The 144,179-nt window shown below is 41.8% G+C and overlaps 2 protein-coding genes across 2 annotated transcripts; both read left to right on the top strand.

The window, feature by feature from the left end:
- The first annotated feature begins 64,885 nt into the window (after window positions 1-64,885).
- LOC124711915 lies at window positions 64,886-142,372 on the top strand. The gene is made up of 2 exons (XM_047242169.1): window positions 64,886-65,288; window positions 142,204-142,372. The coding sequence occupies exon 1, from the start codon at window positions 64,921-64,923 to the stop codon at window positions 65,278-65,280; it is 360 nt and encodes a 119-aa protein (XP_047098125.1). The 5' UTR covers window positions 64,886-64,920; the 3' UTR covers window positions 65,281-65,288; window positions 142,204-142,372.
- Window positions 97,782-138,939, top strand: LOC124712452 (mucin-7-like). The gene is made up of 3 exons (XM_047242747.1): window positions 97,782-97,816; window positions 108,264-108,624; window positions 138,628-138,939. The coding sequence occupies exons 1-3, from the start codon at window positions 97,782-97,784 to the stop codon at window positions 138,937-138,939; spliced, it is 708 nt and encodes a 235-aa protein (XP_047098703.1).
- Window positions 142,373-144,179: the final 1,807 nt, after the last annotated feature.

Below are 144,179 nucleotides of genomic sequence, written 5' to 3'. Positions count from 1 at the left end.
GTCTGGGCCACATGGTCGGCCCACTGCATTCGTTTGGCTTTCACGGTTCCTGTGATGTTGGTCTGCTGGTATATTTCCTCAAGCCATTGGTTGTGTCTGATCCTCCGTTCCCCTGTGTATGCATCCAGAACCGGACCGAAGATCTTCCGAAGCACTTTTCTCTCAAAAACGAGGAGCTTATGGAAGTCCTGTTTCCGGTTACTCTATGTCTCACAGTCATATAGAACAACAGACTGGATCAGGGTTTTGTATAGTCGAATCTTAAACTGTCTGGAGAGATATCTGGACCGAAGCAGTTGTGCTAGGCCGTGGAAGATCGGTTTCCTCCTTGTATTCTGGCAGTGAACTCCGCTTCACACGACTTGTTCTCAGTGAAAAGTCGCCCAAGGTATTTAAATTCATTCACTCTCTTCTAGCACGGGTCTCCCACCTGCAGTGATAGTAAGTGACCAGCAGTCTGACTCTGAGCTCGCATCATAATGACGTTCTCTGTCTTGGCTTCGTTTATGCTTAGCCCAAATTTGCTGGCAGCTCCTCTAGTGCTCTGCTCATTTGCTCCAACTCCTCTTCAGACTTAGAGGGTAAATAGATGTCTGCACAGGCCAAGTATGCCAGTATCTTTCCTTCGATTTCAATCCCTTCGTCCTCTTGGAAGGTCTCGCGTACAATCTTCTCGAGGGCAAAGTTGAATTGGGGAATAACCATCTCCTTGCCTGAGTCCTGGCACAGTTTCAAAGTCCTCAGTTACGCCGCTTCCCCCTGTTCACCTTTGCACGTGTTTCACTCAGATTTATGAGTTTCTCTGCCATGCCAAACTCACTTAAACAGCTGACAGCCTCTTGCGATGTATACAATCATAGGCTTTCTTAAAACCAACAAATAAAATATGCTAATCTTTACCATATTCACCCAGTTTCTCAGTGAGCTGCCGGAGACTGAAGATGTGATCTACTGTTGACCGTCCTGGCCGGAAACCTCCCTGGTACTCCCCAATCACCGATTCTGCCACTGGCTGAATTCGATGTATGAGGCAATTGGACAGGATCTTATAGCAGACGTTAAGCAGGACGATTCCTCGATAGTTGTCACATTTCAGTTTGTCGCCCTTCTTATGTATTGGACAAATCAGAGCTGTTTTCCATTCAGCTGGTAGTTCTTCTTTGGTCCATAATGCCTGTATCAGTCGGTGTATTCTTTCTGCAAGTTTCTCTCCTCTTGCCAGGATCATTTCAGCCTGTATTCCATCTTCTCCTGGACTCTTATTCTGCTTAAGGTGTCTGATTCTGGTTTTTATCTCATCCAGGGTAGGTGGGCGATAATCTGCATCGTCCGTAATTGGGTACTGGAAATCAAACGGCAGTTCGGGTTCATCACAATTTAGCAACTGTCGAAAGTACTCTTTCTATCTCTGAGCTATGTCGCTATCGTTCGTTAGGATCTTATCATGGGAATCTTTGACACATTTCTGATTGGCCTGGTGACCTGTGCAGAGGTATTTCACCTTCAGAAACATTTCCCTAGTCTTTTGTCCTTTGAAGTCTGTTTCTGCTTCAGTGATGATATCCCTTATATATTTCGTCTTTACTCTTCTGAGAGTTGCTTATGTAGTCTTTCGGACCTCCTCAAATTGTCCTTTGCCATGTGCCAGATTTGTCCCCTTCAGCCACTTGATTCTGGCTTCCTCTCCAGGGCATCTACACATTCCTTTCCAAACCAGATCTTCTTGCCCAGCCACTTGCTTCTGGCTTCCTCTCCAGGGCATCTACACATTCCTTTCCAAACCAGATCTTCTTGCCCACAGTGTTTCCTTTGCCGCATCCCTAACTGAGCTCTGGATGTTTCCCCACGTTAGTTCAAGGTCCTGATTCGCGCCCATTTCACTGAGTGCTTCAAAGCGGATACTAAGTGTCACCTGCTATCCGGTCTTCGTTGCCTCATCTTTTAGTTTCTCCACATGGTACCTTTCCATTCTTTCTAAGTTAGGCCCCGTTCTTTCTTTACACTGTATGTTTAAAAGGCCGCTGACCAGGAAATTATCACTCCCACCTTCGGCACTCCGCGCTGTCTTAACGTCTAACACCCATCTCTTGGCTCTGAGATCAATGGGAACATGTTGTATTTGATCTATAGTTCCCCCATCTGGTGACACCCAGGTTCCCTTATGTATGTTTTTCTGCTAGAAGTTTGTGCTGGAGATGAACAGCCTTGATGAGATAGCGAAGCTGATGAACTTCACCCCATTTTCACTGCTTAGGTCGTGTAGACTGTGCCTTCGTGTTGTGTCGTAAAATAGTTCTTTCCCAACCTTGACATTCATATCACCAAGGAGGACCCTCAGGTGTCTTTGGTATAGAGTCCATCACTGCCTCTAGCTGTGGATACAGCTCGTCTTTCACTTCAGTTTCGCTCTTTTCCGTGGGGGCATGACAGTTCTCAAAAGCCGCCTTAATATGCTTTACGTCCACTGTTAGAACAGATATTCTACGTTTCACTGACACCAACTCTGAAACGTTAGTGGCTGAAGTCTTATTGACGCAAAAACCAGTACCTAACAGATGACCTCGTTCACAGGCTCCATACAAAGTAGTGCAATTTTCCACATTCATGCTGCCAGTAACCTCCCACCGGATTTGTTGCATTGCAACTAGGTCTAGTGAGTACCTGTGAATTTGTTTGACAACACTGACTGCAGCTCCTGTCTTCGTCTAGTTTTATCAGTAATGTTCCTAGGCTTACTTGTAGTCTTGAAAGCATGTTTAATTTTTTTTTTACGAAGAGACGGTGCTCGTCTCTCGTCCAACCTGCGGTTTTACCCTCACAGCTTACAGGATTACTGGCTTTTCTTAAGGGGTGGGCTCCCCTCAGGAGTTGGGTTGGAGATAGGGATAGGAAAATTTGAAAGACTCCCTCGGGCCTCGAAACCTAATACCGTTGGGGCCGAAAAAGCAAGAGTTGGCCAAGGGAGGCCGACAGGGAAGGAGAAAGAAGGAGCCTGGCGCAAGTAAGTGGGAGCACCAGTACTACTTTTTGTTCTATTTCACTCGACACCAGTAAGCTCCACGGGAAAATTAAAGTTTCGTCACAACAGCAGTATCTCGTTTATTTCTTAAAACACTGCATCACAACCCAGTGTGTGTATTAAACGGCATTTTAAACTACTTAAATGTGAAGTGTTCGCTACATAACCATCTCATGCGCGTATTAAACGACATTTAAATCACTTCATTGTAAAATTTTATTCATATGTACCCTTTGTGTGGATGAAGGGCTGCAATCTAACTGCAAGCAGCCCGTTCCTGCCTCTTACGGTTGGGAAGCGAAGTCATATAAAAAAACAAAAGAATCTTTACATCGAGAAATCCAGGAGGACCTTCAAAGGAGAAACATCTAGAGTTAACATGAACGGTATTCTCATTCACTGCATAAGATTTGCAAATGATGCTATAGTAGCTGTTGGCGGAAAACATATGAAAAATATAATTTAAAAACTGTCAGTCCTTATGACAAAATGTGATTGAAAATAATAGTAAAAAACAGAATTATGATAGTAAGAATCAGAAAATGAGGACTCTTACATCAGAATGGAAAGAAATAAAATAGAAAAAGATGAAAAATACTGTTATTTAGGTCCCTTAATTTCAGAATAATGTCGCGAAAAGAATTACTCCCGCAAAAACGTGCTTACAACGAAAGAAAACAACTATTCAACTAGTACCGAACAAGCAGCTCAATCTACAAAATATAAATCATTGTGAAGACGTTTATCTGTCGTGTGGTCCTCTATGGTTGTGAAAGCTGGACACAGATGTAAAGCACTAAGAAGGAACGAAAACCTGGTTCTGAGCAACGGTAATGAAAACCAGCTGCACAGAAAGAGAATCCATTACATTATTTAGACACAATAAGTTTTTAATAGATATGTTTGAAATAAAATTTTAGCCGGTCGGCGTGGCCGTGCGGTTCTAGGCGCTTCAGTCTGGAACCGCGCGACCGCTACGGTCGCAGGTTCGAATCCTGCCTCGGGCATGGATGTGTGTGATGTCCTTAGGTTAGTTAGGTTTAAGTAGTTCTAAGTTCTAGGAGACTGATGACCACAGCTGTTAAGTCCCATAGTGCTCAGAGCCATTTCAACCATTTGAAATAAAATTTTCGGTAAGGAAAACGAAGATGAAACTGAAGAAAAAAAGGGAAAAAGCAGTAGAAGATCTGTCTGAGGTGCAAATACGTCTACATTACCAATAAATCAAACGGGGAGAACAAAATAAGAGTCTTTGCAGCAACATTGGCTTTTCAGAAGTTGATGATAATGATCGATGATCATGAAATAAACATCAGCAGCTTGTGATCCAGTTTTCTTATGTCCGAGGTGATGGAAAACTGGACGAAGATGTTGTACATTCTTTTGATATGAAGAGAAATATGTGAAATTCTTATTAGCTTTACATGAAATTTTATTACCTTCGACAATACATACCCCGAAAGAGCATATTTCTTAAGGTAATTATTTCTGTTAGTGATAGTCTCTATATTTATAGGTGGACTCCTTATGTGTCTTGCGTCTGTATGCAAGATCTTTCCGACACCTATGGCAATAATGTAAAAAGCTAATGCTACACTGTCTATTTATTTCTCGCTATCTATCACTGCACACACACACACTCTCTTTCTTAAGCGTTCAGCCCTGAGGTTGGTTTGCAGCCGTATGTCATTCCTCTCTTCTGTCTGCCTTCCACTTCATTTCCCCTTACGTAGTGCATCCAATGTCATTCATAATCTGACACATGTATGGTGTCCTCGGTCATCCCCGGCGATTCTTTCCTTCAATAGTACCTTCTGCTGTAGCTCCCGTATCGTACGACTCTGTCTCTTCTTGTTTGGATGTGTCACTACAGAGGTCTGGTGTCCTTTACTCTTCTCAGCATTTCTTCATTGGTACCTCTGTCTTTCCAGCTGATCTTCATCATACTTCTTCAGCACAAAATCTTCGAGGCCTCTAGCCGTCTTCTCTCTTGTTGTCCTAGTATTCAAGTTTCGCACCTGTATAGAGCCACACATTGCACACACTTAATTTCGTAACGTAACATTACACACACATGATGTCAGGATCGTAGAGACGGTGTTTGGTTTCCATTTTATTTGCCTCATTTCTCCATTTACTTTCCTGAAAAACTGACTTAGCACACCTCAGTAATGAGTGAGATGTTGAGCTCAGAAAGACGATAACGTACATAACATACAGGGTTATTACAAATGATTGAAGCGATTTCACAGCTCTACAATAACTTTATTATTTGAGATATTTTCACAATGCTTTGCACACACATACAAAAACTCAAAAAGTTTTTTTAGGCATTCACAAATGTTCGATATGTGCCCCTTTAGTGATTCGGCAGACATCAAGCCGATAATCAAGTTCCTCCCACACTCGGCGCAGCATGTCCCCATCAATGAGTTCGAAAGCATCGTTGATGCGCGCTTGCAGTTCTGGCAAGTTTCTTGGTAGAGGAGGTTTAAACACTGAATCTTTCACATAACCCCACAGAAAGAAATCGCATGGGGTTAAATCGGGAGAGCGTGGAGGCCATGACATGAATTGCTGATCATGATCTCCACCACGACCGATCCATCGGTTTTCCATTCTCCGGTTTAAGAAATGTCGAGCATCATGATGGAAGTGCGGTGGAGCACCATCCTGTTGAAAGATGAAGTCGGCGCTGTCGGTCTCCAGTTGTGGCATGAGCCAATTTTCCAGCATGTCCAGATACACGAGTCCTGTAACGTTTTTTTCGCAGAAGAAAAAGGAGCCATAAACTTTAAACCGTGAGATTGCACAAAACACGTTAACTTTTGGTGAATTGCGAATTTGCTGCACGAATGCGTGAGGATTCTCTACCGCCCAGATTCCCACATTGTGTCTGTTCACTTCACCATTAAGAAAAAATGTTGCTTCATCACTGAAAACAAGTTTCGCACTGAACGCATCCTCTTCCGTGAGCTGTTGCAACCGCGCCGAAAATTCAAAGCGTTTGACTTTGTCATCGGGTGTCAGGGCTTGCAGCAATTGTAAGCGGTAAGGCTTCTGCTTTAGCCTTTTCCGTAAGATTTTCCAAACCGTCGGCTGTGGTACGTTTAGCTCCATGCTTGCTTTATTCGTCGACTTCCGCGGGCTACACGTGAAACTTGCCCGCACGCGTTCAACCGTTTCTTCGCTTACTGCGGGCCGACCCGTTGATTTCCCCTTACAGAGGCATCCAGAAGCTTTAAACTGAGCATGCCACCGCCCAATGGAGTTAGCAGTTGGTGGATCTTTGTTGGACTTCGTCCTGAAGTGTCATTGCACTGTTATGACTGACTGATGTGAGTGCATTTCAAGCACGACATACGCTTTCTCGGCTCCTGTCGCCATTTTGTCTCACTGCGCTCTCGAGCGCTCTGGCGGCAGAAACCTGAAGTGCGGCTTCAATGGTTCAAATGGCTCTGAGCACTATGGGACGCAACTGCTGAGGTCATTAGGCCCCTAGAACTTAGAAATAGTTAAACCTAACTAACCTAAGGACATCACAAACATCCATGCCCGAGGCAGGATTCGAACCTGCGACCGTAGCGGTCTTGCGGTTCCAGACTGCAGCGCCTTTAACCGCGCGGCCACTTCGGCCGGCGAAGTGCGGCTTCAGCTGAATAAAACTTTATGAGTTTTTCTACATATCTGTGGCGTGTCGTGACCATATGTCAATGAATGGAGCTACAGTGAATTTATGAAATCGCTTCAATCATTTGTAATAGCCCTGTAGATCTGAGTGTTAGGTTCTCCTCGAGAAAAGGCGAAAAGAAAATGCATGAGTGTAATGCGAAATGATTGATTTTATCATAGTTATCTTGTTATTGTTGTTATTATTATTTATGCTACATTTTTCACCAAATCCCTACTGTATGTTATCTAAGTAATGCATCGCTTAACAGGTACGGAAGACCGAGGAGGAATGGACGACCGCGGCGGAACCGTCTCGGCCGTCTAATTTCGCCTAGAGGCGCTAGGGTGCGCTCAAACTGTCAAGTGTTTAACAAACCAATGTCTGCTAGGGTTTGGTAACGTTGCAACAGCTGTCGCAAGCGGGTTGTGTAGTCTCCCTATAAAAGTGAGCGAATTCGCTGTTGTAACTTTCTGCACCATTTCTAAGTAAATGTCATATTTTTTTCTTCACAATGAACGTTTAGTGCATCTACATCAGCATGTTCTTAGCTCATAGTTGGAAAAAAAGTGTTTAGGGTGGTTACTGTACTTTTTCAATAGAAATGCGTTTGGGGCAGAATGGTCTACTGGTGTAGTCCGTTCTTCCCTAGTTGCCTTTTATTCTTCATTTCACGAAATCAACCGCATGGTTTACCTTTCTTATTTGCAGATGGTACGTCATTATGTACGGAAAAAGCAGAGACCAAACTGCTCCACGAAAAATATGGAACAAGCTGTTGAATCGGTAATTAATGAAACGGTGGCCCACAGAAATGTATCGAAACAATTATTATCGTGCCTTTGAATACTTTACAACGATCCGTAAAAATTAAAAAGGATAATGAACTTTAAGCATTGCAGCACGTCAGCAATCGTAAGTATCGAAATAATTATGAAAAATCCTCCTCGATTGCACAAAATACCTGGTATTTACCTAGGTTTCAGCGTGGGTAACCACGCCTTCTTCAGAACAAATATAAAACAGCTGTTTTGTATTTGTTCTGAAGAAATTCTCCTCGATTGCACAAAATTCCTGGTGTTTACCTAGGTTTCAGCGTGGCTAACCACGCCTTCTTCAGAACAAATATAAAACACCAGGTATTTTGTGCAATCGGGGCGGATTTTTCATAATTATTTAAAAAGGATAATCTCGTTTCAACAAATCACAAAACTTGCGGAAAATGTCGGTGAGTTTTTTAATAAGGTGCAAGAGTTATATCTTGTCAAAATCTTACAGATCTGCAAAAGCGACGTTTTGGTGTGACTATGAAGGAAGTGCGCTAATTACCGAATCAACTCGCAGAACGAAACGGATGCCCGCACACGTTCCACAAAGAAACGAAAACGGCTGCAGAAATAGAGCCTTGGAGTTCTGGCACGCCATCTCGACTTTAGTTTCAGGAAACAGTGCAAGCAGTGGCGTCATACCTCGTGGGCTGACATAGATATTGACAACGATGCAGCCCAGCTGACTTGTAGGACGTTCCATCGAAAAAAAGATGCCCTTTGGACTTAGTTAAACTTATTTAGTTTACTGACATAACAAGCGAAATACGGTGCTTTATTTTATCTTCATTTGCAAATTTTATTACAAAAATTTTTGAATAAAAGGTTTCTAATTTGTCTAAGAATTTATTTCATCATTAACACACCTCAAATTTGCACCAAACGTTAGGTGGGCCATTCCACCGCGGTCTCCTCTACTTTTTAACTCATGTTTTAAATAAGTTTGCTTCAATAATTGGTTTAACCTCATGGGGCAATTTATTGTATAATTTATTCCTTCATAGAAAATGCTGCTTTGAGTGTTGTTTGTTCTTTCTCGGTAAATGTAAGTACAGTCCAGAGAGCTGTTTGCGCAATAATTATGAAAATAAGTTTTGATGTCCACGCCTGATCGGTAAACACAGTAGTTAAAACGGTCAATATTTTGAACAGATCTTTATCGTGAGCTCGCCTACTGTTTTCGCTTATTATTCCAACGGCAATTTCATCTAGTTTGGAAACTGTGTTCTTACACTGTACAGTTGATCCCCAGAAAGAATTCCGTAGGTGTGACCGCGTCAACACACAAATAATAAATAAATAGAAGACACTGGCTGTTACACGCTCACAGGTCTCTAAAAACATAAGACGCTGATGGCATTCTGTTTGTAAGAATCTCTCCAGTTTTCGATTACATGAATGGAATCGATACCAGTATTAACTTCCTAGAATGGCATCATGAGATGAACAGTTTAAAATGAAAGAAAACGTGGGGTGGTAAAATGCTAAGAAACTAAATTATGAACTCAAACCAACTGTTATACATTTTCTTACTCATACATGTTTCAGTGAAGTTTCACTGCCATCAACGAGTTCCTTTATTTTATCGTCAAATGGCAGGTAAAACATTGAGAACGCAGATAGCTTTAGTATTGTTGTCAGTATGTCTTATATATGTTTATAATATTTTTAAAAAATGTATGGGACGCATTGTCTGTCATCTGCAGAACAACTGATATTTTGGTTCAGTTTGCCATAGTTCATTGCTTATAATATTGTTTCTGTCTTACTTTTCTCACTGGTGTTTTCCTGTTTCTGTACAGGAGTGACGTCGTTATATCGGACGAGGCAGCGCTGGTGGCATACGGTGGTCGGATGTACTTTGTGAGACCAACACTTCCCTCCTGGGAAGGAATCTGTGTGTCCCGACTACCTTCATATAGGTGGCTCTCGTGTTCAAGTGTGATAACGTTTTGTAAGTGTTAGCGTAGTCGCATCTGAGGCGCGACGTGGGAATGAGCCCAGTATTTACAGATGGCTGTGGAAAACCGCCTAAAAACAACATCCAGGCCTACCGGCTCACCAGGCCAGTCGTTAAGTGGTGTGGTAGATTCGATCCGCAGACAGTTCGGCTTGCCGCGTTCAGGAAGTGGCGCATTAGCAGGCGGGTTACATTGCTTAGCGCAAGGGCGGCTAAGGATTCGGTTCGAGAGCCATGCCCAGCTGGCACGAGTGCCATAGCGCTCGGCGCCGCTGCACGCTTTCCCCAACGCCACGCCACGATGTCTGGGCGCAAGGAGGGAACATTTAAAAGCAAGTCCGTCTGCACTGCGTACAGTTTGGTTTTATATTTCACAGTAATGCAGATCACCAAAAAAACCAATATTCAGTACTAGCTGCACCCACCCAGCCAGGCTTTGCTGTGGCCCGGTCTGCTTAAAGAAAAGAGAAAGCACACGTTCCTAATACATGTGGCAACTGGACAGGTATCCTAATCTCCTTCTCTGCCCTGTCTCTGCCCATCTCCCCCTCCTACCCCCTGTCCATGCCCCTCTCTCCGTTCATCTTCTCCTTCACCCTCTCTCTCTCTCCATCTCTTTCTGCCACCTCTCTCTGTCCATCTCCTCCATCGTGTTATCTATGTCCATTTCCACACTCCTCTCTGTCCATCTCCTCTTCTCCCCTCTCTCTGTCCTTGAGACTTGTTTATTGCTATTGCAATTTCAGATTCTGTAGTAGGATTGTAATCATAAACCAATAACCTATAAATACAACTTTCTGTTTTCTAACAACGTTTCACTATTGCATGTTTAATATATATATATATATATATATATATATATATATATATATATGTGTGTGTGTATTTATACATTAAAAAGTGTTTATTCTATATGTGTCTAAGCTTTTACTACAATATAAAGTAGATCCGAAAGATACATTTTGAGATTTTTGGTAACAATGTTTTCTCATTATATATCGCATATATACAGGGCGTTTATTTTAACTGAAGACACTGAAATATCTCGAAAACGTCTAACGTTCACCAACCTCGCTAATGGTCGTTGGGACTGACCACAGGCACATACAAGTGATTTATTTAACGCAACCGATCCAATGTGATGGACGCCCTGACACTTATATGTAACTCCAGTAACAGCTCGTTAATCTCATTTACATTAACCTAGCAAATTGTTTATCGTTTTCCTATACGTTTCCTAGAATCATCCTGCAGATAATTAGTTATTCAGGATATGGAGACAAGTTGTCTGTCCCCTTCAAAGTGTCTCAAAAGTTATACTACATCAAATACATCAAACAAAAGTAAATTGAACGACCATGATAAATTAACAGCTACAAAAGAACAACTGTAGTTATCTTCGCCGGTCGGAGTGGCCGAGCGGTTCTAGGCGCTACAGTCTGGAACCGCGCGACCGCTACGGTCGCAGGTTCGAATCCTGCCTCGGGCATGGCTGTGTGTGATGTCCTTAGGTTAGTTAGGTTTAAGTAGTTCTAAGTTCTAGGGGACTGATGACCTCAGAAGTTAAGTCCCACAGTGCTCAGAGCCATTTGAACCATTTTTGCAGTTATCTTCATCACTTTTGTTCAAGACTCACCGCGCAGGTAATGAAATCACTGACAAAATTAATATTCTCAGAAATAATAAAGAGTACAGATTTTCCATGTATTGCTACTGGCCCTTCACTGCTTAGTTCTACGCTCTCTAACGGACGCGATCTGCTAATACACACGGAATGACTGACATCACCGTTGTACGAAATATCAGAATAAATTACTACCCGAATAAGCGATGTGAAATCTCAGCACTTGTGATCTCAACAATTTACCATTACGTCCTTACGCTGCCAGAGCGTACGCTATATCACCATAATCGTAGAAATGCGGCAACACAGAGAGCTGCTTCTCGAAGAGGTTGGCGCCAACAGAACTACTGCAGCGTGATCTTGAAACACTGGACGGCTGACGGCGGTCCGAATTCTCCTAAAGAAATGCCCTCCATCCGAATACTGCTAAACGAATGCTGCCTTATAACTTCAGTGTAAAACACATGAAGTGCCCTCTACCACTGTTTGCTCAATTAGACGCATACTCCCAGCCATGGGGCAAAGTTCAGACAATGTCTAAGTATAGCAGCAATTACAGTGTCCTAACAGCTATCAAATGGTTCAATTGGCTCTGAGCACCATGGGACTTAACTTCTGAGGTCGTCTGTCCCCTAGAACTTAGAACTACCTAAACCTAACTAACCTAAGGACATCACACACATCCATGCCCGAGGCAGGATTCGAACCTGCGACCGTAGCGGTCGCGCGGTTCCAGACTGTAGCGCCTAGAACAGCTATCTACTGCAAAAAAGCACAAGGCAGCAAGTCCATCCGTCATCTGCACAGAACGCGTCCAGTGTGAAGGAGCTCCTAAGACGGAAGACGGCAGACTGACCGCGTTTCTTTACTGCCTTTCCTACAGCAAATCCTCCCCTTTAAACGTGGGTGCCGAATCATATTTCCGTGCGCCGACCAATTTCCGACTTGGATTTCGGCGTCGAAGCTTCTGGAACATCTCGCTACTTCACCGACGAAATGTGAACGTATCAATCTGCGTCAAGTCGGATACATTTTCCTCGGGAACGCGCCGTGCCTACGTGCTCAGCAAGTTAACTGCCAGTGGCGGATCTCAACGTATTGCCTGCGGTCGCAACGGCCGAACTCTACAAAGACGGCCGCCGCGGATAGCTAGTCCTTCCCACGGCTACGCGCCTCAAGAGGCCCTCAAGAGCTTCCCGGAAGGGAAACGGCTCGGTATAAGCATAAGCCCCCATTCTTTCTTACACCGAGATAGTTCAGCGTTGCTTATACCCAGTCACCCAATACGCACAAACAACATTAATTAAACTAAGTGTACTTGACAATGTCTGTTATACAGATGATTCAGTAATGAATTAGAACATACTTGATATCTCCTCGTTGTCACTTAATCAAATAACACTGCAGCGAAAGGCTCCTATTAAGCTGCTAAATACTGCCACCTTACAATATCTCTCTTTCCTCAGTAGTTTTGTACTACGACGAGGTGATTATTTTACTGTCGTCTCATGCAGTAAGCCGGCCGTCGTGACCGAGCGGTTCTATGCGCTTCAGTCCGGAACCACGCTGCTGCTACGGTCGCAGGTTCGAATCCTGCCTCGGGCATGGATGTTTGTGTTGTTCTTAGGTTAGTTAGGTTTAAGTAGTGCTAGTCTGATGACCTCAGATGTTAAGTCCCATAGTGCTCAGAGCCATTTGAACCATTTGAACTCATGCAGTACAAAATATATTATTCAGTCAATAGTCTCCTGATCAACAATCAAATCGAGAGAAGAGGAGCAGCTAAAACCCAATATGTCTCCATCCACTCAAAGGACACTCACTGTTGGGATGCTGCCGTAATTATTTAAATTAGAGACATGATTATTGTTTATTTTCATTGTCGCTTCATTTAAGCACTGAACACAGTTTTACAATACATTCAAATGCAAAATGACATATGTCACACAAAGCAAAAGATTAAACAACGTTATAATATTTCATTCCGCGACTTAAGTCAAATGGCAGTCCCTATTTTTAAGAATTAAAGTCTCCTTATTTAGCCACTTATGCACCCCTAACTATTTTTGTTTTAAAATATATCTTGTGAAATCTTCATATATGTACAACGTTTACAGTTAATTGAGATGCTCATCCAGTAAATTATAAATTCAGTAATTAATTCATTTGTCAGTTATCTTCTCTAATGCAAGTTGGATTCTCATTGTCTTTTAAAACGTGTTTTTACTACAGTTAAACGTTTTTATACACAATGTAACAAATTTCTCTCTGTGCCTGGAAATTTTCCTGCTCCTGGTGAATGAGTCAATTAACATTACATAGATTTTAGAACTATCTGTATAAGTCCAGTGCCTACATATAATATACACTCTGTAAGTTTCAATGGTGCAATAGATGCAATTACTTTGTCAATTTTGTATGGACTATTTTTAACTAAGTCGTTGTTCATATTTTACTGTAAATTGCATAGTTTTGTACTGAGGACCGTTATTGGAAATAACAGCATCTACAGGTCCGACCTGTGTTAGGAAGTCCCTGCAGAATGCTTTACTCACCATGATACCCACCGCTCCTCGATGCACCATCAGAGTCACAAATTTTGACCTCAATTCTAATACAACTAAGATACCCTAAGATACCCTCGTGGTGTTGTCGGTAATGGGCCCATTAAATCGGTTGCAGTGATCTGACGCAATTTATTAGTTGCTATAGGAGACTCTGGGACCTGTAACACCGCAGATGTCGTCTTCGCCTTCTGACATTTTCTGAAGACAGTCAATATTTTTCTGATTCTTCTCTCCATGTTTTTAAAGTAACACATCCTCTTCAACTTCAACAAACACGTACGAGAGCCAAAGTGCCCATAGCTCATATTAACGACACACAGCCCATAATTATACGTTGGGGTTTGTCCTGTAAGAGAGAATTCCTTTTCTTAGGAGGCAGTGTTGTCGTACGTTTGCCTGCTTGTGATCCTTCGACTTTTCCTTTGTTTTTAGTAAGTCTGGATCTTTTTCCTGTTCTATGTTTTGCATTGTGGCTGGGATAAAGTTTTAGAACGCCACTTTTCGGAGGTTGAGCAACGTAATGTGTTCGTGTCCTAGCTCTTCCGTCGTCTGCTCTGTTACGCCTTTTCCTACCAAACAAGAAATATCTAAAATTTTTAAATCCCCAGATTACCGCCAAAGCCTCGAATTCAGTTACGGACTAGTGCCTTTCACCTTTTGTCAGAGCTCTGCACCCAAACGTAACAGTCTTATGGACCAGCTTTCTGTCCTGCTCGAATTCCTGAAATACCATCACACCCAGACCTGTCTTTGCATTATGTGTCACCATGAAAAAATTTTGAGACAAGTCCAGGTGTGACAACATAGGCGCTGCCACGAGTGCCGACTTCAGAGCACTAAACTCTAGGCATGCGCACTCATCCCACACACATGGCGTCTTTTTGCTTATCAGCTGACAGAGGTGTGGTGTGGCCAAGGACGTGATATAAATGAGCTTTTCGTAAAAATTGATAACATCTAAGAATTCTCTCAGCTGTTTCCCAGTTCTTGGTGTCACGAACTTCGTAATCGCGGCCACTCTCTCTGAATCTGGAGCGATCCCTTCTCCTCTTATTAAATCACCAAGAAAGTGCACACGACTGCTCCCAAAACACGAGTTGTTAATATTCACACTCACACCATTGCTTCAGTTGGCCCAGCGTTTCTGCCAACAGAGCATTGTGCTCTTTTTCCCCAAGTCGTCTACATAACATGTGATGTTTTCCTTCAAGTTACTGCTTAATATTCAACTGAAACCTCGGACGAACGCAGCAGACGAGATATTTAACCCAAAAGGCAACTTTTTGAACTGAAAGCATCGTCCAAATGCGATAGATGCATTCGGCGTGCTGGATCCGATTTGCCAAAAGTTAGACCTCATATCTAACGAGATGAAGCTGAGTGAACGTGAGTCGTGCTTGGGTAGCTCAGTAGGAAGAGCACTTGCCCACGAAAGGAAGAGGTCCCGAGTTCGAGTCTCGGTCCGGCAAACAGTTTTAATCTGCCAGGAAGCTTCATTTCAGCGCACACTCCGCTGCAGAGTGAAAATCTTTTTCTGCAGACCATCTACACCTCCACCGATACTCTGCAGTCCACTTCACGGCACGTGGAGGAGGGTACCACGTACCACGGCTAGTCATTTCCTTTCTTATTCCACTCGCAAGTACAAAGAGGGGAAAAGTACCGTCTCTATGCCTCCGGACGAGCCCTAATTCCTCACACCATATCTTCGTGGTCCTTACGCACAATGTATGTTGGCGGCAGTAGAATCGATCTGCAGTTATCCTCAAATCCCGGTTCTCTAATTTTTAGTAACAGCGTTCCTCGAAAAGAACGTCGCCTTCCCTCTAGGTATTCCCATTTGAGTTCCCGATCTCCGTAATATTTGCATGTTGTTCGAACCTACCTGTAACAAATCTATCATCCCGCCTCTGAATTGTGGCGACGTCCTCCTTGAATCCGAACTGTTACGGAGCCCAAACACTGGAGCAGTACTCAAGAACAGGGCGCACTAGCGTCCTATATGCGGTCTCCTTTACAGACAAACCACACTTTCTCAAAATTAGTCCAATAAACCGAAGCCGATCATTTTCCTCCCCTACCACAGTCCTCACATGCTCTTTTCATCCCATATCGCTCTGCAACGTTACGCCCAGATATTTAAACGACTTGACTGTGTCAAGTACGACACTAGTAATGCTGTAACCGAATATTACAGGTTTGATCTTCCTACTCATCGAGCTTTTGTATGTTCATCCTTTTAGCAGGACGTCTCTGGGACGACGGCCGTTTACTATCGTGACAAAAAATAAAAACACCTACAGCCGTCCTTATGATTTTATTTTATTTTGTCGCTACCAGTTTCGACGCTTCATTGCGTCATCTTCAGCCTGTTTTGATGCGGTACAGGTTGATACGATCCCCATGCGTATCAACCTGGCCGGCCAGAGTGGCCGTGCGGTTCTAGACGTAACAGTTTGGAACCGCGAGACCGCTACGGTCGCAGGTTAGAATCCTGCCTCTGGCATGGATGTGTGTGATGTCCTTAGGTTAGTTAGGTTTAAGTAGTTCTAAGTTCTAGGGGACTGATGACCTCAGAAGTTGAGTCCCATAGTGCTCAGAGCCATTTGCACCATATCAACCTGTACCGCATCGAAACAGGCTGAAGATGATGAAATAAAGCGTCGAAACTGGTAGCGACAAAACAAAGTAAAATCATAAGGACGGCTGTAGGTGTTTTTATTTCTTGTTCCTACTCATCGGCATTAGCTTAATATTTTGCCGTATTTAGGTCTAGCTGCCATTCATCACACCAACCAGATATTTTGTCGAAGTCGTCTTGTGTCCTCTTACACTCACTCAGCTTCGGCACCTTACTGTACGCCACACCATCATCAGCAGACAACCGCAGACTGCTGCCCACCGTGCCCGCTGAATCATTTACGTACATAGAGACCAACAGCGGTCCTGCCACAGATTCTCGGGGCACTCCTGACGATACCCTCGTCTCTGATGAACGCTTGCCGTTCGTATGCTCGTACCTTCGTCAGTAGCCTGCAGTGGGGCACCGTGTCAAACGCTTACCGGAATTCTAGAAATTTGGAACCTGCTCGTTGCCCTTGATCCACAGTCCGCACGGAATATACCGTGCGAGAAAGCAGCGCCGCCGCCTCGCCGCGCAGCAGACCTTCCGCGCCTCGCAGCAAACAGGAGCGAGGCCGGCTAGCAGGGCGGCACAGCTGGCCGCCCACCGCCAAACCCGCGGCCCGCCGCAGCTGTCTGCCTGCGAGTCGCACCAGCCTCCAGTTCCCCCATGACGAGTTCTGCCGCCCCGTCCAGTCCTGTTCCCGTCCGTCGCACTGCAGTGGGGGACGGCAGGTGCCTCGCCTTCACCGAGAATCATAGCACGGTGGCTGGCGCACACGACTCGCATTTGGGAAGAGAGGGCATGTGTGGATATGATGATGATTTCCTCCGAACTACCTGCTATATCTACATCTACATCCATACTCCGCAAGCCACCTCTCGGTGTGTGGCGGAGCGTACTTTGAGTACCTCTATCGGTTCTCCCTTCTATCCCAGTCTCGTATTGTTCGTGGAAAGAAGGATTGTCGGCATGCCTCTGTGTGAGCTCTAATCTCTCTATCTCATGGTCTCTTTGCGAGATATACGTAGAGGGAGCAATATACCTCTTCACTCCTCGGTGAAGGTATGTTCTCGAAACTTTAACAAAAGCCCGTACCGAGCTACTGAGCGTCTCTCCTACAGAGTCTTCCATTGGTGTTTATCTATCATCTCCGTAACGCTTTCGCGATTACTAAATGATCCTGTAACGAAGCACGCTGCTCTCCGTTGGATCTTCTCTATCTCTTCTATCAACCCTATCTGGTACGGATCCCACACTGCTGAGCAGTATTCAAGCAGTGGGCGAACAAGCGTACTGTAACCTACTTCCTTTGTTTTCGGATTGCATTTCCTTAGGATTCTTCCAATGAATCTCAGTCTGGCATCTGCTTTACCGACGATCAACTTTATATGATCATTCCATTTTAAATCACTCCTAATGCGTACTCACAGATAATTTACGAAATTAACTGCATCCAGTTGCTGACCTGCTATATTGTAGCTAAACGATAACGGATCTTTCTTTCTGTCTATTCACAGCACATTACACTTGTCTATATCGAGATTCAATTGCCATTCCCTGCACCATGCGTCAATTCGCTGCAGATCCTCCTGCATTTCAGTACAATTTTCCATTGTTACAACCTCTTGATATACCACAGCATCATCCGCAAAAAGCCTCAGCGAACTTTCGGTGTTATCGACAAGGTCATTTATGTATATTGTGAATAGCAACGGTCCTACGACACTCCTCTGCGGCACATCTGAAATCACTCTTACTTCGGAAGACTTCTCTCCATTGAGAATGATATGCTGCGTTCTGTTATCTAGGAACTCTTCAATCCTTACGGATATATCGGGGTGATTCGTTAGACGCAAGCCCGAGGCAGATTTTTTTTCCCCCTCCATCTCAAGCTGCGTCTCCAGTGACCTGCCGCCCTATTTGCAGCAAAGAATCACAGATGACGTCTCTCCTAGATAGCTGTCGCTTTAACATCAGATAAGCGACCGAGAGATTCACAAATGACGATATTCACGCCATGTACTGTAACTACTATTTGTTGTTGTTGTCGTCTTCAGTCCAAAGACTGGTTTGATGCAGCTCTCTACACCACTCTATCCTTTGCATGCCTCTCCATCTCCGAGTAATTACTGCAACCTACATCCTTCTGAATCTGCTTACTGTATTCATCTCTTGGTCTCCCTCTACAATTTTTACCTCACAGTTTTGCCTCCAGTACAAAAATAGTGATAACTTGATGCCTCAGAATGTGTCCTACCAACTGATCCCTTCTTTTAGTCAGGTTGTGTGATAAATTTCTCTTCTCTCCAATTCTACTCAGTACCCGCTCATTAGTTACGTGATGTACACATCTAATCTCCAGCATTATTTTGCACAACCACATTTCAAAAGTTTATATTCCTTTCTAGTCCAAACTGTTTATCGTCCATGTTTCACTTCCACACATTTTTGACATCTTCATAAATGCCATTATCGACTTTGTTACGCTGACTTCAAAATGGGTCTTGGCCCGAAACTTGTCATTGAATGAATAAAAAGTAAAAATTCGCAATTTGGGCTGGTTTTTCCTTCTACTTGAAAGTTAACCTGGCATGGGATGCCACAATTAAAGTTAACCTGTTTAGGGGCTATATAAAAATGATTGAGAATGTATGCAAAATCTTATTTACTGACAACACTTATTTTCCCAGAAACAAAGACTGACATAATGTATGCGAAACACGTTATGATATATTGTAGCTGGTCGGAGTGGCCGTGTGGTTCTAGGCGCTACAGTCTGGCGCCGAGCGACCGCTACGGTCGCAGGTTCGAATCCTGCCTCGGGCATGGATGTGTGTGGTGTCCTTAGGTTAGTTAGGTTTCATTAGTTCTAAGTTCTAGGCGACTGATGACCTCAGAAGTTAAGTCGCATAGTGCTCAGAGCCATTTGATATACTGTAAACAACTTACAGGTGGTTTAAGAGCACAATGGAAAAGGATGCTGGCTTTTAAAATTGAGTCAAGTACTCTGGCCCTAAAATTGTGGATAATGGAATCTGAATTGATCTGACGCTGAGCAGACTTTGATCGATAATCTACAGAAGTCTATATAGGCGCAGCTGAGAACAAGTGGCGATTGTGATTTGTACGCCCTGACAAGGCCGCAGCAGCAGCACGCTGCCCAGTTTGCTTCGTGCAGCGATGTAACCTGCAGCTGGCGAGATGTGTGTGCCGGGGGTCAAGGCATAAGGTGGCACCTGTGAATCAATCGCTTCCAGGAAAGAAATACAAAATCTCACTGTCTAGCTATCAAGCAGACGGATCGCAATTTATTCTCTACCAGAACCCTGAATTCAGGGTAGATTTCAGTGTGTGATACACCCGTTCGCTGGTCGTACCAAGTATCAATTTGGCTCACTTATACGACACAGCACTCAAAGATACCAATCTTCAAGGCTGGTAAGCCAAAAACGAATAAGTGTGCCTTCGGCAGACGAGCACTCCGAGACGTTTGAAGTACAGTAACAACTTAACCACAGGTTCCCCAGTCTGAACTACTCGCAAGTGAAGTCAGTCTCAGGACGGGTCCCAAGCACCAACCACACATGCCACAGCCTCGACCAGAAGTTGCTTGCAGACCGAATTCCAGAGCACGAGTGCCTCACACCTCTCCCACAGAAAAAAAACAATTCCGTTTTTCCGCAAAGTACACGAACGACACTGCCTTCACCCCATCTTGAGCCATTCACAAGGCTTTTTTTTTTTTTTTTTTGGTCATCAGTCTACTGACTGGTGTGATGCGGCCTGCCACGAATTCCTTTCCTGTGCTAACCTCTTCATCTCAGAGTAGCACTTGCAACCTACGTCCTCAATTATTTGCTTGACGTATTCCAATCACTGTCTTCCTCTACAGGTTTTGCCCTCTACAGCTCCCTCTAGTACCATGGAAGTCATTCCCTCATGTCTTAGCAGATGTCCTATCATCCTGTCCCTTCTCCTTATCAGTGTTTTCCACACATTCCTTTCCTCTACGATTCTGCGTAGAACCTCCTCATTCCTTACCTTATCAGTCCACCTAATTTTCAACATTTGTCTATAGCACCACATCTCATATGCTTCGATTCTCTTCTGTTCCGGTTTTCTCACAGTCCATGTTTCACTACCATACAATGCTGTACTCCAGACGTACAGCCTCAGAAATTTTTCCTCAAATTAAGGCCGGTATTTGATATTAGTAGACTTCTCTTCGCCAGAAATGCCTTTTTTGCCATAGCGAGTTTGCTTTTCATGTCCTACTTGCTCCGTCCGTCATTGGTTATTTTACTGCCCAGGTAGCAGAAATCCTTAACTTCATTGACTTCATGACCATCAATCCTGATGTTAAGTTTCTCGCTGTTCTCATTTCTACTACTTCTCATTACCTTTGTCTTTCTCCGATTTACTCTCAAACCATACTGTGTACTCATTAGACTGTTCATTCCATTCAGCAGATCATTTAATTCTTCTTCACTTTCACTCAGGATAGCAATGTCATCAGCGAATCGTATCATTGATATCCTTTCACCTTGTATTTTAATTCCACTCCTGAACCTTTCTTTTATTTCCATCATTGCTTCCTCGATGTACAGATTGAAGAGTAGGAGTGAAAGGCTACAGTCTTCTCTTACACCCTCCTTAATACGAGCACTTCGTTCTTGATCGTCCACTCTTATTATTCCCTCTTGGTTGTTGTACATATTGTATATGACCCGTCTCTCCCTATAGCTTACCCCTACTTTTTTCAGAATCTCGAACAGCTTGCACCATTTTATATTGTCGAACGCTTTTTTCAGGTCGACAAATCCTATGAAAGTGTCTTGATTTTTCTTTAGCCTTGCTTCCATTGTTAGCCGTAACATCAGAATTGCCTCTCTCGTCCCTTTACTTTTCCTAAAGCCAAACTGATCGTCACTTAGCGCATTCTCAATTTTCTTTTCCATTCTTCTGTATATTATTCTTGTAAGCAGCTTCGATGCATGAGCTGTTAAGCTGATTGTGCGATAATTCTCGCACTTGTCAGCTCTTGCCGTCTTTGGAATTGTGTGGTTGATGCTTTTCCGAAAGTCAGATGGTATATCGCCAGACTCATATATTCTACACACCAACGTGAATAGTCGTTTTGTTGCCACTTCCCCCAATGATTTTAGAAATTCTGATGGAATGTTATCTATCCCTTCTGCCTTATTTGACCGTAAGTCCTCCAAAGCCCTTTTAAATTCCTATTCTAATACTGGATCCGCTATCTCTTCTAAATCGACTCCTGTTTCTTCTTCTATCACATCAGACAACTCTTCAGCCTCATAGAGGCTTTCAATGTATTCTTTCCACCTATCTGCCCTCTCCTCTGCATTTAACAGTGGAATTCCCGTTGCACTCTTAATGTTACCACCGTTGCTTCTAATGTCACCAAAGGTTGTTTTGACTTTCCTGTATGCTGAGTCTGTCCTTCTGACAATCATATCTTTTTCGGTGTCTTCACATTTTTCCTGCAGCCATTTCGTCTTAGCTTCCCTGCACTTCCTATTTATTTCATTCCTCAGCGACTTGTATTTCTGTATTCCTGATTTTCCCGGAACATGTTTGTACTTCCTCCTTTCATCAATCAACTGAAGTATTTCTTCTGTTACCCATGGTTTCTTCGCAGCTACCTTCTTTGTACCTATGTTTTCCTTCCCAACTTCTGTGATGGCCCTTTTTAGAGATGTCCATTCCTCTACAACTGTACTGCCTACTGCGCTATTCCTTATTGCTGTATCTATAGCGTTAGAGAACTTCAAACGTATCTCGTCATTCCTTAGTACTTCCGTATCCCACTTCTTTGCATATTGATTCTTCCTGACTTATGTCTTGAACTTCAGCCTACTCTTCATCATTACTATATTGTGATCTCAGTCTATATCTGCTCCTGGGTACGCCTTACCATCCAGTATCTGATTTCGGAATCTCTGTCTGACCATGATGTAATCTAATTGAAATCTTCCCGTATCTCCCGGCCTTTTCCAAGTATACCTCCTCCTCTTCTGATTCTTGAACAGGGTATTCGGTATTACTAGCTGAAACGTGTTACAGAACTCAATTAGTCTTTCTCCTCTTTCATTCCTTGTCCCAAGCCCATATTCTCCTGTAATCTTTTCTTCTACTCCTTCCCCTGCAACTGCATTCCAGTCGCCCATGACTATTAGATTTTCGTCCCCCTTCACATACTGCATTACCCTTTCAATATCCTCATGCACTTTCTCTATCTTTTCATCTTCAGCTTGTGACGTCAGCATGTATACTTGAACTATCGTTGTCGGTGTTGGTTTGCTGTCGATTCTGATTAGAACAACCCGGTCACTGAACTGTTCACAGTAACACACCCTCTGCCCTATCTTCCTATTCATAACGAATCCTACACCTGTTATACCATTTTCTGCTGCTGTTGATATTACCCGATACTCATCTGACCAGAAATCCTTGTCTTCCTTCCACTTCACTTCACTGACCCCTACTAAATCTAGATTGAGCCTTTGCATTTCCATTTTCAGATTTTCTAGTTTCCGTACCACGTCCAAGCTTCTGACATTCCACGCCCCGACCCGTAGAACGTTATCCTTTCGTTGATTATTCAATCTTTTCCTCATCGTAATCTCCCCCTTGACAGTCCCCTCCCGGGCTTTAGAGGTGCTAAATCTCCCCTCCTACACAACAGCACAAACTCATGTCAAACCAGCGCAAGAATCAAGAAACCTGCGTCTGTGGAAAAAAAAGAAACCGCCAATTACTGGCTTTTTTAAGTTTTTGCTTTGGGAGAAGATGTTTTTCTCTGAAGTCGCGTTGCTTCCCTCAGCAACAAGCGAACAGATACAGTCTTATATACCTTTATCTAAACTGTCTGTGCCTTGGAGCATGTTAGTCCTAGCTATGAGGTGTCATAAAGATTCTATCACTAAACGTTTCTCAGATGTCAGAGTTCTTATACGACCGAGGAGGCCAATGGAAGTGTCACAGATCTATTTGCAGTATCGGCGAACACCAAAACTTATGAATTTTTATTAGGCGTGGCGCTGCACACAATGCCCGGTTTATGACTCCACTGTGTAGATGCATCCCTTCAGTCCGTTTCCCCCAGCCGAGCCTTCAGCTGGGACCAATGTAGGTATAGCAGTATTGTCCTGCTGGAGACCTGTCTAGCCGGCCGGTGTGGCCGAGCGGTTCTAGGCGCTTCAGTCTGGAACCGCGTGACCGCTACGGTCGCAGGTTCGAATCCTGCCTCGGGCATGGATGTGTGTGAAGTCTTTAGGTTAGTTAGGTTTAAGTAGTCCTAAGTTCTAGGGGACTGATGACCTCAGACGTTAAGTCCGATAGTGCTCAGAGCCATTTGAACCATTGTGAGACCTGTCTCGACTACGGGGTGCTGTGTCTGCCCTGTGTGGCTGTGGGCCTGTCCGGCAAGATTTACTGAGGGATGGGCTCGCCGCCACTTGCTTTCAACTTCCAATATGCCGTTTCTACGAACTAAGAACCATAAGAACACATCATGCTTTAAGTGCCCCACCAGACTCCATCAACACCTGCTCAGGCCGTTAACTTTCTAGAGTCTTGCTCAAGTTGTGTAACGTTGTGACAAAATCTTTATGAAAAATAGGTAAGAGAGTAACCTGTCCTTTTTCATTCTGAGTAACAGAAGTTCCTGACCCAATTTACTCCAGCATGCTGGAAGTTTGTAAATACGAAAAGCAGTTCAGATATAATAAACTAATGGTCAGGGAAAGTCCCAGCTATAATAAACGATCTGACGGATAAGGTGAGCAGCAATCTGTGACTGTTTGCGGAAGACGCTGTATAGAGCAGTGTCGCTGCTGGGTGAGTGTAGGATGATACGGGATGGCTTAGGTAGGAGTTTTATTTGCTGTGGTGAATGGCAAAAAAAAAAAAAAAAAAAAAAAAAAAAAAGGCTCTGAGCACTATGGGACTTAACTTGTGAGGCCATCAGTCCCCTAGAACTTAGAACTACTTAAACCTAATTAACCTAAGGACATCACACACATCCATGCCCGAGGCAGGATTCGAACCTGCGACCGTAGCGGTCACGCGGTTCCAGACTGTAGCGCCTAGAACCGCTCGGCCACTTCAGCCGGCAGATTGCTTCGAATTCAGAAAAGTGTAATCTAATGTAGATGATCAGGAAAAACAATTCTCTAATCCTCGAATGCCGTGTTAGTGGTAGACTGCTTGATAGAATCATGTTGATTAAATATCTACGCGTAAGGTCACGGAGTGACGTCAAATGGATGTGCAGTTGTAATATTCAGCTTTAAATGGTTCGGTCTACAATATGCGGTGTAATGATAAAGATTTTGCGAATCATACGGCTTGTCATAGACACTGAATTTCCATGAGCACCAAATGTGATACGGAATATAAATGTCATCTAAAGACGCGTATTATATAAAGTAGCACAGCTATTTGTTTACGAAAGTCTCTTTTGTATAGCACTTCTCGTATGCGCTCTAGGGGTTTCAGAAGACGATGCACAAAGAGTACAATACGTACACAATACAGACACGCATCAGCGGGTAGGTTAATCTTCAAAGTTTCGGTTTGCAAGACGTGCCTCGGCTTAGTTGCAGAGAGCGCCACTAGTGGGCAGGCCTTTCGGGTCACGGTGTATCATGGACTGATGGGTGCGATTTGTATAATCAAATTCGCTAAATGTGAGCCAGCTGTGACGATTCAGTGACGGTTTAGTACCAAATATCCAGTGGAAGCTCCGACAGACAAAATAGTCTACGGGTGTTACGACATATTCTGTGAGACTGCGTGTTTATGCGATGCAGAGAGAACGGGCCGGCCAGGGTGGTGAAGAGCGTGTGCAGGAATCACTCGTCAGTAGTCAGAGAAACGGACGACACGCAAATGAGTAATGAAATATGTTTCTGTGTATGAAATTTAGCTAACATATTTAATTTTTCTTTGGACTTGGGTGGAGATCTCTATCTGTTACCAAGATCGAGAAAATTTATCTGACGTAGCACACTCATTTGCGTCACGCCGCGCTAGCGATAAAGCAAGAGGGAAATGTTCACAGTATTCATCATATTTCATAAAAGTGTCACATATGGAAATAAGATTTTGGTAAACGATGGCATGCAAGGAGGAGAGTATTTTACCATATCGTTATTAAGTAAAACTTAATTATTTGTTCAATAACTACAGACTTTTTCGGTGAATGAATGTAATTTTTAAGGGCCGTCAATAGCTGTGAAACGAGAAATGCTATGGGTTTTCCAACAATGTACATGCAGACTTACATGTTTGATTTGCTCTGGGGATGTCCTATTTCATAAGGTATTGAATTTAGTTTTCCTCAGTTCCTCATTTAATAAACTTAATAAACCACTGTTTCACAATTCTCTCGCAACTGTGTCTGCATAATACACCAGTGGGATGAGACAGAGAAAACTACACTATGTTTTGGCAAAAGAAGCAAATTTTGTCATGGCAGCCAGAGAAATGTGTAGGTTTTACTGAAAAATCGCCACTCATGACGTTTCGCTAAAAATTACAAATGTTAACAAGTCAGGCGAAAATGTGTTATATCCTAGCCAGTAATGCCACCCGAGCCCGCTGCCAAAAGGTTGGCAGCATCACAGTCTGGACGCCGTCCGCATAAGCAGCGCCAGCGAGACAGGAAATCGCCGCAAGTCTGCGCGCGCCACCGCTGGCTTCTGGCTTCTTAAGCGCTGGAGTCGCGAGCGCTAGGACAGTTCTGTATTCGCCGCTCAGTTGTATACTCGCCACCGAATTGTGTACTTGCTAGTCAGTTGTGTGTTCATCGCAGCAGAGTTGTTGTTTGTCGTCAGCCGACGCTGACCTAGCCGCTCCGACTCGAACTAGACAGATCTCTGTAGACACGGAGTTCACTATTGTGTTTCTGTATCTTCATCAATAAAGATAAGTACCGACTTTTATTTAATCAGAGTGTTTGGGTTTTCATCTTTCTGTTCTCTGTTCCAGCGGACCGGTCGGCCCGCTATTAAAAGTGTGGCGGTGACTTCGTAAGCCGTTTCTACAGCGAATTGTTTGTCGCTACGAACACCGCCACAAAAAAATGAATCGCTGCATTTTTGGCGGAATTCTTTTTAGATACTACTGAAAGCGGAGGTAACAGTAGATCTTTTTGAATGGTCATCATGTAAGCGTGGTCCCTACATAATATTTACAAAAAGATGAGAGTGTAGGCTTGAGTTTACAGCCGCACCCTCCCCTCTAGCGCTCGGCATTTCCCCTGCAGTGCTCTGAGTGACAGCCCCCCCCCCCCCCCCACTGCCGCTCACCCCACACTTCCCCAGCCGAGTGTGTACCTAGCGGAGCGGCCACGGCATTCAGCGCGCACTATACGACCACATGTGCTGACTACTCGGGGCAGTGAGCTTAGTTCTGACTTCTGCAATGATTTTCACAGGCTACTGCAAGAGAAGTGAGATAAGAGTTTAACATACCATCGACAGCGAGGCCGTTGCAGGCGGTTGACTATTGCAGGAAGGCGCTTTTCACAGTAGTTGAGTTTCATGGACTAAAGCCAGGTTTCATTTCCCCGCAACCATTTAAAGCTGAATATTACAATTGTATATCAAGAGGGGTCAGGGATTTTCTCTGCCTTGTGATGACTGGGTGTTGTGTGATGTCCTTAGGTTAGTTATGTTTAAGTAGTTCTAAGTTCTAGGGGACTAATGACCATAGATGTTAAGTCCCATAGTGCTCAGAGCCATTTGAACCGTTTGTATATCAAGAAATGGTTCAAATGGCTCTGAGCACTATGGGACTTAACTTTTGAGGTCATCAGTCCCCTAGAACTTAGAATTACTTAAACCTAACTAACCTAAGGACATCACACACATCCATGCCCGAGGCAAGATTCGAACCTGCGACTGTAGCGATCACGCGATTCCAGACTGTAGCGCCTAGAGCCGGCAACTGCATATCCACTTGATGTCACTTCGTGACGTTACACGTAGATATTTAATCGACATGATTCTATAAAGCAATGTACCAATAATACTGCATTGGAGGATTAAAGAATTGTTTTTCCTCTTCATCTACATTAGATTACAGTTATCTAAATTCAGAGCAAGCTGCCATTCATCACAGCAAATGAAACTTCTGCCTAAGCTATCCCGTATCATCCTACACTCAGCTCAGCAGCGACACTACAGTGTCTTCTGCAAACAGTCACAGATTGCTGCTGACCCTATCCCTCATATCGTTTATTATAGGTGAGACTTTCCCTAAGTGTTAGTTTATTATATCTGAGCTCCAGCATGCTGGAGTAGCTTGGGTCAGCAACTTCTGTTAATCAGTAGAAGGAAATACCAGTCCAAATTGCAAATTTTTACTTTTTATTCATCCAGTGACTAGTTCGGGCAGCGACCCATTTTAAAATCACCGTAACAGAGTCGAAATTCGCATTTCTGAAGATAACCAAAATGTGTGGAAGTGAAACATGGACGATAAACAGTTAGGCTAGAAAGGATAAGAACTTTTGAAATGTGGTGTTACAAAAGAGGTGTCCTCAAAAGTTAATGGACTGTTCTTCTTAGTGCAGAAAACTGTGGCTGGTTTCGTGTACTTGGTCATGCTGCAGCAGGGGTCTATGCCCGAGTTACAGCGAGACAATGGAGACTTCATTTCGCAACGAGACGGTGCTCCACAACACGTTAAATAGACGTATGCAGTTACCTGAGTGCAGAACTGCCTCAGTGTTGGACTGGATGTGCTTCCCAGCGAGATTCTCCTCTTGTTCAGTGGTCGTCAAAGTCACGTAACAAATGCGTGTGATTTATTCTTATGGATTTACGTCAATGGTCCTATGTTCAAGTTTCTACTACCTCTTAATTTAGAAGAGTTGCAAGGAAGGATAATTAGTGTGGTTGACCGTGATGTGTTGGGATGTGTATGGCAACAGTTTGAATGTCGCACTGACGTCTGCCGAGTCAGAAACAGTGCCTATATTGAGTACCAGTAGTGTGAGTTAAAACTTGTAAAGATTTTCTGTCCACTCAGATGTGTCATATTTCGGTATGTCTTCCGCAGTCGTCTCCTGAAACCCCATGGCTACTTCTGATTAACCCTGTACATTACTTCAGAATAGTAACAAGTAACACAACTACGAAACAGATCGTGCACAATGACAGCCAGAAACAGTGCATTGTGGCAGTTTCAGCGGAAAGTGTCGAGAGGTACGTGTAATACGTAATAACGCAGGCTGATTCATTTGTAGGGTTGTTGTCAGGCAGCGAAATGAAGAATAACAGAGGCAACCTTTAGCAGGGACGGTATCCAGTTCAGGGGCTGAACAGATGCACGCCACGCCATACAGTGTACAAGCAGTGCGTCGCAGGAAGCTGCTAGACCCTACCCCGGGTGTTCCGCGCCCGGCCTGGCTTTGCTCTGCCCCGGTACTTTCCCTGCGAACCGCGCGGCCTCTAGCGGCCGGACGGGACTCCGCTGCAAATCCTCGGTGGCTGCCTGGAGCCTCCCTGGAGACTGCTGGAGCGTGCTGGAAGACGCAGCTGGCGCCTCGCCTCTCTGCCGGCTTAGCAGACTTCCCGGCGGCTGCGGCGACCCCTCTCCGCACTGTTGTACTGTTCCACAACTCTGAAAAATCATACAAACTTATTCATACGACTTACAGACCTGGTCTTGGCGTAATTTTGTAAGAAAATAGATCAAGTTTCGACTTGTGTAGTACCACCGCATGCCCTAAAGGCACTTGTAGCAAATTACCTCCACCGGACCCGAGAAACTATTTTGATTTGTAGGATCATTGTTCTCATCTCACATGTGACCGTTTGGAGTGCGATAACAAGACATTTTCATCTAGTGCTCTGCAAACTGTCAAGGTGAAGGAAGTAAACACACTGGCAACATTGCTAGTAAGAACTTTTGAGAGGAAACCTTATATCAGTTGGATAAAGACGAGCATTTTAGATGAAAAAGTTGATAAACACAGCTGTGGGATGTAGTGCAGTGAAAATCCACGACAAATAACAAGATCGTCATAGCAAAAAAGTTAACGCCTTTTGACATTGAACGAGATCTAAGTTTATAGTTGCTGCTTTTTCCAAGAGAAGACAATCGATGGAATAGTGTACTTAAAGTTGTTGGAAAACTTTTTAATCTCACTGATTGACGTGGCTACCAAGAACACAGCGTGCAGTTCGTGCAAGATGGCGCACTGTCGGACTTCGACACCGACTTCTGGGATTTGCCCAGAACTGCTTTCCTGGTAAACTGCTTGGGCGAATTGCACCGATTGTATGGACTCGACGGACACCGTGGGATTCATTAAGGATGCAGTGTTTGTAACACAGTGCGCCACTTTTCTGGAACACCTCAGAGGAAGAAAGTAAGCCTAGCATGCTCCAACGAGTTTCGCAGGAAATCATCTTTAGATGGGATGTGTGCCACATAACCAATGGAACTTACGTTCAACCCGCTTAGCTATAAGGTAGAAAACTTCATGTATTTCATTAATAAATGGAAGCAAAACCACACCTTTAAGACACACGATAAAACTGGAATTTCAAAGTTGTAAATTCCTCTTAGAAATGTCGGTGAGAACTGCCTCCCTGAGGCATCCCCCATTTCTAAAGACAAAGTGATGATCGTTATATGGGACTTCCTCGACTTTCTTTTCCATTCTTCTGTATACTCTTGGTGGCAATTTGGATGCATGAGCTGTTAAGTTATGGTGATTGTGCAGTTGTTCTTGTACTTATCTGCCGCTGCATTCTTCGGGACCGCATGGATGATATATTTCCAAAATCCTATGGACATTCTTACTGAAGAGGGGCAGCAGCCTTTTCAGTAGTTGCAGGGGCAACAGTCTGGATGATTGACAGATCTGGCCTTCCAACACTAACCAAAATGGCCTTACTGTCCTGGTACTGCGAACGGCTCAAAGCAAGCAAGGCGAAACTACAGCCATAATTTTTCCCGAGGGCATGCAGCTTTACTGTATGATTAAGAGATGATGGCGTCCTCTTGGGTAAAATATTCCGGAGGTAAAATAGTCCCTCATTCGGTTCTCCGGGCGGGGACTACTCAAGAGGACGACGTTATCAGGAGAAAGAAAACTGGTGTTCTACCAATCGGAGCGTGGAATGTCAGATCCCTTAATCGGGCAGGTAAGTTAGAAAATTTAAAAAGGGAAATATATAGAATAAAGTTAGATATAATGGGAATTAATGAAGTTCGGTGGCAGGAGGAACAAGACTTTTGGTCAGGTGAATACAGGGTTATAAATACAAAATCAAATAGGGGTAATGCAGGAGTAGGTTTAATAATGAATAAAAAAATAGGAGTACGGGTAAGCTACTACAAACAGCATAGTGAACGCATTATTGTCGCGAAGATAGAGACGAAGCACACGCCTACTACTGTAGTACAAGTTTATATGCCAACTAGCTGTGCAGATGAGGAAGAAATTGGTGAAATGTATGATGAGATAAAAGAAATTATTCAGGTAGTGAAGCGAGACGAAAATTTAATAGTCATGGGTGACTGGAATCGAGAGTAGGAAAAGCGAGAGAAGGAAACATAGTAGGTGAATATGGATTGGGCCTAATAAATGAAAGAGGAAGCCGCCTGCTAGAATTTTGCACAGAGCATAACTTAATCATAGCTAACACTTGGTTCAAGAATCATGAAAGAAGGCTGTATACATGGAAGAAGCCTGGAGATACTAGAACCTATCAGATAGATTATATAATGGTAAGACAGAGATTTAGGAATCAGGTTTTAAACTGTAAGACATCTCCAAGGGCAGATATGGACTCTGACCACAATCTATTGGTTATGAACTGCAGATTGAAACTGAAGAAACTGTAAAAAGGTGGGAATTTAAGGAGATGGCACCTCGATAAACTGAAAGAACCAGATGTTGTACAGAGTTTCAGGGAGAGCATAAGGGAACAATTGACAGGAATGGGGGAAATAAATACAGCAGAAGAAGAATGGGTAGCTTTGAGGGATGAAGTAATGAAGGCAGCAGAGGATCAAGTAGGTAAAAAGACGAGGGCTAGTAGAAATCCTTGGATAAAAGAAGAAATATTGAATTTGATTGATGAAAGAAGAAAATATAAAAATGCAGTAAATGAAGCAGGCAAAAGGGAATACAAACGTCTCAAAACTGAGATCGACAGGAAGTGCAAAATGGCTAAGCAGGGATGGCTAGAGGACAAATGTAAGGATGTACCTGTAGACGCTTATCTCACTAGGGGTAAGATAGATACTGCCTACAAGAAAATTAAAGACACCTTTGGAGAAAAGAGAACCACTTGTATGAATATCAAGAGCACAGATGAAAACCCAGTTCTAGGCAAAGAAGGGAGAGCAGAAAGGTGGAAGGAGTATATAGAGGGTCTATACAAGGGCGATGTACTTGGGGACAATCTTATGGAAATGGAAGAGGATGTAGATGAAGATGAAATGGGAGATATGATACTGCGTGAAGAGTTTGACTGAGCACTGAAAGACCTGAGTGTAAACAAGGCCCCCGGAGTAGATAACATTCCATTAGAACTACTGACAGCGTTGGGAGAGCCAGTCCTGACAAAACTCTACCATCTGGTGAGCAAGATGTATGAGACAGGTGAAATACCCTCAGACTTCAAGAAGAATATAATAATTCCAATCCCAAAGAAAGCAGGTGTTGACAGATCTGAAAATTACCGAACTATCAGTTTAATAAGTCACAGCTGCAAAATACTGACGCGAATTCTTTACAGACGAATGGAAAAACTGATGGAAGCCGACCTTGGGGAAGATCAGTTTGGATTCCGTAGAAATGTTGGAACACGTGAGGCAATACTGGCCCTAAGACTTATCTTAGAAGAAAGATTAAGGAAAGGCAAACCTACGTTTCTAGCATTTGTAGACTTAGAGAAAGCTTTTGACAATGTTGATTGGAATACTATCTTTAAAATTCTGAAGGAGGCAGGGGTAAAATATAGGAAGCGAGAGGCTATTTACAGTTTGTACAGAAAGCAGATGGCAGTTATAAGAGTCGAGGGGTATGAAAGGGAAGCAGTGGTTGGGAAGGGAGTGAGACAGGGTTGTTGCCTATCCCCGATGTTATTCAATCTGTATATTGAGCAAGCAATAAAGGAAACAAAAGAAAAGTTCGGAGTAGGTATTAAAATCCATGGAGAAGAAGTAAAAACTTTGAGGTTCGCCGATGATATTGTAATTCTGTCAGAGACAGCAAAGGACTTGGAAGAGCAGCTGAACGGAATGGACAGTCTCTTGAAAGGAGGGTATAAGATGAATATCAACAAAAGCAAAACGAGGATAATGGAATGTGGTAAAATTAAGTCGGGTGATGCTGAGGGAATTAGATTAGGAAATGAGACACCTAAAGTAGCAAAGGAGTTTTGCTATCTGGGGAGCAAAATAACTGATGATGGTCGAAGTAGAGAGGATATCAAATGTAGATTGGCAATGGCAAGGAAAGCGTTTCTGAAGAAGAAAAATTTGTTAACATTGAGTATAGATTTAAATGTCAGGAAGTCGTTTCTGAAAGTATTTGTATGGAGTGTAGCCATGTATGGAAGTGAAACGTGGACGATAAATAGTTTGGACAAGAAGAGAATAGAAGCTTCCGAAATGTGGTGCTACAGAAGAATGCTGAAGATTAGATGGGTAAATCACATAACTAATGAGGAGGTATTGAAGAGATCTGGGGAGAAGAGGAGCTTGTGGCACAACTTGACTAGAAGAAGGGATCCGTTGGTAGGAAATGTTCTGAGACATCGAGGGGTCACAAATTTAGTATTGGAGGGCTGCGTGGAGGGCAAAAATCGTAGAGGGGGACCAAGAGATGAATACTCTAAGCAGATTCTGGAGGATGTAGGCTGCAGTAGGTACTGGGAGATGAAGAAGCTTGCACAGGATAGAGTAGCATGGAAAGCTGCATCAAACCAGTCTCAGGACTGAAGACCACAACAACAACAACATGGGCATTCATATATTCTAGCAACCAACTCTAATGGGCTTGTAATTCATTAGGATTCGTCGCATAAGCGAAAACGTAGACGCAGCGTGTCGAGGAGATAGTGGGGTTGGGCTTGAGTGTGAAGTTCTTTCAGGGGATCGATCGAGAGCAGTTCCCAGCCGGGGGATGGAACAAGAGGCTTCGCTCGTGAGAGTCACAGTGGACAGAATATGGAAATGTTTCTTTCGACACAGGGAGCGCGTGAAGTCGTTTCTCTGTGACACGGTTGTCATGCTGTTACTCCAGTGGCGACTCTCTAGCTCTCTGTGGAGTCTGACACATACTGAAGTACTTCTTTACGGGGGAGAATACTTCAATCGAATTCCTGTTCGTGGACACGGAGCGAACAGAAATCTAGACTCGTGTTGTGTTTTGTACTGAGCTATTTTGAGCCCTACAAGTTTGTGGACTGCATACTGCGTCCTCTGTGTAGGCAGGGAACTCCATCTGCACAGCGGCCAACGCCCCAGCGAGCTGATCACCGGCGCGGTGCAACTGCTGGTCGTACTTCAATACGTGATATGTGCACTGCAGTTCAGCGGGTAGGGGAACACTCACAGTAAATGTGTTGAGTTCCATTCCCATGTCCAGTGAGCATTTCCCGAAAGTGCCACTCATGGTGCACGTTTTCTGTTTCTCGCCGCTGATCAATATCAGCCAACTTTGTGCCCGTTTAATAACGGGTGGCGTGGTCTGAAGAAAGTCAATCTAGAGATTACATGTCGGGTAGGATCCGTTATTGCCGGCTTGGGTGGCCGAGCGGTTCTAGGCGGTACAGTCTGGAACTGCGCGACCGCTACGGTCGCTAGTTCGAATCCTGCCTCGGGCATGGATGTGTGTGATGTCCTTAGTTTAGTTAGGTTTAAGTAGTTCTAAGTTCTAGGGGACTGATGACCTCCGAAGTTAAGTCCCATAGTGCTCAGAGCCATTTGAACCATTTGAAGAATCCGCTATTATGTACTTCATATTTATACAATTTCTTGCATTCCACATGTTCTTTTTTTTTTTTTTACGGCATCCACGATGACTGATTCTAGCAGCAATCCCATAGGAATCATTGGTTTGATGTGCTAAATTGAAGTGAAGTAAAACCACAACACGATAGTTCGTCTTATGGAAATCTGTTGGTGTATATTGTTAATGGCAGGGTCATCTCAATCATTTGTAGACGTAAGAAATCCATTCTGGAGGCAGCATTAGGGAACCATATATATACAAGCCATATGTTATACACACCGCAGTGATTTACATAAATTGGTTGCCACTTCCCTCAGCTTTAGAGAATCCTTTCTCTTCCACATCGACTCCCATTTCTGCTTCTTTCACGTCATCAGACACAACAAATGGTACAGAGATTCAACGGCCAACTTGGAGACACTGAGCGGACCACCCAAGCACGAGAACGTCTTATACCCTTTCTTACATAGGTGTGCAAGTGTGCTCGCAAGAAGATCGGGGGCGAGATGGAGGTATTTGGGGGAGGGGGAAGGCATCGCGCAGTGGCGAGAAGCAGTGTACCACGTGACCCTGCACTCAGCCAATAGCGTCATTCTGCCGCATCTGTCTGTAGCGTGCATTTCGAGTACAATATTTAACAATGACTTTCGTATTAGTTTCGGTAGAGTGAGGGTACTTTGTCCCTGTACTTCATTATGTGATAATTTCCAGGGCATATAAGTTTACCTGCGGAGGGTCAGAAGGAGAAACATTGGCGTTGCCAGTTACCAAGGTTGACGTGTGTGGCGTCGGACAGAGACAGTGAGTACAATGGGGAAACCGCAAAGTATTCTCCGACCCTGTCTACGCAGTATGCGTCAAGCAGTCGCCTTCTTACTTGCATACCTCCATAGCAGCTTTCGGTGAGCGCCAGCTGCTGTGTCGCTAGATTACTCCGCTCCACCTGCCAACCTCTTTATTACTCCCGAAACCACGCTTGCGCCAGCACTATTGTCCAGGAGCAAGGGCCTAATCCAACGCACTTGTGTAAACTGCACGACGGACATAGAACTTCATATTACTTCAAAGTATGACACTAGTAATCGCTCAAACGGAAGCAGCAGCGCAGCGAGTGCAAGTTGGGAGTGAAGATTCGCGAGGCGTGCGTCACCACAAACATCGCAAAGCCGATACAGCTGACGTGTCAGCACCGAAAAGTGCCTCGTGTTTTGTATGGTGGCGATGAAGAAGAATAAAATCAGAACAGCAGGCTAAAGACGCAATGCTTGGTCTGTGACACAGGCAAATGGCACGTTGTCTCACAAACAATACACGTGATATCTACTGTGATAGCAACTGTTTTCAAATGACTTCTGAGTATCAAATACTGTGACTGCACCGTCGTTTTAAATTCATCTTCATTGGTAAATATTCATTCAGTCAAAAGGAATAAGTGCGGAGACGTACTTATTGAGACGTTTGAAATCTCTTCCTATTATCTGCCAACATAATTACAACAGTTAAAAGTATTAATGTGTGAATTCAAGCCGAGTGTATTAATGATCTGCTTCATTTCATATTGCATATTTTTTCGTCTGGTTATTAGTTTACGAGCAATGAAGTCATGTGCAACTTAAATCTGTCAGCACCATCCATCCTGTAGGCGACCCGTAAGTACAGAGTTCATTAGGGAAGTACGCAGGTAATTTATAATTTTAAATGCTGTTTCGCTGTGCTGGAGACTACAGCACTGTCCACAGGCGAGAAGGAGGCACACGATATGGGTGTGGCTGTGAGTCGAGTGACGTGATCTAGGGAGGACAGTAGCTTACGTGCTGCATGGATGCAACTAAGCGAAAATTGTAACTGTGATTGACTTCAGTAGGTCTGACCAACTAAAATATAATGAATCATCTTATGTCTTCAGTGTACTGATACCTTCGGAATAATGTCAGCCAAATTCTCCGTTTGTATATATGATATCAGTAACGATTTGAAGTGGAATGATCATATAAAATTAATTGTTGGTAAGGCGGGTACCAGGTTGAGATTCATTGGGGGAGTGCTTAGAAAATGTAGTCCATCAACAAAGGAGGTGGCTTACAAAACACTCGTTCGACCTATACTTGAGTATTGCTCATCAGTGTGGGATCCGCACCAGATCGGTCTGACGGAGGAGATAGAGAAGATCCAAAGAAGAGCGGCGCGTTTCGTCACAGGGTTATTTGGTAACCGTGATAGCGTTACGGAGATGTTTAATAAACTCAAGTGGCAGACTCTGCAAGAGAGGCGCTCTGCATCGCGGTGTAGCTTGCTCGCCAGGTTTCGAGAGGGTGCGTTTCTGGATGAGGTATCGAATATATTGCTTCCCCCTACTTATACCTCCCGAGGAGATCACGAATGTAAAATTAGAGAGATTAGAGCGCGCACGGAGGCTTTCAGACAGTCGTTCTTCCCGCGAACCATACGCGACTGGAACAGGAAAGGGAGGTAATGACAGTGGCACGTAAAGTGCCCTCCGCCACACACCGTTGGGTGGCTTGCGGAGTATCAATGTAGATGTAGATGTAATTGCTGTGTCAATAGTTTATTAGCATTGGTATTGCCACTTTAAATGCTGAAATGTGTGCCTTTTTTGTTACCATGCATGTTTAGTTTTATTCGGTTAGGACATAGTAATTCGTTGGATTTTCTCGTCCGTTTCTTGCTTTTAATGTGAGTGTGATGTCTGCATTCATACGAGGGTAATCCCAAAAGTAAGGTCTCCTATTTTTTATAAGTACATAGACCTGTTTATTTCTACAGTGGTTTACATCAGTTTACAGCTTGAACATTTAGCTATTTTTCGATATAATCACCATTTCTGTCGATGCATTTTTGTAGACGCTGTGGCAGTTTTTGTACACCCATGTCATACCGGCTCGCCGCCATGCTGTTCAGGAAGTTGCTTGGCCTCAGGTGTAAAGTAGTATGCCCAGGTTTCGTCACCCGTGACAATTGAGTCCAGAAAGTTGTCCTGTTCGGCTGCAAGGCGGTGAATATGGCTCTGAGCACTGTGGGACTTAACAGAGGAGGTCATCAGTCCCCTAGAACTTAGAACTACTTGAACCTAACTAACCTAAGGACATCACACACATCCATGCCCGAGGCAGGAGTCGAACCTGCAACCGTAGCGGTCGCGCGGTTCCGGACTGAAGGGCCTAGAACCGCTCGGCCACCGCGGACGGCAAGGCGGTTAAGAAACGCGCGGGAAGCATCAGCTCGTTGTCGCATGTGGTCCTCCGTCAGCATGCGTGGCACCCATCTTGCGCAGACCTTCCGGTAGTTTGAAACACGTATGTAACGTAGCAGCGATGGCGAGGCATTGCAGCGTCTCTGACCAGAGAGTATGCGCTTGACCGCGCGAGTGTTACGAGCAGTACTCTGTCAGTGGTCGTTGCGAGTCAGTAGCTCTGTTCAGTTGCGTCGAGTACGCTAGTAGTCGTCATGCAGAGCGGTCGGTCAGTGGTAGCAGCCGAGTGCGGTTGAGTGATGTAGTCTGTCGGCATTCTGGTCAAGAGGCTGAATGAGGTATATTATTAATTAAGGTAATCATCAGATAATATAAAGTTTATTTATTGTAATTAATTTCCAACAAGTGCCCCAATAATAATTTTGATTTCAAAAGCAATTTTACAAAAAAAAAGTTTTTTTTATTTTTTTAATTGAACTAACGATTTCGTCCCACTTCCCTTAAAGAAAAGTTTCAAAAAAAAAAAAAGAATATTATTATTTGCAATGCAGTTCCTCCAAGCCGTGCGCAAGAATAAGAGCAGAAATTTGACTAGCAGTTACAATGAGGTAAGACTTTAATTCTGATTGTTTTACACAGGGCCAAAGACCGATATTTCGGTTTAATTGAATTTCATTAGCACTGAATTGTTTTTCATTATTTTTGTGGGAGCTTACACCAGAGTCAGATTGCGAATCAGGGAGGTTATTCTTGGCTCCTATTCATTTATTATTTCTGTCTTTAAAATTTCAGTGGAGAGGTTACACTTAGCGCAATGTCCATTAGCATTCAAAAATAATTTCATTTAAAATTTTGTGGGGAGGTTACAAGTTCAAAATGTTTCCGGTAAAATTCTGTGAGCGGTGCTTCAGGAACCGTCAGGAACCAACGTACAGAGATCATCCAGGGTGATCCGCCGATCATCACACATGCTTTGCTCAACCTTCAACACTGTCTCAGAAATTGACGGTCTCCCGCTCCTCTGTTGGTCGTGAATTTCGGTCCGACCAGCTGCGAACTCTCTACACCACTGACGAACATTTTTGACATCCATGCACGACTCACCATACACTTCCGTCAATTGGCGATGGGTTTCAATCGGCGCAGTACCCTTTGCGTTCAAAAACGCCTCGGCGCGGCGTGCGCATGGTTACATAAATCGCGTGAAGCACTCTTCATAATAGTGTGACCAACTGCCACACAAACAGAGTTCTGTACTTATAAAAAAAATAGGAGACCTTACTTTTGGGATTACCCTCGTATCTCACTTGAATTTTCCTCTTTGGAACAGGAGCTGTGAATTAAAAAATTGAAGAAAGTCTGAGACCAGTACTGGCGGACAATAACACACAACAAGACTGACAATCAAGTCTACTGGTACGGCAATATTTTCCAGACGGCCAGTAACACAGACCAAGGTTAGCGACGGGCCATAAGATAGGAAGGGGAAGGGTTGTTTCCCCATTCCCTAACTCACCCCTCGCAGGCATTCGTCTCGGCTGCCTACTGTACTGAGCACAATAGAGAAACAATCTCGTTTGCACTTCACTCCCTGATTGCCAGGTCATAAAGCAAAATCGTACAGGTCCACAATAATAACAATATTCTTAAATCCTTTTAGACGGAAGATTCGTTGTGCAGTTGCAGACGACGCAGAGTAGACCATGTTTCTTACGGCATGATCGTATTTTGAAATTGAGTACTTACGTAAAACCGTATCTAGCAACTTACTTACCGAATGTCAGCTCTGAGCATGGAGCTGCATGTAGCGCCCGCGTAAAAGTAAGTCAGCGTAGTCCTACACAGAAATGTAACTGAATAGGAGGTGAGGGTGGGGTGGGGGAGGGAGGGGTAAATCTTCATGACTGCAGTAGTCATACCAATGTTCACGAACGCTTAATACTAAATAATATCGGAATTATGATATACATGTGATCACACATCAGTAATTATTTCATTCAGCAAGTGCAATAACTAATAAAAGCATTTTGTTTGAGCTACAGTCATTCTGTATAGGGACAGATAACTAGATATTATCTATATATTATTAGTAGTAGTATTATTATTATGTTATTGTCATCATAACCGTAACACTTCCTTCATGCGAAGCTGCTCAACATTAAGGCGCTATGAGTATAACCAGGAAAAGTAGAACTGGCGGAAGATAACACTGTTTGTTGATCAAGAATTTCTTCTGCAGGGTTAAAAAGAAGTAATTTTATTTTATGTTTAAAACCGTTCTGTACCGTCTGGGATGCATGTGAGTAATATCTGGAATGACGAGATGTACACCTATCTATTCCCTCCCTACAGTCAGACACAATCACCCAGCCTAGAGATGGAAGAATTACATTAATAAACGGAGAAATCCTTTGCACTCAATCCAACAACCGTGCGAAGCTGTGGAAATCATCAGACAGTGCTCCAGAGCTCCTTTGGGAGCTCTGTAACCTCCCAACAAAAATTTAACTAACCTCCCAATAAAATGTGAGTCATATATAACCCTTCAAAAGAAATCTCGTAATGTAACCATTCAATAATTAACTGACTGTGAATCTAAACTTGTAAATCTGGACGTCAGCAGTGCTGCGTCATGGCCCTGAAAAATCATTGTGAATTAACTGAAAGGTGGCTACACTGAGCTGCATCGCCAGAGATTGCGCCAAAGAGTATTATTCCGCCGCCTCCACTGGCAGTGCTTATCGAGAAGTCGTAGTGGGCAGTGCTTATTGGGAAGTAGCAGTAGGCAGTGCTTCTTGAGATGTAGCAGTGGTGAGTCGTTGTTGAGAAGTTCCCATGGAGAGTGCTTGTAGTATTGTTTTGATGGGCTAGACACCAGATGTTGTTGGATTGGGGATGCTGTAATGATCAGAGTGTGCTTTTCGTCAATATATATGAAGGTAAAAAATTCCTTTGTTTTTTCATTATTTCAATGTCTTAAACAATAATGCCTCTTGGTCACAGGTTCAGTCAACAAAGCATCTGGCTCGTGTTCTTGTATTAGACTGTATTTCTGGTTTCTATGTGCAATTATAGAATTTCTGTTTATTTTTTTTAGTTACTTCAGTATAAATGGTATTTAAAATATCTTGTCGTATTGAGGAAGAACCGTGCCAGATGTGTACGTTGAATCACACTTCCACACACAGAACAGCGACACTTGTGCCTTGTTGTTTCGTAGCTTTCATAGTTGCTGGGGACTTAATTAATTAATCGTGTTAACGGAAATTTTGTTTCATTCTTTGTTGTTGTTCTGTGCAGTCAGATTGCGTACAAATACTAATCAGGGCCAACCGCTTACGAGACTGCGTAACCGGACAGTCAGCTACTAAAATTAAAATTATTTGTATTCAATTTAATTAAGCCCCCATGCACGTGGCGAAGTAAATACACAAAAAAATCAGTTTATACAAATATTCGCATAAAATCTTGTCAATATATCAATAAACAAGTAGTTGACGGTTCCAGCAGTAGCACCCAGCAATGGTCAACAGGTGCAGACACCAACGAGTGACATTATTTCAGTAGAAACAGTTCCATCAGTGGCACCCAGCAATGTTGAAAAGGTGCAGACACCAACAAGTGACATTATGTCAGTAGAAGCAGTTCCATCAGTGGCACCCAGCAATGTTGAACAGGTGCAGACACCAACAAGTGACATTATTTCAGTAGAAGCAGTCCATCAATGGCACCCAGTAATGTTGAGCAGGTGCAGACACCAACAAGTGACATCATTTCAGCAGAAGCAGTCCATCAGTGGCACCCAGTAATACTGAAAAGGTGCAGACACCAACAAGTGACATCATTTCAGTAGAAGCAATCCATCAGTGGCACCCAGCAATGTTGAACAGGTGCAGAGACCAACAGGTGACATTATGTCAGTAGAAGCAGTTCCATCAGTGGCATCCAGTAATGTTGAGCAGGTGCAGACACCAACAGGTGACCTCATTTCAGCAGAAGCAGTCCATCAGTGGCACCCAGTAATATTGAACAGGTGCAGACACCAACAAGTGACATCATTTCAGTAGAAGCAGTCCATCAGTGGCACCCAGCAATGTTGAACAGGTGCAGAGACCAACAAGTGACATTATGTCAGTAGAAGCAGTTCCATCAGTGGCATCCAGTAATGTTGAGCAGGTGCAGACACCAACAGGTGACATCATTTCAGCAGAAGCAGTCCATCAGTGGCACCCAGTAATATTGAACAGGTGCAGACACCAACAAGTGACATCATTTCAGTAGAAGCAGTCCATCAGTGGCACCCAGCAATGTTGAACAGGTGCAGAGACCAACAAGTGACATTATGTCAGTAGAAGCAGTTCCATCAGTGGCATCCAGTAATGTTGAGCAGGTGCAGACACCAACAGGTGACATCATTTCAGCAGAAGCAGTCCATCAGTGGCACCCAGTAATATTGAACAGGTGCAGACACCAACAAGTGACATCATTTCAGTAGAAGCAGTCCATCAGTGGCACCCAGCAATGTTGAACAGGTGCAGAGACCAACAAGTGACATTATGTCAGTAGAAGCAGTTCCATCAGTGGCATCCAGTAATGTTGAGCAGGTGCAGACACCAACAGGTGACATCATTTCAGCAGAAGCAGTCCATCAGTGGCACCCAGTAATATTGAACAGGTGCAGACACCAACAAGTGACATCATTTCAGTAGAAGCAGTCCATCAGTGGCATCCAGCAATGTTGAACAGGTGCAGAGACCAACAAGTGACATTATGTCAGTAGAAGCAGTTCCATCAGTGGCATCCAGTAATGTTGAGCAGGTGCAGACACCAACAGGTGACATCATTTCAGCAGAAGCAGTCCATCAGTGGCACCCAGTAATGTTGAACAGGTGCAGACACCAACAAGTGACATCATTTCAGCAGAAGCAGTCCATCAGTGGCACCCAGTAATATTGAACAGGTGCAGACACCAACAAGTGACATCATTTCAGTAGAAGCAGTCCATCAGTGGCACCCAGCAATGTTGAACAGGTGCAGAGACCAACAAGTGACATTATGTCAGTAGAAGCAGTTCCATCAGTGGCATCCAGTAATGTTGAGCAGGCGCAGACACCAACAGGTGACATTATTTCAGCAGAAGCAGTCCATCAGTGGCACCCAGTAATATTGAACAGGTGCAGACACCAACAAGTGACATCATTTCAGTAGAAGCAGTCCATCAGTGGCACCCAGCAATGTTGAACAGGTGCAGAGACCAACAAGTGACATTATGTCAGTAGAAGCAGTTCCATCAGTGGCATCCAGTAATGTTGAGCAGGTGCAGACACCAACAGGTGACATCATTTCAGCAGAAGCAGTCCATCAGTGGCACCCAGTAATGTTGAACAGGTGCAGACACCAACAAGTGACATCATTTCAGCAGAAGCAGTCCATCAGTGGCACCTAGTAATATTGAACAGGTGCAGACACCAACAAGTGACATCATTTCAGTAGAAGCAGTCCATCAGTGGCACCCAGCAATGTTGAACAGGTGCAGAGACCAACAAGTGACATTATGTCAGTAGAAGCAGTTCCATCAGTGGCATCCAGTAATGTTGAGCAGGTGCAGACACCAACAGGTGACATCATTTCAGCAGAAGCAGTTCATCAGTGGCACCCAGTAATATTGAACAGGTGCAGACACCAACAAGTGACATCATTTCAGTAGAAGCAGTCCATCAGTGGCACCCATCAAATTTGAACAGGTGCAGAGACCAACAAGTGACATTATGTCAATAGAAGCAGTTCCATCAGTGGCATCCAGTAATGTTGAGCAGGTGCAGACACCAACAGGTGACATCATTTCAGCAGAAGCCGTCCATCAGTGGCACCCAGTAATATTGAACAGGTGCAGACACCAACAAGTGACATCATTTCAGTAGAAGCAGTCCATCAGTGCACCCAGTAATGTTGAGCAGGTGCAGGTAACAGTCCATAATATTCACTATCACTAATTAGACAGTTCATCAGAGTTCATCAGCAGAAATTAAACATCTCCTAGTGGCACCCATCAATGTTGAACAAGTGCAGGTAACAGTCCATAATATTCACTATCACTAATCAGAAAATTCATCAGAGTTCATTAGCAGAAATTAAACATTTCCAAGTGGCACCCATCATGTTGAACAAGTGCACATAACAGTCCATAATATTCACTATCACTAATTAGTCAGTTCATCAGAGTTTATCAGTAGAAATTAAACATCTCCTAGTGGCACCCAGCAATGTTGAATAGGTGCAAGCACGAACAACAGTTTGAATGCACACACAATTGCTTTTACAAAATTATTATCAATGCTCTTACACTAAACATACAAATTATAATAAACACACAAATTATATCAGATAATTGTCATATTAAATATTACAAATACACAAATATCAGTAAACCTATAATATTTATGGGTGTCAGTGCAAGCCACAACAAACAAGTAAAATAATATTTAGGAGATAGGTCGGTACCAATTATTTGGGATTAGGAAAGGAAAACACACAAAACACACTCACTCATCTTTCATCCACATTAAGTACTACTGTGTAATTGAATAGTGTTACCTGTGTAAATGCAATTCTGTCCAAAATTTTATGTTCAACTTTTGTATCAAGTAGTAGTGGCAGCAATGTATAACAGTCAATAATAGTTAGTCAACGTCATAGTCATCATGTCAAGACCAATGTTTGCGAAGCCAAATCAAAATGTACGGTTTCTGAACAACTGTCAGTGTGCCAAGATATGAAAATGCTTCCTCTCTCCAAAAAAAAGTATATACTGCTTAGTGATTTAACAAAGTGTGTGTGTAGACAATCTTCCTTCCACTTGAGTGTTCTAGTCTGCTATCTTCATCCTCCTTATTCCATATAGACCAACAAACAAACAAAAATGCTCCTCACTTACTTCATCTCTTATCCACCAAAACTCCAATAATCATTATCATCACATAATCTTAATACTTCAATAATACCTCTTACGTCGATACATATAAACCTTATCATCAACATCATTTACCTTACCTCTTGTCCACCAAAACTCCAATAATCATCAACTTCACACAATCTCAAAACCTCAATAATACCTCTTAAATACGTCGATACATATAAACCTTATTACCAATATCATTTCACTTCCATAACAACTCTTTCCTCTAGTCAGTCTCCTCGAACAAGTACAGACAAAATCCTAGTGCAAATTTCAATTTATCATCCCATGCAATCCGAAGACACAATGTCCACACACAACCTCTGTGTAATCCATCTGACCCAAATCTTCTACTAATTATGAATTATAAAATACATTTTGGTTACCTTGTCCATCATTAAACAAAAGAAATGCATACATGACCTCTAACAGCCTTTAGTTCGAATAACTTTCAGTAAGTAAGTACGAGTACGGAATGTGAATGATCTTAATATTTCACAGTGTGTACACCACTTCAAGAATCATGGCAAAACAGAAGCAAACATGTGGAGTATTTCTTGTGTCAAGTGTCACTTACTATTTCAATTGCTCACGAAGAATGCAGTGTAATTACTGTCAATGGTCTAAACCTAGTGTTGGTATTTCATGTCGTTAGCTTCTTTTCTATTAGCATAAATTTATACAGCTTCCATAAAACCTCCAGCTCATGTGACTTCAATGAAGTTTCTTGTACCAATGTCGTTCGTAGCATTATAGTAGTTCATTTTCGTATCTTAAAATATAAGGCACTGAGCGTAAGCAAAACATGCAATAGCGAGTAAATATACCAGTAGAGAACAGAATTTCAACAAGTGGATGCAGCACAATCCCTACAACGTGGCTCTCCCAAGCGAACAATCTATAATTAATACCATAGTGTGACCTAAACCCCATGTACGTACACCGCATATCAGCATTTCTATATACCAAATTAAAGAGTAGTTATGACAACAAAACAGAAATGTGTAAATATGCAATCCATACGCAAAGCAGCAAATATATATCTTACGTAATAAACAGGTCATTAGCATCATATCAGCATAAGCAAATAAATGTTCATATGTAATCTTAACAAGTAAACATGAAGGCGCAAGCAGATAAATCACAAAGTATGACTTACATACATAACCACATCAGCACAACTAATCAGGTGACGATTATAATTTAAATAAATAGGCACAGCAGGCACATAGTAAAAAAAATGTGACATCAGTAAAAAAGCAGTGCAGCCAAGCGATGCATAATTTACTCAAGTAACAACCCTGTTTATTAATCAATCATTGTCAATATCAGTTAACACAAAGTATGAATCACGTAATCGCGAGAAGCAAATTACGTCTAAAGTACGTACCTAAGTGGAAATACGTTACCTGAAAAATAAACTCAATTAATAGTTACCTTTTTAGTTTATTACTTTCTTCTTCGAAATGACATTCTTCCTGAAATTTTCTCGATGGCAGGTCCTCTTAACGTCGGACACACACAGAATTTACCTTAAGTTCTTAAATATTTTATACAACCGTATCCTGAAAAATACTGAACGTTAATAACATAATTTATCAAGTCACTATAGCTTTATACTAATTTTATTCGGAGAAATTAGACTGTATTTGTTTACGGCTGTCAGTGCATTCGCACTGAGCGCTCGATCAGCTGTAGGTACGCGTGACGTAGGAATTAATTGTTTGCGGTCAACGACTGCCTTGTGCGGCGCGCAGACTTGACTGTTGCTTTGAGTATGTGCCGCCGCCGGAACACGGCGTGGTATCCTTGTACTCTCCGTGTGTTTACGTATAACTGTTGATGTCTCAAAAGTATGTTATTCCACAAAAATTTTAACGTTAGATATATGATGTATTCCCTTAGAGCGTCGAGATTTAAGAGTTTCTACTTCGACAGTGTTATCATGAATAATTTTGCGAACTCTACATGGACCGTTATAAAGCAGAAAAAATTTGAGACACAAGCCTTTTCGTTTGTGAGACAAACGTTGAGACTTAATTAACACCTTTTGACCAACTGACAAGGTTTGTAAACGACCAGGACGTTTAGCTGATTTCTCTCTTCTAGCAGCCGCAGATGCAATATTTTGCAGAGCCAGGTTCACAACTTCAGAATGCCGCAGTTTCCGTGTAGGCGGAAAAGGAACGATTTCAGAAATGCGATTTGTCGGTGCTTTATTTTTTAATATCAATATAGGCGGTAAAGAAGTTGAATCATTAGGGAGTTCATTCAGAATGTTTTGAAAAATATGAAGATACTGATCCCAAGTTCTGTGATTCTGATGACAATAAAGTCGACACAATTTATTGATTTCCTTCATCCATCTCTCTGAAGCGTTAGATTGAGGGTGAAAAAGTGAAATGAAAATTGGTTTAATCTTACGACGCCGTAGAGTACGAAGCCAAATTTTAGAGCGAAACTGTGATCCATTATCTGATATAACCTTATCAACATGACCCACTTCTTTAAGAAAATGTTTGATGAAAGCGTTAGATACTGAACGAGCTGTTGCTTTGCGTAAAGGTGTAAAACACACATATTTTGATGTCAGTTCCACTGCTACCAAAATGTACGCAAAACCATTAGTAGAACGAACCACTGGACCGAACAAATCGACTGCAGCCATGTCCTTTAATTTCGCTGGAATGATAGGAAACAACGGTGCTCTGTGAGAAATAGTTGGCGGCTTAGCCTTTTGACATAATTTGCATTTGGCAAGAACAGATCGAATACGTTTTTCCATATTACTGAAGTAGCGATTTTCTCGTAATTTATGAAAGTATTTTCTGGGAACAAAGTGTGCATAACTGAAATGTGTATACCAAATCAATTTATTAACCCACTCATCAGGAATACAAACCAACCAAACAGAGTTGTCGACTGATTTTCGTTTAAAAAGAATATCATTGCGAACTAAATAATACTGTCTAATCGCTACACTTTCCTTTCTCCTCCACTTCTCCTTAATGTCCTTCCAGATTGGATCCTTATTTTGCTCCTTAGCGATGTCCTGGAGCGAAGACGAAATAAAAGTTTCAAACGCAACACCTTGAATATACATCAAACAATAATTGTTTTCTTTGCAGTCCTCTTCAGCACTTTGTTTCAAACCCATAGGTGCACGTGATAAAGCATCAGCAATAATATTTGAAGAACCCTGTATGTAAACAATACTAAAATCAAGTTCCTGTAGATTCAGCGCCCATCGTGACAATCTTCCATGTGTTAATTTTTTTGACATAAGAAATTCCAGAGCTCGGTGATCGGTGTAAACCTTAGTATGTGTGCCATACAAAAATATGCGAAATTTTGTGAAAGCCCATACAACAGCCAAAGCCTCAAGTTCCGTAATCGAATAATTCTTTTCTGATTTAGAGAGAACACGACTTCCAAATGCAATAGTTTTCTGTACTACAACGCCGTTTTCTTCTATCTCTTGAAATAAATTTGCACCTAGGCCTTTGTATGATGAGTCCGTCGCCAAACAAAAATCTTTAGTTAAATCCGGATGTGAAAGAAGTGGAGCAGCAACTAAAGCATCACGAAGTTGTTCAAATTCTGATTGAGCTTCCTCATCCCAACACCAATTAGAATTCTTTCCAGATAGTTCACATAAACGAGGTGTGGCCAAATCGTCCAATCTAACAAAGCGTCTAAGAAAATTACAGACACCAAGGAAACTACGAACATCACGTTTTGTGGTAGGTACAGCATAATTACGAATAGCGTCTAGTTTCTCTTGGATCAGGAAATAACATGACCAAGAAATTTCATCTGAGAACGACCAAATTCAGATTTTTCCAAGTTCACTGTAATGCCAACTCTTGCAAAAATACGTAATAATGAATCCAAAATTTTGTTGTGCTCACTCCAAGAACGTTTAGCAATAAGAATATCGTCAACATATGAAGTAATATTGTCACGAAGATAAAGAGGGAAAATTTCGTTTAAACTACGAATGAATGCTGCTGAAGATACAGTAAGTCCAAACGGTAATTTCCGAAATTGATAACAGTTACCAAAGGCTAAAAAGGCAGTGTATTTTCTACAATCAGGGTGGAGTTCTATTTGCCAAAAACTTGCGCGCATATCAGTCGTGGATAAAACTTTAATTCCATGGAAATGTTGAAGAAGTTCATCTAAATTTTGTGGACGGTCAGTTTCAGGAATGATGATATTATTTATCTGCCAGGAATCCAGAACCAAACGAATTGACCCATCCTTTTTAAGAACGACGTGTAATGGGCTGGTATAAGGACTGACTGCTGGCTCAATAATGCCTTGATCTAACATGTATCGAAGTTCACTCTTAACCTTGTCTCTGTAAGCCAAAGGAATAGCGTACGTTTTCCCACGAAATGGTGTGTGTTCTTTTACTTTAAATAAATATTGTAAGCCTTGTATAGTTCCTGTGTGTTGACTAAATACTGTAGCATGTGAAGTCAAAATTTGGTGCAGTTCTTCTCTTGCAACGTCATCTGGCACTTCAGCTTTCTTAACCTCTTCATTAATTAATTCTTCACTATTAATTACATCATCAATCGCGTCTCTGCATCTATTGTCGTTGTCATGAATCAACACATTGTCGTCATAATACTCAGCGAAAACATCAGAAGTAAGAAACCTTAAACATTTTGTATCTGATTCAGATCTTGTTAAACACTCAAAAAATTTCAAACATTTCGGCATTCCGGCAACAGTCAAATTCACACTTCCTTCTTTAAAGTTCAAAATTGCCTTATGTGTGTTAAGAAACTCCATACCTAATATAATCTGTGTTCTAAGTAATGGAACAATAATAAAATTAGCAGAAAATTCGTATCCTTGACAAATGAAATTAAAGTTGGTCTGTTGTTTGACTTCCACACTTTTTCCATAAATAGCTCCTCGAATTGTAGTTTTAGAAACAGGTAACACAGGACAAGCAATAGTTCTTACACATATACGAAAAACTGATTCACTAATAACATTCAATGGGCTCCCAGAATCTAAAACTGCAGTGAACTTATTCTTACCCACACATACTTCAATAACAGGATGTAAAAATGCGTCTACATTATTTTCCTTTTCGTCTAGAAAAATGTCTCTCACGTCTTCCAGGCGTACGTAGTGTAAAGTCGTAGTGTCATTACTTTCTGAACCGTCTATATTGCTGCCAGAAGCCGAAGCTACAAGTTATTGTCGATTGTTTGCGTCACGTCTTTGATTATTCGCGTCATTTCGCGGATCAATTTCTACGATTTGCACTTGTCTCTCTGAAGTTCTGTCACGTGGAGGATGCCAATTAGGTCCTTCCTGTCTGTTAGATGCAAATTCTTGATTGTGTCTGTTATTAAAATTTCTGTTTTCCTGGCTATCCGCACGACTACTTCTTGTGTAATTTCGACTGTCACTTCTGAAATTATTGCTATATCTACTACCCTGGTTATTTCTGTAGTAAGAATTTCTATTATTGTATGAATAATTTCTGTCTTGATGATACCGATTACTGTTTCCGTATGATTGATCATTCCGGTAGGAATTTCCGTTATTATAATTGTCTGTGTAATTTCTGTTAGAACGTCTGTTATTGTCATAAGGCTGGTATCTATTGTCCTGTCTGTTTCGTCTCTCATTCTCAAAATTACCCATATAACGTCCGTTCCGATCACTATCCCTTTTCTCTGAAAATCTATTGTAATTACTGTTACTGAAAAAATTACAAGAAGTCCCGTCGTCGTTGTCATACTCAAGTTCTTGTAGCAAAGTCTTAAAGTCTCAATGTCGTCTTTACATCTTCCAGCTAAAGCAATTTGTCTTATCGATTGTGGCAGCTTAGTTAAGCAAATGCGAATTAATTCAGTCGGGCTATAAGAGTTGGACAGGAATTCATTCTTTCGAATCATGTCTTCAAAGTATTCTGCTGGCGTGCGGAACTCAGACTGTTTAAAATTACGCTGCATAATAAGACTATGTTTGACTCTGTCTTGCGTGTCTTCGGACCAATATGCCGATAGAAATGCATGATAAAAATCGTTTAGATTATTACAATCTCTAATAAGTGCACGCATGCGCGTCGCCGGTTCGTTTTCTAAATATCCACACATAAATTCCAGTTTGTGACTTAGTGGCCAATTTGGTGGAAGTGCGTACATAAATTGATCTAACCATGAACATGGATGTATGTCATTCTTAGAATTGCGAAAGATCTTAAATTTCCGAACAGTTAAGAAGTGTTTATAGTCAAAGTTTTCGCCTCGTGGCGACAAAGACCTACCGCGTCTGTCCCAGTCCGAATGTCGATTATTGTCAAGTTCGCGCGCCTGGCGCTCTCTTGTTGCATCCCGTAAATGAAACAAATTATTTTCTTGAAACCCCTCTGCTATCTGTGATTCTAAATTTCTTCTGCTGTCTTTTCCTACGATTTCGCCTTCAATTTGTTTGACTTGCTTTTATAATGCCTCAAATTCCCTTTTAACGCGTTTATTAAATTTTCCCTGATTTTCAACATGTTTATTTATGCTCTGGTACTCTTCTGTTTCTGCAAATGTCAATGGAGCTGTATCATCTGAATCTCTGTCCCCATGTAAACTAAGATTTATCAATTTATCTGAAATCTCCTCAACTCTTTCCGATAAGTCACCTATTTTTTCTTTCTGTTTATTTACGTCCTCCGTAAGTGTCGCGACTCGGGTTTCAGTATTGACACATTTAGTAGTTAACTGTTCATACTGTTGTTTTAGGTTATTTAATCTGTCATTTGGTACGGATTCCTCGATTCTTTCAAATATTTCTTCCTTATCGTGTGCACGTTGTAAATTTAACTCTGAAAATTTTTGTACTATCGCGCGATCTCTTTCTTCCTGTTCTCTATCCTGTTCCTTTTGTCTGATTTCTATTGAAATTAATCTATTATTGTGAGCATTCAAAATCGGTTGTACTTCTTCTCTAATTTCTTTTCTTAATTCATCTTTCATGTTTTTGAAACATGTCCCTATCCTTGAGTCTAACCGTGTTTCCATTGTTCCCATATCGGTTTCTAACCGTGTTGCCAAAGTTCCCATCTCTGTTTTTAATTCAGATCCTAACTGCGATCCCAGTGAGTCTAACCGTGTTTCCATTGTTCCCATATCTGTTTTAATTGTTCCTATTTGTGATCCCACTGTTTTTAATTCAGATCTTAACTGTGTTTCCATTGTTCCCATCCGTGATCCCAGTGAGTCTAACCGTATTTCCATTGTTCTCATATCTGTTTTTAATTCAGATCCCAAATTTAATATCGCACTCATTAACTGCTCCATATTAACTGGTTCGAAATTCTTTTCGCCCCTAACATTTCCCGCAAAACCAACTTCCTTCGTCATAGCCGTAAAGCTATCTGTGTTCGATACTATTTCAGAATCTTCTATCGTTAATCTTGTATTCTGTGAATTTTCTGATTGAGAAAAATTTTGAAATGGTTCCGGACTATTTTCCCGACTTATTAAATTGTTTTCCACTTCATTATTCATCATACTGATCTCCTGTGTTGGCGAGTTCGCCATGTCAACAATTTCGTCATTCTGACTATCCATCATTTTTGCCTTTTTCATCGATCGCGTAATCATTTACAAAACATACAAAATTCGTCACTATACGAAAATTACACACGATGAGACTTTATCTCCAACAATACCATTCTCACGAAATGTTTCCCGACAAACAGGCCTAACGAACAATTAGAATTTTCACAATTGCACAAAATTGTCAGACCTGTATACAAGACATCAAAAATTTAAAATCTGCCAATATACCATTAAAAGAATGACAAGACAACTACAAATGTTCAGTTATCAAATCTACACATGCAATATAGACTACAATTACTAAACTACAAATTACTTCAACAATACTACTGTCTGCTATTTTTACTATCAGAAGAATTCCAAGGGACGATCCGAAGCAGCGGTCGCCACGTGCATGGGGGCTTAATTAAATTGAATACAAATAATTTTAATTTTAGTAGCTGACTGTCCGGTTACGCAGTCTCGTAAACGTTTGGCCCTGATTAGTATTTGTACGCAATCTGACTGCACAGAACAACAACAAAGAATGAAACAAAATTTCCGTTAACACGATTAATTAATTAAGTCCCCAGCAACTATGAAAGCTACGAAACAACAAGGCACAAGTGTCGCTGTTCTGTGTGTGGAAGTGTGATTCAACGTACACATCTGGCACGGTTCTTCCTCAATACGACAAGATATTTTAAATACCATTTATACTGAAGTAATTAAAAAAAATAAACAGAAATACTATAATTGCACATAGAAACCAGAAATACAGTCTAATACAAGAACACGAGCCAGATGCTTTGTTGACTGAACCTGTGACGAAGAGGCATTATTGTTTAAGACACTGAAATAATGAAAAAACAAAGGAATTTTTTACCTTCATATATATTGACGAAAAGCACACTCTGATCATTACAGCATCCCCAATCCAACAACATCTGGTGTCTAGCCCATCAAAACAATACTACAAGCACTCTCCATGGGAACTTCTCAACAACGACTCACCACTGCTACATCTCAACAAGCACTGCCTACTGCTACTTCCCAATAAGCACTGCCCACTACGACTTCTCGATAAGCACTGCCAGTGGAGGCGGCGGAATAATACTCTTTGGCGCAATCTCTGGCGATGCAGCTCAGTGTAGCCACCTTTCAAAACTGAAAATTCTTAGCTCCATGATGTCGCCGGATAACGCGTATACATCTGCTCCTATAAGAAATTTTTGTGGCACACCCCAGTGCAATGCTGGCCACTAGATTTTGTTATGTATGAAAAAGAACTGATTTTCTTTACGATAATCGGCATGACTATGGATAGGAGAAATAAGTAAAAACTTTAAATTCAGATGAATGACTGTCAAAAGTTATCTTTATAAGAAAGATTATTATTGAAAGATTTTGGAAACCATTTACACGGTACTTTGATATAACAACAGTACAAAAATCAGTTGTAGCAAGTAACATATTCGTGAGACAATAAAGAACAATAATATTTTGCTTTTACCTTATACTACATCGCTCAGGCACCGCCATCGTTCTCCACGACCGGCCTTGGTAATTTCATAACTCTACTGCTCCTTTCGAGCTACAAAAGACAGTTACTGGACTGCATTGTCCGAACTCCAGGACACAAGTGCTCTCTGTGAGCTATACAACTCGACAACTGCTTTCTACAAGCAACCGGGCCCAACGGCCGTACTGCGAGCTACTACTACTACTGCTGCCGACACTCCTCTCTGGTCTACGATTCTATTATAGCTTACATATCGCAGGCAGCGCGTGAGCAATCCACCGAAGTTACATCTGCTCGAGTGCCCTAGCAATGAATTCCTTAGTCATGGACCTCTTACACTCTTGACTCTTTATTTCAACCAAAAGTAAGTATTTTTCACGATTTTAGTTTTTAATACGCTTTAATATTATATAACATGTCAATATTTTTCCATTTTTCCGTATGTTAGACTGTAAATAGTTACAGAAACTTAAATTTCAGGGCTGTATGGGTCGAGCGCATACCATCATGTTGATTCTCTTTGCGTCTTTGTCCACCATGTCTGATGACGTGCTTTGGTCATCTTCCCCTGATGAATGCCGGTTGGTGTGGCCGAGCAGTTCTAGGCGCTTCAGTCTGGAACCGCGAGACCGCTACGGACGCAGGTTCTAATCCTGCCTCGGGCATGGATTTGTGTGATGTCTTTAGGTTAGTTAGGTTTGAGTGGTTCTAAGTTCTAGGGGACTGATGACCTACAATGTTAACTCCCATAGTGCACAGAGCCATTTGAACCATTTGATCTCTGATGAGTGACAAAGACGGCCATTCCACCTTCGGGATCGTTAGCAACTCCCTAAAATTTTCTTTATCTTTTACTTTTGACGGCCATTAACTTTTCTTACCGATGCCAGTTGCTTCAGTTCCCAAGATTTCTACGAAAGGTAGAAGGAGAGAAGAAAACTTTCAAATTGCTGTTAACAAAGTAAAAAACTGTTCAGTCAGAAAAGGTAGCATAGAGGATATTACTCCAAGGAATAGCGAAAAATAAGAACTGTTTGTGATTCAAAAACAGAAGTGGGTCCAGGTTCTAGTTTGGGTTTAGCCAATGAGGAACGACCTACAGTTTCCTCTGCAGAATCTACCTCTAACAAGCAGGTCAATAAAAAATTCCTCTTTATTTTTAGAGTGTTTTATCACTTGGTCACCTGTCCCTTGCGTGTCTGTCCATATAATCCTGTTATACCAGTGACGTGATCAGGTGTTACATAATTTTTAAAAAAATTGTATCTAGCCTGAAATTTGGTCTAACTTTGTGAACAAAGTTTTGCTTTGTTTTTTATGAGTACATAAAGCAATACATGTAAATTTTCCGGTTTTTTTTAGTATTATCGTTAGATATTGGCATCTGGAAAAATCATGGCCATCTATCCCTGTTTTGCCCTATCTTCTAAAAAAGCTGGAGCGTGGTCCTATATTTCGTAAAACAATCGTCTAAGATCTTCGATAGTGTAGTACGGCCCCGCGTGAAGCAAACGAGCAAACCATCTAAAACACGATAACAGGACGCCATCCATGTTATTACTCACGTCTGAACTCCAACTCTTTCACTGTGACTCACTGGATACATGAGAATGTCTCACTGTCTGTTTGTGGCACTTGCGATTTATGTCCCTGTGTTATTTACGTGGTCGTTTATAAGGTCGCCGGACAACATATTATCCCTCCCCTTTAAAACATCACACTGGTCGCTCTGGACCGACGCTTCATCGGTGACGTAAGTCACGACATCGCAGTGATGCCTACCTGACAGTTGGCAGATGGAGTCAGTGCTGTAAGGTGAGTCGAGTGGTGACAGAGCAGAAACAAAAAGCATTTTCCACGCTTACACACTCGCACTGCCGTAGTTTCCAGCTATAGGTTCGCAGCCGAAGTTCTAAGTGAAATATGCTGACAACTTTGAGAGCATATTTCTATTTTACGCCGTGTGAATTATGTCAAAGTTGTAAGAGTGATTTATTGTTACGGTTCTTAAATAAATTTCATGAGTCGGGTACTTCTGAAATTTTCGGGTGAGTGCTTCTGAATTTCGTTGAATTACGATTTTGTATAAGATAGGCTAAAGCGATGTAATAAGCACAGCTATAAGCAAATTTTAACGTGTATACATACAGTATATAAAAAATGCTCAACTTCGATAGTACTTTAGAACTGGAAATTGTGAGACACCACGTTATGTTTTTGGGGCAGGCGAGAAAGAAACTACGACGCTCTGAAATCTGTAACAACACAATAACAACAATAAAAATTAGAGGACACGGCTAGGCGTTACTCCAATCTGTCCCCCCACCCCCTCCCCGGTTTACCCAAGACGACGCCAATGCGAAAACATATTTCGGAAGTCACACTCAACCATGAGAAAACCGTGAACGTCCCTCCTTCCCCCCATATTCGAATCAGGAACGCGCGACTGAAAAGAACAAGCCGTGGAATCCTTTGAGTGGTGTGAACAATGTGTCAGCTGCGTCGTAGTCGGACTCACCTGCGATGTAGACAACCCGCCATGTTAAATCTGCGCAACTTGGCCAAGATGGTCGCGCTAAGCCAGATACGTCCGATTTAAAGCTAAACCATTCTCTGATGCGAAACCAGTTTGTAGTACGGTAGCCAATTTTTTGCAATCACAGTAAGCCTTTACTTCGACCGAACACATTTCGCTTGATCTGACAGACTAGTCACTGCTCACAATGATAATCATGATTACAATTAAAATTAGGCTAAAAATGTAGAAAACTAATTTTGCTGTCGGCAGTAGATGTCTCTTATGGCAGGCTGTATTATATAGAGAATTAATTGTCATCAAGCTCAAATAAACATTTCAGCAAAATTGTAAATTGTTGTAGTGGTCGTCAGTAGGAAGACTGGTTTGATGCTAGTCTGTCCTGCGCAAGTGTCTGCAAACCTGCTGCAACATGCTACCACTGGAACCTCTCCCGTGAGGTCACACAGACATGTCCTGCCTGGCATTGTATAATTCAGTATCCCTTGTTAGCCTCACACAATTGAGCACTATTCTGGAATGGTTGGCACAAATGTTTTGGCCGGCCGCGGTGGTCGTGCGGTTCTAGGCGCTCCAGTCCGGAGCCGCGCTGCTGCTACGGTCGCAGGTTCGAATCCTGCCTCGGGCATGGATGTGTGTGATGTCCTTAGGTTAGTTAGGTTTAATTAGTTCTAAGTTCTAGGGGACTGCTGACCACAGCAGTTGAGTCCCATAGTGCTCAGAGCCATTTGAACCACTTGAACCAAATGTTTTGTAAGCAACCTCCACTTTCGCGGTATCGCAAAAAAGAATCGAAGTCGGCCACCTGCGTTAGCTACAGTTGAGCCTATACCATTATTACGTTTCACGTCCCCGCAAAGTGTGAGACACAGGTATTTGTGCGAATTGTCTGACTGGTATCTTACTCACGGGATTCTACGTTTCTTTGTTTTGTGAAGCGCAAAATTTTACATTTCTGAAACATTAAAAGTAAGTTGTCAATCCTTGGCCTACATTGAACCGCCTGAAGTTATTTTAACATCTGTCGATGACTCTCGAATTAAGCTAACATGTTACGTGCTCCCCACCAACAATTTTAAAATCAGTTCACAATTTTCGGGTGATTCCATATTCAACCGTATTTTCGTTAATAAACGGTTCTTTAGTACCGAGACGTATGTTTTCCTAAAGTAAGGAAATTCAGTGTCCCCCAATTGCGTTGACTCGTGGATTTCGGAATGTAATGTAAGAAAACCTAGATTTCGATTTTGCATGACTAATTGAAGGTGACAGACCCTTTTGGCCCGTCCACTATCGTTCGAAGGCCCATCAGATCCTTTCTCATTCATTTTTTTTTCTTTTCGTACTTAAAAATGCAAATATGTTATGCGGATTTGTGTCGAGGTCCGGTGAACTGGCCAGTCTGTGGATGGTTTTTAGGCGGTTTTCCATCTGCCTCGGCGAATGCGGGCTGGTTCCCCTTATTCCGCCTCAGCTACACTGTGTCGGCGATTGCTGCGCAATCAAGTTCTCCACGTACGCGTACACCACCATTACTCTACCACGCAGACATACGGGTTACCCTCGTCTGGTGTGGGACATTCCTGGGGGGGGGGGGGGGTCGACCGGGGGCCGAACCGCACAATAAGCCGGGGTTCGGTGTGGGGCGGCGGAGGGGTGAAGTGGACTGCGGTAGTCGTCGTGGGGTTGTGGACCACTGCGGCTGCGGCGGGGACGGAGCCTCTCCGTCGTTTCTAGGTCCCCAGTTAACATACGATACAATACAATCTAGGTGCGTCAGAGACAGCGTGCTGTTCAAAATGGTTCAAATGGCTTCAAGTATTTAACATCCGAGGTCATCAGTCCCTAGAACTTAGAACTACTTAAACATAACTAACCTAAGGACATCACACACATCCACGCCCGAGGCAGGATTCGATCCTGCGACCGTAGCGGTCTCGCGGTTCCAGATTGAAGCGCCTAGAACTGCTCGGCCACAATTGCCAGCAACGTGCTGTAATCGTCTTTCTAACCGCAGAGAACGTGATTCCAATTTAAATGAATAGAAGAGCGAAAGGTGTGTACGGAAATGATTGTGTCAATGATAGCAATGTGCGGCTTTGGGTTCTTCTCTCTCATAATGAAGGAAATTGTGGTGTTAATCTCACCGTGTGCGACAGAGCTCGGAGTGGGCGGCCGCGTACGGGAACCAACGACAATCATAACAATCGAGCTGATGAGGTCATCAGAGAACATCTTCGGATAACACAGAGACAGCTCTCAGGCTAGCGTGGCATATAACGAGGGCGTGTACAGGCCACCACTGCAGAACTGCGGCACACGAAACTGTGCGCACGGTAGGTGCCTCGAATGCTCACTCCCGTCATAGAACGGAGGAGGCTGGACATCCGCCAACAATTTCTTTTGCTTTTGAGCGTGAGAGTGACTGGTTCCCTCACAACACTGTAACAGCTGACGAAAGTTGCATGCACCATTTTGACCCAGAAAATCAGAAAGCATCAATGGAGTTACGCCATAAAGTATGTCCGACGCCAAAAATAGTTCAACACCACGCCATCAGCAGACAAAGCCATGCTTACACAGTTCTGGGACGTTCAAGGAATGGTAAGTTTGAAATTCGTGCCTAAAGGCACCACCTTAAACTCTGCAAGGTACTGCGAGATCCTCAGAAAACTGAGAGTTCCTCCACACCCGGAGCACCCTGTCCTTCAGTATGACAATGCTACAACACTCTCCGGCGCTGCGACATTTGTAACAGTTTGATGCCTTTGGTTCATTGTCATCGGCCGTTCTCCATACAGTCCCGGCTCGCCCCGTCCGATTTTCATCTGTTTCCAAAACTTAAAGAAAACCTTCGAGGACTTCACATCCATAGTGCTGAACCGGGGCTGGCAGGGATGAGGTTGTGGCTCCGTCGACACAGTCAAACATTCTACAGCGACGGTGTCAACAAAGAGGCCTCTCGTTAGATTCAGATTTTTTACTTGCCGTTGACCACATGCAGTAGAACAGACTTTTCCAGTGGTTGCAAGTTACAGTTTCAATCACAATATTAAAATTAATGTTCACATTACATATACAAATGAAGTATCTTATATACATCTATAGTCTTAACAATTAATATCGACATTGCCCATATCGCAGAACTCTTTTATACTGAAACAATGATTTTTTTGCTAGCCAGTCATAGAATTTGAATTTTTTAAATAGCAATGATCGATCAGCGAGAGGAAACTTGTTAAAAATTTTGAGGACGTTCACTTTATGAGATTTTCCTGTTATTGCTGTCCTGTGCCTTAGAATGTCAATGTTTGCCTTATTTCTAGTATCATGATCGTGAATTGTTTCCCTGGTGACACACTCTTTAATGTCGTTCTTGACAAAGCGTGGAGATTCACCGTTGCTAGCATCCTAAGCCTGATAAAAAGAGGGTGGCAGTGCCCTTTCGGACCAATCTTGTATATTACACTGGCAATTTTTTTTTTGTTTCAAAATATTACTGATATGAGGACAATGTCCCAATATGAGTAGACCATACGATGTATGTGACTGAAAGAGCGCAAAATATATCATACGGAGGTAATTATTACTGCTACATCTCTCAGTTTCCACATGAGGTAGAACACTCGTGAGATCTTTTTACGGACTCGGTTCATATGCTCTTCCCAACTGAGTTTGGCATCAATATATGTATCCAAGAGTTTGACATATTTAATATGTACATTCTTAGACAGTCCTAAAATAAGCTTTTGTGTTTTGTCTGGATTACAAACAAATTCATTGCTTGTAAACCAGTTTGACGCAAAATCAAGAGGTTCTTGCGTAATCTTATCAAGAGTTGGCATGTCGTGATGGGAAGTCACTGAAGTTCTGTCATCAGCATTGTTAGATAACCGACTGTGATACACAAAGGGACAAGTCATGACAGCCACATTGAAAACTAAGCAATCAAGGACAGAAATGTGTGGAACACCTGTACCAATTTCTGCAAAAGGGGAGTGTCTATTTCAAATTGAAACAAACTGTCTTCTGTTGTTTAGGTACAAAGCAATTACTCTTAATGTAGATTTTTGTGCTCGATAATACTCTAATTTTGTTAGCAATATGTTAAAAGGACTGCAGTCAAATGTTTTACTTGTATAGGTCACATAATACGAGTCACACTATCTTCCTATTTTCGAAAGCTGTTAATGTCCGATAGACAATTTCCATAACAGCTCCGATAGACAATTTCCATAACAGCTGCAGTGGTATTTTTATGCGGCCGAAATCCGTACTGATTGTTGCAAAGGACTCACTGAATGTACCTGAGTGATTCAAATACTTCTGAGGATGTTGTTGTTGTGGTCTGATGCAGCTCTCCATGCTACTCTATCCTGAAAGCCTCTTCATCTCGTTTCGTGTTATCGCGCAATAGGGGTGAGAGAGTCACTGATATGATACGCAAGTTGGGGTGGCAGTCACGGAAACAAAGGCGGTTTTCTTTGCGGCGAGATCTATTTACGAAATTTCAATCACCAACTTTCTCTTCCGAATGCGAAAATATTTTGTTGACGCCCGTCTACGTAGGGAGATATGATCATCATAATAAAATAAGAGAAATCAGAGCTAGAACAGAAAGATTTAGGTGTTCCTTTTTGCCAGGCGTCGTTCGCGAGTGAAATGGTAGAAAAGTAGTATGAAAATGGTTCGATGAACCCTCTGCCAGGCACTTAAGTGTGAATTGCAGCGTAACCACGTAGATGTAGATGTAAGTGTAGATAACTACTGCAACCTACATCCCTCTAAACCTGCTTAGTGTATTCATCTCTTGGTCTCCCTCTACGATTTTTACCCTTCGCACTTCCCTTCAATACAAAATTGGTGATCCCTTCATGCCTCAGAACGAGTCCTACCAACCGATCCCTTCTTGTAGTCAAGTTGTGTCACAAATTCCTCTTCTCCACAATTCTATTCAGTACCTCCACAGCATTCTTCTGTAGCACCACATTTCGAAAGCTTCTATTCTCTTCTTATCTAAACTCGTTATCTTCCATGTTTCACTTCCATAATGGCTACGTCCAACACAAATACTTTCAAAAAACACTTCCTGGCACATAAATCTATACTCGATGTTAACAAATTTCTTTTCTTCAGAAACGCTTTCCTTGCCATAGCCACTCTACATTCTATATCCCCTCTACTTCGACAGTTATAAGTTATTTTGCTTCCCAAATAGCAAAACTCATTCAGTTCTCTAAGTGTCTCCTTTTCTAATCTGACTCCCTCAACATCACCTGATTTAGTTCGACTATATTCCATTATCTTCGGTTTGCTTTTGTTGATGTTCATCTTACATCCTCCTTTCAAGACACTGTCCATTCCGTTCAGGTGCTCTTCCAGGCCCTTTGCTGCCTCTGACAGAATTACACTGTCGTCGGCAAACCTCAAACTTTTTGTTTCTTCTCCATGGGTTTAATTCCTATTCGGAATTTTTCTTTTGTTTCCTTCACTGCTTATTCAATGTACAGATTGAATAACATAGGGGATAGGCTACAGCCCTGTCTCACTCCCTTCTCAACCACTGCTTCCCTTTCATGCCCCTCGACTCTTATAACTGCCATCTGGTTTCTGTTCAAATTGTAAACATCCTTTCGCTCCCTGTATTTAACCCCTGCCAGCTTCAGAATTTGAAAGAGAGTATTCCAGTCAACATTGCCAAAAGCTTCCTGTAAGTGTACAATTGCTAGAAATTTAGGTTTGCCTTTCCTTAACCTGTCTTCTAAGATTACACGTAGGCTCAGTATTGCCTCGGGTGTTCAATTTCTACGGAATCCAAACTGATCTTCAAGAGGTCGGCTTCTACAAATTTTTCCATTTTTGTGTAAGGAATTCGTGTAAGTACTTTGCAACCGTGACTTGTTAAGCTTCTTCTTGAAGTCTGAGGGTATTTCGTCTGTCTCATACATCTTGCTCACCAGATGGGAGAGTTTGGTCATGGCTGCCTCTCCCAAGGCTATCAGTAATTCTAATGGAATATTGTCTACTGCGAGGACCTTGTTTCGATCTACGTCTTTCAGTGCTCTGCCAGATTCTTCACGCAATATCATATCTCCCATTTCATCTTCATCTGCGTCCTCTTCCATTTTCATAATATTGTCCGCAAGTACATCGCTCTTGTATTGACCCTCTAATATACCTTTCTGTTGTCCCTTCTCTGCTTAGGAGTGGTTTCCCATGTGATCTCTTGATATTCTTAAAGGTGGTTCTCTTTTCTCCAAAGGTCTCTTCAATTTTCGTATAGTCGGTATCTAGTGATACATGCTTCTACATCCTTCCTGCTTAGCCATTTCGCACTTCCTGTCGATCTCATTTTTGAGACGTTTGTATTCCTTTTCGCCTGCTTCATTTACTGCATATTTATATTTTCCTATTTCATCAGGTAAATTCAGTATTCTGTTACCCATAAATCTCCACTAGCCATGGATTTCTTCTGATGATACTAGCGCAATATATTCTGGTCGATAAGCCGGCCCGGGTGGCCGAGCGGTTCCAGGCGCTACAGTATTGAACCGCGCGACCGCTACAGTCGCAGGTTCGAATCCTGCCTCGGGCATGGATGTGTGTGATGTCCTTAGGTTAGTTAGGTTTAAGTAGTTCTAAGTTCTAGGGGACTGATGACCTCAGAAGTTAAGTCCCATAGTGCTCAGAGCCATTTGAGGCATCGATTTATCTGGTAATAAATATTCGACCAGTCGCTTTTTACGATTTATTCAATCACAAATATATTTTCTAGCCACTGCAGGCTAATCAGCAAATGGATCTGACGATGAAACTGCAGGATCTCTAAAACATGTTCTTGGTTGAATAAATCGTAGAAAAGCGACTGGTTGCATATTTATAACCAGATAACATGCCAATTTAAATTACATTCGGACTTCGTCAAGTACAGTGGATATAGTGTCATTACACTATGTTGAGGAATAAATAAGCTGATGTGAAGAGTAAAGGTGTAGAATGTTAATAACGTTTCTTTTGTTTAAGAATGTACAAGAGCTTTCACGTAAAAAATTAGGAGCCGTCACTCTTGAGCACGCCTCGCGCGCCCGCCCCGGATCGAATCCGCCCGGTGGATTAACGACGAGGGGCAGTGTGCCGGCCAGCCTGGATGTGGTTTTTAGGCGGTTTTCCACATCCCCCTAGGTGAACACCGGGCTGGTCCGCACGTCCCGCCTCAGTTAGACGGCTCGCAGATATCTTAACAATTTCGCACTGTTCCATGGATTACACAAGTCGCAGCCGCGAGGGATTAGCCGAGCGGTCTGAGGCGCTGCAGTCATGGACTGTGCGGCTGGTCTCGGCGGAGGTTCGAGTCCTCCTTCGGGCATGGGTGAGTGTGTTTGTCCTTAGGATAATTTAGGTTAAGTAGTGTGTAAGCTTAGGGACTGATGACCTTAGCAATTAAGTCCCATAAGATTTCACACAATAATATTACACTAGTTGCAGAGTTGGGGTACACTAATTCCTTCCCCGGGAGGGGAGGGGGTATGGGGTGGCGGCAGGAAGGGCATCCGGCCACCCCTTCAACTAATATCTACATCTACATCTAGATCCATACTCCGCTAGCCACCTGACGGTGTGAGGCGGAGGATACCTTGAGTACCTCTATCGGTTCTCGCTTCTATTCCAGTCTCGTATTGTTCGTGGAAAGAAATATTGTCGGTATGTCTCTGTGTGGTCTCTAATCTCTCTGATTTTATCCTCATGGTCTCTTCGCGAGATATACGTAGGAGGGAGCAATTTACTGCTTCACTCCTCGGTGAAGGTATGTTCTCGAAACTTTAACAAAAGCCCGTACTGAGCTACTGAGTGTTTCTCTTGCCGAGTCTTCCACTGGAGTTTGTCTATCAACTCCGTAACGCTTTCGCGATTACTAAATGATCCTGTAACGAAGCGCGCTGCTCTTCGTTGGATCTTCTCTATATCTTCTATGAACCCAATCTGGTACGGATCCCACACCGGTGAGCAGTATTCAAGCAGTGGGAGAACAACTGTACTGTAACCTACTTCCTTTGCTTTCGGACTGCATTTTGTTAGGATTCTTCCAATGAATCTGTCTGGCATCTGCTTTACCGACGATTAATTTTATACGGTCATTCCATTTTAAATCACTCCTAATGCGTACTCCCAGATAATTTATGGAATTAACTGATTCCAGTTGCTGACCTGCTGTATTGTAGCTAAATGATAAGGGATCTTTCGTTCTATGTATTCGCAGCACATTACACTTGTCTACATTCAGATTCAGTTGCCATTCCCTGCACCATGCGTCAATTCGTTGCAGATCCTCCTGCATTTCAGTACAATTTTCCATTGTTACAACCTTTCGATATACTACAGCATCGTCAGCAAAAAGCCTCAGTGAACTCTGGTGTTATGCACAAGGTCATTTACATTTATTGTGAATAGCGACGGTCCTACGACACTCCCCTGCGGCACACCTGAAATCACTCTTACTTCGGAAGACTTCTCTCCATTCAGAATGACATGCTGCGTTCTGTTATTTAGGAACATTGCCACATCCGATTAACCGTGGTGACCGTGCGTCTCCGCGGGACAGACGGCACAAGCAAAAGAAAGACTCTTCAGCATGCCTGGCCGCCTGCTGTAGCCTCTTCGGCGACGCGCCGTCACACCGTAATCTCGGTTGTGTGCTTCCGTGCAGCAGGAAGCCCGCCCCACCAGCGCGGCAGGGCAGCATCCGCGGCGGCTGACGCAAGGCGCTGTGCCCAGGAACTGGCGGCGCGGCTGCCGCCGGCCGCGGCCGGGCAGTACCGGTTGCAGCGATGCCGCTCGCCGTCGCCTTCACCTGTGCGCTGCTGCTCTGGTCTCCGGTGCCCGGCGAGCTGTCCCCACAGCGCCCAGCCGAGCAGACTGGCCCCTCCGAACCCGGCGAGCGCGCCGGCACAAACGGCCGAATCGTGTACGCCGGCGTGCCTGAGTCGGCCGGCGCTCCAGCCCGCAGGCGCTCCGACACCTGGTACAGAGTGGACGAGGCGGCGCTCCGGAGGGTCCACCTGCTGCACGACGGAGATTTCCTGATGCCTGCCGACGACGCAGACGCACCGGGCGAGCCGCGGCGCTTCTCCGTGCCGGAGCAGTGGCTGACCGTGCCCGATATGGAGCAACCTCCGTCTGGCGTCTGACCGCGGCGGTGAGTACCTATCCTGGGTCACACTGTGATGTAACAAAATAAAAGTGATGTTGTTATTCCATCGAAAAGTTGGAATTTGAGATTTCGCTTACTGTTTTATCAATCACAAATGGGCGTAAGAATCGTGGATTGACCATTGTCATAAAATATTGCATTATGAGATGTGAATAGTTTTTACTTGCAGTTTCGCGTGGCTTGAGGCAGTCACAACTAGCGTGCTATTGATTAAGAAATTGCGTTATCGTCTTTCTAATTACTTCATGATCGTAGATACGATCATACCCGGTTGTGAACTTATTGTTATGACAAAACAATTTCCTAAGGGGCCAGAAAGTTCTTAAGGGCGCAAAAACAACTGTACTTCACACAAAAGGGAAATTCAGTATTAAAGCTGATGCAAGAAGACGATAAAACAGTTTTCTTTTCATCAATGTAACACGCACATTGGACTGCTGATCTTGGTGTCTGTAATCTTAGCAAAATGCATAATTAAAATGAAAATAATACTGAGGAGATGATAGGAATGAGCACTGCTAAATGATTCAGTATTCCCAGAACAAATATTTATTATAACTAAAACGTGTATCGTACCTTAAGCTTAGTACTACAATGACGGTAGATTTTTATGTCCGTATCATGTCCATTGAGCGCTCTTTTATACACCCATTGTCCTCTTTGAGTCGCTCGTGCGTCGTCACGATAAGTTATAACAGTTCTTCTTTCCACACTCCACTCAAACTTACACGGAACACGTTTTTATTTATTTAGTAAAAAATTAGATCAGACAGCCACAAATCTGCGTCCGTCTTACTTAAGAAAAACAGTACAAGTGTTTTAGCGCTCAAGGCTTCATTTGTTCTCCAGCGAGGAAAATAGTGAAGGATCGCATATCTATCCGTATTTTTCTGTTTATATTGCCGCCCAAAGACGACGAATTACATCATTTAGGAAATTCCACCATCGCTATGCAACGCCTTATTATTAAAAATGGTTTAAATGGCTCTGAGCACTATGGAACTTAACATCTCAGGTCATCAGTCCCCTAGAACTTAGAACTACTTAAACCTAACTAACCTAAGGACATCACACACATCCATGCCCGAGGCAGGATTCGAACCTGCGACCGTAGCAGTCGCTCGGTTCCAGACTGTAGCGCCTAGAACCGCACTGTCACTCCGCCGGCCGTCTGGTGTGCTCCAACTTAAACCACGTGACTGTTGGCAAAACGTGGCGGGATTTCAAATCAGCTGTCTGCCATCCTATGTCTGTATCGTATTTTATCCACATTCCTCAATTGACTGCCAAACGCTTCCAACTAAAATTACTTTTTTATTTGCGAAAAATTATGCCACAACTATATTTGACCTGGGTTTGTTCACAGTACCACTTATAAAATCTAACAAATACATCGAACGCCACTCTGATGGGCAGCGGTACGAAATTACTACAAACTATCAATTAAAGTAAAATGTCGTTAAAATTCTTTTAAACAGTAAGAGTGGGCTCGTGTCAAAACTTTAAACATTAGATTCGCCGCGTTTTGAGCTCTAGTCACTTATAAAAGAAATTGGTATAGGGGAATTATGTCAACAATAGGTGCCAAAACTGTCGACTTTAGGAGCAGGTCCATTTTAGAGTACCAATTTTAGGTGCACTTCAAAGGTTCAGTTCCCACTATTTTTACAAAAGTTTTAATTATCACTTTAAAAAAAACGTAACGTGCTACAGTTCATTCTAATACAATATTTTACTAACTCGCAGTTATCACACACATTCTAACAACATTCAGACTTACAGGCATTGGAAGCACAGATTTCAGAAGACGAGGCATCATCTAACGAAGCTTAGGCTTCTTCGATTTCATATGCTCCGGAAAATCAAAAAGTGTCGGGATAGCATCACTACTTAGCCAATTCCCTCCAGTCTTAGCCCTATAAAAACATCAGGATTAAAATTGGCAGACACTGTAAATATAAATTATAAATATACATTGTAAATAGTAACTAACCTATCAAAACACTTCTCCACGAAGTGCTTCGAGCAAAGGGCGTATGTGCAGATGGCTTAAAGTTTATCCGTTTCAGGTCCTGTATCCAAAGCTGCCTTCGGTTTTCATCCTTAGGAAACCTATGAGTAGGAACGAGAAACAGTTATACTTACTTCTGTAACCGAATTATCATAGATACTTTCCAAAATGTAATATGAGTCTGACTTTACAGGCATCACTCTCAACGCTTTAATTTACGTGATACTCCATTTCAAGTGTAAAAAACATATAAAAGTCACTTCAGCAGATTTCAATAAACACATCTGCACTATCATAGAAACACTTACACGTGAAATGTAATGCCATTTCCCCCGACAAAACGCTGAGCACAGCCATAAGCGCAACACGAAATAAACCATGTCTCGCCAACATTCGCGTGTCTTCAGCCCAGAGATGTTGGAGCCACGAAAATGACGTCAGGGCCAGTCTATTATATTAATGGTCGAAGTTTGGCGCGCTGTTTGGATCGCTACCGCCCTCTGGCTCGAGGTGGAGCAAGTGTACGGTCGCGGGGGAGTACGTACTGGGCGGTGACCGAAAGAGGTGTTGGCGCGAGCGGGGCCCTGCTGTTGGGGGTCGTCAACTGCTCGCCACATGCTTCGGCCGACCTCTTGGCTGTCAGGGGCCAAGTCTGCCTTACCCGCATGTGCGTGACTTATGAAGCTTGGAAGCCGTGCTGCAGGAGACCAGCGCGTGGGACCGTATGTCTTGTTATCGGCCGTTGAAACCACTGGCAGCGGTTGGCTCTGACGAGCATTTGGAAGTGCGACGTGTTCCCGGCGCTGGGGTGGGGTGGGAGAAGTTGAGTACTGTTTTTATGTAACAGAGTTTGTTATATATATATATATATATATATATATATATATATATATATATATATATATATATATATATGTATATATGTATATAAGAGAAGGTTTTCAAGTTCTAGTGAAGTGCATGAGTTTCTCCACCAGTGGTTTTGTTGGGATCGTCCCACCACAGTTTTCGTTTGCCTGTCGGCGGAAATGTGGTAATTGCTTCTTGGTGGGGCCGTTTTTCATTCACACCTCAATTGGATGATTTAGGGTCGGTGTCGCGGGTCTCTCTAGTTCGAAGTCTGTGCAGGCACAGCCGTTGCTACATCTTCTGGTTTTGAGTAACTCGGGGAGGAGGCGGTTTGTAATGGAAGTTTTTGAGCTGATCTACTATGGCCCTGTAGACCACCAGTAACTATTCCAACTATTGTGATCTGGGCCCCTTTACACGTGTCACTCCCTCACCGAGCTAAGGAAAAAATTTTTTTTAGGAACTGCTTTTAATGTGAAGGTTGTGTGCTGGCTTATTCACGTTCATCCTGTAACAAATATAAGTTATGTAACTGGTGGGAGACAACTATTTTTGCTTAGTAGAAGCTAGCTACTTAAAGTTTTTTTGGAATTGTTCCCTTATTGATATAACAAGTTTACAATCTTCTTATTGTTAACGTCAAACCTTGAAATATCCTTTACATAGAGCTGCTTTTAAAAGAGTTTTTTGCTGTTCTATATATATATATATATATATATATATATATATCAAGTTAAAATCACATTACTGGCAAGTTGTTAATGTCATACCTGGTAATCTCCTTTTCATAATGAAAATTGTTTTGAAATTATTTTTTTTGTTTTTAAAGAAATATCAGACTTAAAAATTTATTATTGAGAAAGTTTTAAAATAAAAAGGTATCTTTAGCAGTGTGTGTTATTTCACCAGCACCTCCTGGCCCCTACTTCCACGATAACGTTTTGGAATAACATGTGTACTTGAGTTGTTTGTGAACCGCCCTAATTGACGGTTCATAGATCCTCCCCAGTAGATTCTCAGAACAAAAGAACATTCTCTGAGAAAGTTCTCAACTTCGTACGAACAAAAAATTCGAAGCATATTCTCGGACGAGCTAATTCCTCTTCACTACCTCCCCTTCTTGTTGAGCAGGCTCTTCGTGTGTGTCACTTGCCGTGTCCGGCACACGACGCACGCGTAATGTTACATTTCATTCAGCTCTCTCAAACAGCCAAACTATTCAGTGTACATTTAAGAGAAATAGCATACCGTGATTAATCGTCCATTAAGCATGTATTAACGAATAAGGCCACATTAGTCGGTTTGGATAATTTAGCGCCGACATGGCAAACCAAAGCTGACCCAAATATGAAATCTGATTCCACTCTAATTCTTGGACTCACGCTAGAATTTACGCCATTAGTTCCTGACTCGTGCCTCAGAACTGGCATCAGTGTATTCTGGAAGAGTTGCACTGCGTTTCGATTTTACTTTTATGTGCAGCAACAAATTATTAAGACGATTACGGACAGTTTACGAAAATGAGTTTTCTTGCGATGTTACCGAATTTTCGATTTCCCGGAAACTTTTTTGTTGCTGAAGTTCGGTGAACACTTTACGCGAACGTAATCTTAAGATTACATGATATTTTCGTCTTCTACAAACCGGAATTCTGTCAGAGTTTTCTAATGTGAGATAATTTTGGTTAAATACGGTGCATAATGGTCTGCTAGCGTGTCAAGTAAGCAAGCGGTCGCTCGTGCGCCTCGTTTCGAGAAATAGATCGCTAGGTTTGTAGTAGATCAGTTACTAATTTTTCCGATCCACCTGCTTATTTCTAACCTAACAAATGAGTGCATGGCCCAGGATTTACAGAACCACCTTCGACCTATTTCCCTACTCTTCCACTCCCGAATCGCGTGCGGGAAGACATGATGATGAACATCTCGAAATGTCAGTGTCATAGTTGTTTCGTGTGTACCTAAGTATACTCACACATTTCAAGAAACTTAGGTCTGCTAAATGGTAGCAAAGATGATTTAATTTTCACTCCATTTGAAAAATAGCCCCCTTTTCTTTCATGATATTCTGGAAGGAAGCTTGCCAGGCAAATAATATTTTTATCGTTAAACCTGCATAAACTTCTACAGTTTCTCTCTTCATTACTTCTTCGGGATACGTATATCCTTTTTGCCTTCAAAGCAACATAAATTCTGCCATTACTACCAAGAAGTCGGTAAAATTTAACCTCAGCAGAACTCACTCAGTTCGGAGTATGCTACAGAAGTCATTTCAAAAAATTTAGGATGTTCTTCGCTTTTGAGAAGCTCCTCTAGTTTTATTCATACGAAAGCGGAGACTGTTCTTTGTTTTGTGAAACTTGCCCATCCCTTTTACTCGCGCTGAGAACTTTCTGGACGAAGCATATTCTCCGATTCGCTTTATTCATGAGAAAGTGAGAATGTTCTCCGAGATTTCGAGTATAAAGTACATTCTCCGTTTTATTCATACATCCTGTCTCCCACGACGCTCAGATCTGTTACTCTGCTTCGTTTATACAGCCAGATACAATGCGATTTGACACGGATTTTGGTAAACAAAGACATAATTTGATACAATAACAATACACAGAGCAATACAAAATTACTCACACATATTCCAGTATAGCGGAAGCTCGTTTATCCGGATAACACGGAAATTTAGAAAACTAGATCGCCAGTCATCCACCTGCAGAAATAAGATTTTCCAGTGTCCTTTTCATATCGTCAGCAGCGGCGTAATTGCTGACAGGTTTTCACCAGTCTGCATCTACATTTACGTGACTACTCTGCAATTCACAATTAAGTGCATGGCCCAGGATTCACTGAACCACCTTCGAGCTTTTTCTCTACTATTCCACTCTCGAAACGCGCGCCGGAAAAACGAACACTTCCATCTTTCCGTGCGAGCTCTGATTTCTGTTATTTTATTGGGATGATCACTTCTCCCTATGTAGCTGGGAGCCAACAAAATACGTTTGCATTCGAAGGAGAAAGTTGACTGAAAATCCGTGAAAATATGTCGCCGCAGCGAAAAACTGCATTGTCTTAATGACTGACAGCCAAAGCCACTTATCGTATCCGTGGCACTCTCTCCCTTATTTCGCAATAATACAAAAGAGCTGCCCTTCTTTGAAAGTTTTGGATGTCCTTAGTGCAGGCAGTCTCTTAAAGCACACCTTCTACGAGTTCTGCCACAAAATGCAATCTTTCGGCACCTTTCCCCAAAACATTACGTATATGATCGTTCCGATTTCAGTAATTCATAACGGTAATCACTAAGTATTTGACTGCATGACAACCTTTAAAGTTATCTGATTTATAGTCTAGCCGAAATTCAACGGATTCCTCTTAGTACTCATGTACATTCAATTGCCATGTTTCACACGATACAGATATCTTCTCTAAATCATTTGGCAATTGGTTTTGATCATCTGATCACTTAGAAAACTGTAAATGACAGCATCATCTGCGCACTGTAAGAGGGCTGCTCATATTGTCTCCTAAATTGTTTATGTAGATCAGGAACACTAGTGAGCCTGCAACACTTCCTGTTGAAAGCCAGGACGCTTTTTTGCTTGGTGACCTTCCGTCGAGTACTACGAACTGTGACCTTTCTGACAGATCATGAATCCAGAAGCACAACCGTGGCCATACTCCATAGGTATGCAATTTGATTTGAAGTAGCTTTCGAGGAATATTATCAAAGCCCTCCTGAAAATCTAGAAATATGGAATCAATTTGAGATCCACTGTCGGTAGCAGTCATTACCTCGTGCGAATAAGGAGCTAGTTGTGTTTCGTAAGAACAATGTTTTCCGAAACCGTGCTGACTATTTGTCAACTAATCGTTTTGTCAGAGGTAATTCATAAGTTAGATAACAGTATATGCGCCAAAACCCTGCTGGAAATCGACGTTGTCGATTGGTTATCGAAACTGGTCTGTAATGCAGAAAATTACTCCTATTTTCTTTCTTGGATATTGGCGACACCTGTGCAACTTCTCGTATTTAGATATAGATCTTTCGTCGAGCGAGCGCTTGTACGTGATAGCTAAATATGGAGCTACTATATCAGCATACTTTAATTGCTATACTTGCTTTTATTGTGTGATTTAAGTTATTTCATTACTCCGAGGATATCTTCTCGTAAATTATTCATGTTGGCAGCCGTTCTCCATTCGCGTTCTAGACAATTCACATCGTCTTCTTTGGAAAAGGAATTTCGGAAAACAGTGTTTAGTAACTCACCTTTAGTGGCCCTGTATCAGTAACATTGCCGTGCGTATTCTGTACTAATATGAAAAATCGTTTTGCTTTATCACCTTAAAAAATGTTACATTCCGTTCTTTTAAAGCGTATTTTACTTAATATACAGTTTCATAATGCTCATGCATCTTCCACGCTGCCGTAACGACAAGGAAATGCAGAATTATCCAGGAGTATTACTCCTACATAATTCTCACACCACTGCAAAGGGAAGTGATATAAATATTAGTGTCAGTGCTGTTGTTAAACAACTGAAACCGCTAAAATTTAACAAACTTCAAGACCTAGTGGAAGCCTTATCACATTCGATATAAGATTTCCGAGTTAGCCCCCTTTTAACCATAATATATAACAGACCCCTCGAACAAAAAATGATGCCAGTGGCTGGAGGCAAGCACAGAGGACGACTATCTACAAGAAGTGAACGATTTCACCATTCACTGACAGCTGACGTATTCCATGTCGACTTTTTCCCTCTTTGTAGCCAACTGTTAAATTAGTATTAACGCTAGAAAGTTTCTTGTTTAGTTTCGTAGCTTTTTCCTCCAATATCAGGCCTGAAATCAGAACAGCGTTCTCCCTCTTTGTAGTAAACCACACGAAAAGTGAGTCACCTGGCCATTCATTCTTTGCTCTTGTGCTTGTCCCTCCGTTCTTTAAACTGCCCTTCCTCATAATTTTGAAACAAGAGTCTTCAATTTCTTTCCGCTTATTCTTCTATTATGACACTGTGAAGTTCCAACACCAAATTCAGCCACAATATTTTTCAACAATTGCCTTCTTCATCCGTCCTATGGAGTGCATCTAACCTTTTATCCATGGACACCACTATCTTCTCTCTCTTCTATGTCATTTAACACTCAGAACAAATGGTGGCACTACAGTACTGTACAACTCAATGTTAACGTTTTAAGCGACAGCAAGCCAGGATCCGTCAAAGGCTGAGTTTAAATATAATGACTGTCTTCATCAATCGTTGTCAGTATTACTTCCTGAGTATCCAACAATTTGCAGTTACTGTATTTATAAAACCGACCCAGATTAATGACTACTGGGTAAACGATGTTCCAACGCATGTACAGTAGAAATTAAATGTTGTAAGGCACAGAGTAGAAAAACCACAACATTTTATTCAATAGTAATAACATAAATCCAAGAAAAATAATAAAGGTGAGGAATACAATAACAGAATCAGAAAAAATTGGATGATTACAGACATTAACATTTACTTGTAAATGATGAGAAATCATTCTTTTCTTGTAAGATTCAACAGCTAGGACTCCACACAGAATAAAGTGGCGGGCAGGCGCTGTAGGGAAAGTGCCGAGCACTGGAGGGGAAGTGCAGCTCTAAAATGAAGTCTACACTCACATTTTTTGTAAACATTAAGTAGAGCGCCTCCACACCTACACTTGCATGGTGATCATTCAAAAAGATCTATTGAAACATCCCCTTAGAAAAATTAATGAATTACTGTGCTGATAAACCTCTTACATTATTTGATTTTCAAACAGCTGAGCAGAACTTAACGCACTCAGACATTCCGCTCTTTACCTATTCTGATCAACACTAAACTGACACACAATATTTTTAGCGCAACGCAATCTGACTTTCAATAATCCCTACAAAAGAATGGCCCTGACTAACATTAACCTATTCACAAATCACTTACCTCACAAAAATCTTCGTTACTCGAACTATTGCAATACAGCGAGCGCCACTACTGCCAGCTAAATAAAAGATTCAAACTACTGAAGACACCAACTACTGATAGGCATAGTTAGCAAACGAAAGATTTTGATACCTTAATACCCTAATAGTGTTCAAAAGTCATAATATATATAGCAGTTCAGGACATCCAGTCTTACAAATTTACTGACTCTGATGGACACACGTCCAGATCATCCGCTCTCAAAACTCCGCCATTTCTCTCCCCACATCCACCACTGTTGGCGGCTCACCTCCAACTGCGCAACGCTACGCGCTGTTAACAGCCAACTGCCCAACACTACAACAGCAAATTCCAACAACGCAAACCAGCCACAGACTTCACACAGCACAGCCAGTGATATTCATACAGAGCGTTAGGTGACGTTACCAACATAAAAACCTAAACAGCCTACTTACACTTTCATCTCTGCTTTGGCTGGTATACAAAAAGAATTCTTCTGAAAATGCAATAAAAGCAGTGATTTATCTTCGTATGACTGGTTAACAATCTATAACTTTCAGAAAAGCGACAAGAGTGGCGAATTTTGAGTAAAACCTACACGAATTTTCTCTCATTTGCACGTTAAAATATACTTCTTTTGCTAAAGGTTACACGGTGTCACCTCACTAACATGTTGTGCAGAGGCAGTTGTGAAGAAATTCTGAAACAGTGGTCTATCAAGTTTATTCAGTAATTAACTCAGGAAAGACAAGGGCAGTAGCTTATGAAAAAGCAGACTCTCGGTACAAAAATAAATGTGCAATGTCTTCACTTGCAGAGTTCCAAAATCCATAGCATTTCTCGTTTCACCAGCTATCGATGATTCTTAAAAATTACATCATTTCGTAAAAAAATCTGTATTTAGTGGAATAACACCGTAGGTAATGAAGTTTTGCACAATAACCATATGGCAAAATACTCTCCTCTTTGTGTGCTAATATTTCCCAATGAGTCATTTCAGTATCTCAAACTGTTTATGACATATAAGGAATGATGTGGATCTCTGTGACTCACGATCACAAATGAGTGTTCTACATCAGATCAGTTTTCTCGATACCGGTGACAGATAGAGACTTCCATACAAATCTAAAGAAAACTTCAGTATGTTAGCTAAATTTCATTCTGAGCAACATATTATGTAATATGCGCCAACCGCAAATCATAGCGATTCCTATTTTTCATTGCAATTTTTTTCGAATTTCGCTCGGTGTCTTACTTCTATGAAAATATCACAACAACTATGGCCATTAACGAAATGATGGGCACATCATCACGAAGCCCACATATAAAGCTGTAAATACAGCAAAAATCAAATTGTTTTACTGAATAGTTTCTGTAAAATCGTTTGAGAAAGACTGCAGGGCATATGCCTCGATTCCATAATCGCCAGCCGGCCGGAAGGGGGCAAACACTTGGCGGGCTCTCCTTCCGAAGAAACGAATGCACTCGCCCAGCACCTTCGACGTAAATTGGTCAGCACGCGTCGGCCACCGTACCCTGTGCGGACTTTATTCATTGCATTTGACCCAAGTAATCATTTATCTACCAGAAGCAGTTTAACATTAAATACCTGGAAATTGTATCCTTGAACACAGTTATTTTCTTGACTTCTTTCTGAACCGTTTCGTACAGTCCAATAGGCAGGATGTTGGTACGTTTTTATGCAATGACTCTATTTACTTTTTTACATATGCATCCACATCTGTACTCCGCGAGCTACGTTACGGTGCGTGGTGGAGGATACTTTGTGTATCACTCTTACTTCCTTATTTTGCTCTTCCTGTCGCGAAAGATCCGTGACAATAACTATTGCTGATAAGCCTCCGTGAGAGCACAAACTTCTTTAATGTTACCTTCACGGTCTTTTCGCAAGATACGCGTAGGATGAAGCAATATATTTGTTCCCTCTTCTGGTAGGCTCTCGGAACTTTAGCAGTGGGCCAGATTATGATACAGAACGCCTCTGTTGCAGCGTGTGCCCCTAGAGGTGACTGAGCATCTCCGTGACGCTTCCACCCTCATTAAATGAACCTGTAACGAAATGCGCTGCTCTTCTTTGGATCTTCTTTATTTCCTCAGTCAACCCTAACTGGTATGGATCCTTTTGTGTATGGTCTACATTTCCTGAGGAGTCTTCCAATGAATCTTAGTCTGGCATCTGCCTAACATGCAATTAGTTTTATGCAGTCACTCAGTACGTGTACTCCTAGATATTTCATGGTTGTGACTGCTTCAATTAGTTACATATTCCATAGATGTTTTGAACGATTCTGAAACGAGCCACTTTACATGTATACATGATTAGTGTTAACGTTGATGACCACGTTATTTTTTAGTCTTACTCGTGTCACTAAAAATCCAGGTCCTTTTTTTTTAATCGACAGCTGTTAAACAAAAATTCGTCGAGTTGTCCAGGAGAAATGATTTTAGGTTCGATTTAAATCTTGGTTTGCTACCTGTTAGACATTTTATGATACTGGGCAACACATCATAACTTTATGTTACTGCATATTGAACTCCCTTCTGAGCCACTGATAGCTTTAATTATGGGTAAAAAAATCATTTATTCTTCCAGTGTTGTACATATGGATATCACTTATTATATATATATATATATATATATATATATATATATATATATATATATATATATATAGTTATATATGGTGAATTTAAAATACCCAACATGAACACCCGCCGGCCGAAGTGGCCGCGCGGTTCTGGCGCTGCAGTCTGGAACCGCGAGACCCCTACGGTCGCAGGTTCGAATCCTGCCTCGGGCATGGATGTGTGTGATGTCCTTAGGTTAGTTAGGTTTAAGTAGTTCTAAGTTCTAGGGGACTAATGACCTCAGCAGTTGAGTCCCATAGTGCTCAGAGCCATGAACACCCCATATTATCGTTACTGCACGCTTCTGTGCAGTCTGTACTTTCTTTCTAAGTAATGAGTTACCCCAGAAAATTATTCCATAGCACATTACTGAGTAAAATTATCCAAAATATGTCAGTTCGCTTGGTTGTAAGACTAGCAATTATATAAAGAGGAAAAATAGGTGAAATGAATTGTTCGACAAGCTCAGTAATATGCTTCTTCCATTTAATTTTTTCACCAAAATGTACACCCAAAAATTTGGTCCATTTACTGACTCCTTTTCATGTGCTACATCAGTTGTTGATATATTTGTTCTGCAGTATTCAATATAGTGTGTTTTTTTTAATTAAGTAGTTGCCCATTTTCAGAGAACCACCTAAAATTGTTTGTAAAACTTCACTAAATACCGCTTCTGTTACTTTTTCTCTAATGGGATTTATTATAACATTAGCATCATCCGCAAAAAGTACCAATTCTGCCTGTTGAATGTTAAGTGGACGGTCATTCACATATGTAAGGAATAGGACTGAACCAAAAATGGAACCCTGTAGGACTCGCTTTGTGATTTCTGCAGAGTCATTACAATTTTCTACCTTTTCAACATTGACTGAATTATTCATCACGACTTTCTGCATTCTCTTTCTTAAATATAATTCATACCAGCAGTGTGTAAAGCCCTCAATCCCATAGAATTAAATTTATCTAATAGTGTATCTTGATTTACACAATCAACCACAGGGATCACTAAAAATACCAACTGGCGATATATTATTATTTAAGGCTTATAGTGTCTGGTAGGTGAATGTGTAAACTTTATTCTCAGCTGACTAACCCTTTTTGAATGGAAACTGTGATATGCTGATTGAATTGTTCCTACTTAAAAGAAAGACTCTTCGTAAGTCCATTACTTTTTCGAATATTTTGGAAAAACATGTCAGTTAGAGACACCTTTCTTATAAAGAGGCTTGACAATGGCATATTTCAACACGTTTGGAGAAATACTTTGTGCCAGTGATGCATTACATATGTTGTTGAGGATATTACTTATTAAGTTACAACAACGTCCCATAATTCTGTTTGAAATTCTGTCAACACCGTATGTGAGCTCTTGTTTCTTAGAATTTTTGTAATTCTATTAATTTCAGTAACGGATCTTAGTGGTACATCTAGTTAAATTCAGTTTTGAGAAATGATTTGTTTCGTATCTTCTCTTGCTACTTCAACTGAACCAATTAATCCTACTTTTGCTGCTGCATTTAGAAAGATATTGTTATAAGTACTTGCAGCTTGTGAATTACCAATCATAACATTGTCACCCAGTGATTATTGTTCTGCAGTCGTGTACTCATCCAATAAGGGTTCTGTCTGCTTGTTTATGTGCAATAACTACTCAACTGCCAATCCCTGCAACAAGCGTCGATCCTCTGCAGGGTTTTACTGCATTTCACTCCATTTCCTTTTAGCGTTGCGACTTCTCTGAAAACAACAGCATCATCTGCGAAAAGCCTCAAGGAAGTTCCGACGTCATCCACCAGCTCATGTATATATACACTATGTGATCAAATGTATTCGGACACCTGGTCGAAAATTACTTAGAAGTTCGTGGCGCCCTCCATCGGTAAGGCTGGAATTCGATATGGTGTTGGCCCACTATTAGCCTAGATGGCAGCTACCACTATCACAAGCATACGTTCAATCAGGTGCTGGAAGGGGTCTTGGGGAATGACAGCCCATTCTTCACTGAGTGCTGCGCTGAGGAGAGGTATCGATGTCGGTCGGTGAGGCCTGGCACGAAGTCGGTGTTCCAAAACATCCGAAAAGGCGTACTATAGGTTTCAGGTCAGGACTCTGTGCAGGCCAGTCCATTACAGGGATGTTAACCACGCAACGCTCTGCCACTGCGTCAGTGTCCAGTACCGATGGTCACATGCTCATTGCAGTTGAAGCTGCTGATGTCGTTTTAGATTAGATTAGATTAGTTTTTCGTTCCATAGATCCGTGCTGAGGAGATCCTCTTGGATGTGGAACATGTCATTTTTTTAAGCTGAAATAACAATACTAATAGTATGAATATATACTATACATCATTTGTTTCTATTAAAAAATTCGTCAATGGAGTAGAAGGAGTTGGCCACTAGTAAGTCTTTCAGGCTCCTTTTAAACTGATCTTTATTTTCTTCAATAAAATTCTTCAGGGTATCAGACCGCATCGTCATAATTTAAAATGCGCCAACGTTTCGGCCAGCGTTGCAGCTAGCCTTCATCAGGGCCTTACGTTAACTGCTAAATGAACACACTTGATTCCTTAAATAGCTGCACGTGAAAACCGTGTCGTTACTTGATTGGCTGTAAAGGGAGGAGGAGGAGGGGTGAAAGGTATGCTTTATTGGTGTTTCCTTTATTATCTGTCATTGGCTGAAATAGCTGTTTTCTATTGGTCTTTATATTAATCCACCCCATTGGAGGAGACGGACGAATAGCGAACAGGTGATGGCTGTGACGTCACACTGTTTCCATGCTGTCCAGAAGCCGGCTGCGGCGTCCCATTGCTCTGTGCGCTCGCGACCACTGCGGCTCTCCGCGTGTCTGCATGGGCCGCCACGGCTCTGCCGCCGCTCCGTAGCCCTGCTATTGCAGGCAGCCAAGACCTCGGAAGCTTGTACCCGTCCTCTCTATTCATGTTGGCGGGTCTTTTGGCTATTTCTATCGCCTCTCTAATCTTTCTTTTGAAAGTGAGAGGCTGTTTCGCCAGGACGCGGGCTTCTTGAAAAAATATTGGTTTCCCGCACTTGTCTCGGTGTTCCGCCACTGCTGACTTAGTGTGTTGTTTCAGGCGGATATATCTTTCATGTTCCGAGAGCCTTGTGCTAATCGGACGTCCCGTCTCACCTATGTAGACTAATCCACACGCACAACCAATTTCATACACGCCAGCTGTGTGTAGTTTGTCAACTGCGTCCTTGGTAGAACCGAGCATGTCTGATATTTTGTTTCTGCTTCGGAAAATTGGTTTGATGTCGGCTTTTCGTAGAATTTTGCCAATACGTTCGGTGACCCCTTGTACATATGGTAACACAGCAATGCTCTGTGCCTCCTTCTCCTCTTCCCTATTAATCTTCTCCCTTGTCGACATGGTGCTGTCTATCATCTGCTTCCCATAGCCATTAGTTCCGAAGATGGACCTGAGGCGTTCAAGTTCTGTCTTCAGATGTTCTTCGTCGCTTATCCTGTACGCTCTCTTCGTTAGCGTGTGCAGGGCGGACTTCTTCTGCGTGGGGTGATGGTGGGAGGAGGCGTGAAGGTACCTGTCCGTATTGGTTGGTTTCCTGTACACTTTGTGGCCAAGTTTACCATCAGGTTTTCGATAAACTTCCACGTCGAGAAAAGGCAGCACCCCATTCTTCTCTGTTTCCATTGTAAACTGAATTTTCCTATGCTGTTGGTTAAGGTGCTTGTGGAAGTTCTGTAACTCCTCTTCTCCGTGGGGCCAGATGACGAAAGTATCATCGACATAGCGAAGCCAACAATTTGGGCGTAATGGTGCGGACTGGAGGGCTGTTTCCTCAAATGCCTCCATGAAAATTTCTGCTGCGATAGGCGATAGGGGTGAGCCCATAGCTACACCGTCAGTTTGTTCATAAAATTGACCTCTCCACTTGAAATAGGTGGTCGTCAGACAGTGGCGCACAAGCTCACATATATCAGGTGCCACGCGTTCTTCTAGGATGTTCACAGTATCTGACACTGGGACATTCGTGAATAGGGATTTGACGTCGAAACTAACCATCAGATCTTGGTCCGTAACACGCATTTCCTTTAGGAGAGACACGAAGTGAGTGGAATCCTTAACGTAGGACTCGGTTTGGTGCACTAGGTGTCGGAGCCTAGGTGCCAGTTCTTTCGCTAGGTAGTAGGTTGGCGAATTTATACTGTTTACTATGGGCCTTAAGGGGAAGTCGGTTTTGTGTACCTTCGGTACACCATATATCCTTGGTGCCTGTGTCACTTGCGGGATGAATCTTCTGGCCTTGTCGAAGTTGATTCTAGAGTGCTTGAGCAGTGCCTGCGTCGTTTTGATTACCTTGGCCGTCGGATCTCCATGAAGTTTCTTGTAGATAGGTTCTGCGAGAATATCTTCCATTCGTTTGTTGTAATCAGTTGTGTCCAGGACTACAGTGGCGTTGCCCTTATCTGCCTGCACCTTGAGCGAAGCAACCACAGCAATTCTGGCCAAGGGGATGAATTTCGCAGTCGCACCTAAGCGATTTCCAAAAGAAGATATCATAGAATCCGTAGAGGCTTCGGTACGTCATCTGCCACAGGCCGAGGCGGAGAAGATCCGGCAGGAAACGGTCAGAGTTCTGAATAAAGCAAAGCCTCCGAAGCAAAACATCAACGCTGAGGAATACCGTGCCATCAAGGAACTCAGGGACAACCCCCACTTAGTAGTGGTGCAGGCAGATAAGGGCAACGCCACTGTAGTCCTGGACACAACTGATTACAACAAACGAATGGAAGATATTCTCGCAGAACCTATCTACAAGAAACTTCAGGGAGATCCGACGGCCAAGGTAATCAAAACGACGCAGGCACTGCTCAAGCACTCTAGAATCAACTTCGACAAGGCCAGAAGATTCATCCCGCAAGTGACACAGGCACCAAGGATATATGGTGTACCGAAGGTACACAAAACCGACTTCCCCTTAAGGCCCATAGTAAACAGTATAAATTCGCCAACCTACTACCTAGCGAAAGAACTGGCACCTAGGCTCCGACACCTAGTGCACCAAACCGAGTCCTACGTTAAGGATTCCACTCACTTCGTGTCTCTCCTAAAGGAAATGCGTGTTACGGACCAAGATCTGATGGTTAGTTTCGACGTCAAATCCCTATTCACGAATGTCCCAGTGTCAGATACTGTGAACATCCTAGAAGAACGCGTGGCACCTGATATATGTGAGCTTGTGCGCCACTGTCTGACGACCACCTATTTCAAGTGGAGAGGTCAATTTTATGAACAAACTGACGGTGTAGCTATGGGCTCACCCCTATCGCCTATCGCAGCAGAAATTTTCATGGAGGCATTTGAGGAAACAGCCCTCCAGTCCGCACCATTACGCCCAAATTGTTGGCTTCGCTATGTCGATGATACTTTCGTCATCTGGCCCCACGGAGAAGAGGAGTTACAGAACTTCCACAAGCACCTTAACCAACAGCATAGGAAAATTCAGTTTACAATGGAAACAGAGAAGAATGGGGTGCTGCCTTTTCTCGACGTGGAAGTTTATCGAAAACCTGATGGTAAACTTGGCCACAAAGTGTACAGGAAACCAACCAATACGGACAGGTACCTTCACGCCTCCTCCCACCATCACCCCACGCAGAAGAAGTCCGCCCTGCACACGCTAACGAAGAGAGCGTACAGGATAAGCGACGAAGAACATCTGAAGACAGAACTTGAACGCCTCAGGTCCATCTTCGGAACTAATGGCTATGGGAAGCAGATGATAGACAGCACCATGTCGACAAGGGAGAAGATTAATAGGGAAGAGGAGAAGGAGGCACAGAGCATTGCTGTGTTACCATATGTACAAGGGGTCACCGAACGTATTGGCAAAATTCTACGAAAAGCCGACATCAAACCAATTTTCCGAAGCAGAAACAAAATATCAGACATGCTCGGTTCTACCAAGGACGCAGTTGACAAACTACACACAGCTGGCGTGTATGAAATTGGTTGTGCGTGTGGATTAGTCTACATAGGTGAGACGGGACGTCCGATTAGCACAAGGCTCTCGGAACATGAAAGATATATCCGCCTGAAACAACACACTAAGTCAGCAGTGGCGGAACACCGAGACAAGTGCGGGAAACCAGTATTTTTTCAAGAAGCCCGCGTCCTGGCGAAACAGCCTCTCACTTTCAAAAGAAAGATTAGAGAGGCGATAGAAATAGCCAAAAGACCCGCCAACATGAATAGAGAGGACGGGTACAAGCTTCCGAGGTCTTGGCTGCCTGCAATAGCAGGGCTACGGAGCGGCGGCAGAGCCGTGGCGGCCCATGCAGACACGCGGAGAGCCGCAGTGGTCGCGAGCGCACAGAGCAATGGGACGCCGCAGCCGGCTTCTGGACAGCATGGAAACAGTGTGACGTCACAGCCATCACCTGTTCGCTATTCGTCCGTCTCCTCCAATGGGGTGGATTAATATAAAGACCAATAGAAAACAGCTATTTCAGCCAATGACAGATAATAAAGGAAACACCAATAAAGCATACCTTTCACCCCTCCTCCTCCTCCCTTTACAGCCAATCAAGTAACGACACGGTTTTCACGTGCAGCTATTTAAGGAATCAAGTGTGTTCATTTAGCAGTTAACGTAAGGCCCTGATGAAGGCTAGCTGCAACGCTGGCCGAAACGTTGGCGCATTTTAAATTATGACGATGCGGTCTGATACCCTGAAGAATTTTATTGAAGAAGACAACGGCCGCGGAAGCCTACGCTTACATTTAACCAACCTGTATGGGCAGGAAATCCACGGAAACATCAAGAAGTTAGAAGCACTGCGTTTAAAAAGATGTAAACTGCTGAATGACCTTGCTTTTTTGAAGAGATGCAGAGACACGAGTGTTGTGCCGTATTCTTTGCGGTTGACGTCTCACATAAAAACGAACAAGGCGAGGAATATCTGTGTTAAAGCCAGTAAAGCATTGCTACGGGAAAGGATCCGCCACATCCGCATAAGTCTCGATGCTCACAACAGGAATTTGTGTGATCTGCACCTATTTCTGGCCGGAAAACTTCAGATGGAAGACTGGGATAAAGTCGACAGGTTAACCTTTCAGCAAGCATCAAGGACCAGCAATAGTATTACTAACCGACAGATGAGAAAGTACGACAAACTACAACAGAAAGCCACGGACGAAATATTGACGCTGGACAGGCGACGGACAGTGGTCAACCTCTCCAGCCACACCTTGAGCGAAGCAACCACAGCAATTCTGGCCAAGGGGATGAATTTCGCAGTCGCACCTAAGCGAGTTCCAAAAGAAGATATCATAGAATCCGTAGAGGCTTCGGTACGTCATCTGCCACAGGCCGAGGCGGAGAAGATCCGGCAGGAAACGGTCAGAGTTCTGAATAAAGCAAAGCCTCCGAAGCAAAACATCAACGCTGAGGAATACCGTGCCATCAAGGAACTCAGGGACAACCCCCACTTAGTAGTGGTGCAGGCAGATAAGGGCAACGCCACTGTAGTCCTGGACACAACTGATTACAACAAACGAATGGAAGATATTCTCGCAGAACCTATCTACAAGAAACTTCAGGGAGATCCGACGGCCAAGGTAATCAAAACGACGCAGGCACTGCTCAAGCACTCTAGAATCAACTTCGACAAGGCCAGAAGATTCATCCCGCAAGTGACACAGGCACCAAGGATATATGGTGTACCGAAGGTACACAAAACCGACTTCCCCTTAAGGCCCATAGTAAACAGTATAAATTCGCCAACCTACTACCTAGCGAAAGAACTGGCACCTAGGCTCCGACACCTAGTGCACCAAACCGAGTCCTACGTTAAGGATTCCACTCACTTCGTGTCTCTCCTAAAGGAAATGCGTGTTACGGACCAAGATCTGATGGTTAGTTTCGACGTCAAATCCCTATTCACGAATGTCCCAGTGTCAGATACTGTGAACATCCTAGAAGAACGCGTGGCACCTGATATATGTGAGCTTGTGCGCCACTGTCTGACGACCACCTATTTCAAGTGGAGAGGTCAATTTTATGAACAAACTGACGGTGTAGCTATGGGCTCACCCCTATCGCCTATCGCAGCAGAAATTTTCATGGAGGCATTTGAGGAAACAGCCCTCCAGTCCGCACCATTACGCCCAAATTGTTGGCTTCGCTATGTCGATGATACTTTCGTCATCTGGCCCCACGGAGAAGAGGAGTTACAGAACTTCCACAAGCACCTTAACCAACAGCATAGGAAAATTCAGTTTACAATGGAAACAGAGAAGAATGGGGTGCTGCCTTTTCTCGACGTGGAAGTTTATCGAAAACCTGATGGTAAACTTGGCCACAAAGTGTACAGGAAACCAACCAATACGGACAGGTACCTTCACGCCTCCTCCCACCATCACCCCACGCAGAAGAAGTCCGCCCTGCACACGCTAACGAAGAGAGCGTACAGGATAAGCGACGAAGAACATCTGAAGACAGAACTTGAACGCCTCAGGTCCATCTTCGGAACTAATGGCTATGGGAAGCAGATGATAGACAGCACCATGTCGACAAGGGAGAAGATTAATAGGGAAGAGGAGAAGGAGGCACAGAGCATTGCTGTGTTACCATATGTACAAGGGGTCACCGAACGTATTGGCAAAATTCTACGAAAAGCCGACATCAAACCAATTTTCCGAAGCAGAAACAAAATATCAGACATGCTCGGTTCTACCAAGGACGCAGTTGACAAACTACACACAGCTGGCGTGTATGAAATTGGTTGTGCGTGTGGATTAGTCTACATAGGTGAGACGGGACGTCCGATTAGCACAAGGCTCTCGGAACATGAAAGATATATCCGCCTGAAACAACACACTAAGTCAGCAGTGGCGGAACACCGAGACAAGTGCGGGAAACCAGTATTTTTTCAAGAAGCCCGCGTCCTGGCGAAACAGCCTCTCACTTTCAAAAGAAAGATTAGAGAGGCGATAGAAATAGCCAAAAGACCCGCCAACATGAATAGAGAGGACGGGTACAAGCTTCCGAGGTCTTGGCTGCCTGCAATAGCAGGGCTACGGAGCGGCGGCAGAGCCGTGACGGCCCATGCAGACACGCGGAGAGCCGCAGTGGTCGCGAGCGCACAGAGCAATGGGACGCCGCAGCCGGCTTCTGGACAGCATGGAAACAGTGTGACGTCACAGCCATCACCTGTTCGCTATTCGTCCGTCTCCTCCAATGGGGTGGATTAATATAAAGACCAATAGAAAACAGCTATTTCAGCCAATGACAGATAATAAAGGAAACACCAATAAAGCATACCTTTCACCCCTCCTCCTCCTCCCTTTACAGCCAATCAAGTAACGACACGGTTTTCACGTGCAGCTATTTAAGGAATCAAGTGTGTTCATTTAGCAGTTAACGTAAGGCCCTGATGAAGGCTAGCTGCAACGCTGGCCGAAACGTTGGCGCATTTTAAATTATGACGATGCGGTCTGATACCCTGAAGAATTTTATTGAAGAAGACAACGGCCGCGGAAGCCTACGCTTACATTTGATCTTTATTTGTAACTAAATTTTTTATATTTGCTGGCAAATTATTGAAGATGAGTGTTCCTGAGTAGTGGACTACTTTTTGAACTAAACATTGACACATGCACGGATCGTCGGCTGCGGAGGCCCATAGTTAGGAGTGTTCAGTGCACTGTGTGTTTTGGCACATACGTACCTTATCCAGCATATAGTTCCGCCACAGTTTGCCGTTTGTTCTGTTTTAGCAGTTTGCCCAACCAACGATGTGTGACATCTGTGCCCGCATCTCGTGGTCGTGTGGTAGCGTTCTCGCTTCCCACGCCCGGGTTCCCGGGTTCGATTCCCGGCGGGGTCGGGGATTTTCTCTGCCTCGTGATGGCTGGGTGTTGTGTGCTGTCCTTAGGTTAGTTAGGTTTAAGTAGTTCTAGGTTCTAGGGGACTGATGACCATAGATGTTAAGTCCCATAGTGCTCAGAGCCATTTGAACCTTTTTTTTTGTGACATCTGTAACGAAGGGTCGCCGCCTAACCCCTTCTCCCACCCCCCATCCCCACCCCTCCCGTCTGAATGTGGTTTCGCCACGTGTTCGTGTTGATGACACTTATGACAGTACTCCTCGAAGACCCAACAAGTCGTGCAGTTTCCGAAATGCTCATGCCAAGCCTCCCGTCCGTCACAATCCGCCATTGGTCAAACTCAGATAGATAGCCCGCCTTCCCCATTCTACACACGGACAGCACGCCCACTGATACTACATGCTCCATGACTGTGGCCGACTAGCAGTCATTTCTGATCAGGTTGCGCTGCTATCGCCTGGACGAGTTTATATCGAATATACGTCGTTCGTCATGATGTTCTGCTGATCGGTCAATACACAGTTTCTAACTTTAATACTTGAATTTTTGTATTAAATCTTGCACATAAGATTATATCTCTTAATGAGTAAATTGTGACAACATTTTAAATTTATTAAATTATATCAATAATTATATGGAGTACTGAAAATTCAATTTTTGTTTTCCCTTGGTGCATTAGACAGGAAAGCAGCAAATGGGTCTGGGTACCATACACCAAGATTGTCTCCTGATTATAGATTACTTGGAGCATAGAGAAAAAAGATGGTTAAAGATGTATTGGCGCTGCACCTGTTGTGTACGAATGCAGGGGGAAATGGCCACTGTCTGCAAACAGTTGGAAGCTCTGCTGGCCACGGTCCCCAGGCTTCAGACTGCTGCCCTGGGCTGCAGTGGTTTTGGGGCACCTGAGTGGAATGCCTTGGCACCTACGAGGCCTGTGATTCCTGATGCTGCTGCGCCTTCCAATTTACAGTCGACAGTTGCCTGAAGGTGATTGGTGAACAGTGGCTCGTTCGTGAATCTCTGGGTAGAAGGCGAAAGTGGATTCCAGTTGCATGGGTGTCCCTTTACATCTTAACAACAGGTTTGAGGTACTTTCAGAAGTACATCTGAGCCAGCACGAGATGCCTCGCCTGTTCACATGCCCTGTCTGTTTTAGCTGACAGTCTATATTCATCCCCAAGAATTTGCTGTCCATTACACAAGCAAGTACCTCATTGTTTACTTTCAGTGTAGTGTCAAGGGTTTTTTTTATTTAGTCGGAAGTTTATATAGTTTGTCTTTTTTAAAATTAGAGTTACTTTATTCTTTAGCAACCATTTGCAGATGTCTCTAAGAGCTTCATTGGATTTTTCTATTAACAGTGTTGAGCTTTTGTCTGTAATCACTACAGTGCTGTCATCACAGCAAACAGTATTTTTTCCCCATGCGTGACATTCTGTGGGAAATCAATTATATACCAAGTGATCAAAAAGTCAGTATAAATTTGAAAACTGAATAAGTCACGGAATAATGTAGATAGAGAGGCACAAATTGACACACATGCTTGGAATGACATGGGGTTTGATAAGAACCAAAAACATACAAACGTTCAAAAAATGGCCGACAGATGGCGCTTCATCTGATCAGAATAGCAATAATTAGCATAACAAAGTAATACAAAGCAAAGATGACGTTCTTTACATGAAATGCTCACTATGTACACCATCATTCCTCAACAATAGCTGTAGCCAAGGAATAATGTTGTGAACAGCACTGTAAAGCATGTCCGGAGTTATGGTGAGGCATTGGCGTCGGATGTTGTCATTCAGTATCCCTAGAGATGTCGGTCGATCATGATACACTTGCGACTTCAGGTAATCCCAAAGCCAGTAATCGCACGGACTGAGGTCTGGGGATCTGGGAGGCCAGGCATGACGAAAGTGGCAGCTGAGCACACGATCATCACCAAACAACGCGCGCAAGAGATCTTTCACGCGTCTAGCAATACCTTTTTCTAATAGAACCCCATGTCATTCCAAGCATGTGTGTCAATTTTTACCTCTCTATCTACATTATTCCGTGGTTTATTAAGTTTTCAAATTTATACTGACTTTTTGATCACCCTGTATATAAGGACGAGGATTGGGCCCAGTACACTTCCCTGGGGGACACCTATATTAGTATATATTGGATCAGATAAGTGTTTTACCTCCAATCTTTTGCAAATATGTGAGATTTCAACTCTTTGCACCCTGTTTTCCAGGTATGATTTAAACCGTCACTTTGCTGTACCCCTTATTCCTAATAGTTCTAATTTGTGTAATAAAATTCTATATTCAACTGTGTCAAAAGCCTTTGATAAATCCAACAACATGCCTGTTGCTGTCTAATGCTTCTAGTATGACTTTGGTAAACTGTGCTATAGCTGTCTGTGTACTTTTAGTGGGCCTGAAACCAAATTGTTCATTGCAGGGAAGGTTAAATTTTTCTAGGTAAATCATTAGTCTGTTTTCCATTGTGGTTTCTATTATTTTGAAAATACGAGATAACAAGGAAACTGGTCTGTGGTTTTCTACATTTTTTGCATCACCATTTTTTAGTGCTGGTATTACTTTTGCTTGTTCCAGGTATTCAGGAAAGCAGCCAGATCTGAAAGATTCATTAATTATGTGGTGTCACCGCCAGACACCACACTTGCTAGGTGGTAGCCTTTAAATCGGCCGCGGTCCGTTAGTATACGTCGGACCCGCGTGTCGCCACTATCAGTGATTGCAGAACGGGCGCCGCCACACGGCAGGTCTAGAGAGACTTCCTAGCACTCGCCCCAGTTGTACAGCCGACTTTGCTAGCGATGGTTCACTGACAAAATACGCTCTCATTTGCCGAGACGATAGTTAGCATAACCTTCAGCTACGTCATTTGCTACGACCTAGCAAGGTGACATTATCAGTTGCTATTGATATTGTAAATAATGTAGAGACTAGAGCTACGTTCAACATTAATGGATTAAAGTTAAGTATTCCACCATCTGCGTCCGTTTTTCTAAGTTCAAATTTCCTTGTCCTGTTCCAGACCTCACGCCAGCCTGCGTGAGCTTAAACGCGTGCCTTTCGGCTTCCTCTAACATTAGTGGGTTGGCTCTCCTGCCAATCCACAACAAATTATAATTGTTAATGGGATTTTTATGTTGTGTATATATTTCTTTAGCACACTGCCTGGGATCTCATCTAACCCTGTGGATTTTTTACTCTTTAGATGGTGTATCACCTGTGCCACCTCTCGCTCTGTTGCTGGAAAGAGCACCATTGAGTGTGGTGGCTAGTCCTGTTGGCACAGAACATATGTGTATGGAAATTTCTCTTGCAATTTCTTAGCAATCCCACCAAAGTATTCATTCACAAAGTTTGCTAGTTCCTTTGGGTTGCTGGTTTCAACATCTTTGCTTTTAATCAGTTTCCAGATGTTTTTGTCCATCATTTTCTGCCTTCTGTTTAATTATGTTCCAGATTGCTTTACTTTTGTTATCTGCCTTCAGTAATGTTTTGCCATTTGTAAGTTTTTGCAGCTAGCAATACTTTTCTGTAAGTTCTCCTGTAATTTTTGTAGAACTCTAAAAAAGCCGGGTCAGTCTGGCTGATTTTGATGGATGCGAGATACCTTACGGTTTCATAGGATTTTTTGATGATACCTCTGGTCACCCATTTATTTTTGTTTGTTGCTCCAATTGAATGCAATGTTTTGGGGAATGCTTTCTCAAATTTTAGTTTAAATATTGTCATGAATTTATTAAACATTTTGTTTCTGTATACACTTCCTACCACCCTTCATATTGTAACTAAGTTGAGAAATGACATAGGTTTGATTCTGAGAAGACCCTCTTGCATGCATTCAGTTTAACAGATTTTTCTACACAAATATTTGCTTTTAATATCTGACAGAGATGATCTGATAGGCCTAGATTTTGAACAAGTGGCAGTGCTTTCTTTCTATGTCTGTTACTACATGATCTATTACTGAGGAAGATTGTATGGTCACTCTAGTTGGATAGTTAATGAGTGATGTTATGCCACAGCTGCAGAGAATATTCAAGTAGGTACTACTAACAATTGATTTCATTCTGTTTATGTTCAAATCCCCACATATGAGAATGTTCATTTTTGGACAAGTTACCTTTTCTAAGCTCTGTTTCAGTTTTGAGAAAAAAATGTCCATATTACTGCTGGGGATCTATATATACAAAATACAATTAATTTTTTTGACAAGCTGTTTTCTGTTACTTCAACTGCAGATAGTTCAAGATGTTTGTTTTCACTTAATGCTATAAGATCTTTTCTAATTTTGAATGTTATGCCTTTTTTCACATAAATACATATGGAAATTCTATTATAAGAACAGGCCAGGTCATAAAATGTTAATGCAAACTATATAATTTCATTTTCCTTACACCAATGTTCAGTAATACACACAATGGTACTGTCTAGTTTTTGCAATTCTAATCCTAGTTGTTGAACTTTATTCCTTATGGACTGTGCATTTTGTTGAAATAGAGCTAAAAATTTGGTTCTATTTATCGAGATGGTTTCCTCCTCTTTGTGCCTGATGTTAAAAGGTCTGTCAGGTGGGATGGAGGCACTATTTTTCACCTGCTTGTTACACTACACCTATCACCTACAGCTATTTCCTCTTCTCCTGCTGGTGGTGTTTCTGTGTCTTCTACTGTTGGTGCTGTTGTTGTGAGTACAGGTGAGCATGCAGTTGTTTCCTCTTCTTCTGTTGTTGGTGTTTCTATTTCTACTGCTGTTGCTGTTTTTTGTTCCTCTGGGTGCAGTTGGGCATTCAGTGACAGCTTCCGTGTCTTCTGGATTATCTGGTACATAAGGATTTTGCAGGCCTACAATTGTCAGCCAGGGATGGTTCTTTGCACGCTGTTTCTTCTGATAGCACTGCAGTAGTGTTACAGCTCTCATTTATATGATTAAAACTCTCTAGAAACAATTTAATTCTCCAGCTGAGTAATGTTTTGCCCTTTTTATTCACATGCATGCCATGTGCTGTGAAATGCTTTTCTTCCAGATCATTTATGCTGAGGAAAGAAGCATTTGGACTGGACTGACAGATCTGCCTGTAAGCCATGTTGGCCTTTTGGATCTCTTGTTTTTTTTACAATAGAGGATTCCACAAGGTCATGTCTATGTGGTAGGCCTACCACAATCACCTTTTGATCATCTATTTTAATTTATGTTTCTCTTAGAACAAAAATGGTTCAAATGGCTCTGAGCACTATGAGACAACTTCTGAGGTCATCAGTCCCCTAGAACTTACAACTACGTAAACCTAACTAACCTAAGGACAACACACACATCCACGCCCAAGGCAGGATTCGAACCTGCGACTGTAGCGGTCGTGCTCTCCTAGAATAGTGGTGCTGCATCTTTAGGATATATGAGTGTTATTTCCATCTTACTGAAGTTATTTTTAGACTAATCTCAGATACTCCATTGCACAGTTTACTGAACCTAATAACTCCAGGCTGCCAGTAACAGAAGCTAAGTACTTGTTTAAGAGGTTCACAACACTACATGCACTTGTTACCAATTTCTCATTTGTTTTTAGAACTACCCATTCCTCTTCCTTCTTGGCCACATCTGTCTCTGTATTCACTATGTCCCACATAGTTTTCATTTTGTCGCCTGATGTAATTATCTTTTTCTCATAATAAAGCTGCTTAGATTTCTGGATTACTTGCTTCAATATTTTGCAGTATTCTTTGTAATGTACTACAACACTAACATCAGAGCTCTTCCTGGGTAGTAAATACAGTCTCCTTTTTGTTCCATGTGATATCTTTATTCCTTGTGTAATCGTTTATTTTTAGACTTTTGTTCGATTTGATTTAACTGCAGAGGAAAAGAGTTTTCAGAAGAGGAAATAACTTTATTAATGAATGCTTTGTATTTTCCATTTGAGTTAGAAGTACTGTGAACATCTATCCAGTTGTAATGGTCGCCTAGTCGTTGATATTGCTAATTGCTGTAATCGCACTATTTCACTCCCATTTACGGAGCTTGTTAGCACTTGATGTTTGGTTGGCGCCATTAAAATGCGTTGTAGTAATCGCTGCTGCTTGCTGGATCGCTGCTGTGTCTCGATGCTGATGCTGGCTCTAAATCTGGTTGTCTAGGGTTAAAAACATGAGGTCCCGTGTTTTTTATGTGCTTTTGATGATAAAGAACGAGCGAAACCAACAAATATGTAACCTCCAAATATTTATTACTCTGGTGGCCATCTTAATTCCACTGTCCACCAAAGACCATGACACAACACAAAGTAGTACTTCCATTACATGATCTTTGCATTGTTTATCCACCTCAAACAATAACACACAAACACACTTTACCAAAGTGACATTCCGACTGCCTCCTGACTGTTCTTGCTGCTTGTATTTATAACATTGTCAAAGAACTACTAAAAAGAGATATAGTTTACAAGTCACATGTACATCTGTTATCATAATTTGTGCAGAAAAGTTATTAATTTGCATCGAGTGACATAATTTAACATGTTATTAAAATGACAGACAGATTTGTTGACTTGACAGAATAATTCTTTGTTACAAAAAGGCCGTTTTTTAGAAGTTTGTCAATTGACTTCTCTAATTTGCATAAATAAGTAATTAACATGAATTATTAAGAATTACATTGGTTTTCGTCTAAAACAGGATTGATTTCGTGAATACTGAGTGAAACCGCTCCTAGTGAACAAATAGGTTTCACTGAGTGATTTTTATTTAAGGAGATCCAAAATACCTAAGTTGTCCACTATTTTTCGTACTTCATATTAATTATTTTAGATGAACTTAGTGTTTTTACATGATGACATTTGCTGTATCAGTGATCAAGTGATATAAACTTTCGTGTGGGTCAGTTGTTCAGTATAATTTAATGGGTTGACTGTTTATGCAGACATGTTATGCAATCATTGTTAACATACACAATAACTTTTCTATAATCATAAATACTCATTAAACTGGTTGAATTTGGAGGGTATCGCATACTTCGGTAAAGTAAAGCCTTTAATATGTTCTGTTACAATACCCCCCTCGGGTAATATCATTTACAGAATGTTAATGATATTAGCCGACTAGGACAAATGTGTCAAATGCTTAAAATTTGGAAAAGTACTACTTTAATAATTTTTTTTTTTTTTTTTTTTTTTTTTTTTTTTTTACTATGCATAATGTGTATGTATACCATGACCGTTACACCGTTTCAAAATGACTTTTTCCTGCAAATATTTTAGTTATGTTGTTTCAAATGCACTTTGTGTTATGGCTCTCAGTATGACAGCATAATAAAAATATTTAGTAATATATGAAAGTAAAAAAAAACTTAATCTTTGCTCCCAGTGAGCCACATGGAAAATGATCAAAAACAGACACAAATATATCACATGCGATCTTAAGATATATAAAAAAATATATGTAAATTATTTCAAAGTCAGCTCTCATTGAGTCACAGAATAATCAAGATAATAGAAGGAACATAAATATATTACATAGATGGACAGTTCAGATGTCCGTAGGAAAATATTGCAGCTGTCTACTCATTTTGAGCCACATAAAGGAAATGAAAACAAAGAACATAATTATAAGTATGGACGTGATATATAAACACAAACACTAGAGAAGTCACATGTATGAATATAATATGCATTTTAAAAAAAAGAAAATATTAAAAAAAACTTGTCTCCCATTGAGACACAGTCAAGATAGTACAAGAACAAATTGATACTAAAATTGGACACTTAAATTGGTCACAACATAGCACAAACATCAAACTTGGTGAACATCTGATTAGCTGTAGAAAATTGTACACAAATCTTATGCCTAAGAAAACAATAGTAACAAAATGATGGGTCTTGCACAACAATTTTTACACTGTCTTTTATATTTGGTGCAAGTATGTCCCATATTCAACAATACAAACAAAGTAATAAATGTTTGTCACCTCTTTGGGTGCATGGTTAAACTTGCCCCTTGCAAGTAAAGAAGATGTCTCCAAATTTAATATTCAATAGTGACAATATAAAAACATTGCCTCAAAGATCTGGAACTTTTCCAGGGTCTGTAGGATGAGTGGTAGTTGCTATTTGACACACCCAGTAAAATTCTTTGCTGATAAAATGCTTTACGGAAAATGGGTAAGTAACTGTATTCAAACAGGGAAATGTGCTTAATCATGTTTATATGGTTTCAATTCAGTGATGTTTCTTAATCCAAATAACCTTCTTGATCTGGGAAAGATAAGTCTATACGCATTAGGATGTGGGCTTTCTTTTATTTCAAATGGACCAATGTAAATGTTTACTTTAACATATGGACAACCTAGCTCAACATCATTGTCTATTTCAGTATTTACAAACAATAGATCATTTTCAATTTCTTTAGTTTCTAAGTCTATTTCCTCTTTCCTACACTTAGACACATCCCTCTCTGTTTGCAAAGCATTGACATTTAAATATAAACCTTTGTTTCTATCTGTCCCTCTTAACACTCTGTTGCCACTTAACAAACTACTGTTTTCACCCCATTTTTTATGAAATCCACTACGGATTCTTGTCCACCATGTAGGATACAAGGTTGCACTTACCTTTGCCAATTCTTTCCAAAAGGCATCTTTGTTTATACAGTTTCCATAGTTGTTCCACAAAACTTCTAAAAACTTTTCCCCTTTTTCTTGAAAACACACATTTACATTCCATCCCTTTATATTTTCTTTATTATTATTATTATTATTATTATTATTACCATTCTCATAGATTAGTGTTTCATAGTTCCCAATAGGCAATAGCTTGTCCTCAGATACACATTCCCTAGTCTGCATTTCACTTAAATTAACCTCATTATTACCCATGTTTGTCACATCGCTTACCTTTACTACATCATCACTTTTCAATTCCACAAATACTTTTATTTCTTCCTCCACAGTCTCATCAGTAACATCACTTGATTTAGGATCATTATTTAAATGTCCCTCTATTACTTCTTCCTCCTCCTCCTCCACAACAACCCCATCTTCAGTTTCCCCCCTATGTATCTGAATCTCAGCAATTGAGTCTTTGGCTCCATTAAACACCTCGGCATCCCCCTTCTTATCAAATAAACCCTCCAAAATTGATTCTATTTGTGGTGTGTCTGACTTTTTATTAACACCAGTATCTTTTTCAGCCCAACTATGGAACTCTGCAATACCTTCAACTTCTGCACTTTCGCTAACTACCTGTGCTTGAACCCTGTTTTTATTAACTGTATCACTTTTACTCATAGCATCCCAAAACCTTTTATTAAATTCTAATTTATTCATTCTAACAACATCAGTATTTTCATGGTATTTACTCTTTACATTGTATCCTCTCCTTTTCCAGTTTCGGTTATGTGTTGTCCTATCATAATATTGTCTAGCCCCAAAACTATGGACATCTAGTGGGACTGTCCATCGTTTCCCGGCTGGTTCCCTTGGTCTGTCCGTTTGTAGTTGTCATTCTGTTCACTAGTTTCAACAAACCCCCGTCTATCTTGTTCTCTTCCCCAATACCTATTTGTATCATTCCTGTTATCTCTCCTCCATCCTCCCTCCTGTGTACTGTTTCTGAAATCATTTTCATATCTCCTATCTCCCCTATTTGGAGCATTATTTCCAGAATTTTCAAAGTCTCTCCTCCCATAATAATCTCTATTTACATTCCTGTTCCACCCCCCATACTGATTGTTGCCAGAGCCAAAACTTTGGTTATTCTCTCTTTCCAAGGCCCATCTAATCTATCTACAAATTTCAGGAACTCTTCCATTGAATCGTCTGGTCCATGGACCAATTCCCACTGCAGTCTCTCTGGTAACCTTCTTTTTAAAACATCAATTTGTGTCATAAAATCAAATGAGTTATTCAAATGAGCAAGTTTTTTCAATTGGTCTCGGCAAAATTTTTGCATTCCCCCTATTTTCCCTCTATACACTGGTCCATTTAGAAATTCTGACTTTAATCTGGCTTGTATGGATTGTGACCAAAATTTACAAATGAATTTACCTTCAAACTCTTCAAAAGTATTCCAAGAATCATTATTCTCATTTGCCCAGGATAGGGCCTCCCCTTCTAGAAACCGTTTTACTAACTTAATTTTTATGTTATCTGACATTCCTACAACAAACATATCCTTACATTGGTGAATAAAGTCAATAGGGTGCAGATTTTCACCAGGAAAGCATTTCACTTGGATGTTTCCATACATTGTATTTTGATTGTAAAACATTTGTTTTGACATCAATGCATCTTCCAATTGTGTATATTTAGTGTGTATATTTTCTACTTTTGTATCTACATTAGTGGTATACAGGTTGTATTCTTGTTTAAGGTTTTCTGACGTTTTGTCTATTCTCTGATCTAATCTTTCAACTTCAGTATCTACTCTGTTGTAGATGACAGCAATGCTGTCTGTGTTAGCTTGTATATTTTCATTTAAACTTTCAACTTTAATTTGAAATTCTTTTCTGAAGTGTATCAGCTGTTCGCTAGTGTCCTTACTGAGGGTAGTTTTAATTTCCTCACACTTCTCATTGAGATGAGTAGTTAATAGATCAAAATTCAAACTTAACTTATCCAGTATATCTGTGATTTCTTTAAGTTTCAAACTTACTTGTTCACTCGATTGTTTAAGTTGCGAGCTTATTTGAGTTGCAAACTCTGCTAGCCACTCTGTTAAGTTTAATTGTTCACCATCCCCTGGTTCAATTTTTACGTTTCCTATGATCTCATCACTCTCAGGTAGAGACATGTTAACTATAATTTTTTTTTTTTTTTTTTAAATGACAACAACAAAATACCTTGCTTTATGTAGCTATACTATGATGTCGTGATCAGTGTTCTTGTTGGCTTTTTTCACATCTATTCGGTTTTTTCTTGATTGATGAATTCCATTGACAATCCAGACGTTAATCTTCCGAGCGGTGTGATGACAGTTTTTCGTAATCGCACATACACACGTTTTTTTGTTTTTCACTTTGACATATCTTCACTGTTGCCACACTCCACAAATAAACTTTTTTTTTTTTTTTTGAAGTGCTAAGCACTTACGAAATTCATCGCTGCACTATTATCATCGATGCACTTAAAGATCCCGGACGAGCCCCCACTTTTGTAATGGTCGCCTAGTCGTTGATATTGCTAATTGCTGTAATCGCACTATTTCACTCCCATTTACGGAGCTTGTTAGCACTTGATGTTTGGTTGGCGCCATTAAAATGCGTTGTAGTAATCGCTGCTGCTTGCTGGATCGCTGCTGTGTCTCGATGCTGATGCTGGCTCTAAATCTGGTTGTCTAGGGTTAAAAACATGAGGTCCCGTGTTTTTTATGTGCTTTTGATGATAAAGAACGAGCGAAACCAACAAATATGTAATCTTCAAATATTTATTACTCTGGTGGCCATCTTAATTCCACTGTCCACCAAAGACCATGACATAACACAAAGTAGTACTTCCATTACATGATCTTTGCATTGTTTATCCACCTCAAACAATAACACACAAACACACTTTACCAAAGTGACATTCCGACTGCCTCCTGACCATTCTTGCTGCTTGTATTTATAACATTGTCAAAGAACTACTAAAAAGAGATATAGTTTACAAGTCACATGTACATCTGTTATCATAATTTGTGCAGAAAAGTTATTAATTTGCATCGAGTGACATAATTTAACATGTTATTAAAATGACAGACAGATTTGTTGACTTGACAGAATAATTCTTTGTTACAAAAAGGCCGTTTTTTGGAAGTTTGTCAATTGACTTCTCTAATTTGCATAAATAAGTAATTAACATGAATTATTAAGAATTACATTGGTTTTCGTCTAAAACAGGATTGATTTCGTGAATACTGAGTGAAACCGCTCCTAGTGAACAAATAGGTTTCACTGAGTGATTTTTATTTAAGGAGATCCAAAATACCTAAGTTGTCCACTATTTTTCGTACTTCATATTAATTATTTTAGATGAACTTAGTGTTTTTACATGATGACATTTGCTGTATCAGTGATCAAGTGATATAAACTTTCGTGTGGGTCAGTTGTTCAGTATAATTTAATGGGTTGACTGTTTATGCAGACATGTTATGCAATCATTGTTAACATACACAATAACTTTTCTATAATCATAAATACTCAAACTGGTTGAATTTGGAGGGTATCGCATACTTCGGTAAAGTAAAGCCTTTAATATGTTCTGTTACACAGTTCAAGTCTTTGACCAACACCCTAAAAATTTCTGACTGATTTATTACACTTCTGAGCTCAGATTTAATGGATTTTTTATCCTGATAAGTTTCAACATTTACACAAGATGCTACATGTCATGATCAAATAGACCATTTACTATGGGTTCTGTGAAATGAGTTTTTTCCCTAGATTTGTCTACAGAGACATTATCAATAGCACTTACAGAACATTTAAATGCCCTAGTTGCAAAGTTCACATTAGGAATTAAATTGAATGACAGTCTGACTGCAATAATAGTTTGCTGACAGAGCTGTTCAATAAATCCACCTTAAAATCACTATTGTTGTTGTTATGGTCTTCAGTCCAGAGTCTGGTTTGATGCAGCTCTCCATGCTACCCTGTCCAGTGCAGCCTTCTTCATCTCTAAGTAACTACAGCAACCTACGTCCTAAATCTGCTTAGTGTATTCATCCCTTGGTCTCCTCCTACGATTTTTACCCTCCATGCTTTCCTCCAATACTAAATTGGTGATCCCTTGATGCCTCAGAACATGCCCTACCAACTGATCCCTCCTTCTAGTCAAGTTATGCCACAAATTCCTCTTCTCCCCAACTCTATTCAGTACCTCCTTATTATTTATGTGATGCACCCATCTAATCTTCAGCATTATTCTGTAGCACCCCATTTTGAAAGCTTCTATTCTCTTCTTGTCTAATTTATTTATCGTCCATGTTTCAATTCCATATATGACTACACTCCATACAAATACTTTCAGAAAACACTTCCTGACATACAAATCTATTCCTGATGTTAAGAAATTTCACTTCTGCAGAAATGCTTTCCTTGCCATTACCAGCCTACATTTTATATCCTCTCTATGTCGACCATCATCAGTTATTTTGTTCCCAAAATAGCAAAACTCATCTACTACTTTAAGTGTCTCATTTTCTAGTCTAATTCTCTCAGCATCACCTGATTTAATGGGACTACATTCCATTATCCTCATTTTGTTTTTGTTGATGTTCATCTTAAAGCCTCCTTTCAAGACACTGTCAATTCTGTTCAACTGCTCTACCAGGTCCTTTGCTGTCTCTGACAGAATTACTAGCAAGCACTATATCATTGTTTTTTACTGTCAGCTGGGACAACAGGGCTTCCAGGCATTTTATGAAGAGATATTTACTATTATAAAGGACTTCTTATGAAACACTACTTTTGTTGCACAAGCTTGTAAGTGCTGCTCTGAGGAAAATTTATTAATATCAATATCCTTCAAATCAGAACAGTTTCTGACAAATGTGGCAACTCATCCTTTCTCCATATTATCTCTATGGAAGTAAGAAGTGGACTTGGGTCCTGTAACATTTAACATACATATACCAGTGGTCACATGATGTTCAGAGAGGCACATTATGTCAACCGGCTTGCTCATCTCAAATTCTTCAACACAAATAAGCAACTCATTAAGCTTACCTCTTAGTCCCTGGATATTCTGATGTAATAAGTATAACTGATTTTGTGCTCTGGCTTATCTACAACTGGGTGAACCTAATTTTTTTTCAGTATTTACAGTTTCAATCAGAAGCTCTTTCCATGAATTGTGTGGATTAAAATTTGCCTCCTGGGTGCCTTTTTTATCAGTGTGAATGTCGTTTTCAGCCTGCTTCAGAACATCTTTTGTTTCTACCCTCCCTACCCTAAAAAACTGCTGTTCTGTCACCTGTAACCACTGGTACTTTACCACCCCCTCCCCCCACCCCACCCCACTCCACACACACACACACACACACACACACACACACACACACACACACACACACACACACACACCCAGAGGATCCACAACTCTTTTGTGGACACGTGCGTAGCGAGCACGGGACCCCGAGCTAATGTGGCCCTCCTTCCTTTCCGGGCTGCATACCTTCCCTTTCCGCATCCTTCCCCATCCCCCATCTTGGCCCCCCCCCCACCTCACCTCTGGCTCTTTCCTTCCCTTTCTCCCCCTCTGGGAGTATGGTTTGTGCCTACGTCCGGAGACGGACGCTCGAAACTGTTCCAAATTCCTTGCTTTCTATACTTGCAAGTCTTCGTCCTTCCTCTGTCCTTCTCTTTTCCTTCCCTATTCTCTTTGCCCTTTTCTCCGCTGCGGCGTTTGAGACCCCTCTTCTTTCCTTTCCCTTTCTCTTTTTTCCTCCCTGCGCGTGTCTGAAGGCCAACCCACACACATCCATGCGTAGCCGGTGACGGGGTAACGCGTAATTCCCCGCCCCGGGTAGACAAGTAGGACACGTACGTACCCCTGGTAACGGCCAGGCCCAGGGAGGGGTGATTACCCGGGCTGATACCTTCCAAAAGTGCCGATTGATCCCTCCGTCCGTTTGTCGGGAGATCTGACCTGAGGTGTGAACAATCACTAAGGCGGGAGAGCGCGCCATCGGAGACGCCGGTAATCATGGGGGATTCTTCTGCAATGGCTTCCTCACCTTCCACTATGTCTGCTCACAAACGTAAGTTCATTGAGTCTCAGCCACAGACAGTTCTTCCATCGTTGCCACAGTTCCTTGTTGTTTCTCAGTCTGACGAAGGTCACGACTTCTCCACGGTCAACCCTTTCATTATTCAGAAAGGTGTCGACGCAATTGCAGGTCCTGTAAAGTCTTGTTCCAGATTATGGAATGGCACCCTGTTGTTAGAAACAAACAGAGCCCTCCAGGCACAAAAATTGCTGCGTACTTCTCTGCTACACACATTCCCTGTCCGGGTGGAACCGCACCGTACCTTAAATTCCTCGCGTGGAGTCGTTTATACACGCTCCCTCGATGGATTGTCTGACGAAGAAATTCAGCACTACCTGTCTGACCAGGGCGTAACGGCTGTTCATAGAGTTATGAAAAGGGTTGACACGAACATCATTCCAACCCGCACTGTCTTCTTGACATTTGACAAAGTTTAACTCCCATCGAAAATCAAAGCAGGGTATGAGATAATTTCCGTTCGCCCTTACGTCCCAAACCCTACGCGTTGCTATCGATGTCAGCGGTTCAATCACACCAGCCAGTCCTGTTCCAATCCGGCCAAATGTGTTACGTGTGGCAAGGATGCCCATGAGGGTCCTTGTCCACCTCCATCCCCTCGCTGCATCAACTGTATGGGTGACCACGCTGCTTCCTCTCGAGATTGCCCTGTTTTTAAGGACGAAAAGCTCATCCAGGAAATAAGAGTGAAGGAAAAGGTGTCGACCTTTGCTGCTCGAAAATTATTCGCCAGTCGACAGCCCACCGTGCCTCAGACAGGAAAATACAGCACTGTCCTTGCTTCTCCTCGGCCAACAAAGGAGGCAGCCACGCAGACTTGCGACCTCACCTTTAGTGCCACGGTCGTCAGATCGGCCAGCGCAAAGATCGCCCGTTCAACCTCACCACTTTCGCCTGCCCACCCTATGGCTCACCCTTCATCGGGTTCTGCTAAATCTCAAGCCCAAAAGTCAGACGCCAAGTCTTCGAAAAAAGAGCATACTCGTGAAGAGTTTTTACGTACCACAACTTCACAACCATCGGTTCCTCGTTCATATAAACATCATACTTCCAAGAAGGCTACAAAGAAACCCAGTTCCTCTCCTTCTCCGCCAAGGAGTGTCCCATCTACAGCACCACCTGGCGGAAATCGCCCTCGGCCGTCTTCTGTGTCGCCGAGGCACACTGCTGGTGGCCGGTCAACCGGCCGATCGTTGGGGGCAGGTGCTGCTCCTGACCAACCTATGGATCAGGATCTTCTGCCTTCGGCTGAATGCCATTCCATGCTGTCGGTCGCAAGCTCTGAGCAGTCGTTGAGTTGACAGCACCCTTGGTCACATTCCTCCAATTTCTGTTCACCCTATGTCCATTATCCACTGCAATATCCGCGGCATTCGAGCCAATTGGGATGAATTGTCGATCCTCTTACGATCCTACTCGCCGGTCATCTTCTGTCTTCAGGAAACAAAGCTGCGTCCCCATGACCGCTTTGTTCTCCCTCATTTTCAGTCTGTCCGATATGACCTCCCATCTGTTGAAGGCACTCCAGCCCATGGAGGACTCATGATTCTTCTCCATGATACTCTCCATTATCACCCAATCCCCTTAAACAGTTCCTTCCAAGCTGTCACCGTCCGTCTTTCCCTTTCTGGATATACCTTCTCTCTATGTACTGTATACATTCCATCGTCCACACCAATGGCATGAGCTGATCTCCTTCATCTTCTTGGTCAGCTTCCACCCCCCTATTTGCTGGTTGGGGACTTCAATGCCCACCACCCGCTTTGGGGATCTCCACATCCTTGTCCACGTGGCTCACTATTGCTAGACGTCTTCCACCAAGCGGATCTAGTTTGCCTCAACACTGGGGTCCCCACATTTTTGTCTGCCTCCACGACAAATTTAGCTCATTTGGACCTTGCGGTCGGTACTGTTCTGCTAGCTCGGCGCTTCGAATGGTTCGCCCTTGATGATACACACTCGAGTGACCACTTTCCATTTGTCCTTAGACTGCAGCCTCAACTGCCATATATGCGCTCGCGACGCTGGAAGTTTGCCCAAGCCGATTGGACACTTTTTTCGTCTCTAGCGACATTCGATGACCGTCGTTTTCCCAGCGTTGACGATGAGGTCACACATATTACCGACGTTATTCTTACAGCTGTGGTACGTTCAATACCACGCACCTCCGAATTACCCCGGCGCCCCCCAGTTCCTTGGTGGAACGAGGCATGCCGTGACGCAATACGTGAGCGGCGACGTGCTCTTCGCATTTTCCGTCACCATCCTACTTTGGCCAACTGTATCCGCTATAAGCAGCTCCGTGCGCGATGCCGTCGCGTCATCCGCGATAGCAAGAAGGCAAGCTGGAAATTCTTCATTAGCTCATTTAACACCTTCACTCCCTCCTCGGAAGTTTGGAGTCAGCTTCGACGGTTCTCAGGCGCGCCTAGTTTCTCCCCGGTCCCTGGGCTCACTGTCGCGCGTGATACCTTAGTGGACCCCGTCGCAATTTCTAACTCATTGGGTCAGCACTTTGCTGAGATTTCGAGCTCTTCAAATTACCCGCCGGCGTTTCTCCCGAAGAAACGTGCAGCGGAAGTGCGACATCTTGCTTTCTCCTCTCAAAATCACGAAAGTTACAATACTGTTTTCTCCATGCGGGAACTCCAACATGCTCTCTCTTCTTCTCGCTCCTCCGCCCCAGGACCGGATGGTATCCATGTCCAAATGTTGCTGCATTTATCATCCCATAGTCTGCGTTACCTCCTTCGCCTTTATAATCCAATTTGGACCGACAGTACTTTTCCCAGACGATGGCGGGAAGCTGTCGTCGTTCCCGTTCCGAAACCTGGAAAGGACAAACATCTCCCCTCTAGCTATCGCCCCATTTCTCTCACGAGTAGTGTCTGTAAGGTTTTGGAGCGTATGGTGAATTACCGTTTAGCTTGGTGGCTGGAATCCCGCAGTCTTCTAACACCTGCCCAATGCGGATTCCGAAAGCATCGTTCTGCAGTTGACCATCTTGTTGCTCTCTCCACTTATATCATGAACAATTTTCTCTGGAAACGCCAAACGGTAGCAATATTTTTTGATCTGGAGAGAGCATACGATACCTGTTGGAGGACAGGCATCCTCCGCACACTGTTCTCTTGGGGCTTTCGAGGCCGGCTGCCCCTTTTTCTTCGCGAATTTATGGCAGAGCGCACATTCAGGGTGCGGGTGAACACTACTCTCTCCCGTACTTTCTCCCAAGAAAACGGGGTACCCCAGGGCTCCGTGCTGAGTGTTGTACTGTTTGCCATCGCCATAAATCCAATTATGGATTGTCTCCTTCCTGATGTCTCGGGCTCCCTCTTTGTGGACGATTTTGCGATCTACTACAGCTCTCAACGGACCAGCCTTCTTGAACGACGTCTTCAAGGATGTCTCGATCGCCTCCACTCTTGGAGCATCGAAACCGGCTTCCGTTTCTCTCCCAGTAAGACCGTTTGTGTTCATTTTTGGCGACGTAAGGAGTTTCTTCCGCCCTCCTTACATCTAGGTCCTGTCAACCTTCCGTTTTCAGACGTCGCTAAATTCTTGGGTCTTATGTTCGACAGAAAACTGTGCTGGTCCTCCCACGTTTCCTATCTTTCGGCTCGCTGTCTGCAATCGCTTAACACCCTCCGTGTCCTGAATGGTACCTCCTGGGGAGCGGACCGAGTGGTCCTTCTCCGCCTCTATCGCGCCTTAGTGCGCTCGAAATTGGATTATGGAAGCATAGTCTACTCCTCTGCTCGGACGTCTATTCTTCGGCGTCTCGACTCTATCCACCACCGTGGATTACGTTTAGTGTCTGGAGCTTTTTACACCAGCCCTGTGGAAAGCCTTTATGCTGAGACTGCTAACCTCCGCTGTCCAATCGGCGAGCAGTCCTTCTGAGTCGTTATGCTAGCCATCTGTCTTCCATGCCTGCTAATCCAGCCCATGTCCTTTTTCTCGACGCCTCCTTTGATGTAGGGTATGCAAGCCGCTCCTCCTCTCTACTACCCCCGGGAGTCCGCTTCTGTCAACTGCTCCATTCTCTTTCCTTCCGCTTTCCTAAAACCTTCTTGACAACTTGGGGTACAGCACCGCCTTGGCTCCGCCCCCGGATCTGCCTGCTCCGTGACTTTTGTCGATTTCCCAAGGATGGTACCCCTACACTTGTTTATCGTCGGGCATTTGCTGCTCTATGTGCACAAATGACGGACGCCACATTTATTTATACCGACGGCTCGAAAACATCGTTAGATGTAGGGAGTGCCTATATTGTTGGCGATACCCCAAATCACTTTCGGCTTCCTGACCAGTGTTCGGTTTATACTGCGGAGCTTTACGCTGTTCTCCAGGCTGTCCACTACATCCGCCGCCATCAGCGGATACAGTACGTTATCTGCTCAGATTCTCTCAGCTCTCTCCTCAGTCTCCAAGCTCTTTATCCTGTGCACCCTCTGGTCCACCGGATTCAGGACTGTCTGCGCTTGCTCCACCTGGGGGGCGTCTCAGTGGCGTTCCTCTGGCTCCCGGGAGACGTTGGTATCTGTGGAAATGAGGCGGCCGATATTGCAGCCAAGGCTGCAGTCTCTCTTCTTCGGCCAGCTATTCCATCGATTCCTTTCGGCAATCTACGGAGCGTTTTATGTCGTCGTGTTGTTCATTTATGGCACGCGCATTGGTCAACACTTCCCCATAATAAATTGCGGGAAGTGAAAGCTCTTCCTTGCGCTTGGACCTCTTCCTCCCGAACGCGTCGTCGGGAGGAGGTAATTTTAACTAGACTCCAGATAGGGCACTGTCTTTTTAGCCATCGACATCTTTTAAGCGGCGATCCTCCCCCACTCTGTCCCCACTGCTCTCAGCTGTGGACGGTAAGACACCTTTTAATTGAATGCCCCTATTTTAATCCGTTACGCTCCCGTCTACAGCTATCGCCTGATCTATCGTCGATTTTAGCAGATGACACGCGCTCAGCCGACTGCGTTCTCCAGTTTATTAGTGCCAGTGAAATGACGTCAGTCATTTGAAGTTTTTTTTTGGGGACCACCAACCCCTTTCTGTAGTGGATTTATAAGCCTTCCTTCTGCTTTTAGTTTCTCCAATTTTATGACTTTCGTTCCCATTGCTGCTGGTTTTCAATTTCGGTTTTTTACTGTTTCCTAAGTCACGGACCGGGCGCTAATGACCATAGCAGTTTTGCGCCCTTAAAACCAAAACATAAAATAAAAAAAACACACACACACACACACACACACACAGTTTTCCCTTCCCTTTCCTGTTGAGGTGAAGGCTATGTCCAGTATAGTCCCTCCTACAAACACACCGATATGAGACCCCATACCTGATCTATGCAATCATTCAAACTCTAAATTGACTCTCCTAGCAGAAGAATTTAAATGAAGCTGGTCATGGTGCCTCAGAACAGACACAAGCCCGACACCAGTATGTCTTTTCGCTGAAGCTACCTTTACCAGGTCACCCTCAACTGAATAATTATAGGATCCCTGTCTAATCTGTTGCCCACCCCATCCACTATTACCATAATGTCTTCCTTTGTGCAGCCTTTGCAAAGTGAACCTACATCATGTGTCACCTGACCCAGACTTGCACTAGGTTTAAAAAAGCTTGTGGCGTGGTAACCTGATTGTAGTTCATTCTGCAACAACTGGCCAACACTTCTACCATGTTAAATACCTAACAACAAAACTTTCTTCTTCATAACTTTTTCTGGCTTCTCAAACACTTTTTGAAAATTTGTTGTCCTGTCTACTCCTAAATCTACTTGTAACTCATCATTTTAACTGTGACAACAGATCAAACCTGTTTTCCACACTGACAACAACACTGTCAGAGAAAGTCCTGTTCCTATTTCTTCTATAGCCTTTTGCCACTTCCCACCTCTCTTTTCCCATCTCCTACATTAACCTTTCCAGATCTTGTTTTGCCTTTTGTAGTTCTGCCCGAAGGGCAGCAATCTTCTCCTCCTGTTCCGCTATCTTCCTGTCTCTACAGCAGATCCTACACAACCAATGAGCCTTGTTTGTTTTCCCAATTCTCACGCTGCTACAGTCACCCACATGAAAGAAACTGCAACAACCCTCACACCACACCCCGGAACTAACAATTCTATGGAAAGTCATATACTTCTCAATCATGGGAAACAAATTTTAGCAAAGACATGAGGGTATAACTTCCATGATACTAGAATGAATAGCAGAAATTAAAAACTGTAGTGGATGACAGAGACTGAAATCCAACAAATAATTGAGGCTGCAAAATGCAAATATTTTTTTGAGATGAAGAGGCTGCCACAGGAGAATAATTTTTGGTGAGTCACATTAAACCAACCAAAAGACTGATGATTCAAAAAATGTTACCATTAGGCAGTTACAGCAACAATGATAATTTCTAGTGAAGTACAAAGGGTAGCTAAAACCAGAAGAAAGATTTACATGTTCAGTAAGATATGAGGTAAGTCATGTCATATCTCACACAGAAACTCAAAACATTTATGGCTGGGCATGAGTAGCTAGTATACATATGGGACAAGTCAAAAAGAATATTTGACCAAGCACTGGATAGGTATGTACCTAGATGTTTTTATTGTTAATATTAATACCATTGGACGCAGATTCCGCACTACTTGTGAACTGCACTTAAATGGCCTTGGGAAGCAACTTGTTACATTAAAGCTAATGGAAACTATTAAGAGACTGCAACACTTACCAACATCATCAGCAGAGGTACCTGTATCATCACCACAGAAAGTATCTCCAGGAATGACTAATGCAGAATCAGATACAGTAACAGAAAATGCAGCAGACGTACCTAAAGCAGCAATACAGCAGTAGAATCAACAGCAGCATCAGAAGAACCACCATCAGTGACAGCAGAAGTAGCTCCTCCAGCAACACCACCATCTCCTTCACCAGCAGCAGCAGAAGAAACACCATCAGCAACGGCAGAAGCAGCTCCTCCAGCAGTAGAACCAGTTACTATAGCAGCAGCACTATCTCCCACACCAGCAGTAGCAGAACCAACTGCTTTACCAGTAATAGCAGGAACAACTCCTCCACCAGCAGCAACTAGACCAACTCCTCCACCAGCAGCAACTAGACCAAATTCTCCACCAGCAGAAACAGAACCAGCTCCTCCTCCATCAACTTCAGGGTTAGCAGAAAAGAATAGACCAGTCACAGTAAGTAAAGTGTCATCTTTGTCTCATGATGAAGTGGGTTGGGTTGTTGAGTTGTTTCGGGGAAGGAGACCAGACAGCGAGGTCATCGGTCTCATCGGATTAGGGAAGGACGGGGAAGGAAGTCGGCCGTGCCCTTTGAAAGGAACCATCCCGGCATTTGCCTGGAGCGATTTAGGGAAATCACGGAAAACCAAAATCAGGATGGCCAGACGTGGGATTGAACCGTCGTCCTCCCGAATGATGAAGTGGACCAAATGATTTGGGAAAACATGTTCATATAAAACTTGTTGACAGTGAAGTGAAACAAATTCTAACCGTGTTTCGAGCAGACCCAAAAAATTACCAAAGAGAAATGAAGATTTTTTATGGATTATTCCAAGGAAGTCCAACAGCCACCTAACATAGATTCCAGGGCTGGAAAAACAATTTATGCACTTAAATGTCAGGTCTCTGAAAAATAAAGTTGATGAGCTTGGTATACTATTAAAAAGTAACAAAATGAGTTTATGTATAAACAAACATTGGTGAAAGAAAGAAGATATAAAACTGTATGTACTATCAGATTTCATATTAGCTACATACTACTACAGACCCAGTGAATCTTATGGGGTCATCCATATATGTTAGCAATGATCCAGACGTAAGGTTTGCTATTCTTGAAGTTAGTGACTTACGCATTAAAGGTGTTTTTGAAGCAGCTGCTTTGATTATACATAGCGCACAGCTCATAACTGTTTCTTTATATCACACTCCTGAAAGTAATGTAGAACAATTTATAGAATGTTTAGAAAAACTTGCGATCAGTATACAAAAGTATACCAAATACAAAATATTAATTGGGGACCTAAACATAGACATTAGGAAAATGACAGCCAGAAATGTTAACGTAGCATATATTTTAAGATCCTATAATCTCTTTTGTGCTAATGAAAGTTCTACAAGGCATTTCTCCCATCTTGACAATCTAATAACAAATGTATACAAATGTGATTTTGAACAAGACTTATTTAATGTCGATTACCTGTCAGACCATAGACATATATGCGTGAAACTAATTACTGAGAAACTAAAAGACCAGGAACAAACTCAGTGTGAGAGACTATTTACAGATAGAAATATTAGCAAGTATAGAAAAGTCTATAGGTTGGAATACTGTTATACATTCCTCCCGAAATGTGGATGAAGCCTTCGGCACATCCCCCCCCCCCCCCCCCCCCCAAAAAAAGAGAGAGAGAGAGAGGAGTCGTGAAACCTAGCCACTCAACTTTTCAGAAGTGGTTTTCACCTCAATTACAAAAACTGAGACTATTGGTAACTTCTTGCCACGATAAAGTCAAAAAGGGAGCTGTACTAAAGAAACATACAAAAACCTGAAAAGAAAATACAGATCTGAAATTAAAACAGCCAAGTGTAAGGCAAATGGTGATTTCATTAAAAAATCACACAATAAATGTAAGGCTGCATGGAAAGTAATAAAAGCAGAGCTAGGTATGGATAAAAACTATAAAGACAACACAAATGCTGCTAACATCACTGCTGATGTTTTTATCACTTTTTTGTCAACTCTGCCAAACTTAGCCTCTCAGCTCTGGGCAACCAGAATGCCAGTTCTACACATACAACTATTTCTCACCACACATCTGGCAGAAATTTTCAAGAAAACATTACAAACATAGTCAGTTTGTAAATGGAGAGAAGTACAAGTAATTGATATAATTGAAGCAACCTCTAAATTAGGATACCTCAGATCTGAAGATGTTTATGGCCTGTCTAACTTTGTAATTAAAAAAATTGTAGATCTCATATCATATCCTCTTTGCATACTGATAAACTGGATGCTCTGTAGTAGACACTTTCCAGAATGTCTCAAAAAGACAGTTGTCATACAATTTTACAAAAAGGGTGACAAGTCCTGTATCAATAATTACAGACCAATTTCACTTGTGCCTATTCTCTCAAAAATAACAGAATATTGCATACTGCAGTAAATACGCATACACCTATCAGATAATAATATATTAAATGATTCTCAGAATGGATTTAGATCAAATTTATCAACATTCAAAGCAGATGAAAACCTTCTCTCTTTTGTACTAAGCTCATTCAATTCAGAATTATCTGCTGAAGCCATTCTAATTGACTTGAGTAAGGCTCTTGACTCAGTTAACCACAAATTATTAATAGATAAATTGTGTTACTATGGAATCAAACACTTGGAACTATCACTAATTGAATCATACCTCATCAATAGAAAACAAATTGTAAAGCATAATGCCCTAAAGTCACAGACTCTAAGTATAAAAAGGGGTGTCCCTCAGGGCTCAGTGCTTGTCCCTCTACTATTTATATACACTCCTGGAAATGGAAAAAAGAACACATTGACACCGGTGTGTCAGACCCACCATACTTGCTCCGGACACTGCGAGAGGGCTGTACAAGCAATGATCACACGCACGGCACAGCGGACACATCAGAAACCGCGGTGTTGGCCGTCGAATGGCGCTAGCTGCGCAGCATTTGTGCACCGCCGCCGTCAGTGTCAGCCAGTTTGCCGTGGCATACGGAGCTCCATCGCAGTCTTTAACACTGGTAGCATGCCGCGACAGCGTGGACGTGAACCGTATGTGCAGTTGACGGACTTTGAGCGAGGGCGTATAGTGGGCATGCGGGAGGCCGGGTGGACGTACTGCCGAATTGCTCAACACGTGGGGCGTGAGGTCTCCACAGTACATCGATGTTGTCGCCAGTGGTCGGCGGAAGGTGCACGTGCCCGTCGACCTGGGACCGGACCGCAGCGACGCACGGATGCACGCCAAGACCGTAGGATCCTACGCAGTGCCGTAGGGGACCGCACCGCCACTTCCCAGCAAATTAGGGACACTGTTGCTCCTGGGGTATCGGCGAGGACCATTCGCAACCATCTCCATGAAGCTGGGCTACGGTCCCGCACACCGTTAGGCCATCTTCCGCTCACGCCCCAACATCGTGCAGCCCGCCTCCAGTGGTGTCGCGACAGGTGTGAATGGAGGGACGAATGGAGACGTGTCGTCTTCAGCGATGAGAGTCGCTTCTGCCTTGGTGCCAATGATGGTCGTATGCGTGTTTGGCGCCGTGCAAGTGAGCGCCACAATCAGGACTGCATACAACCGAGGCACACAGGGCCAACACCCGGCATCATGGTGTGGGGAGCGATCTCCTACACTGGCCGTACACCACTGGTGATCGTCGAGGGGACACTGAATAGTGCACGGTACATCCAAACCGTCATCGAACCCATCGTTCTACCATTCCTAGACCGGCAAGGGAACTTGCTGTTCCAACAGGACAATGCACGTCCGCATGTATCCCGTGCCACCCAACGTGCTCTAGAAGGTGTAAGTCAACTACCCTGGCCAGCAAGATCTCCGGATCTGTCCCCCATTGAGCATGTTTGGGACTGGATGAAGCGTCGTCTCACGCGGTCTGCACGTCCAGCACGAACGCTGGTCCAACTGAGGCGCCAGGTGGAAATGGCATGGCAAGCCGTTCCACAGGACTACATCCAGCATCTCTACGATCGTCTCCATGGGAGAATAGCAGCCTGCATTGCTGCGAAAGGTGGATATACACTGTACTAGTGCCGACATTGTGCATGCTCTGTTGCCTGTGTCTATGTGCCTGTGGTTCTGTCAGTGTGATCATGTGATGTATCTGACCCCAGGAATGTGTTAATAAAGTTTCCCCTTCCTGGGACAATGAATTCACAGTGTTCTTATTTCAATTTCCAGGAGTGTAATTTGTAAATGACTTTCCGAGTAACTTACCCTGTAAATCTATCCTCTATGCTGACAACACAACATTAGGTAATTCTGAAAATGATATAAACAAATTGAAGGAGGAAAGTGATGAATTTCTCAAAATATCTAATGTCTGGTTTAAAGCTGATGAGTTAACTATGAACCATTAAAAAACTGTCAAGATAATCTTAAGTCTATCAAACAGTAACACTGAGTTAAATTACTAGGAATACATGTTGACTCGAAATTAATGTGGGACACACATACAGATTATGTATGTCGAAAGCTATCTCGAGTTATCTACCTACTAGCCAAACTGCACACGTGTTACACAAGATTTATTACTTCACTCATACTATACCTTCTTTCACTGCTATCTACAATATGGCATTCTTTTATGGGGTAACTCCCCAGGAACCAAAAAAATTTTCACTTCACAGAAAAAAGCAATTAGACATCTTTATGGAATCATTGACAACAAGACCTCATGTAGACCGTATTTTAAAGACTTAAAAATTCTCATAGTCCCCTCTCTTTACATATATTGTTGCCTACCCTACACTATATGGAAATCTGTTCATCAACACAATACTTGACAAATATGATTGATATACCCACAACCAGGCTTTAAAAAAATCCAATCTAGCTATGAATACATAGGCATAAAGTTATTCAACACTTTACCTGTACACCCTCAATTAATTTCACTGGATATTTTCAAAACTAGAACCAAAATGTGGATGAAGGAAAATACTTTCTATGGATAGAAGAATTTCAGAATAGCTGTAAAGATGACCTAATTTATTGACAAATTAAGGCTTACTGTTATGTATAGATATGGGTGTAGAGGCAGCTATAAGCTAATAGGGTACAACACTTCTATATGTTTTACCAAGTAATATTTTGCTATATGAAACATAATGTACAAGTAGCTATAATTCTTCTGATGACATCGACAGCATGTTAATGCTGAAAGACAAATAAAATAAATAAATAAAGAAAAGAACAGTTCATCATGGGAGTGACTCCCCATAGCCTACAGTCACTGCAAAATAACTCCTAAGGAAACGGTGACTACTGCAAAGAAAATGTAAAACAATGCATAGGGCTATGGAGAGTCAGATGTTGAATGAAACACATTTAGCTGTCAAGAGGCCAATATGAGAAGTCTTCAGTAACTACTGTAGCACAAGATTATCAAAAGATATCTCACAAACCCACAGGACCTCTGCTTGTCAATGTCAAGTAAGTGTGCATACACTCTTGGATGACTGAGGAACTGAATTTGAAGGTTGCAAAACAAAAGTAGAAATGATTAATTCCATTTTCAAATGTTTCTTTACTAGGGAATATGGACAATTACTGCTTCACTTTACTTCTCATACCACTTCAAAGATGGATGATATGTGAGAGCTAACCAGCAAAGACTGAGATTGATTTTTTTCACAGATGTTTGTTACTCCATTATACTGTCAGCATTATCTTTTTCAAACTGCTCTTCCCCTACTTGAATGCACTTTCTAAAATGTCTCTGTTAGTGGTATGGTGATAATCATAGCCTCTTAATTCAGCCAGGTAGGAAAACTGGGAAGTGCTGGACCAGTGGGGATTTTACATGCTTCATTCACCAGTAGGACACAAATTTATTTTATTCAGTTTCAGTCACATAGCAGTGAATTAGGCTTTTTTTTATTAGTCAAAAGGCCAAGCAATGAGACTCTAATTTAAAATTCAATGCCAATTTAAAACAAATTACAGAAAATTTAAAGTTAACTGTAACCCAACATGATTAATATTCTTTAAGGCAAGACATGCCCTATATAAGCCATAGAATGAAATAAGGGTAAAGTCATAATAAAGGTAGACATATATCAAAATTACAGTACCAGAACAGATTGGAAGGACCTTAATTACCAAACAGAATTGCTGAGAGTAAAACATCATTTGAACTTGATTGATTACAAAATACTAAAATCACACTTAAAACAATTTAATGCCAATATCTACATCAGATAATTTGAACCCAGAAACACAGCCAATTGAAGATTTAACACTTTTTTCAGTAATACAAGAATAAGTAATTTACAATAGATTAATGTATTTGTTTGGATCCCAACATACACCAAAATTTACTTAAGGTGAAGACCACAAACTAACTACAAGCTAACAGATACAAATTCAGAATTATTCTATGTATAAACTTAACTTGAACAGGAACATTAAGTATTGTGGCTGCAGTTGGAGGAAACAGTGCAAAAGACAGACAGCAGCATGGGGACCAATCCTGGGTAACACGTACTAGCAATGGAGTACAAAAGATTATTAATAACAGTTTCCAGAAGCACAGATGATTTAAATTAGACAGAATCCAACACACAGCCATGTATCAAATATGCAACTGTTATTGTAGAATTAATTAATGTGAACTCTTACCAAAAGCCATGACAATTAACTGCTTTTCTTAATAACTTAACCAATAGATTTAAATAATCAGCTACAAATATTTTAAAAAAATACTTTCAGCAATAAATCTGTAATATCACAATTTTTCCCTTTCTTCGCAAACCATGAAAGCAGCCACAAGTACACTTGCATGACATTCAAAGCTCATATGTACACACATTAGTCCATAGCTGTTAGGGGAGAACAAATGCATCCTGGAAGTGATTAAATTTACCTGAGCCACTTAAACGAAACAGACACACTATGTAATTTCTTAGATAGCATAGGTCTTTAGCATTAGCTTCAAGGAAACCAGAACAACAAAACAAATTGTAAACAGGCCAATAAAATAGCAAAACTGACACACATTGTGACATGAAAAATTTCAAATCCATGGTAACTAGTAATTCTAAACATTTCACTGCACTTGCAATTGAAAATTACATGACCAACCATTTACTTTAAAAATCAGAAGTATTAGTGGGAGGCGGACAAGAGCAGGTAATGCATACACTAATGCAAACTGCCAAATAATTCCCGATTCAATCTTGTTGGGCAAAATTCATCAAAAGAACATAAATTGGCCTAGGCAAGTCTGTAGGATAAGACAACATCAGAGAAGGTGGGGTGGCTTTAATAGCTTCATGCTGAATGGTATTAACCACATATTTAAGCCAAAGGATAGAACTGTCTGACTTCTTCTGGGCCTTAGCTTGGAAGATGATAAACGTCGATTTAAGGTTCCTCTTAACCCTCTTGGCAAATGATCCCTGTGAAGAATAAGTTGTAATTCTAACAAACTGAATGCCATTTTGAAAAGATTGTTGCCAGCCAAGCTCTTAGGTAGACCAAAAACAAAATATCTTAGATAGATGTTGACTGGTCAAGCCAGCAGCGATTCCACGACTAGGAATCAACCAAGTAAAATGGGTAAATACATCTACTACCACAAGAATATAACGATACCCATTCCTGTAATGAGGGAGTAGACCTACATAATCAATATAATTTTTGTCCACAGGGCAATCTTCGTGAGTAGAATGCAGAAAACACCTCCGAGAATTGGTATTATGGTTGGCTATTTTGCATTTTTCGCACTCCCCCACCAAATACTGAACATCCTTATACAAGTCATGTCATGTAACATGTTCCCTAATCTCAAAAAAATGTTTTATTCAGTCCCAAGTAACTCCCTGTAATGGAGTTATGACAATAATGGAACACAGCAGGTATTAATTCACTAGGGCGATAAATCTTTAATCCCTTCCCTTGGCTATCCTTACAACAAACAATGCCATTGTTCAGAGCATAATCATTAACCTGCTCTCCCTTTTGCAAGCAGCAGTTAATAGGTCAAGCAACTGGGTCTTGGTCTTGCTTAAGTTTAAGATGAGCAAATAACTCTGGAACTTCCAAGAGTACAGCTCCCCTGTGCCCGTCTTTATGAACAACATCCCCTGTGTCATTAGGGTCATGTTCTTCAGTCATTCTGCTAAGGGCATCAGCAACTTATCAGTGGCTTTAATGTGCCTACTTATGAACTTAAATTCAGGTACATGGACAGCTCAACAGACAACTCTTCCCATTTTTCTGGGCCAGCCCAGAACCCAGCTTAATACCTGATTATCTGTTTCAACTGAAACTTCTTATGCTCTAAATAAAATTTGAAGTTCTCTAGGGTGAAGAGAACAGTGAGCACTTCCCATCCATATACCAAATAAGGAATTCCTAAAATGGGATGGTTATACAGAGCTTCCTTAATGGCTTCAAAGGAAGCTTGTTGGCTTTTACAAGCAAAGACTTCTCCTTTCTTACATAACTTACTAAGCAAAATTTGGGCCAAGTTTCTGAAAAAAATTGGCCATGCCAGTAAACCTGGCTATGTCCTTCTTATTCTTAGGTTTATAAGGTGGTGGAAAGTTATGCAGATTATGTGTACATCATTAATCTATTCTGATTCCATCAGCCCAAAAAGGAAACCTGCAGTCTAGTTAAGTTGACATTATGTGGCTTGGCCGTAAGACCTGCCTCCCTAAAACAAAGTAACACTTTGCTGAATATGAACCACATGTACATCAAAGCTCACGCTGTAGACAACAACATCATGCAGGTAATTGCAGATGTACTTAAATTTAGCGTCTCTGAGAACATTATCTAACAAGCGAGACAACACCTTGGCCCCAGTGGAAAGCCCAAATGGAACATGATTAAACTTGTAAAGATTCCAATTGGTACAGAAGGCAGTTACATGTTTGCACTCTTCAGTTAAGGGTATCTGATAGTAAACTTGGTTTAGATCTAAAACTTCAATATGCCCCTATTCTCTATGCTATTTTAGCTGGACAATAACGTAAATTTACTGACACCTTTCTAAACTTTCAAGCCCTATGAACACACATGCAATGGACATGAGGGAATGAGAAGAAAATATGTAACACAACTCCAATCTCCAATAGAATTGAAGTGCATGCAAAAGCTAGTGATTCCCTTGCTGAGCGCCTGAGCAAACGCAATGTTTACCATGCTGCTGTAGTTGGCAATGGCATATGATGATGGCAGCATGTTTATGTTGTGCAGACATATAAACCTCAATACTACTCTGGCATTGACTGTATCAGCAGTCAGAAACTGCCCTGAGGCTTTCTATGTGAAAAACTGTGTCTCTGCCTAGCTAAATTACTGGCAATGTCCACTCACTCTGGCTTAGCGATGTGTACACCTCTGCCCTTTTTAATTGTTCCACAGAATGTAACTAACTTGGGTTGAAATCCATAATCTCCAGTCCAGAGATGTTACGAGATTTTCAAACCCTGTGAATGCAAGTGTTCACTAAAAAGCTCATCTATCTACGCCAACAGAACAGCAAGTGTTCATTCTACACATAGCTGTGGTCTGAAGAGACCACTCTCCCTTCTACATATGACTCTCTTCTCCCCAACAAGACCATACTGTATATCATTTTGGTTTCCCCACTGTACCTTTTGTTCATACCCTACTACAAGTTGTAGCGGCCAGTGCTGATTGTGGTACAACTTGCGTCATTTCTTAACCCAATGAGGCTTGAGGAGCTTATTGGGGGTGGAAACTATTTTTCTTCTGGCCTACAGCATTCATGTTTCACTCCTATCCTCTAACTGTCCACCCCTACATGAGCTGTCCATGTGCAACCTCGTGTTCTCCATACCTTCAACAAGTGATATGCAAGTATTTGTTAAAAATATTGGTGCTTTCCACTGTGGCCTGTTTTCTGCTTTGAAAAAGGAAACATAACGACAATGTTTTTTGTGCTTTTCAAAGACCTCCCATTGTGATTCTGAAAGCATTCCTTTCTTAGAAGCTTTTCCAGGCATCAGGAGTGGTCTTTCTACATGTGTTCTGTCCAGTCATCTCTGACCCACTGTTAACTTTATTTTGTGCAACTCAACATTTTTTGTAAATGCGAATTCCATGTACTGGTCCTATAAGAGCTGCCATGTGGACCCCTAGTATTCTAAGATGTTTCTTTCCATTTCACGCAGGTGTGAGTCAGAGAAGCTCACTTAATGGCCTATTGTTAGCTGTGCAGTGTCATAAACGACCAGCTTCGAGCTGTGCTAATGGTGCCTGTTTCCCCACTGCAAAGGGTCGGCTTTTTTATGGCCCCTGCCAAAATTTGTTGCATGTCCTACTTCTCTTAATGATTGGGTAATCCCCACATCCACTTCAGTTCAAAGGGATTGTGATACTATGTGACTATTAACATGCAAAGTAGGGAATGCTTGCTAGTATCGAGTTCATGTTGGCCATGTATGAATGATTACTCTCTGTACTATGCAAATTATTATCACTTTACTTGATGTAGGGCATGCATGGTATCAAATCCCTTGGCTTGATCAGTAAATTATATTTCTATGTTTAAAATAGTATGTTGAGCAAAGATCAATACATACGCAGGGACAAAACTTGAAATAAAACATGTTAAGCCCATAATCAAGAACAGACCCAGTACAGCATATAAAATGCACCCCAAAAGTAAATTAACAGTGAGACCATCAACTACTAACAGATTAATGGGCCATGAAAACCCAGGACTCTAAGTTTCCCCCACATTTCACCTATCAGAGGCAACATTTGCCCACTGACAGGACAACATCCTTGATCTGAAGCACACAAGGAGGACAGCTTGCAAATGGTATGAAACTTGAGATACAATTGATAATCAAGCAAGGAAAAGGTACTACCAGAGGCAAGAAGAGCAGATGGTTTAGGAGTGTTACCCACACCCGTGTTCTTCCGGCACCAACTGCTTGGACATGGACCCCACTTGGTCGCACAATCATGGTGGTTTTGTTGCAGCATTCATCAGCCAACTGCATTTATTCAATAGAGACAAGCACATGATCAAATACAGCCAGGGAGGTGGGTTCAGTGGAGAAGGTCTTCCAGTTTCATCCACCAAAGAATATTATGAACAGTGTCTAACTCTGTGACCGGAAGCTCTAAGGTAGACATGGTGGTGTGAAAACTCTCAATATAATCAGCTAAGTTCTCATCAATAGATTGCACATCCCAAAAATATTTATACTCAAGCTTTCCTTCAATTCAAGAAGGTAATTTAAGCTGTATCATTCTTTCCCTGACTGCACTTAATAAAGTTTCATTTGAGAATACCCCAGAAAAAATCCTAGTTAACAACCCCTGAGTTGACATATAATAACTAAATAATAATTTTTTGTGAACCATCTAATGCATTTGCACAATATTCAAATCAGACACTTAACCGCAAAAAACTCTCAAGCTGGCTAAGTTGCTCTACCGAAAGTTGAGTGATCCTTCTCAATAGCCGAACCAGAAGATTCGGTAATTTAGAACATTCCTTACCAACAGACCCACTTGTCAGTAATTCCATGACATCATCGGTATTCTCCAAAACCTATCTAGTAATCCCACCCTGATCCTGAATAGCACTTCCTTCCTCTTCTAATCCAAGAACACAAACCTTAACTAGCAACTTTTTAATTTGGCTAAGCATTTGTTCCACTGAACTACCCTGCTTGGCTGTTAGCTCTAATTGTTTTAAGTCAAACATTCAGTTACTCCAGTGGGCCAGCTGCACTTGCACCCAACACCACTGTCTATGGCTAGGCTGATTCTCATTAGGAAAGACAATATTTTGAGCCAGTTCTAAAAGTGCTGAAGAGCAAAAAATAATAGCTGAATCCATCTCACCAATACTGTCAGGTGTAATGTTCACCAGGTGTTCAGTAACAATATGTAAACATACTGCTAATTCATTTAAGATCCCATGAGCTACCTGGCAACATACTTTTAACTCATATTTGAGTTGCTCGTGGCGAAGCAGAGCTATTCCAGGACATGTGCGAGCGTCTGTAGTACAATATTATTTACCTGAAACAGTACAATGTTGTTGTTATGGTCTTCAGTCCTGAGACTGGTTTGATACAGCTCTCCATGCTACTCTATCCCAATACCTACTGCAACCTACATCCTTCTGAATCTGCTTAGTGTATTCATCTCTTGGTATCCCTCTACAATTTTTACCCTCCACGCTGCCCTCCAATGCTAAATTTGTGATCCCTTGATGCCTCAGAACATGTCCTACCAACCGGTCCCTTCTTCTTGTGCCACAAACTCCTCTTCTCCCCAATTCGATTCAATACCGCCTCGTTAGTTATGTGATCTACCCATCTAATCTTCAGCATTCTTCTCTAGCATCACATTTCCAAAGCTTCTATTCTCTTCTTGTCGAAACTATTTACCATCCATGTTTCACTTCCATACATGGCTACACTCCACACAAATACTTTTAGAAACGACTTCCTGACACTTAAATCTATACTCGATGTTAACAAATTTTCTTCTTCAGAAATGCTTCCCTTGCCATTGTCAGTCTACATTTTATATCCCCTCTACTTTGACCATCATCAGTTATTTTGCTCCCCAAATAGCAAAACTCCTTTACTACTTTAAGTGTCTCATTTCCCAATCTAATTCCCTCAGCATCACCCGACTTAATTCGACTACATTCCATTATCCTCGTTTTGCTTTTGTTGATGCTCATCTTATATCTTCCTTTCAAGACACTGTCCATTCTGTTCAACTGCTCTTCCAAGTCCTTTGCTGTCTCTGACAGAATTACAATGTCATCGGGGAACCTCAAAGTTTTTATTTCTTCTCCATGGATTTTAATACCTACTCCGAATTTTTCTTTTGTTTCCTTTACTGCTTGCTCAATATACAGATTGAATAACATCGGGGCTACAAAGGGCCATCACAGAAGTTGAGAAGGAAAACATAGGTACAAAGAAGGTAGCTGCAAAGAAACCATGGGTAACAGAAGAAATACTTCAGTTGATTGATAAAAGGAGGAAGTACAAACATGTTCCGGGAAAATCAGGAATACAGAAATACAAGTCGCTGAGGAATGAAATAAATAGGAAGTGCAGGGAAGCTAAGATGAAATGGCTGCAGGAAAAATGTGAAGACATCGAAAAAGATATGATTGTTGGAAGGACAGACTCAGCATACAGGAAAATCAAAACAAGCTTTGGTGACATTAAAAGCAACGGTGGTAACATTAAGAGTGCAATGGGAATTCCACTGTTAAATGCAGAGGAGAGAGCAGATAGGTGGAAAGAATACATTGAAAGCCTCTATGAGGGTGAAGATTTGTCTGATGTGATAGAAGAAGAAACAGGAATCCATTTAGAAGAGATAGGGGATCCAGTATTAGAATCGGAATTTAAAAGGGCTTTGGAGGACTTACGGTCAAATAAGGCAGAAGGGATAGATAACATTCCATCAGAATTTCTAAAATCATTGGGGGAAGTGGCAACAAAACGACTATTCACGTTGGTGTGTAGAATATATGAGTCTGGTGATGTACCATCTGACTTTCGGAAAAGCATCATCCACACAATTCCGGAGACGGCAAGAGCTGACAAGTGCGAGAATTATCGCACAATCAGCTTAACAGCTCATGCATCGAAGCTGCTTAAAAGAATAATATACAGAAGAATGGAAAAGAAAATTGAGAATGCGCTAGGTGACGATCAGTTTGGCTTTAGGAAAAGTAAAGGGACGAGAGAGGCAATTCTGATGTTACGGCTAATAATGGAAGCAAGGCTAAAGAAAAATCAAGACACTTTCATAGGATTTGTCGACCTGGAAAAAACGTTCGACAATATAAAATGGTGCAAGCTGTTCGAGATTCTGAAAAAAGTAGGGGTAAGCTACAGGGAGAGACGGGTCATATACAATATGTACAACAACCAAGAAGGAATAATAAGAGTGGACGATCAAGAACGAAGTGCTCGTATTAAGAAGGGTGTAAGACAAGGCCGTAGCCTTTCGCCCCTACTCTTCAATTTGTACATCGAGGAAGCAATGATGGAAATAAAAGAAAGGTTCAGGAGTGGAATTAAAATACAAGGTGAAAGGATATCAATGATACGATTCACTGATGACATTGCTATCCTGAGTGAAAGTGAAAAAGAATTAAATGATCTGCTGAATGGAATGAACAGTCTAATGAGTACACAGTATGGTTTGAGAGTAAATCAGAGGAAGACGAAGGTAATGAGAAGTAGTTGAAATGAGAACAGCGAGAAACTTAACATCAGGGTTGATGGTCACGAAGTCAATGAAGTTAAGGAATTCTGCTACCTAGGCAGTAAAATAATCAATGACGGACAGAGCAAGGAGGACATCAAAAGCAGACTCGCTATGGCAAAAAAGGCATTTCTGGCCAAGAGAAGTCTACTAATATCAAATACCGGCCTTAATTTGAGGAAGAAATTTCTGAGGATGTACATCTGGTATGGTAGTGAAACATGGACTGTGGGAAAACCGGAACAGAAGAGAATCAAAGCATTTGAGATGTGGTGCTATAGACGAATGTTGAAAATTGGGTGGACTGATAAGGTAAGGAATGAGGAGGTTCTACGCAGAATCAGAGAGGAAAGGAATATGTGAAAAACACTGATAAGGAGAAGGGACAGGACGATAGGACATCTGCTAAGACATGAGGGAATGACTTCCATGGTACTAGAGGGAGCTGTAGAGGGCAAAAACTGTAGAGGGCGACAGAGATTGTAATACGTCAAGCAAATAACTGAGGACATAGGTTGCAAGTGCTACTCTGAGATGAAAAGGTTAGCACAGTAAAGGAATTCATGGTGGGCCCCATCAAACCAGTTAGTAGACTGATGACCAAAAAAAAAAGAAGAAAAAAAACATCAGGGAGAAGCTACAACCCTGTCTCACTCCCTTCCCAACCACTGCTTCCCTTTCATGCCCCTCAACTCTTGTAACTGCCATCTGGTTTCTGTTCAAATTGTGAATAGCCTTTTGCTCCCTGTATTTTACCCCTGCCTCCTTTAGAATTTGAAAGAGAGTATTCCAGTCAACATTGTCAAAAGCTTTTTCTACGTCTACAAATTCTAGAAATGTAGGTTTGCCTTTCCTTTATCTTTCTTCTAAAATAAGTTGTAAGGTCAGTATTGCCTCACATGTTCCAAACTGCTCTTCCGTGAGGTCAGCTTCTACCAGTTTTTCCATTCGTCTGTAAAGAATTCGCATTAGTATTTTGCAGCTGTGACTTATTAAACTGATAGTTTGGGAATTTTCACATCTGTCAACACCTGCTTTCTTTGGGATTGGAATTATTATATTCTTCTTGAAGTCTGAGGCTATTTTGCGTGTCTCATACATCTTGCTCACCAGATGGTAGAGTTTTGTCAGGACTGGTTTTCCCAAGGCCGTCAGTAGTACTAATGGAATGTTGTCTACTCCCGAGGCTTTTTTTGACTCAGGTCTTTCAGTGCTCTGTCAAACTCTTCACGCAGTATCGTATCTCCCATTTCATCTTCATCTACATCCTCTTCCATTTCCATAATATTATCCTCAAGTACATCGCCCTTGTATAGACCCCCTACTTACTCCTTCCACCTTTCTGCTCTCTCTTCTTTGCTTAGGACTGCATTTCCATCTGAGCTCTTGATATTCATACAAGTGGTTCTCTTTTCTCCAAAGGTCTCTTTAATTTTCCTGTAGGCAGTATCTATCTTACCACTAGTGAGATAAGCGTCTACATCCTTACATTTGCACTTCCTGTCGATCTCATTTTTGAGACGTTTGTATTCCATTTTGCCTGCTTCATTTACTGCATGTTTATATTTTCTCCTTTCATCAATTAAATTCAATATTTCTTCTGCTACCCAAGGATTTCTAGTAGCCCTCGTCTTTTTACCTACTTGATCCTCTGCTGCCTTCACTACTTCATCCCTCAGGGCTACCCATTCTTCTTCTACTGTATTTCTTTTCCCCATTCCTGTCAGCTGTTCCCTTATGCTCTCCCTGAAACTCTGTACAAACCTCTCGTTCTGTCAGTTTATCCAGGTCCCATCTCCTTAAATTCCCACCTTTTTGTAGTTTCTTCAGTTTTAATCTACAGTTCATAACCAATAGATTGTGGTCAGAGTCCACATCTGCCCCTGGAAATGTCTTACAATTTAAAACCTGGTTTCCTAAATCTCTGTCTTACCATTATATAATCTATCTGGTACCTTCTAGTATCTCCAGGATTCTTCCATGTGTACAACCTTCTTTTATGATTCTTGAACCAAGTGTTAGCTATGATTAAGTTATGCTCTGTGCAAAATTCTACCAGACATTTCCCTCTTTCATTTCTTACCCCCAATCCATATTCACCTATTATATTTCCTTCTCTCCCTTTTCATACTCTCGAATTCCAGTCATTCATGACTATTAAATTTTCGTCTCCCAACAGTACAATAATTAATACAAATTCTGAGAAAAGAAAAAAGCCATTGAATGGAGGTGCTTAAGCATAAAATTTTTGCACCAAGCACAACCACACTGTGTGCAAACCAGTTGATATGGTGATGATCATGACCTCTTAGCTCAACCAGGTTGGAAAACCAGGAAGGGCTGGACCATTGGGGATTTTACAGACTTCATTCACTGGCAAAACACAAATTTATTTTACATAGCTTCAATCACATAGCCAGTTACCCTTATTTCCTTTTTTATTCATTAAAAGGACAAGCAATGAGATTATCATTTAAAATCCAATGCCAATTTAAATAATTTACAGAAGGTTTAAAGTTAACTTTAACCCAAGATGACTTGATATTCTTTAAGGCAAGACGTGTCCTATGTAAGGCACAGGATGAAATAAGGGTAAAGTCATAATAAAGGCAGACATAAATCTAAACGACAGTACCAGATCAGATTAGAAGGACCTTAATTACCAAATAGGATTGCTGAGAATAAAACATCATTTAAATTTGCCTGATTAAAAAAAACTAAAAGCATAATTAAAACAATGAAAAACAATTTACATCAATATCTAGGCAAGATAATTTTAAACTCAGAAACACATGCCAATTGAAGATTTAACATTTTTTCCAATAACACAAGAATAACTAATTTACAACAGATTAAGATATATGTTGGGATTCCAATGCACATCAAAATTTGCTTAAGGTGAAGACCACAAGCTAATGGATACAAATTCAGAATTATACCAAGTATAAACTTAACTTGAACAGAGACATTAAACAGTGTGGCTGTGGTTGGAGGAAACAATGTAAAAGACAGACAGCAGGGAGAGCTGCTGAGTGAATGCACTTCAGATGATGTAAACAGCTGACTGAGCAAGCTGACAGGGCATGAGCCAGTGGGCCCAGATCTTGGGTAACACGCACCAGCAATGTAGTACAAAAGATTATTAATGACAGTTTCCTGAAGCACAGATGATTTGAATTAGACAGAATTCCAACACACAACCGTATATCAAATAAATAGCTCTTAGGGTAGGATTAATTAATCTTAACTATTACCAAAACCATGACAACTTAACTGCTTTTCTTAATAAGTCAACCAAAAGATCTAAAGAACCTGCTACAAATATTTTTAAAAAATAATCTCAGCAATAAACGTGTAATATCACAATTTTTTCTTTTTAACAAACCATGAAAGCAATCACAAGTACACTTGCATGACACTAGTCCATAGCTGTTAGGGGAGAACAAATGTGTCTTGGAACAGATTAAATTTATCTGAGCCACTTAAATAGAATAGACGCACTATGTAATTTCTTAGATAGCATAGGCCTTTAGCATTAGCTTTAAGGAAACCAGAACAACAAAACAAATTGTAAACAGGCCAATAAACTAGCAAAACTGATACACATTCTGACTTGAAAAATTACACATCTATCATAACTTGTAATACTAAACATTTCACTGCACTTACAATTGAAAATTACATGACCAACCATTGACTTCAAGAATCAGAAGAACTAGTGGGAGGTGGACAAGAGCAGGTAATGCATACACTAATGCAAACTGCCAATCTTCCAAATGAGCTTTCTCCTGAAACATGGTGCTCTACACTGGCTAAAGGTTCACAAGCACCATGAATACATAAGGTTAACACATAAAACAATTACAATAAAACAGTATAAAATGTCTAACAGATCTTAGAACACATTGCCCTTCAAGTATGGTGGAGACATGGGCATCTGTACCCAACAAACAAAAGGAAGGCAAACCAAAATGACAGTGAACACTGCCTTGACAGCTCGGTGTCCTTCTGATAAATAACAGCACAAACCACATCGGTACTTAGTAACTTATACAGGGTAACAAGACCCTGATATTGGTTCCCTGCCAACAATTAACACAATGGCAAAGAGGCCCTTCGGAAAGTTTGTTACAGTTTCGTTCCTCAGCTCATACTGCCCACCAAAACTGCCAGAACCTCCACACCAGTGGCCACTGCACTCCAACTGCAACATGTCAGTCAAAGATCATGAGAATTCTGATACATTGCAAGAAAGCCGTCACGACTCAATCAGTCCTCAGACACATGGTGCGGGCCATTCTTTGACAGGTCCTCACTTTTTTACATAGAGTACAATAACTCATTTTTGATTGTGACACAAAAAGAGACAACCAGACTTGTAACTAAACTGGAAATTTTTTAGCCCATGACTGGTTTTAGGCTATGCCCATTCTCATATTGACCTATGTACAAGAGTCAAAATTACAATATATCCAAACAGATGTTAACATTAAATATGAGTACAAACCATAAATCAATAGCAAATCACAACCAGTACATACCAATGTTTGCCAAGTAAAATGTCCATCAAAAACAGCAGTAAATAAAGTGTATATATATGTGTATGGTCCCAACTAATGATGGTAACGAATGATACTGATCAGTTTCGAAGCTACTAGGAAACCTAGAAGAGGTGGTGCCCTCTTCAGACTGTGATTCACTTATTTTGGGAATGGTTGTTTCCAGAGCAGTTCACAATCTTTAAGAAAAGCAGTGTATAAGATGATTACATAACATACATGGCATATGTTTTGTAAGTGTGCTTATCTACACAAATCAAATGCAATGTAATACTAAGGTCTAACTTATACATTCAGAAAGGAGAGACCTACTTGGCGTAAGGCATAAAAATGTCAGTACATTGTCACAGAATTACAGCTCAGCACTGCTACATTGTACCACACATAGCATTGTTACTTTGTAGCACAACTGTGGCAAAGATGCCAAACATGGGCATAACCCACAAACAAAATTTAAAACAGTTTAGTTGACATACCATTAAAAGGTATCTACTAGTCTGATCATGTTAACATTTTTTGAAAAAAAAAGTGAGCTACAACAATATGATCACATGCAGAAGTACTTTAATAAAATACACTGTAATTACATAAACATTAGCTTCCGGACAGTCAGTACAATTACCAGGGAAGGACCAGGGGAAGGGGAAGGGTGGAGAGAGGGGAGGAGGGAGGGAGGGTAAGGTAAAAGGGAAGGGGGTAAGGCAAAGCAAGACAGAAAGAAAGTTGATGAGATAAATGGGACGAAAGGGTTCAAAATGGAAGGGAAGAACCCAGGAGTGGAATAGGAGTTGGGGGGGGGGTCGAGGGGGGGGTAGGGGGAGAGTCTAACTGAGGACTGAAGCAAAGCAAGCTGTAATGCTTAGTTATAAATGTGCAAACCAATGACAAGCATAAAATATAAGCTCTTCATTATAATAAATATTTTCCACAATTTTACATAAAATTATTTCTGAAAAAATTGTGTACCATTAAATAAAATTATGAAACACAGTGGCTGGGAATTAACACTACCAAGCATAGCCTGCTCTCAAGGAACAAAGGACAAATGTTTCAAACCACACTTCAAACGCATACAATGTTGTGTGAGCAAGCATATATGTCTTCTAGAGAAGGTATAATCTTATTAGAAGTACACTTAGCAAGAGGCACCCACACCTATGTAATTACCAATTAAAACAAATTTGGTTCCTTTGGTGTGTACAAGCTGTAATATGATTCTTGTGAATCCTTCTACAAGGACAAACTGGTTATGAACTGCATGTTAGTCCAAACAATAAGACAACATTCGGTCAGAAGCTTCCAAAGGAGCAGCACTCTGTTGGTAATACAGATAGTACTTTATAAAGTCCTGCTTTTTGCAACAAAGGGACTTCAGGTGAGCATCTAGGAAGAATTGGAGACTCTCAAGAACAAAATAAAAGAACTCAATAAAATTCTACATGAACGGGTACATTTTTGGTTTAACATATTCTTTACTCTCTTTAGAAATGTGCTGTAATCAATATTTCTGCATTTATTTAGAATATATGTGTCTCCCACTTCCTTCCCCCCACTATCCATGTACCCCCACTTCCCCCTTCCCTTTCATTCCAGAACATTTCCTTCTTGTTATCCCCCCTCCCCTTACCTTTAACTGCAACCCCATTTTCCCCACCCTTCCTATTTGTCCCTTCCCTCTGCTTTCCAGTCTGTAGGCTTGTCCCCATCCTTACTCCCCAACCTCACTCCATACCCCTGCTATGCCCACCCCCTTCCATTCCTTCCCTTTTTAATCCTCTCCTCCCACCTTCCTCCAAGCCCCTCGTTATCTTTGATGTATTAATTTGTTTGACTACCTGATAAATATCCATGGATGCTGCTTGTTGAATCCATTTTTGGTGAGAAGTCACCTTCTCTAAAATAAATTGGCTGTAACAGTGTCTGAGGTAATCTAAAACCAGTTTTTCCCACTGTCATAATATTTTTAGTCTTGAGAGTGGCTCATCTGTATTACGTTGTATAGAAGTTGCTATAGTATTCAGTTTAGTGTGTACATTGTGCTCAGACAGTAATTTATGATACTTTATGTCCTGTATATTTTAAAAACTTATTGACCCTAAGTGGTGATGATCATCATCCTAAATTTTACCTTCTCTACAAACAATTTGGCTTTAGCAATATTTGAGATGGTCTGAAACTTGTTTTTTCCAAGTGTAACAATATTTTTAGCCTTGAAATTGGTTAAGTGTGTCAGGTTGTATAGCACTCACAGTAATGTGCTATTTTATTCAATTTAATATATTCATATTAATCATACTGTAATTTACACTGGAAAATCCAGGATGGAATGTAACAATATTATGAAAGGGAAAGTTGCTACTCACCATATAGTGAAGATGCTGAGTCACAGATAGGCACAACAAAAAGACTGTCAGAAATAAGCTTCCAGCCAAAGAGACCTTTGTCAAAAATGGACGACACACACACACACACACACACACACACACACACACACACACACACACACACACACACAAATGCGACTCACACACACATGACTGCAGTCTCAAGTGTGCCTTCACCTGCCAGAGACTGCAGCCGTGTGTGTGTGTGTGTGTGTGTGTGTGTGTGTGTGTGTGTGAGAGAGAGAGAGAGAGAGAGAGAGAGAGAGAGAGAGAGAGAGAGAGAGAGAGAGAGAGAGAGAGAGGGAGAGGGAGAGGGAGAGGGAGAGGGTGTGTGAGGGAGAGGGAGAGGGTGTGTGAGGGAGAGGGTGTGTGAGGGAGAGGGTGTGTGAGGGAGAGAGTGTGTGTGGGTGTGTGAGGGAGAGGGTGTTTGAGGGAGAGGGTGTTTGAGGGAGAGGGTGTGTGAGGGAGAGGGAGAGGGTGTGTGAGGGAGAGGGTGTGTGAGGGAGAGGGTGTGTGAGGAAGAGGGTGTGTGAGGGAGAGGGGGAGAGAGAGGGAGAGGGAGAGAGTGTGTGAGTGAGAGAGAGAGAGAGAGTGTGAGTGAGAGAGAGAGAGTGTGTGAGTGAGAGAGAGAGAGAGAGAGAGATCTATTTTTGGCAAAGACCTCATTGGCTGAAAGGATATTTGAGATGGTCTTTTTGTTGTGCCTATTCTGTGACTCAGTATCTCCACTATATGGTAACTACCAACTCTCAACTCTCCTTTTCATAATATTGTAGCTTACACTCATTTGTATCATATATATTTTAACATTTTCAGACCTGATTTTTTCTGGACAAAGGAAAATTTTTCTTTATGTGGTAATGCTCTTCAGTGATTTTTTAATTATTTTAGATGCAAGATTTATACAAAAATAAGTAGCCATTTTCAAAGCATACTTTGTACACTTGGCTTCATTTTATGGGCTGAAATAACTAATTATGAAGTATTCTCTATTGTAATAAATAATAAAATATGCACTCCATAATTACCATACAAAATAACAATAACAGTATTCAATTATGCAGCAGAATGTAGCAAAACAACCATATCAGTGTATTCTAGTGGTTAGAACTGCTACACAGTGCTTCATTCAGTTACCGATATTTTCATAGTGATGCCTAACAGTTGGCAGCACTTGCACGGTATGAAGAGGATGAACACTCACAAATGTATACCTTGGGTTTCCTTTGGAAGAAAATGCTTCTGTTGCAGCTAAAGCACAGTAAACGTTAATGTACACAATTGTAACTAGAGGATATGAAAGGGTTAAATGCTTATTGTGCCCTAACTGACTATGTTCTTCACTCTAGATGTCTTTTGCTCTTTAGCCTCTCCCCTCCCCTGTGTCTCTCCTTATTTACAGTTTTGTTATTTACTTTGATTACTAATTACATAGCTGTAGACACCTCTTACTATACTTTTGATAAGATTATACCTTCTCTAAGAGATTTGTACACTTATTCACACAACATTGTGGACATTCACCATATCATTTGAAATGTTTGTCTTATGTGTCTTGACAGCAGTCTATGCTCGATGGATTTAAATTATAGCCACTATGTTTTGTCATTTTATTTTATGGTATACAGTTTTTCCAAAAGAATTTTATGTATTATGGAAAATACTTCCTGTAATGCAGAGATTGTATTTGATGCCCATCATTGGTTTTGACATTTTTAAATACACATTTCAGCTCACTTTGTTATGATCCTCACTCTGGGGTCCTGCCCCCTCCTCCACCTCGCTCCTCCCCCCAACCATTTCCTTTCCATATTGCCTTTCTTTCCCCTAACCCTTTTCCTTACCCTCTCTCCCTTCAGATTATCCAGAAGTCTATCTTTCAATGGTACATTTTTTCAACTTTTAAAATTCTGATTGTGGTTTATGCTCAAGTTTGGTGTCTTTGCCACAGCTTTGTTAGTGCTATGTAGGCTACAATGTAATTCTATGACAAAGTACTAACATTTTCATGCCGTATGGCAATTATATCTTACCCACTCTGGATCTGTAAGTTAGACTTTAGTATTACATTGTATTTTATTTGTGTAAATAAGCACACTTACAAAACATATGTATGTGCCACATATATTGTACTGGTAGATAGGACAGCTTGGCTGTGGAAGTGGAAGGGTAGTAGACAACATAGACAGACAACAGTATTCACAATTACAAGCACCCAAGCTTTAATGATCTTCTAGCAATAAAGGCTCTTAACAAATCTCAATTAAGCAAGGACATAAACTTGGTTACAAACATATGTTAACCTTCAACCAGTGAATAACCCCAATAAAGAATTACCAAGCAATAAAATGTAGATAAAGGACTGCTTTACAAGAATGCCTAAATTAAGTAAAATCATGAAAGCTAAATTACAAATTTTATGTTAAGCTTCAACAGGTGAATAACCCTAATAAAGAATTCTCATCTAAATAAAACATAGATAAGAAAATGCCTTACCAAAATGCTTGAATTGTGTAAAATCATGCAAAGCTGAGTTACAACTTTTCTCACAAACTACCTAGGAATTTACAGCAAATAAACAAGTTTGATCTGTTTAACCAGAAGGTAACTCCCAAGTCCAAGCGACCGAAGCCACTCAGAGCGGATGACCACCCCAACACTGGTCATCAACCGACATCGTCATGGCCCAGTGGCCACCGTGCTAAAACAGACCAATGTTTCGGTAAGCGACCAACAGCAACACAGGAGTAACAGTGACTGAAAGTCGGCGTACGCCTTACAAAACACGGCACACCCTGAAGCGGGAGCAGGCACAGCTGACTAGCGGCCATACAACCGCAAGCAAACAAATCTCACGCTGCCTGTACTAATGCGACAAGACGCCACATGCAAAGCAGCAACCGTGCCTACCCCTTGACCACAGAATGTGCCCTGTCTCCTTGTCTATGGTAATACAATTTATAGCACACAAGAAACGATTTAATAATGGCATTAGTTCAATGCAAGATCAGTTAACAGTTAGGTCCAGTGAAGATTTACCAACAGATTTACCTTCAAACCAGTTTCCAGACCACAGGTGGAAATTAGTAAACTTGGCATAAGTTTTCACCAGACCAATAAACAAGAAATCAAATTAAACAGTTGCCAAACACACAGTCACGATACGCAAGCCCTTCAAGACCTTGCTATCTTACTCACAGGTATCATCAACGGTGAAACATACACAAATGAATGACAAGAAATTCACCATTAAAAGCAAAAAAACAACACACCACGAAGGTTAAATTAATTAATTTGCAGACGAGCCAGTCACTGAAAGCTCAGTTCCACAAGATTAGGACTAACCTCACTCGGCAGCAATACATTTGTGTGCGTGATAACTAGGTTGCCCAAACAGGACTCCAAAACCCAAAACAACAGGTCACATGTTAGCTGTCTTGTTCTCAGATACTAGGCACCACCGGGCTAAGACAATCATGACGAAAAAAAATCTCTGAAATTACAGCTGCCTGCAGCAAAACAAATGAGTCAGGGTGCATGAACATAAAGCACAAGCCACTGTTCCAGCCGGAGCGTAACCTTTTCAATGCACATACGGACAGAACAACACATGTTGGCATAAAGGGAGCAGCAGATGCGTACCAAGCAAACTATACTGCACCAAAATATGACCCACGTCACGTCCACAAACCGGAGCACTGCTCCCAGAGCTGGTGTCTGCTCGCTGGACTGCCGCAACTCTCTGTCCCCCAGAAAGCAATGCTGACTGCCACCTTGCTCAACGCTCCCTTCTAGGCCATGCACAACAACTCTTCCCTTGTTGCCTCTGAGTGCGGCCGCAATGTCCGTTCTCCCCTGCTGTCCACCCTGACTCCCGTACTTGCACTCACTCCCTCATTAGGACCCGTTCCGACAGGAGGCGCTCGCGATCACACATAGTGCCAACCTCAGCCAGAAGAGTAATCAATAGCATCTTGCACCCGAGAGCTGCGCCGCGGCTCATAAGTTATGTAGTCATCTTGTACACTAACTGTTATTAACATTGTGATCTGCTATGAAAACAACCTTTCCTGAAATAAAAAAAAATCACAACCCAAAAAAAATGTCACCTCTGCTAGGTTTCCCAGTAGTTGCCAACTTCATTAGCATCATTTGTTAATTAACTGTAACAACACACAGATATGTACCCACTCCATTTACAGCTATTTTTGATGGACATTTTCCTGGTGTATCTTGGTATATGCTGGTTGTGATATTCTATCAGTTTATGCTTTGTATTCATATTTAGTGTAAACATGTGTTTGTATATATTGTAATTTTGGCTTTTGTACTAAGGTTGGTTTGAGAATGGGCACTGCCTGAAACTAGTCACTGACTAATTAAATATCCATTTTAGTTGCAACTCAGGCTGTCTCTTTTGCATCACACCTTACTTTTCTTGAGCACTGTTTGAATGTTCTCAAATCAAATGCCCCAAAGCTTTGCCTTTAGTGATGGGAAAAAAAAATAAAATCACAGGATGCAAGATCAGAACTATATGGCAGAAGCAGTACACAGGTAATGTTGGATTGAACCAGGAACTGCATGACTTGATTTACGACACAAGGCCATCCACTGTCATAATAAAGTCACCATCTAGTCCAAGAAAGTTCTGGTCACTTCCTTGCAGCGTGTTCCCTGAGTGTAGCCAATACTGACGTATAGTATGCTGGTGTAACAGTAGTGTGAGGGGTGTGGTGGGGTGGGGGGAGTGGGGGATTGCGTGATGGTAAATCATTTCATAGAAGTCAAATAATGAGATCACCATCACTTTCCCTACAGATGGGACAACTTCTATCTTTTTTGATGTTGGAGAACCTGGCAATTTCCACAATGTGCTGACTTGTTTTCCTTCAAGATCATAATGATGTAGTCATGACTCATTACTGGTGATAATTGATTCCAGAAATGCATCCCATCCATCAGCAAAGTGACACAGCAGCTCATAACTGTCTTCATTCACACAGCCTTTTGTTGGGAGTCAACAGATGTGGCACCCAGTGTGCACAAACATGGGTCATAGGGAGATGATCATGCACACTCATAAAGACACTACCATATGAAATTCTCAGAAATTCACTGAGCTGTTATCTGCTGATCCTCATGGACAATTACAGCTGTTGTTTTGATGTTGTGTTCAGTCACAGCAGAAGCTGAAACACCAGGCATACCTTGCTGAACACAGACAAGTCAGTCTTCTTTTAAGTTCTTGAAGCACCTAAACACTGCTGCAGCTTTTCGTATGTTTCAGTGACTGTGTGGTTTAAATAAACACAGAATTTTATTGTGTCATACTGCTCCTCTCATGTTACCTCCATTGTCTGGTATATGAAACGCAAAGAGCTTCTACAAAATAGAGCATTAGTACCAACCTACTGATACTTGAGCACTGCCGCTTATGGACATTATAAATTAAAACCCACTCTTTCAAATACTCGTGTTACAGATGAGAAAATATCATGGAAGCCACAGTCAGTCTCAGTCTTTGTTGATCAGAGCTTATAGATATTAGCATCAGTCATGTTGTGAAACAACAAAAATCAATAAAATAAAACAAAGCTCCAGGGTCTGTTTAGAATTCCTGTCAAATTGTGTCCAGAATTTGTGGCTGAGTTAGACCCAATTTTAACCCTACATCCCTGAACAAAAAACTGTTCCCAGTGATTAGCAGAAATCCAAGTTGCACTTGTCTACTAAAAGGATAGGAAACTGGTTCACAAAACATAGCTCATTGATGTCCATCTGTTTTAGAATCCTACAATGGAAAATCCAGGATGGAATGTAACAATATTATGAGAAGGAAAGTTACTACTCACCATATAGTAGAGATGCTGAGATGCAGATAGGCACAACAAAAAGACTCTCACAATTATAGCTTTCAGCCATTAATGCCTTCGTGAACAAGACACACACACACACACACACACACACACACACACACACACACACTCACTCAAGCAAATGCAACTCACACACACAACTGCAGTCTCCGGCAACTAAAATCACACTGCGAGCAGAAGCACCAGTGCATAATGGAAGTGGCAACTGGGTTGGAGTAAGGAGGAGGCTGGGGCAGGCAGGGGGAGGGATAATATGGTGGGGGTGGTGGACAGTGAAGTGCTGCAGGTTAGATAAATGGCAGGGGAGAGGTGAGAGGGGGAAGTACTGAAAAAGGAGAGAAATAAGAAGACTGTCTGTGGTGGTGGAATTATGGCTGTGTAGTGTTGGAATGATAACAGGGAAGGGGCTGGATGGGTGAGGACAATGACTGACGAAGGTTGAGGCCAGGGATGCAGGAATGTATTGCAGGGAAAGCTCATCCCTGCGCAGTTCAGAAAAGCTAGTGTTGGTGGGAAGGACCCATATGGCACAGGCTGTGAAGCAGTCATTGAAATGAAGGATGTTTGGCAGCTTGTTCAGCAACAGGGTGGTCCACTTGTTCTTGGCCACAGTTTGTCGGTGGCCATTCATGTGGACAGAAAGCTTGTGGGTTGTCATGCCTACATAGAATACAGCACAATGGTTGCAGCTTAGCTTGTAGACCACATGACTGGTTTCACATGTAGCCCTGCCTTTGATGGGATAGGTGTTGTTAGTGACTGGACTAGAGTAGGTGGTGGTGGGAGGATATATGATATGGGACAGGTCTTGCATCTAGCTCTATTATAGGGGTACAAGCCACGGTGTAAGGGATTGGGAGCAGGGGTTGTGTAAGGATGGGTGAGTATATTGTGTGAGTTCAGTGGACGGTGGAATATCACTGTGGGAGGGGTGGGCAGGAGAGTAGGCAGGACATTTCTCATTTCAGGGCACTGAAGCCTTCACTGACCATAATTATCCTCCCAACCGTGTACACAACAAAATCTCCCATGCCTTATCTTTCCAGTCTCCCACCACCCCACAAAGTCCCACTGTCTGGCCACAGAGGAGCATTCCCCTCATAACTCAGTACCACCCAGGACTGGGGCAACTGAATTATATTCTACACCGGCATTTCAGTTACTTCCCATTGTGCCCTGTGTCAAGATGTATGCAAGATTAATAGTCAAATGACAGCCTACTCACCACTCAAACTGACAAGCTGGCAACCCTGACATGATCACCTGCATAATATTACTGAATCAACGAGTGTTCACGAGGGAGATTTACAAAATGACTGGTACTTCAGCTACTACTAATCCCACCGTGTTGTGACTGGCTATAATCTGCATGGCTACCACCTTTCTAGTCACACAGTCTGGCTTCATGGTTTGCACAGGTGAAGGCCAGTTCTTTCTATTCTAGAATTTTGGGAGACACTACCAAGAGTGTGTTGGTAGTGAGTTAGTTAGAGCAGCAGTACACCACAGAGGATCTCAGACCACAGTGCTCTATTAGTGCCATTACCTTGTGTTAGCCCAAAGAACACACATAGGAAAAGCAGAGATTTTAGACAAGAAAATGTAGAAATGTTTGTCAATAAATTCAGCCTCATCTCATGGTCATTTACTGCTCAGTCATCAGTAAAAGAAAATTTCATTAAGTTTCTGGAGGCCTTCTTGATGGTTTTCAGTTAATGCTTTCCTTTCAATAAATGCTTTCCTGACACACTCATGAAGGGATCAAGGATAACAAGGAGTACTCAGATTTCAAACATGAGAACAAGAGAACTACATATGGAGGCAAAAGTCAGTCCAGACTCAGAAGTCTTCAGCTATGTAAGGCAATATAAAAAAATCTTTGATAAAGTAGTCAGACATGCCAAAAAATTGGCACACTGATTATGGTGCCTCGGTGGCCAAGTTAGATCTACTGAAGCAGCAGATCAGCAAACCATTATCTTGTTGCGACTCAAGCAATGTCAGAGGCCAGCAACAATACCGCCAATGCTCACACAGCAGATCGTCAATGACCTCTTTTGAACTATGTCTGGTCAGTAAGGTATCTGTTGGAATCACCAAAAATTCAGTGAGCAAGCACACAGATGGACAAACCTGTGCAATTACCCAAATGCCGCTGGCAGGTGGAAGTAGGTGCTTCCTCCTATTGTTGGTCAGTGTCTCCAAGCATGTTTGTTAGTGATTGGCAGTCTGGCTGGAAATATTTAATAGGCACTGGATCCTAATTGTGCATTTATCCACTGAGAATGTTGTACAGAAGACGACTGCCTATATCATTCTCTCTGGCCATGGTGAATAACGCAGTGAAACCAACATACAGCACTCTGCAACTAGAATTAATTTTGGGTTTGCATCGAGTTTTCACATGGGATTTCATCGTCATGGACATCACTGAACCCATTATTGGAGCAAACTTCCTTGCCTTTTATACCCTACTGCCAGACATGAAGAACATGCACCTGTTTGATAACACCACTGGCCTGACTGCATCTGGTTTTCAACAAGATGCAGCTGTACACGCTGCCAAACTGGTTAAAGTCATGGACAAAGAGTACACTGAGTAGTTGCATGGATTTCCAGCCTTGACACGACCACTTGGCATGCCTAAGAAGGTGCTGCTGAACACTGTTCACTATATCAAGGCAAATGACAGGCTCCCCACATCTTGTAGGCCATGACATTTGGCTCTGAACTGGCTGGCAATTGCAAATGCAGAGTTTGACAGTACAGTCCATGAGGGAATCATATGCCCATCAAACAATCCCTGGTCACCCCTGTTATATCTAATCCTGAAGAAATGTGGTGTGTGGAGTTTGTGTGATGACCATAGAGCTCTTAACATGAGAATAATACCAGACAGATACTCTGTGCTGTTGTTGCATGATTACAATTATGTATTGAATGGTGTCAATATCTTCAGTGTAGTAGCCTATGCTAAAGCATATGTGCAGATACCCACAGTGGAACAGGATATCCCAAAGACTGCTGTGATTACTCCTTTCTTGCTGTTTGAGAACATGTTTATAATGTTTGGTCTCTGGAACATACACAAACCTGGCAAAGGTTTATTGACTCAGTGCTACAAGCTCTGTCATTTTGCTTAGCCTGCCTTGATGACATCCGGAATTTTTTGGACCCATCCAAGTAGTATCATCAACATTTAGCAGAAGTATTCAGATGGCTGGAATGATTCATTGTGATCCTCAACGCAGTTAAATGTATCTTCAGCCAGACACAGGTGGATTTCCTGGGATACAGAATATCACCTGCGGGATTGCTACCACTACATGAGAAGGTTGAAGCTTTTTTGCAGATTGCACACTCAAGCACCACCAAACAATTGTCCTGGTTCCTGGACATGTTGAACTTCTTCCACCGCAACCTGCCACCCTCAACTGAGCTACAAGAGCCATTAACTGCAGTCCTCTCTGGCCCAATGAGTAAAGGCAACTCAGTCATAACAGGGGCTGATGGTATGAGCTTGGCATTTGAAGCAGCCAAGAAGAGCATCACAGATGCTGCACTGTTCATGTACACCAACCCAAATGCATCCTTGCCACTGGTAGTTGATGTTAGTCAATTGGTTACTGGCATGGTGTTACAGCAACAGTGTGGTGATGTGTGACAGCCACTACTGTTCTTCTCACACAAGTTGTCACACTTGCAACAGAAATAGAATATTTTAGCCATGTATGAAGCTATTAAATACTTCAAATGCCATGTGGCATTCAAGCCTCAGCTGGAAGCCAGAGACATTATCATCTAAATTGATCACAAACTGTTGACATATGTCTTTCATCAGAACTACATGAACTGTTCACTGAGGCAGCAAAACGAGCTCATGTTCACTCTCTGGTCTTAACAATGTGGTGGCCAAATGTCTCTCTTGGGTCGGCAGGATCTCCAGCATGATCAGCTACACTAATCTTGCCAAAGCACAGCAAACAGACCTGGAACTACTAACAGCAACATCATCAGCACTAGACCTCAATTGACATTCCCACAACCAATGATGAACTACATTGTGACATGTCCACATACAAACCTCATCCTTTCCTACAAACCATATTCAGAAGAAACACATTCATGACTTTACACAAATTGAGTCATCTTGGTGTACAATCTATGACCCGTCTGGTGACAAATTATTATGTATGATCATGGATGCAAAATACTGCCATGATTGGGTGAGAAGTTGTATTAAATATCAACACAGCAAGATTCACTGACACATACACACACCTGTAGGGAACTTTCCAAACATGACTGTCCACTTCAACCACATTGACACCATCATCATAGGGCCACTACCACTATCTAATGGCCAATGTTACATACTCACACTGATAGACCATTTCACCTGCTGGCCAGAAGTTGCATTGATAGACAATATTTCAGTAGAAACATTGGTCTTTGCTTTTGTGTCACACTGGATATCATAATTCAGCTGCTGCTACTCATCACAATGGACCATGGACAGCAATTTCAGTTTGATCTGTTCACCCAACTCACAAAATTTTGTGGAGCAGCGCACCAGAATATGATGAACTACCACCCAGGCAGCAGGCAGATGACTGAGAGATGGTACATTCATTTCAAGCAGCATTGATGTGCCATGACACCAAGTGTACTAAGACCCTTCCCATGATGCTACTGGGCCTCATGAACATTTATAAATTGGACTTAGATGCTTCATTGGTTGAGCTGGTGTATGACAAGAAGTTGCATCTACCAGGTGAATTTGTGGACTCGACACTCTGCCACTACTGGACCGAGATCAGCCCAACCTTTTCTGTCAGCTCAGAGACAACATAACCTAGTTCTGCCACACATCAGCCTTCCAGACAAGGAACAACCTCTACCTTTGTGAATGAGGACCTCAGTACCTGTCCCCATGTCATGCCACACACAGAGTGCATCAAAATGTCTCAACAGCTTCCATACAAAAACCCACATTACACACGTGCAATGAGGAAAAACATTTGACATTTTGATTAATGAGAAACTGACCACAGTTTCCACTGACAGGATCAAACTGGCACACATGTCTGAAGAAGCACTCCCATCAGAAGTTCCATGGCTCCAGCCTCATCCAACAGCTGTTCCATCACCAACATCACTGTCAACAGTGCCAATTCCAGCACAAGCGAATCTATCAGCAGTGCACAAAACAAATTGTGGTTGACATATCCATTTTCCACCCCACTTTTTGGATAGCGCTCTGCTTTCACCAGGAGGACTGATGTAGTGACCTTCTGCTGGTACGGAGTGTTGTGTCACATACACCATGTGCATGGGTTTACAAACAATGTTCTGTCAAACATTACAAGCCAGACACAGGAGGCATTGTGTTTTATATATTTTTTTCTTTCGTGTATTCTTTCATTTATGCTTTTAATGGTTTTGTACCTTCCATGCCTAGTTATTAGTGCATAGATATGGGATAATTTGTGTGTACTGTTTGTTGAGGATTAATGTGAAGTGGTGACTTGTATCCTTAGAAGCTACCATATTTCTTCACCATTTTTCCTGTGTCTGCATGTGGTAAAGTTTGTTAATGATTTCATGAATAAGTTTTTCATGTAGCCCAGTTTCCAGTTTCACTGTGTTGAGATACACACAGGATTAAATCATTGAACAACAGTCTGCCCAGCTCATCCTGAGAGATCTATTAAATAGAATGTACAGAGTATTGGTCACAGAATATGGATTGAGAGTAAATTGAAGAATGAAGAAACTAATGAGGAGTAACAGAAATGACATAAGTGACAAACTTAAAATCAAGGTAGGAACACTAAACAAAGAGAAGGAATCTTGCTACCTTGTGACAAAATAATGAATGATGGATGAAACAAAAGATATATGAAGCTACTAGAACACACAAAGTGGACATTCCTCATTAAAGGAAGCCTCAGATTGAAGAAGACATTTCTGGAAATATATGTCTGAAGAACGCCACCGTACGGAAGTGAATCTTGGACTATGGGAAAACCAGAAAAGTAAAGAACTGAAACAATTGAGAGGTAGTGTTACAAAAGCATGCTGGATGGATAACACAAGAAATGAGGAGTTTCTCTGCAGAATCAGGAAGAAAAGGAAAACATGGATGGCACTGACAAGGAGAAAGGACAGCATGACGGGACATGTGTTATTATATTTCATGGTGCTCATACTAAAAGGAATTTTAGGGGAAGACAGAGATTTGAATGCATTCAAAAAACAACCAATGATGTAGCCAAGAACACCTTTACTTTATAGACAAATAATTATAAGCATCTATATATACTGTACATGCACTTTAAGTTATTACCATCACTGTAAATGCCCTAGATTTTGAATTGCAGAATTTGCACCAAGTGAGCTGGGAACTTCCCATCAAACTGTTCATTAACTTTGTTATCAACTCCATAATTTTAGCTTCCATATTTTCTGCCTTATTGAAATGCATGTAATAATTCTAGTTTTAAGAACACTGATTGTTCATCTATACATTGTGTTCTTTAGGTCTCATTGTGAAGGTAAACCTTCAGGGACATGCACTGAAACCAAGTTCTTAAATCACTGGTAATCTTGCAAAAACTGAAGCCACAATTAAAGTCATGTCCCTGTTAGGAGCCACTACATATGATTAATTTGGAAACAATAATATTTTTTGAAGATTGTTCAACTACTTTTAGTGACCTAGTATGTACTTCATTTTTTCACACTTTGAAATTTTCATCCCAACTTGTACAGAATTCCCTTAATACAAAACTGCTGAGACATTCAACCTTAATCTCACCTTCTTTTACTACCCACTGTGGATGCTCCATGTATCTATTTCTCAAGTGTACTCATTTTTGTGAGTTTCTGTACCTGAAAGTTAATTCTTTGGTCTTCTTTGTTGCAGCACAGTGATACATAATCGACATATGAGAAGAGGTAGCATGACACAGAGCCAATGTATCCAAGGTGACAACATGACAACTGTAAAAAGAAGAACAAAAGTGTTTAGAGATATATGAAACATAAAGAACATAAAAAACTGTACTAACATTTTCCTTGATCCAATAAAAAAAATTGTTAAATATTACAAAAATTTACAGTTTTTCAGCCATGCAAAAATCCCTCTCCTAAACTTTTAACATTTTCTTATTAATTAAGACTCACCAGTTAAAGATGAAATTTTCATTAAATGTACACAATAAATGTGGTACTATCAGCCAGAGATTTCATTAAAATACCCCAATGCAGTGTCACCTATCATTTAAGCTCAAATAGGCAATTTTTCAGTAACTGTCCATTTCACAGAAATATAAAAGATGTTTCATAGTTAATTCTATGCTATGTATATTTATTAAACTATTAATATGAAAACGAGTAAAGCAGACAACTTCACATTTCCACCACTACTTGTGTTCATACTTCCTGTTAATTAGAGTATACAGCATTTACATCTAGATCTACACTTATACTCTGCAAACCACTGTGAAGTTCATGTCAGATGATATATCCCATTGTACCAGTTATTAGGGTTTCTTCCTGTTCCATTCATGTATAGGAAGAATGAGTGTTTAAATGCCTCTGATCTTATCCTCATGACCCCTATGTGGAGCTGTAGTATATTCCTAGTGTAATCATGTAAACCTGGTTCTTGAAACTTTGTTGATGTACTTTCTCAGGATAGTTTACATTTATCTTCAAGAGTCTTCCAGTTCAGTTGCTTTACTATCTCTGTGACACTCTCCCACAGATCAGACCTGTGGCCATTCATACTGCCCTTCTCTGTATACAATTAATATCCTCTGTTAGTCCTATTTGATATAGATCTCACATACCTGAGCAATATTCTAGATCTGGTTGCATGAGTGATTTGTAAGCAATCGCCATTGTAAAATAATCTACCAATAAACCAAAGTATACCACCTGCTTAACCCTCAACTGAACCTTTGTGATCATTCCATTTCATATCCCTACAAAAGGTTACATCAGGTATTTGTAAGAGTTGGCTGATTCCAACAGTGCCTAACTGATGTTATAGTCATAGGATGCTGTGTTTTTTTTGTTTTGTGAAGTGCACCATTTTACATTTCTGACCATATAAAGCAAGTAGGCAATCTTCGCACCACTTTGAAATCTTATCATGATCTGACTAAATATTTATGCTGCTTCTTGTAGACAGTACTTCATTATAGATAACTGCATTGTCTGCAAAAATTCTCAGGTTGCTATTAATATTGTCTGCAAGGTCATTAATGTATGACACAAACAGCAAGGGTCCCCACACAATTCCCTGGGGCACACCTGAAGTTACTTCTACATCTAACAATGACTCTCCATTCAAGATAACATGCTGCATTGTCCCTATCAAAAAGTCCTCAATCCAGACACAAATTTCACTTGATACTGCATACGAACATATTTTTTACAATAAGCATAGGTGTCATACTGAGTCAAATACTTTTCAGAAATCAAGAAATACTGCATCTGACTGCCTTGATTCAAAGCTTTCAGTATGGCATGTGAGAAAATTATGAGTTGGGTTTCATATGATCAGTGTTTTCGCAATCTACACTGGCTGGCATTAAGGAAGTCATTCCGTTCAAGATACCTCTATGTTTGAGCTCCAAATATCTTCTAAGATTCTACAACAAATCATTGTCAAGGATATTGGATGGTAGTTTTGTGGATCACTTCTCCAGGTGTGACCTGTGCTTTTTTCCATGAACTGGACATGTGTTTTTTTTTTTTATTTTTGTGAGGGATCTACAACAGATCATAGCACTAGATATAGCACTGTCATTTTAGAGACAGGCTAGTGAAGGTCAAGAAGAAATTGCTTCAGTAAAGTGAAGTAACATTCTACTTTCTCACATGCAGTGCCAG

Source organism: Schistocerca piceifrons, chromosome 8, assembly GCF_021461385.2.
Source record: "Schistocerca piceifrons isolate TAMUIC-IGC-003096 chromosome 8, iqSchPice1.1, whole genome shotgun sequence".
Lineage (NCBI taxonomy): Eukaryota > Metazoa > Arthropoda > Insecta > Orthoptera > Acrididae > Schistocerca > Schistocerca piceifrons.
Note: the sequence above shows the minus strand (reverse complement) of the source record. Positions and strands in the feature narration are given on the sequence as shown.

Bases quoted from the DNA above. Each gene is read 5' to 3' on its own strand.
- LOC124712452 (XM_047242747.1), top strand. From the start codon at position 97,782: ATGCACTTAAAGATCCCGGACGAGCCCCCACTTTT. The intron at 97,817-108,263 runs GTAATGGTCGCC...TACCTAAAGCAG, and splicing joins CCGGACGAGCCCCCACTTTT to CAATACAGCAGTAGAATCAA. The intron at 108,625-138,627 runs GTAAGTAAAGTG...GCTTTTTTGCAG, and splicing joins AAAAGAATAGACCAGTCACA to ATTGCACACTCAAGCACCAC.
- LOC124711915 (XM_047242169.1), top strand. From the start codon at position 64,921: ATGCCGCTCGCCGTCGCCTTCACCTGTGCGCTGCTGCTCTGGTCTCCG.